Here is a 121,896-nt window from a genome sequence, read left to right on the forward strand (position 1 = left end):
AGCGCCCCACACATTTTCGACGATTATACTATTTACTGTTCCTTAATTGATTCCTAAATATTTACCCAATCTAAAAATATTTACCATTCCTTATAAGTGCCGGGTATTATATAGTAATTAGTTTTTAAAGAACTTCGAATAATGTAGATGTTCTATCAATATTTTTACCATTAATTTATTGTAAGCCGGTAGTAAGAGCCTATGGGTTAGAAACCGAGTATTACTTAACCAACGTCAAATTAACTGGCTTGTTTATTGCCTTCCAGAAACTTCTTGAAAGCAACCTACTTTAAAGATGCTTTGAATATTGCTACAAAATTTGCTTCCTTTATAATTATTTAGTTTACTCATCGAGCTATTATTATTCCACTGGATGATACAATCGCCTGTTAGAATGAAACGGTTTTTTTTTTATAATATAGGACTAGCAGACCATCAGGTGGACTGCATCCACCTGATGGTAAGTGGCTACGGCCGCCCATGGACATCTGTAAGCAACCCCAGATAGGATTAGATTTTTCTACCTGAGGTCGGCCTCAATGCGCCCCTACCCCTGAGGACTAAGTGAGTGAGTAAGTGCCGTCGTTGGCCTATACAAAATAAATATATATTTCATTTCATTTCATTTCACTGCTGTTAGACAGAAATAGGTGTCGAACCAAAGGGTTCTAACTTTCCAAACTTCTCCTATCACAATTTAAATATTAACTCGATCTCAGCTTATGTAAAATATCGTGAAAAGGAATTTATATCGCTCCCTATTCGAGAAAATATGTAAACACATTGCCGCCGTTGTAAACAAAACATGTACATTGTTTTATTACGCCCACGGGTATAAACACGGAAGTAATGAACTTACGTATATTTTCATTTGATTTAGGGATGGTATTACTTTACTCACGTAAATTGAGTAAACGGCGTAGTCAGATTATAATAATATTCGCATTAAACCGTTCATTAATTGGCGAAATATGTTGCCTTCACTAAAATTTGTAATGATATCAAAACTTTCGATAGAACTTAAAACCTAATATTTGAACGATGTGGAACTTTTTTTTATAATATAAGAGTAGCAGACGAACATGCAGTTCACCTGATGGTAAGTGGCTACTGCCCCCATGGACATTTGTGATCAATCCTAGCAGAAATAGGTGTGGCGGTGATGCTGCGGGAGTCGAACCACAAACGGCTCTACCCCATTCGAAAACTCGTAATATTTTAAAAATATTTTATAAAAACGGCAAAACATCGGTTTCTTGTACAATGGGACCCCTTTTTACTGTTTTATTATTATTAGCAATTGTTATAACTACCATAATAATAAACACCATAAGAAATCAAGTTTGTATATATAACAGGTGAAGAAAGCCCTATGACAGTTGAACGGTCGGCAAGGGGCTTAGTAAAAGGGCCCAGTTTTTATCTTTAGGACACGGAACCCTAAAAGCAGCATTGGTATATCTTTGTACACATTATGACCTGCCTCGTACATACAAACATTACTTCTTACTTGATTCAAAACCCACCCTGTGTACGTTTCTAAATGTCTGGCAATAAACGTCTCCTGACAGCGCGGCCCGACGGGAAAATGAAACATTTTCACCCCAGGGATGCCAATGCCCTCAAAAAATCTTATATACAAAATTCTCGTGTCACAATGTTGGTTACCGTACTTCTCCGAAATGGCTTTACCATTTTTCACCAAATTTTATATGCATATTCAGTAGGTCTGAGAATCGGCTACTATCTATTTTTCATATCCTTAAGTGATAAGGGTTGTTCACCCTTAACATTTTTTTATTTATATGGCAACACAACATCTCCCTGATCAGCTAGTATTATATAAACAAACAAAACATTACCTCCACAATCGGGTAAAAATACAAAGTTCATTGACATATTCTATGCGAAACTATTACTGGGCTGCAATTGCACTCAAATTACAAAAATATTAAACGAAGAAGAAACTTTCATCTTATATTATAATTTACTTATTTACAGATGTAATCAACCCGAGATAAGATTAATTTCCCACGCCTAAGATGCACTGCTAACTCTGAAGACAAACTGGAACGCCTCAGAAAAGTATGTCTCCCTTATCACACCCTTGAAACCATAAGACAGCAGCGCTTAACACATGCAAAAACACATAAATGTCATCGTCAAAGTGAAACCTCTTAAATGAGACTATCATAAGCACGAAAGAATAGTACTCGAATCTTCGAACGAAACATAGCAGCGCTTAACACTGCTGTTATTAAGCAGGAGTAGGAGGCCTTAAAACTTTATAGGGTAGACCTTTACGACTTTTATAAAGAATATAAAAGAAAGAAAATTTATGCACAATAACTATTAACTAAAATTAAACCTCAAGTGAGTTAAATCACGGGAATGAGAGCCGTTACCGAAGGAAAAGTTTTTCACAGTTTTCCCCAAGTTTAAATTGAAGCTTTTACGATATTGCTTCTTAAAATTTCCACGCTATCACCAATTAAAGTGAGTTACTGTGTAAAGTGGAAAAATGTATCTTTTACTTTTACTAAATAGTTGGTATTTTTAGGGTTCCGTATCAAAAGGGTAAAAACGGAACACTATTACTAAGCTTCCCCTGTCGGTCCATCTGTCACAGAACTCTATCTCATGAACCGTAATAGATAGACACTTGAAATTTTTACAGAATATGTAATGGTGGGCGCTAACAGCAGATGCTAAAAATTAAAAAAAACGTCTTGAAAATAAAACCGGGTCGCCGTACAAGAAACCGCTATTTTTTGGCACTTTTCGCTTTATCTCTTGAACAGTAATGAGCAGACGGTTCATTTTTTTAAATCCATTTATTTCTGTGGCTGCTATAATAACAGATACTAAGAATAAAAAAAATTGTAGTACGGAACCATCAGTTTGCAAGTTCGACTTGCGCTTGGCCAATTATTTACATATACATTTAGTCCTTTATATGGTAAAGTTTTATTAAGTTCGAGCAAGCATTGCCTCCGGCTTATGTAGATTTGACTGGCCCACAAAGTTATACAACGTTGGGCGGTCCGAGATCAGATGGGTCACCGCTAGTGGCTAATTCGATCTTTAATCGAAAGGATCGAGTTCATGGTTCCTTTTTTCTATAATCGAAGGGCACGTTAAACCGTAACATAATGTTAGAAAGATGATGCGCGCTTTGAAAACATCTAAATAATTTTGAAATGTTCTTTAAAACCGTTTTCAAGTTTGAACCAATCACATTGGAATAAGAATCGCTACTATGAGTTAATAAATAAAAATTTTGATTATATAAAAAAACAACATAAACGTATAATTTTTGTACAATTAAAATTATGAAGTTTGTTGCTTTTATTTACCTTACACAATAATGTCATTAAATATTTTTACAATCCTTACTACTCAATATTATCATTTTTTAATTCACAATTCCTTTGAAAAAATGACTTTTAATTTTTTTTACACAATTTTAAATATTAATATTTAAATGAATGCTATCGTTATGTACAGCCCTAGATTTTAATATCATCTCCTTAGTTGATACGACATTTCACGTCTGCGGATGACTTTGCAAGAAACAGAAGGCTTTGCATTACAGCCTTGTGCCCTTGTGTAAGATTAAGCTACTTTTGCAAAATTAAAGGTAAAGAAATATTGAACAAAAATCTTGCAGATGCTAGAACCCTTTGTGGTTCGACTTCGGCGGCACCACCGCCACACCTATTTCTGCCTCATAACAGCAGTGTTAAGCACTGCTGTGTTCTGGTTTGAAGGCTGTGGTAAAGGAGACATACTTTTCCGAGGCGTTGCAGCTTAGTCCTCAGGGGTAGCGGCGCATCTGCGACTGACCTCTGGTAGGAGTATCTAATCCTATCTGGGCTTGATTACAGATGTCCATGGGCGGTAGTAGCTAATTACCTTCAGATGGACTACATGCTCGACTGCTACTCCTTTATTAAAAAAAAACATTATATTTTAAGTGTTCCATGCCCAAAGGGTAAAAACGGAAACCTATTATTTAGCCTCCACTGCTTGTCCGTCTATCTGTTTGTGCGTCTGACACAAACTCTATCTCGTGAATAATAGACACTTGAAATAATTACTGAGTGTGTTTATGTATGACCGCTATAACAGTAAATACTAAAAATAAAAAAGTCGAAAATAAATGGGGGTCGTCATACAAGAAACCGTTATTTTTTGATGTGAAACATCTATAGCCGCACGTAAAATCGATTTCTGGCGTGGCGACGCATGCCGTGGCCACGCTATACGATGGTATATATATACAGTCTATATGCAGTAGTGTGTACGGTGTGGCGACGCGTCGCCATGCGCAATCGAATTCAATAAATAGTCATCGTTATCTGGAAAAAAATCGTAATATTTTATTTTATCATTATGACATATTTAGTTCCTATCACAACATGTTCTTTTCTGCATATTACTTTTACAAAATAATGTCGATGTTTCACATCTGCCAGGCGTCCCGTGACGGCTCACATTTTTTTGCGCGAGTTTTTCGTTTTGTCTATTAAACCGTAATACGTATACAATTAATATTTTCACAATGCATTTACTTCTATGGCTGCTAAGATATTTTTTTTATAATATGGGAGTAGCAGACGAGCATGCAGTCCACCTGATGGTAAGTGGCTACTGCCGCCCATGGACATCTGTAATCAACCCCAGATAAGATAAGATATTCCTACCTGAGGTCGGCCACAGATGCGCTGCTACCCCTGAGGACTAAGCTGGAACGCCTCGGAAAAGTCTGTCTCCCTTACCACACCCTTCAAACCGGAACACAGCAGCGCCTAACACTGCTGTTATTAGGTATTAATAGGTGTAGCGGTGGTGCCGCCGGAGTCGAACCACAAGGGTTCTACCACCTTCGAAATACTTAAAATACAAAAAAAAATTGGTGGTACAGAACCCTTCGTAGGAAAAGGTGGTAATAGTACCACAACGGTCAAATTATAAAGCATTTTACACTTCTCCACAATTAAACAATTCACTCGCTTAAAATTTACTCGTTGACAGTAAAACAAGTGTTTCAAGAATAAGAATTCGTCGCCTTACTTATTATTAAGTTACCTTGTTGCTCCAAATGACTTGTTTAATTTTTAGGTAAAAAGAGTGACAGCCACGTAATGCAATGATAGAATAGACGCCATTTTGACTTGTCAAAAATATTCAGTAGCACTACCATGAGTTTACAAAAGTATTACTCGCTAGCGACTGCGTAAAATAAATGTATGAAAAATTGTACAGCGCATCTGGTGGTTACTCGTAGAACTAAATTCCGTAGTGTGAGCCACTTGTAACTTAAAAACCTATCGAAATCAAATCGCTAGCGAATGTCATTATGATCTATTGCCATACAAATTCGGTCCCATGAGTCATTAGTTTGACAGACGCTGTCAAGAAATACCGTAACGATAGTAGTTATGTTATTCACTAGCAAAATGACAATAGTTTTCTATTTACAATTTCTATAGTGGCGTTTCTATGCCAACTCATGGTAGTGCTACAGGTTATATTTTAATGTAGTCTGAAGGAATTAGTAATCCAAACGTGAGGTATTATATTTTAGTCTTCATAAGAAGCAAACAAATTGTGAAGGGAAATGATTTATTAATTTAGACAAACCCTCTTTTGAGATTATTTTAAAGCGAGTTTTACAAAAACACCTTTTTAGGGATTTTTAGGAAGAACATTTTAGGGAATAGCATAAAATAGGGAGTAACAGACGAGCATGTAGTCCACCTGATGGTATGTAGCTACTACCGCCCATGGACATCTGTAATCAACCCTAGATAGGATTGTATATTCCTACCTAAAGTCAGCCACAGATGCGCCGCTACCCCTGACGACTAAGCTGGTAACCTCAAAAAGGTATGTCTCCTTTTCCACATCCAGAACATAGCAGCACTTAACACTTGTGTTATTAGGCAAACATAGTTGTAACGGTGGCGCCGGAGTCGAGCAACAAAGGGTCCAACTACCTTTAAAAAACTCCAGAAATTATTAAAGTCCTACCTAAAGTTGGCCCCAGACGTTGACCCTGAGGACTAAGTTGAAACGCCTCGTATTATTACTTATTACAAGAAGATACGAAGTCACGTCCACCTAATTTACCTAACAAAGGTAATGTCGTTTTATCCTCACAAAGTTTTGATACGGCATTAATTTAGCTAGCTCGCTAGTTTTGTACAATGGTTTAGGGGTGGATAAAATAATATTTTTTTTATAATAATCGATTATTTTTGTCTAAATATATCAATTTCTTAAATAATGATTGATTATTAAAAAATCGATTACTTTTTAAATCTAATATTAGATTGTTTTAAATGAGCGGTCGGTAACGTGCAGCTCGATCTATGTTTGAAAGCAAACGTGACTTTTGTTTTTAATCGATTTTTTTCGGAAATTAATCAATTTTTTTTACAATAATCGATTTTTTTAATAATCCATTTATTTTCAAGGAAATAAAATGTGAGATGTGAGAACGAGTTTTCACTCGAGATGTGAGAACGAGTTTTCACTCGTTCTCACATCCATACAACGGCTATCTTGGCTGAAATTGGTGGCTGGTATTACCTGTATTTATCGGATCAAACTAGTTCAAGCCGATTTCGGGCTAACGTTCACCTAGAACAAAGTTTAGGTTTAATGCTCTTGTTGTACCACGTGCTAAGTTCCCTTTATAATTCGCTGCTTTATAACCGCACAACTCAAAATAAATATTTTTGATAATTTTGTTTTTTTTTTTATATATAATATGGGATTAGCAGACGAGCAAGCAGTCCACCTGATGGTAAGTGGCTACTGCCGCCCATGGACATCTTTAATCAACCCCAGATAGAATTGGATATTCCCACCTCAAGTCAGCCAGAGATGCGCTGCTACCCCTGAGGACAAAGGTGATACGCCTCGGAAAAGTATGTCTCCCTTACCACACCCTTTAAATCGGAACACAGCAGAGCTTAACACTCCTGTTATGAGGCAGAAATAGGTGTGGCGGTGGTGCCGCCGGAGTCGAACCACAAAGGGTTTTACCACCTTCAAAGATATAATTTAATCCAAAATATATCCTATTTTAATGTGTCTTATACTGGAATTACATATATAACTACTTATAACTGTATTATTAATTATTTTAACTTATTTTATTAGAAAGATCTCGGAACAAAAAAAAGTATAATTGTAAACTGGCTCTCCTGAATAATTACTTTCTGTGCTATTATTTATGCAAAGCAGCGATATGTACAGCCATTGAAGCGCTGCTATATCCTGCTTAAAAAGGGTGTGGTAAGGGAGATATGTTTATCTGAAGCATTCCAGCTTAGTCCTCAGGGGTAGCATCTATGGCTGACCTCAGGCAGGAATATAATCGTTTCTAGGGTTGATTACAGATGTACGAGTACTTGGACGGCAGCATCCACGTACCATAATTTGGACTGCATATTCTCCTACTCCTATGTTATAAAAGATACTCTCTGGTAAGAGATATATTCGCTAATAGTACAACAAGGGCTTAGAACTTTATCTGTAGGGTAGTTGTTTGGTCAAAGATTAAATAGCTTAGTATAGAGGAAAATTCATCAGTTTTCATTATAACATTATGTTTATTTTGGACCTGATTGGAATAGTCTTTTATTGTTGTTGTTGTTTTATTGTTGTTGTCATGGATGTTAGGCACAAAACTGATCTGGTGTGTGTTTAGTTTTTTTTTAGATCTAACCAGCTAACTAGCATTATTTGGTTCCCCATATCCACAACAACGGAGAAGGAAAACATCGTGAGAAAACATGTATACCTAAGAAATCTTTAAACAAAAATTTGTCAAAGGTATGTGAAGTCTACCCATTCACACTTGGCTAGCGCTTATCCTTCTCATTCTGAGAGAAGACCCGTGTCCAGTGGTGGGACAGCAATGGGTTGATGATGACGAATAAAACATACATAAACGTTAAACTAAATCATACACAACTACATGTGAAATACCAAAACAAATGAGCAACCAAAAATACTCGTACAGAGCAAACCGAACTATTCTCGAAAATAAATTCCGTAACTAACGTAGAGGGAATAACGAGCTAATTCCAGGAATATAAAGGCTTCCAGAAAATGTTTCAGCGAAGCACGCACATAGTTTAGTGAACACGAGGCTTGCCCCGCGACTCTACCTCTTTCGTGCATAGTTTTTATCTTTTACTTAAACTCTACATTTTTTATATAAATGACTACACCTGCTCACGACAACTTCTGAGCGGACTAGCAGTTTGGCGCGGAATATACCTTGTTAAATGTGGAAGTAGCTATGGACCAAGCAGTCCACCTGATGGTAAGTTGACACTGCCGCTCATGGACATCTGTTGTCAACCCTAGATAAGATTGGATTCCTATCTAAGGTTGGTTACAGATGCGACGCTACCTCTGAGGATTAAGTAGGAACGTCTTCGTATAAGTATGTATCTTTGACCACATACTTTAAACCAGAACACAGCAGCGCTTAACACTGTTATTAGGCAGAAAGATTTGTAGCTGTGGTGCCTCCGGAGCTGAACTACAAAAGGATCTTAAAAAAAACAAACGCTTTCTACACTCACAGCCCCACACTAGGATACCCTGTATCGTGGGTGCCATGGACACACAGCGAGACAAATACACAAACACCCAGACCCAGAAACAGAAATCTAAATTCATCATTTTATTTCTATCTGGCCGGGATCGAACCCGGGACCCTTTGCGCGTCAGACCGGTACGGTAACCGCTCCGCCACGCGGGTCGTCAAAAATCTCTCTTCCCAAAATAATTTATAGACAGACAGTTCAATTATATTTAAATGTACTTAGCCCTTGAACCGCCTTGAACTTTGTACTTAGTACTAGAAGACTATCCACTGTATTTCTAGCGTACGTAGCGTAGCGTAGCCTAATCATTCCTTTTATTATTCTAAGGCTTCATACACACGATAAAATATATACATTTAAATTTACAAAAGGCAATGACACAAGATATACTAAAACGTTTATAAGAAAAAATAATATACTAAAAATATATCTTTATATCAAAGAAAAAGCTGGTATTTTTATACGGCTCTGTCAGTCTGTGAGAAGACCTGTGCTTAGGAGATGGACAGTAATTGATTTATCTACACTAATATAATAAAGAGGAAAACTTTGTTTGTTTGTTTGGTTGTAATGAATATGCTCAAAAACTACTGGACCGATTTTAAAAATTCTTACACCATTCGAAATTACATGATCCAACATAGTACAACAACAACAGTACAACAGATACAACAGAGTAACATAGGCTATATTTTATATGAAATATATTTGATAAATAGATTTTGAAGCGGTACAAAGTTTGCCGGGTCAGCTAGTGACAAATAAAATTGCATAAAATGATCCATTGCAATCAAATCTTTTTTGGGAAAGTATTACAAAATCGAAATACCTAACTGCTTAGACAAATCAATGACACCTTATACGTTAAAGTCTGTCAATTCGATTAGGCTATAATACGTGTCAAATAATATATAACTGACCCGGCAAACGTTGTGTTGCCATTTAAATTTAAAAAAAATGTTAAGGGTGAACAATCCTTATCACTTAGGGGTAGGAAAAATAAATAGTAGACGATTCTCAGACCTACTGAACATGCATATAAAATTTGGTGAAAATCGGTAAACCCGTTTCGGAGGAGTACGGTTACTAACATTGTGACGCGAGAATTTTATATATAAGATTATACGTACAATGTACATATATTACCTTCCACAGTCGGTAAAAACCGCATTGGTGCATTTTGAGTAGTACAGATGTTTGTAGCACTCAAAACTACTTACACTGTAGGTACCCGCAGACAAACAGTAAAACTAAGCTGTAACAAACATCCCTCTTCTAGTTTCGAGTTGAAAACTTGGCAGACAAATGCTAGCGATAAACTGTGTTACTAACACCGATTCCATATATAACAGGTGTTCTACTTGAAATCAATCAGTCCATTGCAACTCCTGAGGATTGAAATGCTCGCCTCATATGTAAGTCAGTCGACATACACACTTCCTGGGCCCTGCTACTTACGATCTCTTAAAACAATATTATTTTAATCATACATTGAAATTTCGTGCCACGACCTCGTTAAAGTAAGTTGTTTTTATAATATTACATTAAGCAGTTTTATATGATGTTGAAATCATTCATTCTTTTTTTGCAGAAAATACTGTAGTACGAAAGAGATGACACTAGTTTCTTTGTCCAATTCCTCATGGATAAGAAATAGACAAATTACTCATTATTTTACATCACTTGGCAGGAATGAAACAAAATAATGTTGATGCATAGATTAGTAAAGATACTTCGCCGCCTTGAAATTGAATGAAGCCAGAAAAGGCTTATTATAGTAAGTTCTTTTTTTGAATTCTTAACAAATAAAAACATTTTTAGAGAAAATTTACGAATAAATAACTAATACTGCGTAATTAACATAATAAATAAATAATTTATAATAATAATTTCAAATATTTTAGGGACATTTTAGCACGGAGACGTGGCTAAACTTTTTTACGCAACTATTTCAATTCTCAAAACTAGGTTCATTTTCTTGTTAGGAGTGAATAATCTTTACTAATCTATGTGTTGATGCAATATTAACATAAAACTTTCCTGAATTATGATGGATTTTAAAAGATGGTGGTCGGCCCCCTGACCTGAATAGTCTTTGTCGTTACATTAGTATTGCTGATTTGATTGTGGTAGAACTATTTGTGGTTCAACTCCGAAGGCACCACCATATCTTTTTACCACGCTTTTATTAGTTTGGGTTGTATCTATGTATGTATGTATCTATGTAACAGAATCTTTGAACTTGATTTTTACCCACTTTGAACAGTCCGATTAATTGTAAATTTTGAACAATTATCAAGAACCGATGACAATACACGATTTTAATAATTTTATCCTATTCTCCCCGTCAGGATCGTCAGGAATCAGGATTAACGATTTTCCTTGTGAGATTTTAGCGTTGTTTTTAGTTTTTAAACTATGTATGATTATTCTGTCTGATAACAGTGCTGTTAAGCGGAGCTCTGTTTTGGTTTGAAGGGTGTGATAAAGGAGACATACTTATCCGGGGCGTTCCAATTTAGTTCTCAAGAGTAGCAATGCATCTGCGACCAACCACAGATAAGATTAATCTTATCTGGGGTCGGCAGTAGCCACTTACCATCAGAAGGACTGCATGCTCATTTGCTACTTTTATATTACAAAAAATCTTAGTCGCCCGTCTGTAAACAGCTTAACCAAAGTACAATCACCAGCAAAAGTGTTGCCGCAAAACAATTTTAATTTTAAAACAAGCTTTGCATATTGTACTTAATTCTGTAGTAACTAACTGTACTAGCGCTGTAACATTTCAGTAATTAACTGTAATTCGTACATCACCTATGTACTCCTAGTACTTCTGTTTTAGTCTATTACACTGTAATAATGGAATAAAATGGGTATTACATTGTTGTCAGGTTTTACTTATGCAGCTATAGTCCGCGCCAAACTGCTAGTCCGCTCTGTACTCTTACCAGGAGCTTTTACGTTTCGACAAATATAACTGTTTTGGTTTTTGTTTGTTACGTATTGGCCCATATGATTTCCTAGTTCTGACACAATCCGCTAGGGGCACTGATTGGAATTTATATGGGGAAATACGTAAACAAATACCAAAACAGTCATATTTGTCGAAACGTAAAAATCCTGGTAAGGGTACTGAAGTTGTTGCGGCCAACTACAAACATATATTCCGTACCAACGTAAGGGCAAACTAACGCAGCTATGTAACCGTGGGCAAGAGCGGGCAGTGGAGGGTGCCGGGCGGGGTCCCGCGCTGTCTTCATCCCGCTAATATCTACAATTTGCTATTCGACGCGACTCGTTTCTATATTCAGAGCGGACTAGTTTGGCGTGGACTATACCTAAGTCCTCAGGAGTGGTCACGCTTCTGTGATCGGCTTCAGATAGAACAGCTGTTCCGTATAGAGTTTGTTACAAATGTCCATGGACGGCAGTGATGTTTCACTATCAAGTAGACTCCAAGCTCATTTGGTACTAACACAATTATTCGTCGTCGTGGTAAAATATAATTCAGAATAGTTTTGGTTTACACTTTTTTTACAACTGTGGAAGGTAATGTTTTTGGACCCTATGTATTTGTGTATGTCCTTAACAAGTTTAGCAACCCAAATACTTGACCGATTTTAACATATGAGGTGTCCTTAGATTCGTTTAAATTGTAAGAAGGGACATAGGCTTTATTTTTAAGCAGTTGGGTTTATTTTTAAAATCATTTCTAGTTTACTACTTTAACACGTTCACTGCAGTTCACCCACAATCGGCCCGACGCGGTACCAAACCAATATGCGCACAGGAAAAAAGGTCTTTCTCGCTAGTGCGAAACCTGTTTCTTAACGACACAAAGAAGAATACGGTGGTTCATATTTCGAAATCCCTAAACAAAATAAATACAGAAAAATATTTCAAAAACAAGAAGTTAAGCCATCCACCAGCAAAATTACCCTTATGACATGCTTGTATTGTTTGGAGTAGGATAACAGTTATCACCTAACACTTATCTTGCACATATGCTTTAGAATGGGACACGTATTAAGCACAATCCTACAACACTTTCTATTACAGAAAATGCCGATGAAAAAAAAAGTTCTTGAAAAGGGTCCACAAAGAAGAAACTGTGCACGGTGCTACGAAAGGCTATGACTAACATTGACTTCCTCAGAAGCGAAAAAGAAAGTTAAAAAAATTATAACAGTCTGTATCAAGTGTAAGTCTCTTTGCATAACATGTTACAAAGATAAGCATATCTAAATTATTTAATTTTTATAAAAAAGAAAAATCTTTGTAATTATATAAAATTTTGGTCTACCTTTATAATTACTATTTTTGACTTATGTGTAACACATTAAAAAGGCTCGGCTTGTGTTTATTAAAATTTATTAAAATTAATGCCTCGATATTTTCTTTTCTTTTACACATCACTACAAAAATTACACTCTAGTGCGGTATCGGGCCTTATCGACCAGACATTTTCGATTGCTAATTTCTCATTTTCTATTTGGAGGAGCCAGGGGTGGGACTAATGTATAGACAAGTGATTCATGAGGATTTTAAAAGTATAAAAATTTGTAATGTAAAATGCGCCTTGACTAAGATAATAGGGCTTCAATACCACCCAGAGGTGTCGGGTCGAAAAGGCCTGCCACGCACAATAAGAAAGTGAAGTGGATGCATTTTTGGACTGCCGTCGCACTAGCTGAAAGTTACTGTTTTTTTTACGCAGCCAACGTGTTAAGCACAACACTCTTTCACACTATACTTTTTATAATCCATAATATTTTTGTTCACGTCTGTACGTTACGTCATACTTTAATTAATGCAACATTATACGGGCTATGGAGTATCTTAATATTGACTCTTATTAGCAGAATTTTTGAAAGATATGACTGACCCAATTACTAGAGCAGATAACTATAAAAATAGTAAGTTATTTGCAGAGCTAATTTAGTAATACAATCTAGTATTAAAAAGATCGGATGTCTAAGTAAATACAGTCGGGTACAGTCACCAACATTTTGCTTATATCTGTACATTATTATTTCTTTACAATATATTGTAATAAGTTTTTGTAAGAGCGCTTAACCTGTCACGCGTGTTTATTCAGGCATACGCGTCTAACCGCATGCTTGAAATAACTCGCTGCAGTTTCTTTGCGACCTGTGTGCATATGCATATGAAAAGGTAGGTTTTTTTTTATTTTATTTTATTTTTTTATATAAATAAATAAACGCTTTCTAAACTCACAGCCCCACACTAAGATTGTGTCGTGGGTGCCATACACACACATAGACAAATACACAAACACCCGGACCCAGGAACAGAAATCTAAATTCATCATTTAGATATCTGTCTGGCCGGGGATCGAACCCGGGACCTTTTGCGCGTCAGACCGGTATGGTGACCGCTCCGCAACGCAGGTCGTCAAGATGCAACTAGCACGCGTGTGGATGGGACGCGCGTGCGGGCGTATACACGCGCGACAGGAAAACTTAACTGTAATTTATGCCGTAAGTGTGCACTTAAATAATTCAGTCGCCAAGTAACTTAAGACAAAAATAATTAGATTAGATGAGGTGAGGAGAAAGAGAGAGGTGAGAATAAGATGAGACGAGATGAGATGTCATAAAACGTATCAAAACAAACTGAAACGATTTCTATAGCTTTCAGGAGTATTCAAAAATAAGTGACAGTTACTTTTCTTGAACCTCCTACCGGAATAAAGTCACGGAGGCAACCTCTTAGCTCAAAACTTACTTCCACGTCAATTTAAACTTCAACCAACCACGTGGTAAACTTCATATTATTACTTATATAATATTAATTTAGCTATAAACTTCTTGAAGCAGGCTTCATTAACGAGTACCCGGCAGCCGGTAATAAATTAATCACTATGTCACTGGTACGTCACAGAAAAACTTTTTCCATTTTCCGAGGATTTAAACTCCGAGCTGCCGTTTTCTCGGCGTTAAGACGGTAAGGTGGCTTCAGATTCTGAACGGTTTTGATGCGACCTTTTATTTTACATGGATAACAATTATGGTAGCAATTGGTATAAAAGTAGCAAGTGATGGTACTTGCTATCTTTATCACAGTTTACACTATATTAAGTAGCTACTGTTATCTACAAGTATGAGTATATTAAGCCAGTTCTTATAGAATAGGAGGCATGAACATGAATCAATGATGCGGTTTAACTCTTCAAAACTAAGATAGAATGCTTAGATAAAGTGAATGTGTTGTACCACACCTTTTAACCCCGACCTAAGAAATGTTCCCTTGTTGACATAATCTATATATATAAAACTCAAAGGTGGCTGACTGACATAGTGATCTATCAACGCACAGCCCAAACCACTGGACGGATCGGGCTGAAATTTGGCATGCAGGCAGATGTTATGACGTAGGCATCCGCTATGAAAGGATTTTGATCAATTCTACCCCCAAGGGGATAAAATAGGGGATGAAAATATTACTTCATAACGCAAGCGAAGCCGCGGGCAAAAGCTCGTATGGAATAAAAGTAGTGTTATGCCAGAGTCTTATATTAAATATTTAAATACTAGGATAGACAGGTCTGACGGACATCCCAGGTTCAATCCCCGGCCAGATAAATATCTAAACCATGAATTTCGATTTCTGTTCTGCATCTATGTTTGTGTATTCGCTATGTGTCAGCCCATGAACTTATGATACAAGGAATCCTAGTTTGGGGCTGTGAGTGTAGAAAGTATCTTTGAAAAAACAAAAACGCCAATCATCTGAAGATATCTTTAGCTGTCGAGTGCTTTATTTTTACGGTGCTGGAGACGGAATTAATGTATTTTAAATGTGTTAAACCTGCCATTAAGGATTGTGCCTAACATCATTTTCACCTTATTTTACATTGTATCTCGTTGAGCTTCTTGTTCTGATAATGGAATTGAGTATTCCAGAACCTATTTTAAGAAGTGTTTTTTGGAGAATATAAGTTAGTACTAACGTTACATGTTTTAAATGTAAGCTTTGCGTTGCCTTTTCGATTTATTTGGCGAAATACTCTATTTCGACGATGAACACTGTTATTGATGTACATTATTGTTATACCAGCATAAAAAAGCAGTGATAGCCTAGTGGTTAAGAAACTCGGCCTCTCGCTCGAGGGGTCCGAGGTTCAAATCCCAGGCCTCTGGTTTTTCAAAGTTAGGTGCATATTAGAAATTAATTATCACTTGCTCAACGGTGACGGAAAACAATGTGAGGAAACCTGCATACCTGAGAGATTAATTAAAAAACGAGCTTTTGCCCGCGGCTTCGCTCGCGTTACGAAGTAATATTATTAACTAAAACGATTTATATAAACTTTCATCCCCTATTTTATCCCCTTGGGGGTAGAATTGATCAAAATCCTTTCTTAGCGAATGCCTACGTCATAACATCTACCTGCATGCCAAATTTCAGCCTTATCTCTCCAGTGGTTTAGGCTGTGCGTTGATAGATCACTATGTCAGTCAGTCACCTTTTAAAAAATAATAATAAAAAAATAAAACATCTCAAAGGTATGTGAAGTCTACCAATACGCACTTGGCCAGCGCGGTGGACTATGACTTAATCCTTCTCATTATGAGAGGAGACCCGTGCCCAGCAGTGGGACAGTAATGGGTTGATGATGTGATTGTTATACCATTAACCATATACTCGTGTAGCATGCAGAGTATATTTCTACATATCTACTTATCTAAGGCATCCGAGTCCTCAGTAGAAACCCATCTGTTGCCGACCTCGAGTAAGACTCTAATCGTATCTGGGGTTGATACCGCTACCGAATATTGTCATATTTCATAAAGTGTAAGTAGATACTACGTTACGTTTTCACTGTAGTACCGGGACCAGAATAGGGCTACGGTATCCCCTGCCTCTCGTAAGAGCCGACTAAAAGAGGGCTTCCGGGATTGCGAACGGCAAGATTGGGAGCTCGACCCATGCCAACGACCCTGGGGTGAACGACGGTATGTGTGGTCGCATACCTTTGTGCACACCAAAGGCGATCGGCATGCTCACCTGGGCGGAGCCCGACGGGGCAACGCGCTAAGAGGACTCCGGTTGCGTTCCTCTGGAGATCCCGGAGTTCTCTCAAAAAACCAACTATGTTACGTTCCGGTTAATTTTGAATTCCTGATTTAATTTAGACAACACTTTCATGGAGAGATACAACGGTTTACAAGGAGTAACATAGGCTACTATTTAACCCTCGAAAAATTAGGGTTATATGACAAAATAGTTAAAGCCGCCCAGGGTTGCCTTTTTTATTTCAACTAAAGCTATTTCTACTTTGAGATCTACCCTCAGTTTCCTCAAAGTTTATTTATAAGTGCACTACGGCTTAATTATTTGCTTTGGGGGAAGGAAAAATAAACGTTTTAAGATCCGACCGCTTTTCTCAGAAACTTAATCCTTTTCATGAAAATTTATTTACTAATCTTTTGTTTACAAAGAACTTGTAAAATGTAAGCTCTAAGTCATATTGTATGTCTACGTATCTATTTAATAGTATTTTACAAATCGAGAATCGAAGGAATTTGTAAAATGCTTTAAGAAAAATATTCTAAATAGCCCTTAAGTACAGTTCTTTCCGTGATCAAATTAATTGTATTGGCACTATCACCGTACTGATTTGTATGTAAAAACGCGCCGTGATTTTATATGATTTTATGCGTTTGTCCTATCGCGCGTGATTACGCCCAATCGCGCGTCTCACTCGTATATAGTGTGCGCCACACTGCTAGTCCGCTCTGAAGTTGTTGTGACCAGGTGTAGTCACACAATTTGCTATGGCAACGCGATTCATTTCTATATTCAGAGCGGACTAGCAGTTTTACGCGGACTACACATGAATTAACTCGTTGAAGTCTTTGATTTCGGTATGACACGATAGGATGCAAGACGCGCGTGCGGACGTAGACACGCGTGACAGGAAAACGGTCTCTGGGGCTTAAAGATTTTGATATAAGAAACATATGTTCAACAAAGTTCTACTGTGCCTGTAGAGTAGTTTGTAAGAACAATTAAAGTCTACTTATATTGTATTCCTCCACATTCAATATCATTTTTGTTTTGTTTATTTTTGTAGTAATCTGTCGTTAACGGTGTTGGTTAACGACATAGTACAGTGTTTGTAATTGTTATTCAAATGTAATTTTTGTTGTTTACTGTTTGTTAACCCAAATAAATCTAAAAAAAATATGCAGCGTTTGAATTATGTGTTACAGTTCAAAGCAAATTTCGTGTTGAATGACCTTTAAATAGGAGTTAGGAGTTAGTACGATATATCCAAGGGCGGCAGTGATCTCATAACATCAAACAGACCGCATTTGAGAAACTAAACTAAATAAAAACGTACCCCTAAAAATCAATTAAAAAAAGTAATTGACATTTTAGTTTCCACAAACTCGTATTTTCTAAAAAAGCAAAATTCACTTTTCAATGAAAAGCAAATTCAGATCCAATTAAGATTCTGAAGACGCTAAAACACAAGTTTTACATAAAATTTCACGACAAAACTTTCTTAATAAATAATTAATTTCTCCACTTGCATTCTGATGAGGCTTCCAAAAATTGCGTAAACAAGTTCAAAATCTGCGATATTCATAGTTTGAGCGACATGAACGGGCGACGCTCTTTGGGGTTGTATAGAGGAGCGTTTTTAAGTTTATTTTTCTCAAACTGTAATATTATTTTTATAATATAAGAGTGGATGACGAGTCTGCTGTCCATCTAAGCGAAAGGAAAACATCGTGAGGAAACCTGCACACCTTCAAGATCTTAAAAAAATATCAAAAGTTGTGAAGTCTAGCAATACGCACTTGACCAGCGTGGTGGGCTATGGCCGAATCCTTCTTATTCTGAGAGGAGAACCGTACCTAGATCTTGGACAATAATGGATTGAAGCTGGTAGAATCCTTTGGGGTTCGACTCCGGCGGCACCACCGCCATATCTATTTCTACCTAATAACAAGAGTGTTAATCGCTACTGTGTTCCGGCGCACCTGTTGGCGACCTCAGATAAGAAGATAATCCTATCTGGGGTTGATTACAGTTGTCCATTCGCTGTAGCCACTTACCATCAGGTGGACTTCATTCTCGTCTGATACTCCAATTTTATAAAAAAAAAAACTCCTAGAAAATTATATAGCCCGCTCGTTTGCACAACCCATTACGATGCAAGTCAGCCGTCGACCAGTTGATTTGACTAATTACTATGAATATTCAGAGCTTAGTCAATGTTTATGGCCACCGATATTGTAACATGGACCCTTCTTCATCAAAGACCAAACTTTGATCCTCGAAAATTTTGAAAAAGTTTTGTTTTATTAAATATACAAGTCTTGTCGGAGAAAAAAATCAGTGATTTATAGATACCTTCTGTAACGAAATTTAAAATATGAATAATTTATTTTGTTTAAGATGCTTATACACTATCCGATTCAATATCCAATTAACACTAGTTTAGTTAAATAATTCCATTAAAAGTACTTACCGGGTTACAAAGTAGACATCGTTTTCATGAAAGCCTCATCAAAATCTGTAAAGATGTATTTAAATTAATTGTTTTAAATCTTTGTCTTGAAATGATTACTGTCCCATTTCTGCACTTAAGCTTTTCTAAGAGTGAGAGGGATTAAGGTCATAATCCACTGCGATGTTCAACTGCAAATCGATAGACAGGTAAAGAAGCTGTTGTCCCTGTAGTTTCGGGACTAGAATAGGGCTACGGTATCCCCTGCCTGTCGTAAGAGGCGACTAAAAGGGGGCTTCCGGGGTTGCGAGCGGCAAGAGTGGGAGCTCGAACCGTCCAGCAAGTGACCCCGGGAAGGACGGCTGTATATGTGGTCGCATACCGTCGTAAACACTACATGGTGTGGGAGGAGCGAAAACTGCTCCCCCAGGGTAGAGCCCGTCGGGCATCGCGCTTGGAGGACTCCGGTTGCGTTCCGTCGGAGATCCCGGAGTTCTCCAACAAACGTTGCGGTAGTGCGGTAAAAATACCACATAACCCGGCGTTGCTCAAACGTCGTCGGGTAACTTTTGAAGGTTTCCCCCTCGTTAAAAAAATGTAAAGAAGCTGCGTGAAACACTTTTAAGACTTTTAAAAGCACTCTTAAGCATGTAATTCTTCAAGATGTTTTCCTTCGCCATTGCAGGGAATAATAATTCATTTTAATACGCAGATAATTTTCAATACAACACCATATAAAAATACGATGAATCTTTTCAATCATTCGGATAATGTGGAAGTGCTCTTAACATTAAAAGAAATCAGTACCGTTGTCGTCTTAACGGCAATGATTGAAGACTAAATATTAAAATAGGTAGTTTGATAATAAAATACACTTATATTGCGGGTAGTATGCATCTAAAATCCCTATAAAAGGCTGTGACAACGTTGGCTCGGTTAGTCGGTTTGTAGTCGTATCGCAGACAGCTTGTAAGTAAGAGGAAACTATGTAACATAAGTAATTGATGTGTTAAAGGTAAATATGGTGGTTATTATTTTAAAATACTACTAGTATTGTGTAAAAGTAATCAAGTAGAAATGAGGTAAAATCTGTAAATGTTTATGTATGGTATAACCGATGTTACACTTGTGTGATAAGCTTGGTTAGGTGAATATGTTTCGTATAAATAAACATGCTTTGTATTCATATTTGATTATATTATATTCTAATCTGGAATAGTTAAAATGGTAAAAGGTTATGAAATGAGTATGTACTAACTGTATTTATTTCAGTACGATCTTTGATTTAGAAATCCCTTATTGTTGAAGAAACATGGAAAAATCTAGATTCCTTTTATTAATGAATTCGACACTCAAAATGTAATTTGTTCAAAGATTATCTTAAACGGAAAAAAGTCCTTTGTAGCAAATATACTTTTAGTAATTGAGAACAAAAAGAATTTACGTAAGGAAATAACTTGAGTCCAAGAAATAAAATCTCGCAATAGAATATAGCTACGTACATTTTGTTCTTTATAAAATTTAACTCATACACGAGCATTTCATCTGATGGTAAGTGGACACTGTCGCTCATGGACATCGTTATTCAACCCTAGATAGGATCAGTCCTACCTTTTTATTTTTTTTGTTTACAAGGGGTAAACCTTCAAAAGGTACCCTATGCCGTGGGAGCGGCACGGGGTTATATGGGATTCTTACCGCACTAGAATCCCCCCGGTGGCCGTCCTCGGCGCTGCGTAGAGGACTCCGGGATCTCCAACGGAACGAAACCGGAGTCCACTTGGCGCGTTGCTCCGTCGGGCTCCACCCAGGTGAGCTTGAAACTCACCACACCATCTGGTGTTCACGACGGTATGCGACCACACATACCGCCGTCCATCCCGGGGTTGCTGGCCGGGCGGTTCGAGCTCCCACTCTTGCCGCCCGTAACCCCGGAAGCCCCCTTTTAGTCGCCTCTTACGACAGGCAGGGGATACCGTAGCCCTATTCTGTTCCCGGAACTACAGGGACGATAGTGTTAGCCCTACCTGAGGTTCTGTCACACCTTGACGATTTTTTAAGAGAAGCAGACGAGCATGCGTGCCACCTGATGGTAAGTGGCAACTCCCGAACGTAAACATCTGTAATCAACCCCAGATAGGTTCAGCCCTACCTGAGGTTAGTCAAAGGTGCGCCGCTACCCTTGAGGATTAAGCTGGAATGTTTAGGAAAAGTATGTCTCCCTTACCACACCCCTCAAACCAGAACAGCAGCGGTTAACACTGCTGTTAGGCAGAAATAGGTGTGGCGGTGGTGCCGCCGCCGAACCACAGAGAGCTCTACCATCAATTGTTTTAGTATTCCGTCAAAATCCGTTTACGCGTGTCGTTAAAAACCGCTCTGTGTGTTATTAGCCTTAAAACTTCTAAGCACAGCCCTATTTTCATTTTGATATGCATGACCTCAGATTCATTTGCAAAAGTTTTACGACAAAGCCCTAACATCCTTTGTTAATTTTACAATGTTTCATGCTAAACTATTATGGGTACAAACAATTTGAGTATGCCCCCATATATTCGTGATAAATCGGCTACAGTCGGTTTTAACATACAGGGTGTTTTTATTCTTTCGTCAGTTTCAAATCGGTAGCTCTAAATACTGTTTTAAATATCTAGCTTAATTAGATGGTAAATGTAGTCAATATTTTTTATTATTATTTTATTTGCAAACATACATATTATAAAAACTAAATATACATAATAATTACAGATTTCGTCTATAATAGTGCAATGTCTGAATTATCTGAACTTAAGTGGTTAATAAAAATGTAGAATTAAAAAATACACTTTAATTGCATAATTCATAAAAAATAATTTTATTTCTGTAACCTTTGCCAGTTCTAAAATTATAAAAAAAAATCAAAATAATTTTAAGACTGACAAAGATTACAGGATCTAAACATACACAATATACATACTACTCAATATACACACTATAGAATATTTATACAGGGTGTATGTGAATTGAATAGTTGCTTTTATGTGTAACAAAAAAGCAATCAACACAATAAATTAGAACTCGAACTCTTCCTCGGAGTTAATTACACACGATGAGAATCTTAATTCAATCACCCCTACAGCGTACAGTCGGCTTCAAAAGTAGGTGAACAGATGTCCATCTGCTTTATTAAGGTTCCAAAAATAGCCATACACCCAAGCGTCCATAAGTAGCTGAAAGCAACTAGCACCATAATTAGATGAACGTCGTAAACTTTCAAAAGTAGATGAACACTACAGTGTCAAAAGTAGCTGAACAATGACATATCATATAGTGACGTTAACTATATAGTGTCCAGCTTCTTTTGACGCCTTAGTGTTCATCTATTTATGATGCTAGGGTTGTTGAAATATTAACGCGTAGGTGCAAAGGTATTTTTAAAACCTTAATCTGTTCATCTACTTTTGAAGCCGACTGTACATACATACGTTGAATATATGAATGAGCATTGTGTGAATGAGCGTACCATTACTAAGCACATTGTGATAATTAAAAAAGTTATTTATATCAGTTCGTAGGCATTTGCTGCTACCAAAACAAAAATAGAACTGTTTTTTGATATTTTAGATATGTGTTTATACGAATGGCTTCAAATTTCAAGCCTTAAAGGAGGGACACGAAGCTTTAACCCGTTTGTGAGTAAGAGTCCCATTTGGTTTTATTCATAGCAATTCATGCGTGGCTACTTACCGTCTGTTGGCGATGCAGGCTGCTGGCTGACAATAGGGATAGATTTTATATATTTTTACCTTTTTATACTATTTTTGTTTTTTTTTTTAAGAAATATATTGCATATCCCTTCTGACTACGTAGAATAAAGGAACGCTGGTTTTCTCCAATTTCCCAAATGTAATTAAAAAACCTCGATTATTTCGATAAAGCCTTCACCCTTTAGGACGGAGCCCCCGGACCCCTAAACCGTCATTGGACCGCATGACCCTTTACTACTTCAAGTGTAAAAAAAATCTTACTGCAAAAATATAACTTCAAATCTCTTCAATACTTGTATAATATATAAGTAAGAGTCGAGCATGCAGTCCACCTGATGCTAAGTGGCTTCTGCTGCCTATGGTCATCTGTAATCAACCCCAGATATGATTACATATTCCTACCGGAGGTCGGCCACAGATGCACTGCTAACTCTGAAGACTAAGCTGGGACGTCTCGGAAAATAAGTCTCCCTCACCACACCCTTAACCAGAACACAGCAGCTTACCACAGCTGTTATTTAGTGGATATGGGTGTGATGGGGATGCCGCCAGAGTCGAATCACAAAGGGTTCTACCACCTTCAAAAATCATTTACTTCGTAGTTTTATACCGATTTAAGCCGATCTGCCATTACCAAATAGGGGTCCACTTAAGCAATAACCTTTGTTAACATGACAAGGTCTAGATGCCATTAATCTGTGTCACCAAACACACCCTGTTCGGGGACAACTTGGCTAACTATTGTTTAGACATGTTCCAGCTCATTAATAATTTGCTAATTTTCCTTTTATTCTCGATGACCCTTTTACTAAAACTAAGAAAAAAATATTTATTTATTCTTAAAACACCATATCGAATCTATAAATATTTATCTATATTATATATTATGTATCTATGAAATATTTCCTAAAGAAAGGAAATATAATATATTTTACTGTAGAATACTTTATCACTGTTTCGTAAATTTTAAAATCGATTAAATGTCGCACTAGTTCATTAAAATTCGAATTTACCTGCTCGTCGATAAGCAAAAAATGGTATGAGGGACTTCGCGCTACTCATCAAGAGATGGCGCCAAGAGTATTCTGAATCACGCTATCGAGGTATTCTAAACATCTTACTTATATACAACCTCCGAAATAAGACTGTCGGAGCACGGCCGCTGTCCGGACATGGTCACCTAGCCCGGCAGGAGATCTCGCTTTGGCAAAAGTAAAAGCGACTTTAAAAGCTAAAACTGCATCATTTTTAGGGTTCCGTACCCAAAGAGTAAAAACGGAACCCTATTACTAAGACTTTGCTGTCTGTCCGTCTGTCACATCTCCGGAACCTTAATAGATAGAACTATTCTATATAGATAGAACTATAGGTACATATCTACATGAACAATTGTGCACAATTCTGTCTGTACCGTAATTTAGCAGCGCAAACGGGAAGCGGTGTGGTGAACCGCACTATTAATCGCGCGCCAACACATTCGTGTTCACACACTCTTGTATTTTTGGAAATTTTGTATCTAATATGGGAGTAGGGGGAAATTCTTGTGCTGTGAAAAGGGTTTTTTTTTTTTTAAATGCCCGGGAAGACTTTCTTAGTGTTCTAAAGGAACCTTAATCTACAACATTTTATATATTAAAAAAAATCTGGTAACCGAAATTTTCAATATATATTATCTACCTACCCTAATAAAATAAATTTATAGTCGCTGATATATGTGTTCATGGTACACATGGAATCCTTGTCTGAGATTGAGTGTAGAAAGCGTTTTTAAAAAATGAAGAAATAAAATAAGTAGCTACAGTCTACACTCTCAAATAAAACAAAATATTATAATAAAATGAAAGAATGGAAGTCAAGAATTGAGTTGAAGAAAATACCTATCATGACAAACAAAACTAATAAACATAATTCTGTAGTAGAAACCCCCATTTCATGACCGTAATTCAAACCCTTCTCCTCCAAAAATTTTCGATTCCTATGTTAAACAAAACTTTGTTGGTAATCCAAATTATTACCGACCTAAAAATACTTAACCGACTTACAATCGAACTTCGGAAGTGATCCAAAAAAACAAGCCAATAAAACCAGCCATCGCTCTTCCGCTATTAGTACCCTTTCACGCACACAGACACAAGTTTGAGTGTTCATACACGTCGCCGGAACGTCTGTCACCGACACTTGAAGTGAAAAACAAATAAATTTTCGTGTGCCATTTATTTTGCCACTCGAAAAGTGATGCATAAAATCTTTTTATGGGCTATATAGGTAAAAGATATCCGTAACCTTTTACCATATATTTTTATTTTCACAATATTAATGTAGCAGATGTGCCACTTCAAACCAGAACACAGCCAGTTCCAGCTTAGTCCTCAGGGGCAACGGCGCATCTGTGGCCGAACTCAGGTAGGAATATCTAATCCTATCTGGGATTGATTACAGATGTCCATGGGTGGCAGTAGCCACTTATCATCAGGTGGACTGCATGCTCGTCTGCTACTCCATATTATAAAAAAAAAAAAAAAGGCGGTAGCGGCTTCAACCCACAAAGAGTTCAACCACCACAAAGTACGAAAAACCAATACGAACCGATACGCCGTATCGAAAATTTACTTTTAGTTATTGGTTCTTGACGTTTCGTAATACGAAGGGCCGAAAGCAATCACACGTGTGATTTCTCAGGGACAGTCACGAACGAAGGGACACTCTCACGATTGGGTTGTAATTCAATAAATGATGCCTATTTATTTTACAGAGTTGCGTAGGTTGCTTGATGTTATATGTATGGAGATTTTGTGGAATTGGAGTAGCAAGGGAGCTTTCAACACATTCAGAAAGTTTGATAAAACCATAATCTCATATATACAATTCTCGTGTCACAATGTTAGTTACCGTACTCCTCCGAAACGGCTTTACTGATTTTCACAAAATTTTATATTCATATTCAGTAGGTCTGAGAATCGGCTACTATCTATTTTTATTTATTTTTACCTAAGTAATAAGTAATAAAGGTTGTTCACCGTTTTTTTTATTTACATGGCAACGCAACATTTGCCGGGTCACCTAGTTATCTATATGAAGTGGAAAAACTATTTGTGGTTAGATTCCGGCGGCACTATTACTGCACCGCACCGATTACTGCCTAATAACAGCAGTGTTTATTAAGTTTAAAGTTAACATATTTTTAAGAGGCATTCCAGTTTAATCCTGAGGGGTAGTGGCGCATCTGTTACCAACCTCTTGCAGTATGTAATATAATCTTATTTGGGATTTATTATTGATGCCCATGTGCGCCGGAAGTCACAATCAGATGGATTGCATACTCGTCTGCTACTCCTATATTAAAAAAAATTTTTGAAGGCACGGACCGTGTCTTTGTGACTATGTTAATAGAATCACAAAATCAGTAATTCAAAGTTATGTGCGTATTAGAAATTAATGATTGACTTCGTTGACGGTGACGAAATTTACACGCTTAAGAATTCTTTTCAAATAAATAATAGTTAAAAAAACTAAAAAATACGCTTTTATAAAAAAATCGACCAAAAAATGAAAAATAAATAAAAGTTTAAAAAAACTAGAAAAATACACTTTTTATAGAATATTCAACTAAAAAATAGAAAATAATGTTTTTAAAATTTGAATTAAGAATAGTGTAAATAAGATAAAAATATTTTTTATTGTAAAAAAAAGCGTGGGGTGCATGGTGTCAATAGTTATAAATATTTTATTGATAGATATTAAGTAGAAGGATTATCATTTTGATAATATCTTAAAAAGCACCTTTTTTTATTGGTCTTAACGCAGACCTTCCGGGTCTCAGGAAAACAAAAATCGCTGATCCTGATTATCCTAGTAAGGATAATGGGTCAGAATGTTTAAAATATTGAATTGTCATCGGTCCTTAATAAGTATGCCAAATTTCAAGTTAATCCGACGTTTTGAAGGGGGTTAAAATCATGTTCAAAGATTCCGTTACATACTAACATACTAACATACCAACATACCAACATACCAACATACATACGTCTGAAGCTAATAAAAGCGTATTAAAAAGTTCTGAAAGATAATAAGTGGAGTCACACTTGGCCAGCACGGTAGACCTAAATCCATTTTACTTTGAGAGGAGACCCGTGCCTAGCAGTGGAAGAGTAATGGATTGACGATGGAACCTGTAAATTTTATGTGAAATACAAATGTTAAAAAACAAATGGCAAACATATGAATGTTCCACACAATTTTCTTCAGGCTAATGGAAGGTCAAATAATGTCCAAAACAATGACAACAGTCCTGAACAGGAACTCAAATATCAATTTGTCTCACCGATTATTTGATACTGACATTCAAGTATCAAATTAAATTGTATGGGGCCGTGCGTTAATTACGTGATTTTGACAATTTTTCGACCCCCCTCCCCACCTACTCCCTGTGAGATTCGTGAGATTTCTCGAGCCCCTCCACCCCTAATCTTTACGCTTTCAATATACGTATTTTTTGTTAAGCAAAGCTCTGCTTAATACGTTAGTATAAGAACACAGCAACACGTGATATATGTATTCAAATAGGACATTAGTCGTCTACCTATTACTGTCCCACTGCTGGGCACGGATCTCCTCTCAGGATGAGAAGAATTAGGCCATAGTCCACCGCGCTAGCAAAGTGCGTATTGGTCGACTTCACAGATATATTTTTTTTATAAATCTCTCAAGCATGCAGGGTTCTTCACGATGTTTTTCTTCACCGTTAAAACAATTGGGGATTAATTTCTAATACGTACATAACTTTGAAAAAACAGAGGTTTGTGCCTGGAGCTCGTTCCATCCGTTCGAGAGGCCGAGTTTCAACCATTATCCCATTATCCCTGCTTCTATATAAATATAACATATGATATATGTGAATCACGCACTATGCTTAAAGTGGAAATGGGCAGGACACATAGCCCGCATGACGGAAGATAGATGGACTAAGCGGGTTACAATTTGGAAAGGTCCGGTCAAAAGAAGAGGAAGGGGTCGCCCTGCAGAACGCTGGACAGATGAGATAAGGAAAATAGCGGGCACAGACTGGATAGAGAAAGGGAAAGATAGAGGAAAATGGGGACGTCTGGAGGAGGCCTATACCCGCAAAGGGGCTTTAACTTAATTATTTTATTTCTCGTTTTTATTACTAAACTTTTATTATATGTATCTAGGTTAGGTTAAAGATAAATAAAAGGCTTATTATTATTATATGTGAATCGAAATACGATATTATTGATGTAATATCAAACATTTTATCAGCAAGTGCAACGTGACAACCATCAATTTGTATCACCAACCCAACATTTAGGTCAAATACTTCGCACTTCGTTCCGTCTGCATTGTTTAATTAAGACGACGATGATATCATCCCAAAAACAGCTTCTATGATACGAGTTTTATTATCTTTGTTAAGTAGACTTTATTATAGAAATAAGGAAGTTGAAAATTCTTTTATGTGTATTAGTTATAAATCTTAACCAATTTTTCTTATCGGAATTATATAATTGTTAATTTTTAATAAATTTTTGCTAATTGGCATAAAATATTTAATGTGTAAATGTTTTTTTTATACTAAAATCGTTATTTGTAGCTACACTTATTTTAATTATAGGATTTAGTATTCATGGACTAGATTATTTTAGAAGTGTATGGATTAATAGAAAATCCATGTTAGATGTTTTTAAACCAACTATTAAAAAAATAGCTGCTGTAATATGACCAACTCAACGTAGTTTCCGAAACGTGAAACTCTTTTTAGCCTCTAGCGATCTCCAATCAAACTTCCAACTGCATCAGAACTTGCTTAACTTTGTAGAGATTAGTTACAGTCTAAAGCTACGTCTGTTTTTATTACAACCCAAATCGTTAAGAACCCTCTTATAATCGTTTTAATAATTAATAATGAGGACACGTGGCCTGATCAAAAATTCGTAAGACGGTAAAGCAAACTACTAAACTCAAGATGTCATCCGGTGTCAACATAGAAAAAATATGTCAATGGGTGTCAGTTTCATTTTTTATTTATTATATTCTATTATTCAGATAGTTTTCGAAAGTTATCACTTCTGCCGACACTCCCTGACTGCAACTCGTTGATATTTTATTTCTTTATATGTCTGCTATCTATAAAGACAGGTATTAGATCAATACTAATTGCAACTGCAGAATTCCAGAAACTCGTTACAGGAACATTATCTGATAAGTAATTTACAGGATTGACTATATTGGTTTAATTGAGATGATTATTATCCCGGTACAAAGATCACACGTGTTTCCCTTTACAATTAGCTAGTTCATTAGTACATACAACATAAGTACATATATCTTCTTCTTATATGCAATAATGATTCGATAAATGAATGTTATGTATAAACCTTTAATTTCCAATTTCGTTCTTTATTTTTTTTATATAATATAGGAGTAGCAGACGAGCATACAGTCCACCTGATGGTTAGTGGCAATTGCCGCCCATGGACATCTGTAATCAACCTCACATAGGATTAGATATTTCTACCTGAGGTCGGCCACAGATGCGCCGCTACCCCTGAGGACTAAACTGGAACGCCTCGGAAAAGTCTGTCTCCCTTCAAATCGGTACACAGTAGCGCCTAACACTGCTGTTATTAGGTAGAAATAGGTGTGGCGGTGGTACCGCTGGAGTCGAACCACAAAGGGTTCTACCACCTTCATAAAAGGTTCTACCACCTTCACAAAGGGTTCTACCACCTTCAATTGTATTTTTTATATTCATATTTTTTATATTAATTTTGGGTTTTAATATATTTACTCAATATATTCCTAATTAATTTATGTATAAGTGTTAGTGTATAGTAGCTGATGTCATTTCTCCATGAATAAGTTGAAGTTTATGAATTTCTGTGAGTTTTCCTTCCTCGCATCTGTAATTATATTGGTGCAAATCTGGCATGAAAGAGTTCTTGCGTTTTTATAACAGAATGTGGATACCGACTGACTTATGAGGGGACTATCTTAGTCCTCAAGAGTGCCAACGCTTCTATGATTGGCTTCAGGTAGAACCCCTGTTTTATATGGACTTGGTTACAGATTTCCCTAGACCACTGTGATCATCATCATTACCCATTATTGTCCCACTGCTGTGCATGGGTTTCCTCTCAAAATGAAAAGGATTACGCCGTAGTCCACCGCGCTGGCCAAGTGCGTATTGGTAGACTTCACATACCTTTGGAAACATTTTTTCACTGTGCTCATTTACTATTACCTAAATGAATGTCTTACATTTAAAAGCACATTTAATGTAACACTTAGTGTAAAAAAATAATTTTACCAAACGTCGTATTATCTTCCCCTTAAACAGCTAAATCATTACGAATGGCTATTACGTATATATGATTTCGACATTGAACTAGAAATACTTAACAATTAACTCTTTAAACAACTAGACGCCAGTCGGTTCGGAGCTTTCGTACAAATAACGTCCTTCGGAACTAAACAAAGCTTTTGATAAAAGTTTAAAGTTTTAGCGTGTGTTTTTGATAAAAAATATTTCGAAAAGTAAATTTACATATTTAAATTTCTCATAAACAAAAAATAAATTGGAAGTAAATTTTATATTTTTAATACGGAGTGCGCCAAGGAATAACTTTTGAACCAATCCTTTAATTATCTTTTAAAATGGTGCATAAAATAAGTAATGTTTTAATTTCATGGATACTACTGCAGTTTGTATTAGTGTTGTGTAAAGAAGTGAATGAAAGTGAACGAGCGGTTCGCGCTGCATTCATTCAAAGGTTATTGAATAAACAAAAGTTTATGGAAGGCAAAATTAAATTGGCGGGCGGTGCCACGAAGTTTGAAGGTAAAGTAAAATCAAGTATTAATTAGGTATCACAATTTGATGGCAGTTTCATTCATTTAATTAATTAGTGTATGTTCGTAGTTTTTGAGATCGTTGTGCGTGGTATAAAATATGTCATGTCAATTAGTAAAGTTTTATATTTTAATGACATTGAAATATGAAGTTTGTAACAAGATTTTTTTATGCGATGTATGGAATAATTATCTTATATATAAAATTCTCGTGTCACAATGTTAGTTACCGTACTCCTCCAAAACGGCTTTACCGATTTTCACCAAATTTTAAATGCATATTCAGTAGGTCTGAGAATTGTCTACTATTTTTTATACCCCTAAGTGATAAGGGTTGTTCACCCTTAACATTTTTCTATTTATATGGCAACACAACGTTTGCCGGGTCAGCTAGTGAGGATATAAAAATGAGATGAATACTGACCATGGCCTTAATTTATAGGCCTTAATTTTTAGGTTTTTTTTTCTATAAAATTGAAGTGGCAAAAGAACTTGTAGTCCACCTGATGGTAAATGGTCTAATCCATTGACATTTGTTACCAGTTCCATATAGAACTGAAGTTCTACCAGATCCGTTACCACTCCTGAGGACTAATGGTCGCCTCATATGACAGCCAGTTATAACCCAAGCATATCCAAACTATTAAGCTAATCTCACAAATATCCTGAATCGCATAAAATTCGAACTATTTTATTATTGCTGCCAAATGTTCATGTGAAATCGCCAATGATTATTATCATCGTTATATCGTTGGCTCTTAAAATGACAAAGATACTTAACTAAGAGTTGACATATAATAATATGATAAAATTATATTGAGCCTAACATTTTATGTGCAAAATTAGAAATAACGATCTCATTGAGAAATAATTGGAAAGCACTACACCTTATATTCAAGTACTTGGGTACATTTAGTAAAATATGATGTTTTAAATAAAATAAAAGCAGTAAACGATGTACTTAGCGTGGTGGTAAGTGGCTACTGTCGCCTACGTAGTCAACTCATATATAACTCAAAGGTGACTGACTGACATAGTGATTTATCAAAGCACAGCCCAAACCACTGGACGGATCGGGCTGAAATTTGGCAGGCAGGTAGATGTTATGACGTAGGCATCCGCTAAGAAAGGATTTTAATCAATTCTACCCCCAAGGGGATAAAATAGGGGATGAAAACATTACTTCGTAACGCGAGCGAAGCCGCGGGCAAATGCTCGTACGCATATAACTTTGAAAACACAGAGATGCGTGCCTGGAATTTGAACTTCTTACCCCCCCGATTGAAAAGACGAGTTTCAACCACTAGGCTATAACTATTTTTTGTAATAAAATGTAACACATATTAAATTTTAGGAAACGTGTACATTTACCATGCTGGTCGATGGGGCGCTATATGTGACGACTCCTGGGATACCGCTGCCGCTCAGGTGGTGTGCAGGGTCTTCAATAGAACTGGAATTGCTACTCATGGAGGACAGTTTGGAGAAGCTAATGGTAAGTTTATACTTCACCAGGTATTGGAAGGAGAGTAGGTTAGTATAACTTTTAGTTGAGATGTTACATCTCACCGCTAATCCTATCTATTTCTTATATCATCTATTTCTTAGGACGTAATAAGCTTAGTCAGAAGAAAATGTCTTGTGGAATATTTTTTACTCGTGTACGTGAAATGGGCATCACAATTGATTTTGAATTAAGTTAGAACTCTAAAGTTATTAATAATTTCAAATTATTTATTCTGAACACAATTTTGTTTACTAAGATTGTACTCATGTTTGGATAATTTACGTGGGGAAAAAATTTGATACCTTTTACTAATTCTTTCGTGATTTAGCGGTCACTCAAATTATATTGTGTAGCCAAAAAAAAAATATCATATGTTATAAATTACCTCTGAGTAAATTTAAAAATCGGTCCTAGGATCTTCGAAATTGATAATAGTAACCATATTGTTTCAGCCAAATACTGGATGGATGACGTGGTTTGCGAAGGTGATGAAACCAAGCTCACTGAATGCATCTTCACTGGATGGGGAGCATCTGACTGTGAAGCAAGCGAAGCTGCCGGCGTCAGATGTGTAGAAACGACTGATGAAACGTATCTTGCCGATTCTTCATCCAAACGGAAACCTTTGAAACATTTGCACGAAGTACTGAACCCTAGGACGGCGAGTTTGAGATTGGTTGGAGGGAGAAGTACTAATGAAGGTAGAGTCGAGGTTAGTATTGAATGAAAGCAAAAGTTTCCCGTCCTACCAGAAAGTATTAATGTGAAAAAAATAATAATAGTAATAACAATAAAATAGAAAGTAAAAGATATTTTGTAACTAATAAGCAATAAGTAATTCCTAATTTTACTACCAAAATCACTGTGAAGATTTTTTTTGACCAAAATTTATAAGACAAAATCCATTTATATTTTTATAAGGATCACTTTACCACAAAAGTATTTATTAAGTGAAGTCAAACGGGTATAATTTATTATTGTAAAATAATTAGAGGCACAAAAGGTATTCCTGGGGTATGGTCGATAAAGAAATGAACATAGTATGGTATTTTGTAGATTTATCACAAAGGCATATGGGGCAGCATCTGTCCAGATGGATGGACCCTCTACGAAGCAGCAGCTGTTTGCAAACATCTGGCTTTAGGGTTCGCGGAGCAGGCCATCCAAACTGACTACTTCGGGAGCTCCAAGATCGTGCTGAGCGGAGTACGGTGTGAAGGAAATGAGACCAATCTCTTCATGTGCAAGCATAGGGAGTTTGGGGATGTCGTGTGTCCTGGGGAAGTTGGTAAGAATATAGTTGTTTCTTTTTAAAGACTTTATTTTTCTTATATGTTGGTTTTTCTTTATTAATCATTGAATACTTAAAAAAAATCCCAAGAATACCGTTTTCCTGTATGTTCTTTACCCCCTTTAACCCGCTTTTCTCTATTTTGAATTTTTAGTATTTGTTACTTAATAGTTCATTAAATAATTATAAAAATGCCGAAAAATACCGGTTTCTTGTACAGGGTTCCCTCTTTTCTCTGATTTTTTTTTTACTTTTAGTATTTATTGTTATAGCGCCCTTAGCAATACATACTGAAAATTTTCAAGTATCTATCTATTACGATTCAAGAAATAAAGCCGTGTGATAGACAGATAGACAGACAGAGAGCGGAAGTTTTGCAGCAGGATTCAATTTTTTGCGCTTTGAGTACGGAACTCTCATACGATTTTACAAAAAATATCTCTCATTTACAGGCATCTCGTAGGTATTAAGTGTAAACTTGGATTTGAAATATAAATCCTGAATAAATTTGCACGATACCCTAAGGGACTTTAAATCTAGCTTTGCCTATATGAAATAGGCTAGGCTTAAAAGATTTTAGCGAGAGATATAAAATATTTGCACTGAAATATTTTTTGCTCAAATGAAATATATTTTAATATTACTTACTACTGAAATAATTTAATATTAGACGATTTTTTAAAATATATAGTTGTGTTTTTTTACATTGTTGTAATAGCAAACAAACATGCAGTACACGTGAATTAGTGTTCACTGCCACCCATGGATATATATAATCATACCACACATGACAGAGGTACTACTTGTGGTAGAACCCTTTGTTTTAGACCCCTTTCTACCTAATAACAGCAGTGTTAGGCGCTGCTGTGTTCCGGTTTGAAGGGTGTGGGAGACAGACATGTTTTTTCGAGGCGTTCCAGCTTAGTCCTCAGGGGTAGCGGCGCATGCTGTGGCCAACCTCAGGCAGGAATATCTAATCCTATCTAGGGTTGATTACAAATGTCCATGGGCGACAGTAGTCACTTACGTTCAGGTGGACTGCATGCTCGTCTTCTACTCCTATCGATCACAGATGTATGACCCCTGAGGACTAAGATAGTCACCTCATATGCAAGTCAACTGAAAGCCACTCTTCTTCTTCTTCTTCTTCCACCGAAACGCAGAACTGGTTTACGCTAAATGCGTGTGGCGGTGGTACCTATCGGTCAGAACATACTGACTCCATCACCTTTCAAAATTGTTTCGTGGAGAAACCCTTTATGGGTTCCTCTGCTGCATAGGCAGTGAAGAGGATATGCCGGACTCTTATCGACTAAAACCCCACGGTGTTCCTCTAAACACCCTCAGTCGGGACCACGGGTATGCTAATAGCACTCGTCTGGTCAGGCGATAGTACCCCTAAAGTCAAATTGCAAAGGGTTCCAATGTACAGACAGTAAAAATACTAAGTTAATGTTAAAGATTGTTCAAATACATTCGTATAGAATCCTAATAAATTATACAGATAGAATCTACCACTACAAGTTGGGGTAGTAACTTACCGATTTTATTACCAAGGGCTTCGGAATTATCAAGCCCTTAAAGGCAATGAATCTACGGTTTACTTAAATTTTGTTAGGAGTACCTTAAACCTTTTCAACGTTGATAGATATTTAAGTGCTCCAAACTTTTGTGATTTAATTCTTTTTTGTTGAAATATAATCGTATGTATTATCTAAAGGTCATTCAAATATTACGCAAGGAGAATTTTAGTATTATTTTATAATAGATGTATTGGAAAGCAAATGAGCATACTGTGCATCTGATGGCAAGCTATTGCCGCCCATGGACATCTGTAATCAACACAAGATAGGATTAGATATTCCTTCCTAAGGTCCTCAGAGGTCCTCGGAAAAGTATGTCTCCCTTATTTTGTAACAACCCCGGCAGCCCTCTTTTAGTCGCCTCTTACGACAGGCTAGGGATTCCGTCGCCCTATTCCAGTCCCAGAACTACAGGGACAATGTCTCCCTTATCACACCCTTCCAAACAGAACACAGCAGCGCTTAATACAGCTGTCATGAGGCCGAAGTAGGTGGGGCGGGGGTGCCACCAAAACAAACGGGGTCCAAAGGGTCCTAGCACCTCTAAAAAACACCTGTATTCCAGGTCATGTAGCAGCAGTAGTGTGTACCCAGCAGCTGGCAGATCTCCTCCTGGACACGAATGTAATAGAGCGGACCTCACACCTGCAAGACGTACCCATGTTCCACCTGCAATGTGCTATGGAGGAGAACTGCTTGAGCAAGTCCGCTTATGAAGTAAGTTGCTTCCAGATGCTCAATTGACCACCCGCGTGGGGGAGTGGTGACCAAATCAGGCTGATGCGAGAAGGATTTCCGGGTTCAATCCTCGCCCAGACAAATATCTGAACAATTTAAATATTTGATCTGAACCTGGGTGTTTATGTATCCCTCATTGTGTTCATTACACCCATGACACGGGGAATCCTACTCAAGGGCTATGAGTGCAGAAATCGTTCAATGCTATTATATCAGGTAAGCTGCTGTTCATTTCGATTTGGAAATCAATAAATATATATATGTATATATAACTTACTTCACAAATCAATTATATGAATCCTATGAGGCCCATTATAACAAACAAAACACATTTTAATAATAAAAAGGCATCCTCAGCTTTCAACATTTCCTCACTTATACTACACATAAATAAAGCCCCAATCGGCATTGAACGGTTGAAATCGATTCGTAGAATTTCGACGGATAACCGGCTTACCTACACCTGGATCAGGCGTTTCCGAATGAATAAACGTATAACGCTTAATCGCTTGAAGAGTAATATTTAATCCTACCTTTAGGGTTGCCATGCACATGTTCTAAAATTTAATTGTGATTTATTCAAAAAGAATTCATATAGAACTCTTTGAAAAACAATCTACCACCATTTCAGAATGTGTTTCGTTAGAGAGAAAAAGTGGCGCAAGAAACTAAAAAAAACACTTCTTTGACAAACCAGGAAAGTTGTAATAAGTATCAAGATGTTTATATTTAAAACAGAGATTAATAAAGGGAATTTAAAATAAACAAATTTCGATTTTTGGTAGGCCAAACACTGAAAACATGAAAGCTAACAAAACACAGATTAATAAAAAAAATCGGGACTCAAAAGTAAGTACACCATAAAAAGCTTGACATATCCTGGGAAAACGAAACAGTTGGCAACCCTACCTATATTAATACTGTTTCGAAATTTCACACAATATCTCATACCTTTATTGGAGGTGTCATTGTAAAGTTCTGGATATTTTGATATTTCCGTAGATGTTTTAAACAATATTTTGGATACTTATAGCCTACCATTAATGCCCTAGTGCTGGGAAAATTAAAATAAGTACCATTTATTCAAAATTCCAACCCCGTATCCATTAAACGTAAATTTTGCAAACACATTTGATTTGACAATGCATCATTAGCTTATTAATGTATCCTAAATTCAAAATGGCGGAGAAGGGAACACAAAATGGCGGATCCGATATACGTATAATATGTTATTTTTATGTCATTATACGTGTATTAAATGAAATAGTTGTAGAGAAAATACCAAATAGGTTATTTTTAACTTTTTAAAATATTTATTTCAGATACAGAAAACCAACACGAACTGGCAATTCGAGACCAGGCGCTTGCTGAGATTCACGGCATCCTCTCTGAACATCGGTAATGCTGAGTTCAGACCTTACTTGCCAAAACATCTCTGGCAATGGCACCTTTGTCACATGTAAGTTTATCTTATATATAAAATTCTCATGTCACAGTGTTAGTTACCGTACTCCTCCGAAACGGCTTTACCGATTTTCACCAAATTTTATATGCATATTCGGTAGGTCTGAGAATCGGCTACTAATCTATTTTTCATACCCCTAAGTGATAAGGGTTGTTCCCTAACCCTTGACATTTTTTTTATATGGCAACACGTTTGCCGGGTCAGCTAGTTATTACTTAAAAAATTGAACATGGCTGCAATTGTTTATGTCCCACTGCTGGGCACACTCTACTCACAAGTGGGAACGGGAATACTCCACCACGCAGCCCCAATACAGAATGTTATTTTTTTACCTCACTGTGGAGGGTAATGTTTTTCGAGCGTAGGTATATTGAAATAGCTATTTTATCCCCTTGAGGGTAGAATTGATCAAAATCCTTTCTTAGCGGATGCCTACGTCATAACATCTACCTGCGTGCCAAATTTCAGTCCGATCCGTCCAGTGGTTTGGGCTGTGCCTTGATAGATCACTATGTCAGTCAGTCATCTTTGAGTTATATATATTTAGATGTATGATTCATTGTTTGGCATTCCCACCAGCACAAACAGCTTAACTTATTTGAACATTTGTAACATGTAGTGATATCATTGGGTTCGTCTCAATTGTGGAAGTATGCTCGTTTGATACTTCAGTAAGATAAAATAGGAAATATCCAGATCGACTTGGTACCAATTCGTAATAAGTCCTGAATGATACTTTTCTTCGACATGTCCGATTTATTGTTACTGTAGTTGACCATACGGGCCTATAGCGATTCTGAATTATACCTACCTAGTATTTTTCCGTAGAAGTTAAAGAATTGACAAAAATAACAAAACCAATATTTGACTTTCGACATTTGATAGGCCAAGTGAAACGGAAATACAACACCACGACAAAAGAAGGACGGTTAGATTGGACGCTATAGGTGTTGTACCATTGACAAAGTTACTAAATAGAGTCCAAACAAATAAAAATAATATTTATGAAAGTGTGTGTGTGTGTGTTTTTTTTATATAATATAGGAGTAACAGACCAGCATGCAGTCCACCTGATGGTAAGTGGCTACTGCCGCCCATGGACATCTGTGATCAACCCCAGATAGGGTTACATATTCCTACTTGAGGTCGGCCACAAATGCGCCGCTACCCCTGAGGACTAAGATGGAACGCGTCGGAAAAGTATGTCTCCCTTACCACACCCTTCAAACCAGAACACGGCAGCGCTTAACACTGCTGTTGTTAGGCAGAAATAGGTGTGGCGGTGGTGCCGCCGGAGTCGAACCACAAAGGGTTCTACCACCTTCAAATATGTATAAAGTAATACGATACAATTATTATATTATATTTCATTCCATTCCATAGATGTGATATATATTTAAATAAATTTAAAATAATATTAAATGTAATAATTATAATTCGTTCAGTACGCAATTATAGGTTTTATTGCTTTTTCCGCACAACTTTATTATACAATATAATAATAATTTTATTGAAAACATTTTTTTCTTCTTAATTACAAAATTCACAGTCCAATATTTATTAATCAGACCTCAAATACAAAGCAAACCTTAGCAATGCTTTACATATTACATTTAGCGCATAAATTAGGAATCTATTGTTTTCATTCTTCCATAGAGCCCTATTGGGAAACGATTTTGGAATTTTCGGTCGAAAGCGATCACACAGGTAATTGTGTTAAATCTGTCGATCCCATACATCTCTTGCGCCTTTTATTTACACAAACATACATACATTAAAGGGTGATAGGAGTCTTTGTCCACCACCGCCTAATCTATTTCTGCCTAATAACAGCAGTGTTAAGCGCTGCTGTTTTCTGGTTTGAATGGTGTGGTAAGGAAGCCGTACTTTTCCAAGGCATTCTAACTTAGTCCGTGATGAAGCGGCGCATCAAGCGGACCTTAGGAATGTGGGAAAGATTACAGATGTGGCAGTAGTCACTTACCATCAGGTGGACTGCATGCTCGTCTAGAGGGTTCTACCACATTTAGATTTACTAAGCCTACCCTTAAAACTACACCTTAAACACTGTTTAAACAGATATAGACCTGTTTAGCATAAAACATGAAGGATTCTAGCACCTACAAAGTATTTTAATTAAATAAACAACAAAAGCTTGTAGGAAACATGAAGTTTATGATTAGTTCAGTTTTCTTTACTGGTTTGTTCGAGACAGTTTTAGATTAGATATTTGATAACAAAGGTCACGTAAATGAAGAATAACCTGAAGTGCGTAAGTAATTTTGTGTTAGATACAAAATATTTTTGGCTCAGACCAAAAAATAAAGATAATACCTTGCAGAACATTGCATTGAAGTAAAACTTACACTTCTCAACGACAAAGTAAACTTCAACAATGTATGTTAGAGAAGCAAAATAACTTACTGTTCGTGGTTACTGCAGCTCATGGATATTTGTCCAACTCCACATGGACTGGGCTCTTCCTAAAACGTCACAGATCCACTGCCACTTACACACACTATGAATTTACAATATTTTAACATAAGGAATACATACATACTCGCGAAACACACTCGATTATTTGCCGCCGAACCAGTTTTGTTTTCGCGCGCTCTGTGTACTAGCGCCCGGAGTTGCGTAAGAGCGGGTAAAACTATAGTTACCTCGTTGTACCCACCAAAGAGAATATAACCACTACGTTTTACTACCCACTTTATGATTTATGGAAGTGCCGTCATATTAGAAAAAAACTGATTGACGAGTAAGTAAAATTCACTTTCTGGAAGTGATTCTGAATTCAAATGTTTCTTTTTTATTTTAGGCATTACCATAGTATGGAGGTGTTCGCAACATTTGATGTCCTGGATGCCAGAGGTAACCGAGTGGCCGAGGGTCATAAGGCCTCCTTCTGTTTAGAAGACAATACCTGCCTCCCGGGAATCGAGAGGAAATACTCTTGCAAGAATTACGGGGACCAAGGTAATGAAATAATTATTATAAAAAAGGAAAATTTAATGTTTTTGTAACAGTATTTTAAAAAAACTCTATATTTCATTTAAATTGCACCGTGTTTCGTGTAATCTTTAAAATCGTAGGCAATTTTCAAAGCTGTACAAAATATGTAGACTTAAAAACTGAATATTAGTTCTCTATTCTCAACTCGTTTTTATAATATAGAAGTAAGAAATGAGTATGCAGTTCACATGCATGATAATGCTCATTGCCATCCATGGACCATTGTAATCAACCTCAAATAAAATAACGCCCCCTCCATAATCTCGCGAGAATCTCGCGACAACGCGAGAAAAGCACGAGAGACGAGAATGTGGAGCCTATACGAAACGGTTTTTTCTCGTGTTCTCGCGAGATTCTCGCGAGAATGTGGAGCGGGCTTAAGAGTTCTCCCTTATCTACATGAGATCGGCCACTAAAGCATTCTTAACCTTGTGGACTAAGTGGGAACGCTTCGGTTAAGTATGCCTTACCATAGAAAGGTATCTCTTAAAACACAAGGTTGTTTGAAGGTGGTAGAACTTTTTGTGATTCGACTCCGGCGGCACCACCGCCACACCTATTTCTACCTAATAACAGCAGTGTTAAATGCTGATGTGTTCTAGTTTGAAGGCTGACTAGGAATGTTACTTTTCTGAGGCGTTCCAGCTTAGTCCTCAGGAATAATGGCACATCTGTGACCGACCTCGGGTAGGAATATCTAGCCCTATCTGGGATTGATTACAGATGTCCATTCTCTATGGGTTGCAGTAGCCACTTATCATCAGGTGGACTGCATGCTCGTCTGCTATTCCTATATTATTATAAAAAAACCTTGAAATCTAAACACAAAGGCGCTTAACGCTATTGTCAGGCAAAACAACCAATTTACATTAAACTTAAAATTATTTCCAGGTGTGTCAGTGAACTGCTCAGATATCTACCAGTACAACATAGACTGCCAGTGGGTGGATGTGACGGACGTGGAGCCCGGGGACTACACGTTCAAGGTGATAAATTGACGCCGATCGCTCTTAAGTGATTCTGTGAAAAATGATGAGGACGGCCTTCGTGGCGTTTTGTTTGAGCTTAGACTAAAAAATTAGACTAAACTCAAATTGGAGTGTACTAGTTTGCGTATTTTTTTTACCCGATAACGAAGAGTAATCTTTTTTGATCGTATTTATGTATATATGTCGCAATCTTTGATATACCCTGCAGCCCGGCTTACCGGATTTAATCATATAGTAAAGTATTGTAAAATTCGTCTTCTTTGTGGGAGAGCTAAAAGATTAGGTTGTATTTTTTGAACAGTCGGGTTTTCATTATAAAAGCTATTGCTAGTTCGATGTAAGTACCTAGAAGTAATAATAAGGAGCGTTCCGGACAAATAATCTTGAACATTGTTGTACTATTGTACACTTTACTTGTACACTTAGAAACAAGAAATGACATTATTGTGCCTTCAAGTGAGTAAATGTATTTTCATATAAGAAGTGCAAGTTACAACATTCACGAAATTTATCATGACACTCAAAGAAATTCTAGTGCGCATTGTGCTTCAATGAAATATTCCATATGGCGTTGTATTTTTATTTGGTCTGAGGTTTCAAGACTGGATATTGATTTTTCCGGTGTTACAAGATCGTGTGAAGTATTTGATTAAGAGATAATTTCCCAGTAGAACAGCTTACAGGATTGGCTGTGATCTGGATTGAGATTGTTATTTTGTTCAGGATTGAGTGATTACTTTCAAATAAAAAATTGACGTGGAAAAAAAAAAGGAACCACTCTTACTGCTGCCCTTACAACTTTAATAAAGCCTAATATGAGTGGCCTGTGGGAAGTCAGCTTTAGCAAAGTCAGATTAGTCCATAGTCCACCGCGCTGGTCAAGTGCGAATTGGTAGACTTTTGTGAACCTTTGATTTTTTTTAAAGATCTCTCAGGTATGCAGGTTTCTTCACGACCTTTTCCCTCACCGTTAAAGAAAGTGATACTAAGTTGTAACACGTACATAATTTAAAAATCAGAGGAATTCGAACCTCGGACCCCCCGATCGGGAGGCCGTGTTTCAACTACTAAACTATCACTGCTTTCACCATTTATGACACCATTCAAATCAGACCACAACACTTAAGCTGCTATAAGACAGAAATAGATATGGTGGTGTTACCTCCATAATCAAATGCTTAATACTTTCAGGTGGCAGTGAATCCTCATGCCAGAGTGGCAGAGCAGACCTTTCATAACAACGCAGCCTCCTGTACTCTTCGCTTGACGGATTCCTACGCCGCTGTCTACGGTTGCATGTTAATACGACCATAAGTTATGTAAATTTGATGTTATGTTTGTTTAATCGCTAAAAACCGTGAACTAGACTAGTAAATTTTAAGAAATTGATACTGCCTTATTGATCTAATTAATTTGTAATGTGTTCCTTGTTTTTATTATTATCTTTTTTAAACTGCCATCACCAAATAGTGCAATACAATATTTTGTGCATTCCATTTTAAGTACCTGCATATATGTGTTCCGTTTTTGGGTGTAACATACCCATATTAATAATCGACCTGTCCAAATTTTTGCTAATTAAAGATCGACATTTGTCAATATTTGTCTGCTTTAAATTGAAAATGGTAAAAATAAGATACATTTATCCATATATTGGATCAAGTATATTGAATGATAAATGCTTCGATCCAATATATTTAATCGAAGCATTTTTCATTATTAATGGGCGTTTAAAATTCTAAATATAAAACTTAAAAGCAGATCCAACTTAACCCTGCTCTAAAAACATTTGCGTGTCATAATTTCAATTTTAATCCGCTCATAATTTTTTTCATCGCGTGCCGAAATTTAGGCACATTTTTAAAAGACCGCCATTTTCTGCTAAAAATCTCGTGTTTCGGCCATTTCTGCACGAATGTCACGTCTCTCGAGACATTTTCGGGTTCGTTGAGTCAGCGTCAATTCTTCATGTGTCAAAAAACAAATTAACTTTCGTGTAAAAATATTAACACTTAAATTAAAAGTGAGAAATGTGCAACGTCGTATTAGAAATATTTGAAAAAATCATATTTGCTAATAATAATTGTTCATTCTGTTGTATGGTAAGTAAAATGTTTTTTTTATAATCTTGTTTAATAATAAATTGTTTAAATAGAAGTTTCGTTTTATTTTATTTCTCAGTCATAAACTTAGGTATTTATGTAACCAGACTTTTATGCAGACGGTACTCGATTCGATCCCAACTGCAGACGACTAAATGTTGAATTTATGTGTCCCTTACATGTATATATAACTCGTTTGTCTGTGAATCTTGTCATAAGTGTATCTACTGTCGCACATGGCTGTTTCGGTGAGTATCTGAACAGGATACAGAGGGAAGAGACGGCCCAGTGCCATCATTGCGGGCACCACGAGGATTCCGCACAGCACACGCTGCAGTACTGCCCAGCGTGGGAGTCTCAGCGGCGGATCCTCGTGTCAAAAGTGGGACTGGACCTGTCTCCAGCGGCCATTGTTGGGGCGATGGTTTAGCGCAGCGAAGCCTGGGAAGGCATGATCACCTTCATAGTCATGTCCGCGAAGGAAGACGCCGAGCGAGTTAGGGAGCACGCTAAACACGCTCGGAGGAGGAGTCGCCGCGGGCGTAGAAAACGCCCACCGGCGCGGTGTCCCTGTAGTTCCGGGACCAGAATAACGATATCCCCTGCCTGTCGTAAGAGGCGACTAAAAGGGGCTTCCGGGGTTGCGGGCGGCAAGAGTGAGAGCTCGAACCGCCCGGCCAGCAACCCCGGGAAGGACGGCGGTATGTGTGGTCGCATACCGTCGTGCCCACCAGACGGTGTGGCGAGCGTCAAGCTCACCTGGGCAGAGCCCGATGGGGCAACGCGCTAAGAGCACTCCGGTTGCGTTCCTTTGGAGATCCCGGAGCCCTCTACGCAGCGCCGAGGACGGCCACCGGGGGGGTTTTAGTGCGGTAAGAATCCCACATAACCTCGTGTCGCTCCCACGGCATAGGATACCTTTTGAAGGTTTCCCCCTCGTAACCAAAAAAAAAAAAAGTGTATCTACTGTAGTGTGTATGAACTATCCCACTACTTGTTTACATTACAACATTACTTGTTTACATTACGACATTACAACACCAGAGGAGTCGCCAATGCATCGCCGGCTTTGTATGAGAGCTTTTTTTGCACCTTTTTTGAAGAGCCCCATGTCCCAGCGCTCCGGGAACTCCTCAGGAGGAAAATCATTCCACATCTTACACGTTCTCGACAAGAACGTCCGTGCAAACCGAATCGTGGAGGACCGCCACGGGTCCAGTTGATGTGGATGGAACTTCATCCTTCGGCGACTGGTGCGATGGAGGAATGGTGACGTAGGCACCAGGTCAAATAGTTCCTCGGTTCTTTTAGAATGATAGGCCATTTTTCACCACGCTTGCTGTGTGGAGATTGGTATACTTCAAATATCTTTTAGAATATCCGCAAATACTTTTAGGCCTTTCGATAAGTGTAATTTTAAATTCATAATACCGATTTTGAAATAATTTGCCCGAGTGTCAAACCCAGTAGTATGCGTGGAATGTGGAATATGACACCACGTTACCGCAACTTGCAGTTTTTATCAATTTTAAAAAATATTAGCTATAGAAACACAAAATAAAAAAAAAAACAAATATATGTTATATTTCTTTATTGACATAAAACATAGTCAAATTTTACACACCTAATGAATTTGAGCAACCACAAACTTAAGTCTATTTGTACAAAGTATTACACCAAAGTAGTCCATATTATGAGCTAAAATTGACAAAAATATTTACAGACTTAAAATTTAAATAGATACTTTATAAATAAATATAATAAGTAAAACATAATAAATAAATACCTGCAGTTAAAAAAGTTATTAAGAAATCCAATGAATATTTGATGTCACGTGCGTAATACAATATAATATATTTAACATGTTTCAATAAATATTAATATTTATTTATTATATTGTAATAAGATAAATATTTCGTTACATATTTTATGCAATAAAATACATACAACTTCATTTATTTTTCAAAAATAACAAACGTCCGAAAATTGACTCGAACTTTTATAACAGCTTTTATGATTTAATATGTTTTGCACGTCCATTTTGAAATTGGTTACATTATCAGACTGAGTTTGTAAAAAAAATCTTAGCGGTATTCACCTTAATTAAAAAAAAAACATTAATTTTTTTTCAACTAAATGTTTATTAAAAAATTCGCAGGATTTTTTCACACGAAACCACAGTAAAACCCTAGCGTATAAAAAAGGCTGACCTCGATTTATCCGTGGCCATTTAATCCATCACCCTTTCACCTAACACTCGTTCATCTGAATACGTAATAAGGTCACGCTATCCCTTTCTAACCTGCCCGGATGAGCGAGACAAAACACCACAATCATGCCCACCAAGGAGCAGTCTCTAAAGACGGCTAACAAATGTCTTTACGTGGCAAGAATAAGTAAGGGATTGGACACAAAAAGTTTCGCTGCAATAAACAATATTAGAATAACAATAAACGAAAGAAAAACTGACATCAACGTCCGAATATAATGGAAATTGTCAAAAGAAATCGTTTATTAATTTTTTTTCACAAAACTATAGAATTAAAGGTGAAAATGTCGGCCTATTTTTATACAGACAGACTTTTTTCTGTAAGTATATCAAAAGTACATGTTTTACTATCAAAATAACAGTTTTGAAAATAACAGTTATATTTACGTATCTGCTGTTTTACCAGTTATTTATATACTGCTGTTTTTACATTGATGTTACGTTTTTAATAAGTTTATTTCACAAAAAATAGTATACTTTTTATCGCCGGCTAGTTATTAATAAAATATTTTCGTTATAAAATAGCATATTAATAGATAATTATAATATATCACATTATATCACAAATTTTGAAGATAATGGTAACATGATAATCACAATTACAATAACACTACATAATAACATTAATAATGAAATAATTGCTTAATAAAATGAAAAATAGATACAAAAAAATCAGGTCAAAATAAGTAAGTAAAAATAATTTAAACTAAACAATATCACCACACTATAATTAAAATCGACCATTTAATAATAATCACATAACCCATACATTAGTATTTCTAGACTAAATTAAACTAAAAATGTAACTAAATAACATCACAAAATAGAGGTGACTACATTTCAAATAACTCCCAAACCAACTACCTTAAAAATAACTGCTACATTTAAATTAGTTATAATGGTATCATTCATTGAAAATTTATAATCACAATTTTGTAACGTAAAAAATATGTCAAAAGTTACCAAAAAATTAGCAATAACTAAACCTGACTATACCAAATTACATTTTTTGTTAAAGAACCATAGATAATAAACTAAAGAAGAGCTCAAATTTAATTAAAATGAAAGATATTGTGAACTATTAATTACCTCGAAGTTCAAAAACTTAATTGAATTAGAAAATAAATTAATGTACTTCTTTCTTCAGTTGTATCAAAATGAAAATAAAACTCGTCGGTGAAAGTTATAAAATTTGTACACTGTGATATTAAAAGGACATATGCTATTTAAATGAAATACGAATACAGCCAGTTACAGTAATAGATGAGCATGTATTATTTTATATAACTTTATAATTGTACTTTAAAAAAATATATCAATAATAAAATGTTTTTTATAAAAAAATTTTTTTTTTGTTTGCTTTTTATAAAAAAGAAAATTTTATATATGTAACAATGTGATATACTTGTGTTTCAATAATTCCAACTGTGAAAATTACTAATATTGTAGAAACTGTAGAAAAACTAATTAATTATCATTTATTTAAAACATCCAAAATCACAAAATCTTTACAAACTTGGTAACTAGTAGCAGATTTAAAAACTTGTATAAATTAAAGCTGACATCTCATCCCTTCTTAAACTTAATGAGAAGTATACTAACGGTGAGGTAAATGATGATCCAAAGGCCGGTGGAGACGAAACCGGAGTAGACGGTAGGGCGGGCGATGGTCCAACCCCGCTGTAACATTGATCTAAGGGATTCTGTTGATTTTGTGAGGGGTAGGACGTAGCTGATCCATTGGAGGACTATGTGCATACCTGGAAATAAAACAATACAAGATTTGAAGATGGTAGAACCCTCTATGGTTAGACTCCGGCGGCACAACCGCCACACCTATTCCTCAGACATTGCACATGCAAGTGCACATTCAAATTATTAGTAACTAGCAGACCCGGCAAACTTTGTACCGCCTCAAAATCGATTTACTAAATTTATTTCATATAAAATATAGCCTATGTTACTCGTGGATAATGTAGCTTTCGAATGGTGAAAGAATTTTTCAAATCGGTCATGTAGTTTTTGAGCCTATTCATTACAACCAAACAAACAAAGTTTTCCTCTTTATATTTTTTTTTTATCGTTTAACCTAACGATTAGGCAGACGTGCTACCTGATGGAAAGTAGTCAACGCCGCCTATGGACATTTGCAACACCAGAGGAGTCGCCAATGCATCGCCGGCTTTGTATGAGAGCTCTTTTTGCACCTTTTTTGAAGAGCCCCATGTCATAGCGCTCCGGGAATACCTCAGGAGGAAGTTCAATATATATGAGCGTAGACGATAATATTAGTGTAGACAAATAAAAACAATGGAAATGCAATGCAATGCAAAAAAGTCCCTTTCTACGCTCGTAGCTTTTCGCTAGGATTCCCTGTATCTTATATGTGTGTCATTGACACACACAGCTGAATACACAAACGCCTAAAACTAAAACAGAGATCCAAATTCATCAGACATCTATCTGACCGGGGATAAAACGAGGAACCCTTTGCGCGTCAGACCGGTATGGTTGTTTGTTTCACAGGAGATACATCGAGTAATTTTCCACCTTTTCTTGCTTGACAAATAGGTAAATGTATTAATGAATGAAATAAGTTGTTTAACTTATTCTATTTAAAACTTGGTTAATAAACACATGACATTAAAAGTGAATTACTCATTTATTTAGCTTTAGTAATAAGTTTAATATGAAAAAATATGTATTTTTTTAAATTGAGGCTTTTCCTTTAATTTGTCATTTATCATTACTTCCCAGAATTTGATCCTTATAAGCGACACTATCAGATAGTGGAATATTATAGAGGGTGTATTTTTTTTTTCAAAATGAACCCGTCCGATTCCCGGCTAAGGAAGAAGATATTTTAAAAAACTAATGATGCAGTTTTAGTTTTTATCAAAATCGGCCTCGTAACTCCTTTCAGCATTTTTCGCTAATCCTTATAGTATCGGATTTGGCCCTGAAGGCCTATTTGAAAAATTCACCTGTATATACAAATGTGTTTTTATAATCTCCGTTTAATTTCCTTTCATTTGATATCCTACTCGATAGGTACAGTTAACTTTCTTTAAATGTGTTACTATTTCGCGACAAAAATCGTCATTTTGATTTTTTTAACACCTACCAAAGGACACTCGGGTATTTGAGACGAACATAATGACACCTTAACTGTCCAAATTGATCCATCCGTTTGTTAGATCCGAGGGAATAAAGAAAGACAAATATACAAGATACGCGCGAAAAACATAACCCTTCCTTGGCAGTCGGGGAAAAATAACATTAACTTACCCTCAATAGGCCAGATGATACCGCACAACAGCATCATGGGTAGAAAAGAGCCCAACGCCAGGTACGTGGCAGTTCTCTCCGTATCACAAATGCAAGACACCACAAAACCTGGGGAACAAAATTAAATTAATACCACAAAACCTGGGGAACAAAATTAAATTAATATATAGGTGTATTTAGATTAACTCTTATACAATTAATCATAGCTAAACGAATTTTACGACATACGCATTATGTTACCACGTATTAATAGTATAAGGAAAAAATAAAAATTGTCATGAAAACTTTATGTCAATACGACAGGAGTGGCTGAATGGCTTTTGGCATTTGATTTACTTTTGCTTGAGACATTGCTTAGGACGGTTAGGCGCATCACATATATTCATGAAAAGTGGTATCGTACCTTGTTTTCTCTAGAACCAGAAATTAATAGAAGTTTTATTGTTAAAATCCTAATTTGATTACATTATTTTTAATAAAGTTTGTGTTTTGCTTATATCAGAAGTGGGATCTGCCCTCACTTCGACTTCTGTCAATTTCTGGTTATTTTTCTCCTTTCGTTTGAAATGTAAATTTTGTATTCATTGTAACTTGTAAATTTTGTATTAGTTAAGTAATACGTAATACGTTGTGTGTAATATTGATTATGGGTAAAAAGAAGTGCACACGCAGTCCTTCTAAGGATCGCGATGTTTCGAAGCGTAGTCGCCCCCGACGTTCACGTAGTCGTTCTTCCCACAGTTCGCGGTCTAGAAGTAATTCTCATAACTTTGAATTGCGTGAATCATTACATACAATTATTGCTCGGTTAAATGTCTTAGAAAATAAATCGTCGGTGGTGGCTTCAACTAATTCTAATGTAGAAATAAATCCTACGTCTAATGATTCAACAAAAGAAATTGTCGAAGCTATTCATTCTTTAAAAACTAGTTCTTGTGATTATTATGTGTCTAATTTTGATCCTAATGTCCATAATGTTGATTCCTGGTTTAATGAAGTGGATCGCGCACAAAACGTTAATAGATGGAGTGATGCCGAATGTTTGTCGCGTATAGGTCATTGTCTTAAGGGGGATGCAAAGTCATGGCTAGACGATTAGGTTACCGCTGACCGCTCTTGGAGTAATTTTAAGAAAGATTTTAAATCCTTATGTGTAAATAATATAGATGTGGCTAGTATTTTGTACAATGTTATGAGTACCAACTCTGATTCCTACTCTACATTTGCCGAATATGCTCGTAGATCTTTGCTCCGTTTGCGCATGGTCAAAGGGTTGAGTGAGCAACTTTTAAGCGCAATTGTCATTCGGGGAATTAATGAACCACATGTAAAAGCATCAGCAACTAATGCAAAACTAAAGCCTTGTGAATTAGTTAATTATTTGTCTACTTTCATCAAACCACCTATAGTTAAAAATATTACAAACTTACCACATAGTTCAACAATTAGTAGACAAGTAAATAAACCATATGCCGATAAACGGGTACCTCCCTCAACATTTTGTAAATGCTTTTTATGTGATGAAACGGGACATAAGCAAGTTGATTGTCCTAAAAATCAGAAACCGTCGTCTTGCACTACTACATCTAGTATCGATGTAAAACCTAGTCCTAATATAACATGTGCATATTGTAGGAAAGTAGGTCATCATATAAATGATTGTTTTGCTAAGCAGCGTTCCGATCAGAAGAAAAAGCAATGTTAATTTTTGTTCATTGTTTAAATTAAATAATTGTAGGGATGTAATAGTTAGAGTGGTTCAAGGGATACACATTTACTTACGTTACTCTTTTAATCGAATTTTAAGAAATAAGACTTAAAGGAATTTATTTGTTGTACAAAACGAAAGTATAACCGCACCGATTATAATCGGCACAGACTTACTTAATCTTGAAGATGTGACTTACGTGCGTACAAAATATTGTCAGCGTTTAACTTGCGATAATGTCTCAGCAAAAGTTTCGGCTATAGAAGCGAGTGAGCATCCTATCAGTATGTCAATCACTAATGGCGCGCATTACTAAAGACTGAATGAAAAATTAACAGAATTTTCAAAATTTATAATAAGGGGGATTGTTACTTCGACTGTGACTATGGGTAGCATGCACATTCGCTTGAATTGTGATGCGCCTGTATATTATAGACCGTACAAATTATTCTTTAACGAGAAACAACAAAACATTGTGTAGTTTTATAAAAGACGGTAGAGTCATGGTATATCGATGACGTCTTACTAGTTAGTAACACCATAGAGAATGGGTTGACATTTTTGAAGGTGGTTTTACAAACTTTAATGTGTATAGCTCATAAAAAAGTACCGCGAGCTCCTTTACAGCCGATAACTTCATAGACCAAACCCAATATCGTCTTTCATATGCTTCTTGTGGACGTCCGTCCTTTACCACAGTCAAAGGAATGATGTAAGTAATGATAATTGTGGATGTATCTGCCAGTCCTTGCGGGAAATAACTAGGCAGAGAACGGCAGAGCGACTCAAATGAAGTCCTGAATGGACCCCTGATTAATGTGCTGCTTTCTTTGTTAGTAAGTAAATCATCTTGTATGAATGCTAGATCTTTTTTTACTATATCTGGCCTTATTAATATCTGTTAGACCTTATTGTTTCTGTCTAGTCTTGCTTATTTACTAGACCTTGTTTTTGATTATGTCTAATCTTTGGAATTCCTATTAGACCTTGTTTTATGTCTAGTCTTTTGTATTTCTACTGGACCTTGTTATGTCTAATCTTTGGAATTCCTATTAGACCTTGTTTTATGTCTAGTGTTTTGCATTTCTACTGGACCTTGTTATGTCTAATCTTTTGGAATTCCTATTAGACCTTGTTTTATGTCTAGTGTTTTGCATTTCTACTGGACCTTGTTATGTCTAATCTTTTGGAATTCCTATTAGACCTTGTTTTATGTCTAGTCTTTTGCATTTCTACTGGACCTTGTTATATCTAATATTTGGAATTCCTATTGGACCTTGTTTTATGTCTAGTGTTTTGCATCTCTACTGGACCTTGTTATGTCTAATCTTTGGAATTCCTATTAGACCTTGTTTTATGTCTGGTGTTTTGCATTTCTACTGGACCTTGTTATGTCTAATCTTTGGAATTCCTATTAGACCTTGTTTTATGTCTAGTCTTTTGCATTTCTACTAGAACTTGTTGTCTAATCTTTGTTCTTATTTTACAGCCGCAGACCAACCACATGAGTTGATGCCCCTTACAGGTGCCGATGAACCTATCGAAGTTACCGGCACGAGCAGTTGCGATGCAGGAGCTGGGCCATCACAGCCTGACGAGGACGTCAGGGTGTCAGGAGAGGCCGTATAAGGAAAAAATAAAAATTGTCATGAAAACTTTATGTCAATACGACAGGAGTGGCTGAATGGCTTTTGGCATTTGATTTACTTTTGCTTGAGACATTGCTTAGGACGGTTAGGCGCATCACATATATTCATGAAAAGTGATATCGTACCTTGTTTTCTCTAGAACCAGAAATTAATAGAAGTTTTATTGTTAAAATCCTAATTTGATTACATTATTTTTAATAAAGTTTGTGTTTTGCTTATAATAGTATAATTAGAAAACTTAGTTTCAACTATTTCGGTTTTATTCGTATTCAATTGTTGATAAGTCTTCGGCTCACTCCTTTAAGCATGAAAGAGATATGTAAAAATGCATTATCCTTGCTAAAAAGTACATCCAAAAAACGGCGGAGCCCTTTATTAGGGGACAAAAGACTCCATAAGACTGGCCCGGGAAAATAGATATACCTCCTATGACCCAAAAGGCCAAAGCGTAGAAGCATAGAAGCGTTTACATTTTTATCCCTATCTCTTACCTTTTTTCCTTTCCCAGTCAATTTATGAATAATAATGTCTTATTTCCCTTTTCCCCTTAAGTCCCTTCTCCCGTCTCTACTTGTCCATCTTTCTCCCTCCCTTTCATTCCCCTATCATTTGTTATCATTCATTCTGCCATTTACCTATTTCCTTCTAATAATTTAATTTAAATTTATTTGTCATTTTAAAATTTAAAACCTGCTTCTGCATATACCCAGAGTTGACTAGCAGATAATACAACAAACATAAATAAATAAATCTTAAAATACTTACCAAAGGTCATCCCACACAATCCAGTGATGAGACTCAGTACGATGACCCAGCCAATGGACTAGCGGACAGTCAGGCCAAAGTTGGAACACCCATCACAAACATTTGGACCAACACGTGGGAGAATTTATACAAGTGTTGCGATAAATAAAACACATAAAACTTACCAAAGGTCATCCCACACAAGCCAGTGATGAGAGTCAGCACGATGACCCAGCCGATGGGCCCGCGGACGGTCAGGCCAAACAGCACGAAGCCGATGAGCAGCACGGTCACCGTTTGCACAACCATCACCAACATTTGGACCAACACGTGGGAGAAGAGGATCTCTGTGCCTGTTGAAAAAAAAATGGATTGTATTTTTTTCAACATAGTGTGTTGATCAAATTTAAAAAAAAATCCTTTCTCTAGTTTCTTTTTTTTATTTGTACTATGTTAATTCTTTCAATTATTTTTTTATTTAAAAGTAAGATACCCCAGAGAAGATTGGAGCGCTAGCTAAGACTACAGATGCGTTGCTATCCTTGAAGGCTAAATTAGAATGCCTCATGTTATCCCCCTTACTACACCGTTCAACACAAAAAATAGAAGCGCCTAAAACTATTAGAATAGAAATAGGTGTTCCGGTAGTTCCTCCGGAGTCGAACCACAAAGGCTAAATTTCTACTTCTGCTACCTTCAAAATTTTACATTTTAATTTTATTTTTTTTTCTTGCATTTAACAAGATAAAAAAAAGAATAAAATAACACAGAAAGAAAGAAACATAAAGGTGATGATATTTGTACACTGCCACTAGAACATTTCAATAATTGCAAAAGAAACTTACCTGTAATACCAGATACTAGAGAGCGCTCCAATATACCCTCATTCCTTTCAGCCAACATAGCCCCTGACGTCAACGCCACAGCCAAGAAGAATATGATCCTAAGAAAAATATAAAATTATGTATAGGAACATGTTCTAAGCTCAAGGAACTAAGTTATGTTCCAAAGCTTAGATAAATAAAATAGAAAGATACTTCACCCCTTTTCTGACTTGAATTTGAATGAAGACTCAAAATGATGATTTTATGATTTACTGTTTGAATTCTTGACAAATAAAATACATTTTTAGACAAGATTTAAAATATTTCAAACATTTTAGAAAATTTTTAGAACGGAAACGTGGCAACACTATTTACGCAACAATTACAATTCTCAAAACTGGTTACATTCTTGTTGGGAGTGATCAATCTATGTATTTAACTCATCTAAGGCTCTAAGGATTTACGAAAGGTAAAGAAACATAATAATATATGCAGATAAAGAAGAAACAATAAAACAATATATTTTTATTAAAAAAAGAAAATAGCTGTCCATTTTTAAACAAATATTGGGGTTTGAAATTCGAATACCAAGCAATCTAAGCTTTTTCCACATTTCTTGCCTTACCTTTTATTTCCCTTTTTTGTTTGTTAAAGAATCCCTTGTTAAGGGAATATTGGTCAGAATATCCAATTGTAAAAGCGATATTCTACTTTCCCCGTATTTTTAATATCAGCTTACTTTATATTTCTCTTTTTCGTTTTTTAGAAAATCCTTTTCTAGGGTAATATTAATCAAAAAATAACTTGTCTACTATTTGTCATCAGATACTCTTTTAAGGCAAGACGTTCCTTCATACACTTTTAAACAACCAAAAAAAATTAAATCTTCACTCTAAAAAGCATCCCTAAAAACACCAAAAATTCCCACTTACACGTGCCGGATAAAAACAATTAACCCCGATCCCATTACGACCTTACCGGATCATTGTTGCGAAAAAATAATTGGAAAATATAATGAATGTACTCACGTAAGAATAACGCCTGGGCCCGCGAAATCAGTGAAATTAGGCACCCGCAACCCGTATACTGGATCGTGGAACTGTGAAATTGAAAAAAAAATAAACATACCTATAATATAACGAGCTTTTGCCCGCGGCTTCGCTCGCGTTACGAAGTAATATTTTCATCCCCTATTTTATCCTCTTGGGGGTAGAATTAATCAAAATGCTTTCTTAACGGATGTCTACGTCATAACATCTACCTGCATGCCAAATTTCAGCCAGCCGTCCAGTGGTTTGGGCTGTGCGTTGATAGATCACTATGTCAGTCAGTCACCTTTGAGTTATATATATTTAGATTTTAGACGAATATTTTCACGGAATTGAGACTTTTTAATATGTATCGGGAATTACGATACGCGGTTTTTCAATTCGGCGACGCAGTCTCGCCGTGAGTACGATGCATGGATCGTAGTACTCGGTCGAAATATCGGCAAAGAATACTGCTATGTTATCCAACCATCATCAACAACCCATTACTGTCCCACTGCTGCGCACGGGTCTCGTCTCATAATGAGAAGGATAGGCCATAGTCCACCGCGCTGGCCAAGTGCGTATTGGTAGACTTCACATACCTTTGAGAGTTTTATTTTTTTATAAATCTCTCAGGTTTGCAGGTTTCCTCACGAAGTTTTCGTTCATCGTTTAGCAAGTGATAATTAATTTCAAATACGCACATAACTTTGAAAAATCAGAGGTGCGTTGCCTAGAATTCGAACCTCGGACCTCTCGATCGAGAGGCCGAGTTTCTTAACCACTAGGCTTTCACTGCTTGCTGGAATCCAACCAGAACACAGCAATGTTTGACACTGTTGTTATACGGCAGAAACAGGTATGAATGTTACACAATTATATTCAAACCATTGGGAGTTCAACCGGCAATTATTATTTTATTCTGGACCGAAAATTAGCAAAAACTTACCAGAACAGGTATGGACAGCATCCTATGAGGCAAATTGCAGAGATCACACATATATTCAGTAGCTTCCATGAACGCCAATTGCAAATCTCTTCCCAACATCCATTCCACTTGTTTATCTGTGGACAAAACAAATTATGCTATTATCAATTTACTCCTTAAATTCACTACTTTACTATTATTTAAAACTGGTCTCTTATTTGCACCCTACCTATTTTTACTCATCCTTACTTTTACTCCTCACCTTAAGGTTGCCTGGAAGAGATCGCTGATTAGCGATAAGGCCGCCTATTGTATTGTTTAATGTTTGTATGTTTTCTTTATTTTTTCATATTATGGGTACAATAAAGTATATATTATTATTATTAGTAATCAATTCATCTCGTATGTCTTGTGATTTGACCACAGAGGTTGAAACTCAAAGAAACAATCTATTTGTAAACCATGCGCTTGCGACACGTCCGTCTCTTGCCGCTACCAAAGTAGGACTGACTTGAGTCGACCGGCGAGATGCAATTTGACATACATTTTATTAGTCTAACGGCGGGTAGTACAATAAATCTTATAATACAATGAGATGAAAGAAAGTCGTTATTTTCTAACTGCATTGATTATAATATAATATATACAATATACAGGGTGAACTTTTCAACTACTAATAAAAAACTAATGATGCAGTTTTGCTTTTATCAAAATCGGCCTCATAACTCCTTTCAGCATTTTTCGCTTATAGATCCGGATTTGGCCCTGAAGGCCCATTTGAAAAATTCACCCTGTATATTCTGTCTTATAAGTCTTTGTCTATAAGTCTCGACGAGCACAAACTTCGTTAGAATTTTTGTTGATTTTTGAATAATTTTATTACCATTCCCACATTGAATTTACTGCACTATTTCATAAATTATAACGTCAAAGAAATTCCTTACGTGTCCCATGCCACCACACGTGGTTTTCAAACTAGAAGTACCGTAAACTTAGCTTAGCGAGTTACTAACAATGCATGAAATATTAGAATGAATTTATATTTAAACTAATCTTCTTAAAAGCTGTTTGCTCATAAATAATAATGTGTATAATGTATTGTACGTGCTAAAGGTGGATGCACTGGTAATAAACCGTTGAAAATGTTCTATCCAGGATAGAATTAATCCTTTGTTTGTGCAGGAATATTTGATGTATGAAAGTTAACGTTTTATGTTTGTGATCACTCTTATATATAAAATTCTCGTGTCACAATGTTAGTTACCGTACTCCTCCGAAACGGCTTTACTGATTTTCACCAAATTTTATATGCATATTCAGTAGGTCTGAGAATCGACTATTTATTTTTCATACACCTAAGTGATAAGGGTTGTCCACCCTTAATTTTTTTTTATTTATATGGCAACACAAAGTTTGCCGGGTCAGCTAGTAGAATATAGAAGTAAATGAGCATGCAGTCTACCTGATGACACTTATTTTGTAATATAGACAAGTACCTATAGGACAACGCCGGGTACCTTTTGAAGGTCCCCCTCGTAAACAAAAAAAAGGACATAAGGTCCTAAACAAACTTGTTACTGGAATTTTCCGAAATTTAGTTATAAGCTGAAAAAAGAAGACAACTGAAACGTACGTACGTTGAACTAACTATTGAACTAAAGTAATAAAGATCAAAGATAAACTCACTTTGACCGAACTAACGAAATGACTAAAATAATAAGTAGTTCATGCTGTTTACACTAATAGTATAAGGCTAAAGAGATGATCTGTCTGAACGCCCTAATCTCTGAAAGTCCGAAACGAATTAAAAAATATTAATGAATTCATAGGTTAGGACTTTTTAGGCCATGAAACATCATCCTACGATCCTTATGAAACACTATTACCAAAACAAATGAAACACGAAAACTCCGGAGAAAGAACTCGCATTGAACTTAACGAATGATTAAAGATTAAACTCACTCAGACCGGAACGAAGTTGAAGAATGAAGCAAGCGTTTATAGCCAACCAACCAATAAGGGTCCTACAGGTCGAGGGCTCCAGATTATCCGGGTTACACTACGCTTTGGGATTTGATACGAAAAAACGGAATTCAAGGGATATTTTGTCCTTATGATGGTGATACACTCTCGCTGAAAGCAACTGCCATATTATTTATGGTTTTATATACAGGGTGTCCCATAAATAGTGGTCCATTTTATTGACTCTTGTTGTAGTTATTTATATGGTGGAAAAAAGGTAAATGTGAAACCCTTTGTAATAATTGTAATCGTGACAATCGCGGATTGTTGTTATTCGGATTGCTGTTTAATAAAATTCGTAAATTGATGTTCTATCAGCCACTTATTGAAAATTGTAAACTTTTTCTACACCAATTTGAATCATTAAAGTTTGGACTCGTTTGGTATTAGAATAAATGTTTGGACAAAATTAACACTATGTTAAAATCCTGCCTCTTTTCTAACTATTATTTAATAATTACGATGTATAAAGAATCAGAATTCTCAGCGATAGTGTAGCGTCACCACAAAACAAACTTGACAACCAATAGTATCTGAGATGTAAACTGAATACTCAAAGGATTCGTATATTTAGATAAGAAGATATCCGCATATCACTTACGTTGTAACTATGTTTATTTAATACATAATGGATGGGTTCTCTTCCGTAACTCTCAAAGCAACGCAATTCTGCGTAAAAAAATTACATACTAGAGAAAAAAAAAGATTACAACAAATTACTAAACTTTAGGCTAACTTGAAACTTTAGGCTAGAATAATAAATCTATCTACTTCAGAACATTAAACTGTTTATTTCAAATTCAAATACTGTCCCACTGCTGGGCACGGGTCTCCTCTCAGAATGAAAAGGATTAGGCCATAGTCCACCGCGCTGGACAAGTGCGTATTGGTTAATTTCACATACCTTTAGATTTTTTTTATAAATCTCTCAGGTATGCAGGTTTCCTCACGATGTTTTCCTTCACCGTTTAAGAAAGTGATAATTAATTTCTAATACGCACATAATTTTGAAAAATCAGAGGTGCGTCCCTGGGGTTTGAACCTCGAACCCCTATCCTTCTTAACCTAGTGGTTAAGAAACTCGGCCTCTCGATCGAGGGCTATTACTGCTTTGCATTTAATCATTTAAACACTACACAATCATTATTACTATTATAGATAGGTACTAGGTAAAAAATATTTGCACTAGAATGAAATTGATGCACTATATTTAAAAAACTGTCTTACTAGTAAAACGTTATTTTAGAATAATAAATTTACCTAATTTAGAACAATAAATTGTCTAATTAATTAAGAACATAAATCTGAAACACTATAATTATACTTTTAGGTGGTAAAACTTTTAGGTATGTCTCAGGGAGACATACTTATCCGTATTAGTAAGGGTTACCACACCCTTCATACCAGAACACAGCAGCGCTTAACTGTTATGACGCAGCAATGAGTGTGGCGGTGGTGCCGCCGGAGTCGAACCACAAATCGTTCTACCACCTTCATAGTCTTTTTTTATATAATATAGGAGTAGCAGACGAGCATGCAGTCCACCTGATGGTAAGTGGCTACTGCCGCCCATGGACATCTGTAATCAACCCCAGATAGGATTAGATATTCCTACCTGAGGTCGGCCACAGCGCCGCTACCCCTGAGGACTAAGCTGGAACGCCTCGGAAAAGTCTGTCTCCCTTACCACACCCTTCAAACCGGAACACAGCAGCGCCTAACACTGCTGTTATTAGGTAGAAATAGGTGTGGCGGTGGTGCCGCCGGAGTCGAATCACAAAGGGTTCTATCACTTACATATATGTCAGCCGGTATTTACACTTTTCCACCAAACACAAGAACATAATTCTAGATTAGGATATATACGTTACATCCGTATACCCAAAACACCAACAAAAGGTAACTAATCCTAATGAAGCCATAAGACGTAAATACAACAAACTGAAGACGATATCCTTTGTCCAAATTGTTCTGGTCCCAAGCGAGTGATACCGTGATCTGATCGAATTAACCTGTTTTCGTGGTCAGAAACAAAGCTTAATTGAAACCGACGAGCAATAGAGATTAAGTTAATACTTAGAATGTAGAAACATTAGACACCGCATTAAATAGGTCTCAAATATAGTACGCTATTTTGGAAATAACAGAAACCGCATTAGGTCTTAATATAGCACTCTATTTCGGGGTCTTTATACATTTCTCATAGATGTAGACCAAGCATTAAAATACAGAACGCATTAAAATTGGTTTCAAATATAGCACGCTACATCGGCGTCTGTTTGAATTTCTTTTAGACTATTTTTTATGATCTGTGGTATTTTCTATGGTCCATCCATAGACAATAGAAAAACTAAATTTCTGTTATATATTTGGTAATAATCTAACAGCAATAATTTAATGATGTAAAATTTTAGAAGAATACACAAAATTGACATTTAAAATATAAAGAAAAAAGTCAAATACTGTGTCTATGGTATTAAAACAGAATTCTATTCACTATGCCTACCACAGACTAAACTAATCGAAGACAATAAAGCTAATATTGAAGTCAGGCTTAACGCATAATAAATCTTCAAAAGCGCGGGAAATAAATTAAAACTCCGTTCATTTTAATAATTTCAATTAGTCTTGTGATTTAATGGGGATGGATTAATTTCTGAAATTTAATCATTTGAATCTAACTTCCGTGGCAATGGGGATGAATTGTGGTGCAGATGTTCTTAAAATCCCTTAATTCTCCCTAAACCACCATAAAAATGTATAATATAGATAGATATATAGATATATATATATATAGATAGTATAATATTTATATAGATCCGGCGCGATTTTTTTTTATTATAATATAAGAGTAGCAGACGAGCATGCAGTCCACCTGATGGTAAGTGGCTACTGCCGTCCATGCACGTCTGTAATCAACTCCAGATAAGATAAGATAAGATAGTTTCCTACCTGAGATCGGTCACAGATGCGCCGCTACCCCTGAGGACTAAGCTGGAACGCCTCGGAAAAGTATGTCTCCCTTACCACACCCTTCAAACCGGAACACAGCAGCGCCTAACACTGCTATTAGGCAGAAATAGGTGTGGAGGTGGTGCCGCCGGAGTCGAACCACAAAGGATCTACCAACTTTATGTATATCCTCCGCCTTCTATAACTATATTACTATACTAGCTGACCCGGCAAACTTTGTACCGCCTCAAAATCTATTTATCAAATATATTTCATATGAAATATAGCCTATGTTACCCGTGGATGAAAGCTACATTAGCTTTCGAATGGTGAAAGAATTTTTAAAATCGGTCCAGTAGTTTTTGAGCCTATTCATTACCATCAAACAAACAAACAAAGTTTTCCTCTTTATAATATTAGTATAGATTACTTCTATAACTATAGATTTTAAATTCCCAAATCTTATCTCAACTCATAATTTCAGAAGCGGTTGAAAGATAACGATGAGATTAATGAGATTTTCCAGTGAGTTTCATTCGTGGCGACCTATTTTTATTCTTTGCAAATTAAAGATTTTCAATATCGGAATGAGGGACGCGAAAGATTTTCCGAATTTGCATGCAAATTAAATTTATACATTCAACAATCGGACCGGTTGGCGACTTAAAGATATTTTTTGTGGTTTCACTTGATTGGTTTTATATTAAAGCGATTTTGGTGAACTAATCGAGTTTTGTCAACATCTTATTTTCCTGCAGTGCCCAGTAGGGGGAATGATATCAGAATGGAATTGGAGAGCCATAGTTGGTTAGGTTGGTTAGGTTGGTCAAGTGCCTACAAGTTACATAGTTCAGAAAATTTTATGCTATATTTACGAGAATTTTATAACATGTATTGGGTGCAGATGTCCATACAGTAGCCTTTTACCATCAGGTGGACTGCATGGTCATTTACTTTAGTATTCATTGTCATCATCATCACATCACTGTCCCACAGCTGGGCACGGGTGTCCTCACAGAATGGGAAGTATTCGGCCATAATCTACCGCGCTTGACCAAATTACACCATGACATTCATTAAATGGCTGACACGTTTGTCAGCCGCTTAAGCCATTTGCAAGGCGGTGAGATATCTATACTTATCTATGCTCTTATCGAATAATCCACTCACCAGTATCATCCATATGCACTTCCATCTCAGAGTTGTCGATAGTGAAGTTGTCGGCGTGTCTCGGATCTTTCACTCGCTCCTGCAGATTATGTGAGAAGTTCGCGGGGAAGACAAGGACGACACGAGCTTTGCCGTGTGCTGCTTCGAACATCGCTTGCTCCTTGTCTGGGTAGAGTAACTGGAGATCATATGAATTTTATTTAAAAAAAATATGTTACTGTCGGGCACGGATTTTTCAAAATCTGAGGGATTAACTTATAATAATCTTAGCCCCAGGGTATCTTAGCACCAGTGTTACTCATATACTCCTTTAAAAATATATTTTACTAGTTTTTGCCCGCGGCTTCGCCCGCGTTTAAAAGAAAATAATATGACATACTAATATACATAAAACAGAAAATTCGTACCTTCAATGGAACGATAGTGGCGCCATCTGGCGAAAATTGGTCGTACCAATCCTGGAACCTTCGTGGGCTCATGAAAAACAACTTTGCTAAAGATCATCATTGATCAAATGCATAGTTTGCGATTCAATCCTTAACTACCTTCCTTACTAATATCGATTAAAATAATCGTTTTTTTTTCGTCCAAAAGATCGATTCCCCGATTAATCGATGTTAAATCGTCATCCCTAGTTCCCGTGGGATTTCCGGGATAAAAAATATCCTATGTCCTTTCTCGGGTCTCAGACTATCTTTGTATAAAATTTCATTAAAATCGGTTCAGTGGTTTAGGCGTGAAGAAGAGACAATCAGACAGACAGACAGAGTTACTTTCGGATTTATAATATTAGTAAGGAAGTAAGGATAAGGATGTTTCTATTTAAATAACGTGTATCTACCCTCATATGTGTACGTATCCTCAATTTCTAAAGGTTTTAATCTGATTTTTTTCAGGGCAAATCCAATTTTTTAAGAGTTTTGTCCTATTATGCATTTTTATTGATTGAGATAATACGTTTTGCTAGAAGAAAATACTAAAACTTTTTCAATAAAATTCATTCTATAATTCTTTAGATATTATTTAAAAAAAATGTAATCATGGGCAAACAAATTAAGTTCATCCTCAACAAATCATTAATTTAACTTCTTTTACGCTCCGTAGGTATTAAGCATATTTAAATAGTAAATTATAAAAAGTAAAATAGTAAATTCTTTATTTACTAAATAAAAAAAATCTATTTTTAACTAAGTTCGTAATATTTATCTTTTATATGAAAAGAATCCTTGCTGAATTGTAAAAACGAAATTAGAATTTCACAGTTGCAAAGCCAGCTATAACTACTTGTTTTACTTAAAATATCATGAACTTTTCCAAAATTAGTATTCCCACAAGTTCCTAAGTTTCCAAATAAAATCTTACTAGGCATGGTAATCTGAGATCGATTAATCGAAGAATCGGTCTTTTGGGCCAAAAAATCGATTATTTTAATCGATCTCCAGTAATGGATCGATTCAGTGAATCGATCTCTCATCCTAAAATCGAATGTCGATATTTTCGATATTGGTTGAATGTGTTCAGGACATTTTTTGCTGCCGGATACGTATTTCATTGCTTGTTTGATCCTGATGACTTTTTTTAACTGAAAAGATCGAAGATAGATTTTTGGAGAATCGATTCTTTGGGCCTCGATTTTTATGTGAATCGATTTATAACACTTCGATTTGAATCGATTAAAGAATCGATATTTTTCGGAGAGAATCGCCATCCCTAAATCTTACCAATGTTTTAGGTCGCAAAGAAATTTATGTTAACAATATCGTCTAATGAAAGAAAATTATTCTATGTAAATTATTACACTAACTTTTTGTAATAAATCTTTAAGCTGGAATCTTAAGCACTTGCCTACTTAGATTTTGTTTTGAATAAGTATTAAATGTCTTTTCTAAGCTTAAAATTGTACATTAAAATTCTTGTTTCAAATGAGAAAATATAACTTTTTTATTCCGAGCACAAGGGAACCCAGTTGTAATCTATCGTTCTGTTTCTATTGCATTATGAGATCTTTACAACTGTATTAGTTAACCGTCCGTAATTTTAATTATAATATGTTATTTAGGCGGACAGCCTAACAAATAATTTCTAAAAAAGTAAAGAAACTATGAGATAAACAATATATCTTTCACCTTTTTCTGGTTTATCGTATAAAACACAAAACTTTTTATCGTTTCATTTCTACAATCAAAACATAAAAATCGAGCAGAAGGACCAGAAATACATATTTATTGTTAAAACACACAACACTAAAACCTGTTGTTCGGTACTTTAATTTCACGAGCCCGACTCACACTTGACCAACTTGTCAAAGTCTAAAAAAGTAAAAAAAAATAACTCACCAAATTCCCTTGCCGCTTCGACAGATAATCCAGATACATGCAGCTAAACCTCGTCAGCTTCCAATCATAGGTCTCCGGGTCCTGAGGGCAGCTGTCCTTATCGTAGGAGCAGAGAACCTCAGTGTTGTTAGGCCCTAGTTCGTAGTTGACCACGGCTATTGGGAGTCCTACAGGGTAGTGCCCCACCGCGAGGCAGAAGAAGACCATCTGGGACACGGGGAGCCCGATGATGAATGCTAGGAGGCTGGGAAAGAAGATGAAGATGATGACTTTTGAGGAATTTTGACTTTCTATATAAGGTTTACAATTAGTGTTAAAGGCCCTGGTAGTACAAGAAATCGCAATAGAGATTTTTTATAATATAGGAGTAGCAGACGAGCTCGCAGTCCACCTGATGGTAAGTGGCTACTGCCGTCCACGGGCATTAATCAACTCCAGATAAGCACCAGAGACCCACGTGGTAGTGGCCCACCGCGAGGTGGAACAAATCATCTGGAATACGGGAGCCCAATGATGAATGCTAGAAGGCTGGGAAGATGTTGGTGTGAATTTGAAGAATACTTTATATTAGTGATTTCCAATTATTGCTCAAGGTCCTGGGAGTACGCGAAATTTCAATAGAGTTACATTGACAATGTCTGCCTACTAGAAACGGTAAAATTTCGATCATTAATAGATAAACATTGAAATTATTAAATAAATTGGGCCTAAACGTTTTTTTTTTTTTAATGATTAAAATCTTTAGAATCAAGTTAGTCGAAGTAGGCTTCTTATCAATATTCCACTTAGAAAAATGTTTTTTTTTTTTGGGAATATAGATATCCTAACAAAGTTTCATTAAATCGTTAAACTGATTTGTAATACCAATAGAAAAAATAATACGTAATAAACACGCAAAATCTCAATAAGAATTAAGCCCACTAATCCTGTAAACATCAAAATTAATCGCATCATAATAAAAATACCCGGAAATCTTCACTCAACAAATTATTATGTTTATGGTACAATCCTCTCAATTCGGTACTAAAAATATTATAGCTACTATAAAAGGTGTTCTCAATCAATCAAGTAGCTCGAGTTATCGTAACTCTACAGCTGTATAAAATGATCGTAAATCTTTATTAACACCCTGTATATAGACGTAATCCTTAATTTAATGTTCCTTTGGAAAAGTTGGCTTTGGCTTATTATGATTCGGGGTTTCATATTCATGAAGATTGTGCGCAAAAAAAGGCTTTTTTCAGAATATGAAAAAAGCGCTTTTAAGCGAAAGAATCAAGTCAGATTTAAAACTAAATATGAATGAAGGATTCATTTATTTTAAGACTAAATTTAGATAAAAATGCAGTTTAATTTTTTTTAAGACAAAAGTCCTTAAATTGTTATAACATGAGATAAACTGAACCAAAATGATGGTTACTCTTCCAGTCATCTACTAATTTATTAGCCTCAGACATTACGAATCCTCCCTTGTATAAAGAGGTCCTCCATTTATAAAACAGTACACATATTGTCGATGAATGAATGAATGAATATATGTATGTATGAATTAATATATGAATGTATGAATACATAGATGTATATCTGCATATTAACAGACTAAGAATCCACCGAGCCCAAACTTTTTTCAATCAGGATTGTAATCCAAAAACACAACTTTTAGCCATTCGCTTTTTTCCTAAAACTACAAACAAGAAACGAACAAAAGTCTCATTTTTTGGATTGATGAATCAATTCATACTTCTCTGTAAACAACAAATTCCCACTCACCCAAAGTTCCTGAACAGACTCCAAAAGTTCTTCCAAATCAGGGCTTTCATGTGATGCCATTTCATGGGTTTGATTCTCTCCAAGCAGCCCTCTGGGGGCTCGTCCTCCGGTGGAAGGGCCTCGTGGCTGGTGAGCTCGGTGGCCACTATCCCACGCCCTTTGCTACTCATTGATACATTGTCACCAAATTCACCGGATATTTCGCCTATCTCCGCTTCTTCTATGTCTACTGTTGGGTCCTGGTGAAGATAAAAAGTTTAGTTTAAATATCGAAGCGAGTTGCAGACTTCTTTAGGCGCATTAACTGAATAAAAATCAGCTCGAACGCTTTATGATCAAAAATTAAAGTTTAAATTGGTCATTACCACTTATTTATAAACCAAAAAAAAATTCAAAAATACACAAGTTACTTAATTGTCACTTCTATCAGCAGTCACTAAATACTGTCCCTTTTTTAAAGCAATCCTTAAAAATAGTAATTGTGAACGAATATCCGGCGTTTAAAATAAAATCATATCACGGCTTGTTCCGGAATTAGGTCGGTTAAATAAACGACACCATAGCGTAACATTATAGGGTGCTCCTTTTTAAAGATTTAGAGCTTAATTTTCGATTAAAAAAAATATTATTATAAAATTAATGGCAACTCCTTTGAACTTTTTTTACATTTCCTTATTCTTTAGAACTTGGTTATTCACACCGATGTAAAAATTTCAACACTCCTATGAAACACAATCTTCATTGTTTACAAGTGTAACGAGCAAAAATATCAAAATTTTACTGTTACGCTGTTTGTCGTCGTTGTGTCGATACCGAGAACGAGATTATTTCGGGTCGATTTTAATTATGTCGTGACGGCGATAGTTTGTCCACCGCCACCGATATCGGCGGCTTATTACATACGCTATTATATTATATACACTACTTCGGCGCCGTCATTAATCATCAGTATCAACTCGGTATCGGTGGTCGGTGGGCAAACAGCGTTACTGTATGACTCGTATGTGCAAAGTCACAAGCGAAATTATACCAATTTTTCGGGAAGATTTTTCTCATATTACCTTATCCATTTACAGTACAAATTAATAATCAACCCTTATAAAAAAAACCTGAATACATACTGGTATTGAGGGTAGCTCCACTTTATCCACGACCCCAATGAGGATGCTGGATCGTCGCCGTTTCCCCATGTTCTGTAGCACTGATAGCTTCAAGAACACGTCTTCGAGACTCTCAGCGTTGTAGCGACGGATCAGCTCGCTAGGACCCTCTTCAGCTAGGAACCTACCACCACGCATGAGGCCGATCTGAGGAATAATTTAAAATATATGTTTAGAAAGAGAGCTAGAGATTTTTTATAAAATAAACTTCTTAACAGCAGTCATAGCCACTAGGCTACTCAACCACTAGGTTAAGAAACACGGCTTTGATCGAGGGGTCCGAGGTTTAAATCCTAGACCTCTGATTGAAGTTATGTGCGTATTAGAATTTAATTATCACTTGCTTGAAACGGTGAAGGAAAACGTCGTGAGGAAACCTGCATACCCGAGAATATTTAAAAATCGTTCTAGGAAATGAGATATACAGATGCTCGAAATACATTACCCTCTTCAGATAGATAAAATGTATGATACATACAATCCACCTGATCGTAAGTGGCTACTTGACCATGGCAACTGTAATCAACCCCAGATAAGATTACATTCCTATCTGAGGTTGGCCACAGATGCGGCACTACCCCTGAACACTAAGTTCGAAGGCCACGAATAATAATCTCTCCCTTACCACACCCTTCAAACCAGAACACAGCAGCGCTTAACACTGCTGTTGTAACAGAAATAGATGTGGTAGTGGTGCCGCCGGAGTTGACCCACAAAGGTTTCTACCCTCACATTTTACGTAATTTCAAATTCAAATTCAAATCTCATTTATTCAAAATTGATTCATATAAAATACTTTTTCAAAGTCAACAAACTACCACCGCTTCGGAAGGTATTTCACTATGGAGAAGAAGCGGCGCAAGAAACTCCATATGTGTGCATATTATGTTATGTTATATTATATTTCTTAGAAGGTCCTTCACATTTGACGTAATTACATAATACAGTATGTTCAAATATAATTAGTTATAGCAACATTTTTATAATAAAAATAACGTTAAAGCTACACTGTTCTAAAGAGTGAAGTTTAATAGACATAATTATGGATCCAATTCACTTCACATAAACCAAAAAAGTTATCCAATTTCTAAAACAGTATAAAAAAGTGTTTAAACAACAGAAAACTTCGCCACAAAATTATAACGTTCATAAAAGTCATTATCAGAAACAATTTATAGCGTCTACGAAAAATTACAAAGTTGTAAACATCTTTGTGAAATGTTGTTTTAATATATTTTGTTTATTATTCAAAGATGTTAATTTAGCCGCGATTCTGTTTTTTTAACTTATTAAGATTAGCGATTAACCGTCCGTTCTGGAGCAAAAATATAATAGTGGTGGTTATTTTTTACTATGCTTTTATTAGCTTGATTTGTATGTATAGTCCGCCTAAAACTGCTAGTCTTCTCTGAATATAGAAATGAATCGCGTCGCCACAGCAAATTGTATGACTACACCTGCTCGCAACAACTTCAGAGCGGACTAGCAGTTTGGCGTGAACTATACCTAGGTATCGATGCAAATTAAAAATATTTTAAATAGGTAAATGTTATTATAGTTCTGAAGTCGACATCGCTCATATTGCACACGATGTTTACACCGTGACCAAGCTTAATACATGAAACCAACATTTATTTACATTGTTTTTGTATTTTCGTTTCATCGTGGACGTCAGTTAAAAAGGAATAGTACTCACAATATTCGCCTGTTTGGTCTCATCGATGTAGTGAGTGGTGATGATAACGGTCGTTCTGCCTCCTTTGCATATTTCCACAAGATGGTCCCAAATGCTGAAAGAAAAACATATTAAACCTTAAATAAACTATTTTGGATGACAATATATGGAACAAATATATAGAAGTAGCAATCGAGAATGCAGTCCACCTGATGGTAAGTGACTACTGCCACTCATAGACATCTGTAATCAACTCCAGATGGCATAAGATTACTACCTGCCAGACTACCTCAGGTCAGCCACAGATGCGTTTCTACCTCTGATGATTGAGTTAGAACACCTCGGATTCGTATGTCTCCCTTACCACACCCTTCTAACCTGAACACAGCAGCGCTAAATACTCCTTTTTTTTGACAGAAAAAGGTGTGGCGTGGTGCCTCCAGGGTTAAACCACCAAGGTTTCTACTAATACGTTTAAAATATTAGATATTTATTACTTGATACTTATTGGAATTAAAACATAAGGATAATATTAAACATAGAGATCCTTCTGGGCTTGGAAGCACCGTTGTCAAGATAATTTTATAGCAGGACAACTTTTTACTATAATACCTATCACCTTTTGGCTTTTATGCGATTACAAACTGCCTCACCTTTGTCTCAAAACAGGGTCAACCCCAACAGTGGGCTCGTCAAGAATGAGGAGTTCTGGGTCGTGGAGTAGCGCCGCTGCAAGGGAGACCCTGCGTTGCTGCCCACCTGATAAGTTCTTCACTTGTCTGTAATAAACAACAATAATATTAATTTCACTTGAAGAATAATGACAAGATGGCAGTAATAGCCTAGTGTTTAGAAACTCGGCCTTCTAAACTAGAGTCCAAGTTTCGCATCTTTGGAAAGCACCTTTGATTTTTCAAAGTTATGTGTGCAATAAATAAATCAGCGCTTAACACTGCTGTTATTAGTCAGAAATAGGTGTGGTAGTAGTACCTCCGGAGTCTAAAGTTTCAACCACCTTTAAAACCTTGTCCTCAATTTTACTATTCAACTATTCAATCAATGTATAAAACCTTACAGGTTTATTACTGGACCTACACTTTCAATAATAGCTACAGACATCTCCGAAAGTAGTTAAACAGATCCAGGTATCCTCTACATCTAATATTACATATATGACGACCCTTGTGGTGGAGCGGCCACCATACCGATACGTGTAAACGGTCCCGGGTTCGATCCCCGGCCAGACATCTGAATGATGAATTTAGATATCTGTTTTGGGTCTGGTTGTGTTCGTCTTTGTTTGTGTCCATGGCACCCACGATACAGGGAATCCTAGTGTGCTGTTTGAAAATAACTATGGGCCAGTAACTCAAAACTTCAGTCTTTTTATACATTTCTTTCAATTTAATACAAATTCGAAATTGGACCTTTATGGGTCACGTCTGAAATGCTTTTAAGACCGAATAGCGAATAGGGCCACTTTATACAATATTTTACGTAAGCAAATGTTTTTAGTTTACGAATAAGTTTGAACTAAAAGTACTTAAGCAAGTTAGAAAAAAAAACTTTTGGCATTTTTTATAATATATAGAGAAGTAGCAGACAATCATGCCGTCATCTGATGGTAAGTGGCTACTGCCGCTCATGGACAACTGTAATCAACCCCAGATAGGATTAGATTGCTACCTGAGGTCGGCTACAGATGCGCCGCTACCCCCGAAGACTAAGCTGAAAAGCCTCGGAAAAATATATCTCCCTTACCACACCCTTCAAACCAGAACACAGCAGCGCTTAACATTGCTAATATTAGACAGAAATAGATGTGGCGGTGGTGCTGCCGGAGTCGAACCACAAAGGGTTCTACCACCTTCACCTATTTAGTACCACAATATTACATGAGAATTCTAAACAATATCGAAAAATAAGATCTATAACCTTTAAGACGTAAAATTGTAAATATAGGGATGGAATACCGGTTATATTAACTAATTTATCACATAATAATATAGTTAATTAACTATTATAATTAATAACGCTTATTTACGACACTAATAGCACGTTCACACATTAATTCTAAAGTTATAAAAAATTGTTGTTGATATAAATTTTAATGCATAATTTTGCCATTCAAAATTATTTATTTCCGCTCATTAGTTTGAATCTATTAAATATACATATTTTTATTTATATCTGCTTACCTCGTGTGTATTTTCAAACCACTCATAAAGTCTTCGATAAGATTAACGACTGCTTTCTGATAGAATGCTTAAGGTGCCATGTTAGCCACTAACGGTCACCAATGCCACTCCTGGTCGCATTCGACGTTGCTTAACTTTGTATTTCTTTTATAATATAAGCTTATCAGAGCATGCAGTCACCTGATGGTAAATGGCTACTGCCATCTGGACATCTGTAGTCAAACCCAGATAAGATTAGATACCTACCTGAGTTCGCCCACAGATGCGCCGCTATCCCTGAGGACTAAGCTGGAACGCCTCGGAAAAGTCTGTCTCCCTTACCACACCCTTCAAACCGGAACACAGCAGCGCCTAACACTGCTGTTATTAGGCAGAAATACTTAGTTGTGGCGGTGGTGCCGTCGTAGTCGAACCACACGGTTCTACCATATTTAAGATACCATATAAAAATACTGCTAATATCTACCTGGTAGGATTAGGAAGCTGTAGTAAGGATATCAAGAAGTCGATTCTCTCGTCAACGTCTCTGGTGGTCATGCCGGATATCCATCCGAAGTATATCATAGTCTCTCGTATGGAGAACTCGCCGAACAGTGCTATTTCCTGAAATAAACAAAATACAATTTAGAGATACACTAACAGCGTAAAAGTCACAGATATATTATCCTACTGACGTAAAAGTTTTCTTTCCAGTGGATGTCGCAAGAGGCAACTATGATACTGTGTGTAGGAATTAGGCAATGTTTTCCTCCCGAATTATTTGTCTACTGCCCTCACCAATGCATACCCAAACGATATAACTATCCAAAACTTTCTATCTAATTTATTTAGTACAGTATTGAAACGAAAATCATATGAGGCATCCGGAAGATAACTTATTTATTGTATCTCGTCTAAAAAATATACAGGGTGTCCCGTAAATACCACGACAAACTTGGGGAGAACATAGGTGAGGGTCTGACCTCTCTGAGAAAAAAAAAATACCTTGGTAAAAGTGTCACCGTTTTTGCACTATCAATTGTTTTAGATTTTTTGAGAAATTCAGCCCTCTTCATCTTCTTTCGTTAACTGCGTGTACAAATTTGGTGATGCAGTGTTTATTTTTTCTGTTAAATACTATCAGATAGTTGGTCTATTTTATTGAAATGTAAATTGGTTAAAAGATGTAAAGGAACCCTGATAAAAATAGGGATATTTTTAGAATTTAATTTTTTTACTATTTTACCCTCAACTTTGACTCGTCGCGGTGAAAAAAAAAATGTACTGGACTATAAGTGTACGTTGCACCAAAAAATATGTCCAGTTAATAGAGATTTCAAAAAGGTACCACACTTACTATTTAAAGTTGAAGAAAAAAAGTTGAGGCCATTTTTGCATGAAAGGGACTGAAACCAACTAAAGCGTAATGATAGAGTTTTTATTTAAATTACGGTTTCTACCGACTCACAACGTGTCAGGCAGTACTAAATTACATTATTACCTAGTTACACACTTAAAAATATCATTCTTCATTTGTAAAAAAACAGTTTAGTAACTAACTAACAAACAGAGTATTACAATTTATTAAGTCAATTTTTACCTACTTTGAACTGTCGTTTCGAAGTGAAACTTCGTACATGTATGTAATTTGAATGACAATACCTTAATTTGATATCTTGGAATAGATCTGATGATGGAGCCAGGATATGGATGGTAGATCTCTTACCAATTTAGCCCAAACTCGAGGGATTTACTAAGAAATGAACCATGCACCTGCTGGCTACATCATCAGATCTGTTCCAAGATGTCAAATTATGGTATTGCGATTCAAATTACATACATGTACGAAGTTTCACTTCGAAACGACAGTTCAAAGTAGGTAAAAATTGACTTAATAAATTGTAATACTTTGTTTGCTAGATAGTTACTAAATAGTTTTTTTACAAATGAAGAATGATATTTTTAAGTGTGTAACTAGGTAATAATGTAATTTAGTACTGCCTGACACGTTGTGCGTCGGTAGAAACCGTATTTTAAATAAAAACTCTATCATTACGTTTTAGTTGGTTTCAGTCCCTTTCATGCAAAAACGGTCTTAACTTTTTTTTTTCAACTTTAAATAGAAAGTGTGGTACCTTTTTGAAATCTCTATTAACTGGACATATTTTTTGGTGCAACGTACACTTATAGTCCAGTACATTTTTTTTTCACCGTGACGAGTCAAAGTTGAGGGAAAAATAGTAAAAAAATTAAAATCTAAAAACATTCCTTTTTTTTCATGGTTCCTTTACATCTTTTAACCAATTTACATTTCAATATGATAGACCAACTATCTGATAGTACTTATCAGAAAAAATTAACACTGCAACACCAAATTTGTACACGCAGTTAACGAAAGAAGATGAAGAGGGCTGAATATCTCAAAAAATCTAAAACAATTGATAGTGCAAAAACGGTGACACTTTTACCAAGGTAATTTTTTTTTCCCAGAGAGGTCAGACCCTCACCTATGTTCTCCCCAAGTTTGTCGTGGTACTTACGGGACACCCTGTATAATACTGTAAATGATATGAAGTGATAAGTCGCAGAAGTAATTTTTCTGATATTGTCTACTAATATATAACAATTTTGCATCATATGCGCCCTACGTTTTCGTTTAAATTATTTTCTTCTATAAGTATTGTCATCCGATGATTGTTATACGTTTAATATGTAAAATATCTAAGTAATCGGGAAGGTTACACTAACTAATTTATCACATTTTACCAAAAAAAGTGAATTAATAAAAATGTTATAAAAGACTCATGATTTAGCAAATACATAAACGTATCCTTAATACTAGTGGGAAGAAAATTGCCCAGCATTGGGACATAAAACAGCCAAACAAACTCAAGGCCAGAGCGGTTTTGAAAAACCGCATCAAATGAGAAAAACACAAAGTGCTATTACTTTTTGCTGTAATCTTGCGTCTAATTGCAATAATTAGTTTAATGAGAGCATCATTGTTGTCTGTCGTGATTCTTACGTATTTTTCTAGCTTACGTTTCATCACATGACATGAAATTCTCATAATTAATTTCTGTATATAGAAGGTGGTTCATAGCGGACCAAAGATTATTCTGAACAACTGTATGATTAGTAATAAAAGCTGTGTTTTACAATAAATCGACGGGTCCTACATAAACTGGTGCAAGTGCGTTTTCACAACTTTACAGTAGATCGATTTGAATGTTCCAATGCGTGTAACTTTAACATTACACGTATAATGCAGTTTTTTTTCAAAAGGATTCAATTATACCATTTTAAAATTTTAACTATGTACGTTGAATAATGTTAAAGTTACACGCATTAGAACATTCAAATCGCTCTACTGTAAAGTTGTGGATACGCACTTGCACCAGTTTACGTAGGACCCGTCGAAATTAAGTTTTTATTTGCTTATTTTTAGTATTTGTTGCTATAGCTGCCACCGTTGTACGTAGTATGTGAAACAATTAAGTTTCTATCTATTACGGTTTAAGAGATAGAGCCCCGTGACAGACGGACAGACTGCGGAAGCTTAGTAATATGGTTCCGTTTTTACCGTTAGGGCAGGGAACCCATAAATGTTTGTTTTTAATTTGACTTAATTTATATCTTTTTCGACTTCTTAAACTGATTGGTTTCATGACCTAAGCGCATTTTTGAGGCAGATCTGATTTTCGAAATCGTTTATTATAAGCGAAATGTTACTTGATTCCTCGATAAAGAAGATTGTGGTGTGGAAATTATACATTTTTGTGTACAAATATGTGAACTCTCAAAAATAGGAAAAGGAATTATCCCTTAACATCTTCACAGAGTACTTTTTTCTGGTGACACTTCCGTGCCTGTCTGTTGACTTCCAGAAAACCATCTGGTATCTGCGAACTGTGAATATAGAAAAAGTAGAAGAAAATGACTTCATTGAATTACCTGAGGCATATAACCAATCCGTGGCCCAGGAACACCGCTGCCAGGTCCGCCTGGTCTTCCACCCAGAACCCATATCTCTCCAGAATTGAGCCTACGTCGACCCACTATGCAGGAGAGGAGGGTGGTCTTCCCACACCCAGATGCACCAAGAAGACCGTATCTGAAAAGGAATGGCGAACTCGGTAAGTGGGAATTTCATCATCATCATCAACCCATTACTGTCCCACTGCTGGGCACGGGTCTCCTCGCATAATGAGAAGGATTAGGCCATAGTCCACCGCGCTGGCCAAGTGCGTATTGGTAGACTTCACATACCTTTGAGATTTATTTATAAATCTCACAGGTATGCAGGTTTCCTCACGATGTTTTCCTTCATCGTTTAGCAAGTGATAATTAATTTCTAATACGTACAATAAACTATGAAAAATCAGAGGTGCCTGGGATTTGAACCTCGGACCCCTCGATCGAGATGCCGAGTTTCTTTACCACTAGGCTGTCACAGCTACAAGTGGGAATTCACTAGTCAGAATTCACTCTATGAATTTTTGGAACACTACAGTAAGTATAACAGTAATGGCGTCGTGCTATAAATGACCTATCACTTTGGAGATATTAAGTTCAAATCCTGGCATCTTTGAGCCATTCTAAACTATTCGAAGTTACATGCCTATTGCCCATAGAAAATTAATTACCACCGGATTTATAGCAGAAGAAGAAATTCGAGAAAGTTCTTCGAGAACTTCCCTGAAAGTTCTATAAAAAAAATTCTAAGTGATATCCAGTTCTCATTTGACTACAGTGGTAGATTAAACCCTAAACTCTTCTTAATGTGAGAAGAGACTAGTGCACAGCAGAAATCCATTAAAGACAAAATATTGGATTTACACAACAATATTTCTGCTGTAAGCGAATATTTTTTGTACACTTCAAGTATTCTTTTTATATCATAGTCAAGTTTATACATTACGTCAGTAACTACTTCAGTAGTTTCGACTTAAACTCTAGCTGTTCCTATTTTCATGTTATTTATACACAAACACACTGCATTGTCTTTTTTCTGTAAATTATAAAACTTCAGCTCCAAGGTTGTCTACCAAAAATGTTGTTATTACGATAATATGTACAGTGGTAATGTTAATTTTTACTTTTTGGAAGCGCATTAAAGTGATTGTAATATTATTCGTGTAGTGCCAAAAATATCACGTATGCTGCCATTATATTTCCAGTATTACTACTTGTTGTAATCAACCACATATAAAATAAGAGTCCCGAAGTTTGGCCACGGATTCGTTGCTACCCCCTGAGGAATAAGTTGGAACGCCTCGGATAAGTATATCTCCCTTACCACATGCGTCAAAGCCAACACTGCTGTTATTAAACAAAAAATGTGGGGTACTTCCGGAATCCCACTACAAAGGGTTCTACCACCATCAATAATTAAAACGCTTGTTGTGTATTTTCAAGCGCACCCATCTAAACTATACATTCAAATTTATATTCTAAATCTGACTTTTGCGAATTTATCTTTGTTTGCGTTCATAGCACCTACAACACACGAAACGTTAATTAAATAATTCAAAATTACTTACATAGTACCCTTAGGCACAGTCATGTTCAACCCATCCAGAATAATATTAGGATTATTCGTCGTCCCATACTTCTTGTGCGCTCGTCTCACGCACACTGCCTGTTGCTTCCTAGAAGATACTGTAGACTTCTGTGTCTTCATCTGCTTCAGTCTTCTCGCTGCTAACTCTTCTTCGATGGTGCTGACTCTGACTGGCTCCTCATCTTCCCGAACATCCTCCATCGATATCGTCGCCCCTTCGTTGTCGTAGGCTGGCATTGTCTGAGAAAAGAGAGAATATTTTATATAAGCATTTTTTGTCCCAGAATGTACTTATATTCTTTAGTATTGTAGTATCACAATAGCCAATTCATTCTATTTTTGAAAAGATAAATATATGTATTTGGTTATTATAAAATGTTGTACAAATTTATGACGAAAGTTGGATAGATGCTCCCATAGGTAGGTTCTGAATAAACTAACTTGTACATTAGATCTCACAACTTTTTATGACAGACGAACTGCGTTGGTAGACTTGCATTATTGTACATTTTATGTTTTTATGCCACTTATTTTAAATCTCAGCTGTACTGTGATACTGCAATACTTATTTCTATTTCATAATAGCAGGGTAGCGGCGCTATGTTTTGGATGAGAGGACAAAAAATAACAACTGAGTAGCCATTTTTCAATATCTCAGGATAATTACATTGCTTAATTTATGCTCATTATAAAAAGACGATTAATTCTTTCGTGGTTAAAATCCTGAAGCATCAACGTCGCATCTACTTCTAGCTTACTGTAGTGTAACGTATTGTAACTATGTTCATTTGAAAATTGTAGTAAAATTAAAGAAAAATTTCAACTTAGTCCTCAGGAATAGCTGATTCCAGATAGTATTACTATTCAATTTCCAGTTAATAACTGAATTCCACGGACAGTGTGCACCTACCATCAGGTGAACTGCATGTTCGTTTGGTACTTTCAAGAAGAAAATCTTGGAAAATAAAGACTGTATCCAGTCTCACTGGAAGTTTACCACAAAGTGTACAGATAGGCGGAATTCTCTGAATTTTATGATATTATGATTGTGTTGTGACATTGTCGATGTCAATAATTACCACAGAGTGTATTTTATGTATCAATAATGACGTTAATAATATCGTGTACCGCATTCCACAAATCACGACAACTTAGTCTAAGCGCCAGTTCACATTTAGTCGGTATTATCGGTATTTACTTACTATAGTATAACATATTACTTACTATAATTTTACTGTTTGCCGACTGCCGGGTTTTTTTCTATAAATATATAGTGACATACACATGACCATTAAAATAATTATCGTACTCTCATAGTAAGGGACCATAGTCCACCGCGCTGGCCAACAGCAAATAGGAAGATTACACACACCCTTTAGAACTTTTTTTAACTCAGGCGTGTAGATTTCCTCATGATGTTTTCATTACTTTTTATGGAAAATATTAAATTGTAATAGACACAGAGGTGGGATTCGAATATCGGATACACAGGTTGAAAGGAGTTTTAACAAGGCTATCACTGCCGTTATATATTTTTTTATTCATAAATAAAAATAGATTACGATCAGAATTGTTGATTCGCAACCATAATCGAAACTATCGGATCTCCGAAATAAAAATCTATTTAAACCGTAACCGAATCTGATATAAAAGTTTCGAATAATCTCAGATAAGCCAAAATCTAAATAAAATACAGAGACAGTGGCCGCGAGATACCTTTGTTTAAAAAAACAGGATTTTTTTTCGAAAAATTTCAGACAGGCGAAGTCTAAATGAGAGTGTCTGTAATACAGTAGTCGCGAGATACCTTTGTCAACAAAATCAAATCTTTATTTTTACAATTTAATATCCTAGGTATGACGCGCAGAGAGACCCGGTTTCGATTCCCGGCCAGAAAAATATTTAAATGATGAATTTAGGTTTCTGTTTCTGGGTCTGGGTGTTTGTGTATTTGTTTCTGTGTGTGTCCACGACACAGGGAATCCTAGTGTGGGGTTGTGAGTGTAGAAAGTGTAAAGTGTAATCCGAAATAATATTATATCTATAACCATATCCGAAACCAATATAGTATTTCTCGTATAGGTATCCGTATCCAGATCAATTTCGGATCATTCCGGATTCATCTGTACATCCCTAGTTATGTATATTTTCACACGGTTAATCTTTAAACTAATGGTATGGGTGTTAGTATTTTTCCATTTACAACGGCGTCTGACCGGTTTTGACCTCTGTCGGGATTTTTTCTTGTTACTCGACTGACGTAGGATACTGAGATTGTATTATAAGCTACAAAGAACTTCGTGACATGATTGGTACCAACATTCCACCGTTTAAAGACGGTAAGGCAAAGTAATAAACATAAAAAACACTTTTCTACACTCAAAGCCCCACACTACAATTCCCTGTATAGTGCGTGCTATGGAGTTATGAACACACATAGACAAATACATAAACACCTAGACCCAGAAACAGAAACCTAAATTTTTGATTGATGATGATTGCCGGTGATTGAACCCGGGACCCTCTGCGCGTCTGACCGGTATGGTGACCGCTTCAACACGCGGGTCGTCGAAATCGGGCAATACTTTATGAAATTGAAGTAGCTGACGAGCATGAAGTCTATCTGACGTGTAAGTAAGTAAAGAAGGTAAGTGGTCGCCACTCATATATTATATATAAATGCTCGTGTCACAATCTCCTCCGAAACGGCTTTACCGATTTTCACCAAATTTTATATACATGTACATACAGTAGGTCTGAGAATCGGCTACTATCTATTTTTCATACCCCTAAGTGATAAGTGTTGTTCACCCGTAACATTTTTTTTATTTATATGGCAACACAACGTTTGCCGGGTCAGCTAGTAATAATATAGAATAAGGGTTCTACCTGAAGCGTTACAGGTGTGTTGCCACCCCTGCGGTCAAGACAAGACAAGATTCGTTGTATTGACATTCAAAAAGTGTTCTGTAAAGAACCTATTTTGAATAAAAAAAACGATTTTGATTTGATTTGAACTTGTACAACTTTATATATGTTTTTAATTTCAAATTTGCTATGACAACAATGGAACTATGGAATGGAGTTATGGAAATTCAATTCAACTGGAATTATAAATACAGGATGGAGCATTGGGCGCAGAGTGAGGGGGACCCCAAGTTCCAGCCTAGCGTGAGTTTGCCCTGCCTAACATCGGCGAAAAAAATGTTTTTTTAGCCTAGCGTATCGAAAAAATTATAAGTTTTGTTCTAGTACATATGAATGGTCCCCATATTATAGGTATTAATAGTGTATATTTAAAAACAATTTAGTGACGCAAAAGACTTAATAAAGTATACCCATTGAGTTGTCATGTTATAACTTTACATGTTACAAACAAAAACAGCGGAAAATCTTGTTTGAAAACCTAAATGATTTATGGTATACATGTTTTTATGTCTGTCCGTAATAACTTATAAATAAAACCTTTTGTATTCGTAATATACTTAGTTAAAAACTATTTTTCTACATTGTAGACGTAGATAAGTATCATCATCATCATCATCATCATCATCATCAACATCAACATCAACAACAACAACAACCCATTACTGTCCCACTGCTGGGCACGGGTCTCCTCTCATAATGAGAAGGATTAGGCCATAGTCCACCGCGCTGGCCAAGTGCGTATTGGCAGACTTCACATACCTTTGAGATTATATTTTTTTTTATCAATCTCTCAGGTATGCAATTTTCCTCACGATATTTTTCTTCACCGTTTAGCAAGTGATAATTAATTTCTAATACACACATAACTTTGAAAAATCAGAGATGCGTGCCTGGGATTTGAACCTCGGACCCCTCGATCGAGAGGCCGAGTTTCTTAACCACTAGGCTATCATGGGCGGCAGTAGCCACTTACCATCAGGTGGACTGCATGCTCGTCTGCTACTCCTATATTATAAAAAAAAAAAAAAAGTCAACCCTCCATCCAAGATCGGTCAGAGATGTAATGTCACATTGTTATGATTGTACGTCTGAGGGCTCCTATGCCATTAACCGACGTTTAATCTTCTCGGAGCCCTTGTAGGAGTATTGTTTAATTTTGGTATGATTTTTAACTATCATATATATCGTAGAACTAGAAGACAACAACTGAACAACAGCCACACTTTTTTCTGAGACGCAACAATCGCACAAACACTAGAATACAAACTATAGATATTTGAGCGATGAATATGTAACCACAAAACCCTAAAATGTACCAATGCCAGAAGCATCCATACGGTCATTTATAACCAAATGTCAGGGTTAAAATGGACTTCAAAACCGGTCCAATTCATTTTACTCTATTTTAGTAACTTCGCAACGTTTTGCTCTAGGTACTACTTTGGAATCGATGTAAATAAAACTATATCGGAAAAAAATAAAGGAAGTGTCACAAACAGGACCCGCGTGGCTTAGCGGTCACTACACTAGTCTGACACGCACAGGTTTCGGGTTCGATCCCCGGCCATACAGAAATCTAAATGATGAATTTCGGTTTCTGTTTCTGGGTCTGGGTGTTTGTGTATTTTTCTTTGTGTCCATGGCACCCCAGACACGGAATCCTCGTGTGGTGCTGTGAGTGTAGAAAGCATCTTTATAAACGTTTATATACAAGGTTGTGTGTTTATATACCGAGGATGAATTCCTAAGGAATGCTGCTAAGTGGCGTACGGGAGATAGTCATGATACGGGAATACCTCGGAAGGAAGTTCGTTTTACATCTTACAACTAGAGCATTAAACTCATGAAAAAAACAAACCCGACTGCTTAAAGATATGGCCTATGTCACACTTACAAATTATACGAATCCAACGACACCTCATATATTAAAATTCGTCAAGCCGACTGCAAGTCATACACGAATAATTTTACACTCTAGTAACATTACCCTCCGCAGTAGAGTAAAAATAATATTTTACACGCTATTTCCTGCACATTTCTTTTTTAGTACCAGATTTGCAAAATATATCTCACATTTTCAACCAAAATATTATTTTGTATTTTTATTTATAACTCGAAGTGTCGGCGAATGTGAAAGCATATTATCAGAGGTATGTGATATTTTCTTTTTCTTTTCCTTAAGGAAAACCTTACTGTTTCCATGAGGCAAAGGTTATCAAAACATTCAGGCGTATAATATAATTATTTATGTCATATAAGTATAAGATATGTTGACTTCAAGAATTTTGCGATTTACATACACAAAATTATTTTTTCGCTACTCTATATTTGCAAGTGTACAGTGCATACAAAGATACGTTAATTAAGATTAACTATAATTCAAATAAAAAAAAAACATTTATTGTAAATTACATTTAGTTCTAGAATGAATGTATGCCTAAAATAAGAACATAATATTAGTAGGAATATCATCTGGTTTTCAATTTACATTTATGTTAAAAAATATTATTTCGATATTAAAGTAAGATATTGTCTAAATATATGTATATATCTCAAAGGTGACTGACTGACATAGTGATCTATCAAGGCACAGCCCAAAACACTGAACGGATCGGGCTGAAATTTGGCATGCAGGTAGATGTTATGACGTAGGCATCCGCTAAGGGATCCGCAAGGGGATAAAATAGGGGATCAAAATATTACTTCGTAACGCGGGCGAAGCCGCGGGCAAAAGCTCGTTGTTTTACACTTAGTAAAATGTGTGTATGCAGTATTTTGAAAATAATTAGATATCTGTTCTAACTGATTTCGATTATAGTAATTTCAATAGGACCTGTAAATAAAATTACACGAAAAGAATTAGTTTGTTTTAATTAACACGCTTTTATTAGCTTGGGTTGTATGTACTCGTAAGTATGTATGTAACAATGTAACGAAATCTTTGAACTCGATTTCTATACACTTTGAACGTACAGTTTAATTCAAAATTTTGAAGAATAATAAAAAACGATGACAATACACGATTTTAATAGTTTTGTACCATCCTTATCAACATCCGCAGGATTAACGATTTTCGACGATGTAAACATTTAAAAACTGTTAAACAACAGTTTTCGAAAAGCGCCCCACACTTTTTTCACAATTATACTATGTGTAATGTTGTACAAACCCGTAATTTAAGTGCATATTTTCAAACGTTTTTTTTTCATATTAATATTAGATTAATTTTGTGTACTTATTTGGAATGCCTTCTTAAATAAATAAATAAATAAAAAGTATTTACTGTTCCCTAATTAATTCCTAGATTGAAAATTATACTTTTTAGTTGATTGTATCATAAAGCGTGTTTTTTAGTTTTTTAATTGTAAATATTTTTTGAAAATGGTGAGGAAGGGTACTAACATAATCTTACTCTTATAACTTGTAAATACGGTACTTGTCATAAATTATAATGAAGGAACAGTAATAAAAATGCTGATATAAGAGTTTGTATACTTCCGCTAACCTTTTCGAAAATGCTGAACATAATTGAATGTCAAGAATGCGAGTACAGATAACTACTTATACTTATTAACTTTAATAGCATAGTTTTCAAAAAAAAAAACTTTCCACTATGTAATTTTGAATGTTACGGTTATGTTATCGGATTAAGACGAAACTTAAACATTAATCATAATTTTTCGAGTGATTAGCATTGTAGTTATTGCCTTTTTTTGTTTTATTTGTTGTTGTCGTTGTTGTGTAGTTACCGTTGTGTCCATGGACCTTGTGTTGTGTAAATCAACGACACATTTTTTTTATTATACTAAAGTAGCAAACGATCATGCAGACTACCTGATCTTTTTTTTTATATATAATATAGTCATGCAGTCCACCTGATGGTAAGTGGCTACTGCCGCCCATGGACATCTGTAATCAACCCTAGATAGGATTAGATATTCCTACCTGAGGTCGGCCACAGATGCGCCACTACCCCTGAGGACTAAGTTGGAACGCCTCGGAAAAGTATGTCTCTCTTATCACACCCTTCAAACCGGAACACAGCAGCTCCTAAAACTGCTGTTATTAGGTAGAAATAGGTATGGCGGTGGTGCCGCCGGAGTCGAACCACAAAAGTTTCTACCACCTTCAAAGTAAGTAGCTGTTGCCCCCCATTAGCAAGTTTGCCATGAATGCATTGTCATTCCTGGGGACTAAATTAGAACACCTCGCACAAGCCTTGAAAGCGAAACGCAACAGTGCTTCACGCTGCTGTTATAAGGTTAAATAGGTGGGGCGGTGGAGCCTCCTGAGTCGAACCACGGATCTCTACGCTCTTTTCATATAACAATAATAAATCATCATCAATCATCATCATCGTCATCAACAACCCATTACTGTCCCACTGCTGGGAACGGGTCTCCTCTCATAATGAGAAGGATTAGGCTAGTCCACCGCGCTGGCCAAGTGCGTATTGGTAGACTTCACATACCTTTGAGTTTTTTTTTTATAAATCTCTCAGGTATGCAGGTTTCCTCACGATGTTTTCCTTCACCGTTTAGCAAGTGATAATTAATTTCTAATACGCACATAACTTTAAAAAATCAGAGGTGCGTGCCTGGGATTTGAACCTCGGACCCCTCGATCGAGATGCCGAGTTTCTTAATTACTAGGCTATCACTGCTTACAATAATAAATCCGATAGTCTAAGTCCCAAGCTGTAAACTACAGACTAACGCTGAATCCATGCAAGTTCCGGGTTCAATGTCCGAAACGACTATGAAGATGGCATAACCTGATGCTCTCAGACTTAACTGAATGCTGTTTGAAATTGTAATTAAGATCTTATTATACATCTTAAAACGTTTTTTTCATGTAAAATAACGGGAAAACAGTTCCAACAATGTTTTAAGACGACTGCGGAGGGTAATGTTTTGAGTGTTATTTCCACAAATTAGACGAATCCAACGACACCATATATAAATCGGTGTAGCCATTTTTGTTGGAAAATGTCAAACAAAGAGTGATACATAAATGTGAAAGTGAGTTTGTTTCGTTTTCTACTTCCACACCGTAACTACCAAACCGCTTGTCATGAAAATTTGTACGTACGTTGTTAAGTGTCCAAAAAGAACATACGAGTAGGGTGCCTTTTTCCCCGAAAAAAGTAAGGACTCTGAGGAATAGATAAAAACAACTATATTTTGATCAACAACATCCTAGGTACTTCAACAGAGAAGATGGTTTTAAGTTAGCCCAAACGTGGAATCCAGTGGTTAGTTTATGCAAGTCACAAATAGTGCAAAGTACGGTGCGTAAGGATATTATTAGTGTTGTGTGAATATGAAACCTAGAAAAGAAAAACGAAGTAGACGTAGGGTAGATAGATTAATCTACCACCAGTACTTGTCAACGGTTTCTCCCCTCCACCTCAGTTTCGCCGTGACCACGATCCATGCAACTGGGTCGAAATATCGGCAATAAAAAACGCAAATCGTGAGTTACATAATAAAATGTCAATTCCGCGATAATTTTAGTCTAAAATCATATAAAAACAAGTATAGTCATTGACCTCTCATCGCGTATGATGCCGCGGGTAAAAGCTAGCACCTACATCCTACCTAAGCTCGAAATTCACCCTTCGCGAAAGCTTCGCAGACGGTAAAAACACGTCGACAAACCTCTGCTAGAAGATACTGAGTAATATAAGTTCCAACATATAATTTCCGTTAAACTATAAATAAGAGTCGATAAATGGAAGTGACAATGAATTTTAAGCAGTGGATCACCTTGCCCGCACAATTTGGATACGTGATACATCTGCCGATTTCGGTTGCTAGATATTTTTATACCTATACATAGGTATAGAAGTAGCAGACGAGCATGCTGTCCACCTGATGGTAAGTGGCTACTACCGCCCCTGGACATCATAATCAACCTCAGATAGGATTAGATATTCCTACCTGAGGTCGGCCACAGACACCGCTACTCCTGAAGACCAAACTGGAACGACTTGGAAAACCGACTTTTACCACATCCTTCAAACCAAAACACAAAAGCGTTTAACACTTCTGTTAATAGGCAGAAATAGATAATATCCAATTAAGGTTTTTTGTACCTCATTGATGTAACGAATAAATGTGCAGCTTCTCATTATTCAAGATTTTATCGCACAAACATTTACGATGCCTTCACACGGCTGTCGGAAATTTCAGATTTATATTTTTATTGTTTATATATCATGGTCACTTGTGACCTTTCTCATTATAATATAATTCTTTTTTATTCGATTCGATTTCAATGCTAGTGTACTCGTATGTAATATAAATATCATTGGTGTTACTGATCTTAGTTGTAGATAAGAAAATAAATTAATTAATAGAATGACATGAAATTAATTTTACTGATTTTTTGACATCTGAAGTATATGTGTAAACAGCAGTGACAGCAGATAACCATTAGGGTTAAAATGCGGCCTCTCGATCGTGGGGTCTGAAGTTCATATCCCAAGCACGCATCTCTGATTTTTAAAAGATATGTGCGTACTAGAAATTATTAGCGGCTTTAACAGCGAAAGAAAACATCGTCAGGAAACCTGTATATCGATGAGATCGAGTGGTAAGACAGATATACAGCTTAGCCCTCAGGGGAAACGGCGCATCTATGGCCAACCTCAAGGAAGAAATAATCTTATCTGAGGTAGTAAAAATATCCATGGGCAGCTGTAGTCACTAACCATCAGATGGACTGTTTGCTCGTCTACTAAACCTACATTATAAAAAAATCTACATACATATTTCTATATCCTTCGAAACATTGAAAAATTCCCTCTCCGATGTCACCCGTCATTTGTTGTGATCGGCTGTCCATGATTTATGGAGGGTGTGCAAAAAATTGGAAATTTCACACAGTGGCCTAACATATATTGGAACCCTCTTTCATAGGGATAGAATTCGAAGTTGAATAAATACTTTTACTACGTTATATTTTTTAACATTTGGGTTTCGACGCTTCGTTAGGTATCGTTTTTTGTTACTATGCTAGCTTTTTATAAGGTTGATGGAAACGAGCTTGCAGACGTACTGCTGGTAAGTGATTACCACCAGTCTTGCCGTCCATGGACATCTGAAACTCTTAATCGTCACTGAAAAGGCAAAAAGACTAACGTGCAAAGGAACCGCTTTGCGTGTTAGAATTTTTGCCTTTCCAGTGACGATATAGAATTCACCTGCAGTCGATCATAGATGCGTTACAACCCCTGTGAACTAAGTTGGAAAGCCTTAAGTATGTCTTCCTTACCCTTCAAACCTGTATACAGCAACGCTTAACATTGCTGTTATTAGGCAGACATAGATGTGGCGGTGGTACCACAAGTCGAACCACAAAGTGTTCTAACACGTATAAGATTGAACGCCACAAATAAACATATCAAGTCAAAAGACTTCTTATTAAAGCAAAAAAAAAGATAAAACCTAACAATTACAAAGTAGATTCCACAGCCACAAATAAACATATCAAGTCAAAAGACTTCTTATTAAAGCAAAAAAAAAGATAAAACCTAACAATTACAAAGTAGATTCCACAGCCACAAATAAACATATCAAGTCAAAAGACTTCTTATCGAAGCAAAAAAAAGATAAAACCTAACAATTACAAAGTAGATTCATATCTGACTCTTCATTACTCTAAGGTCATTCGGATGTTTGACCTCCGGGTTTTTAACGTCACGTGTATGTGTGTGTACTGTATACCACCTTGACACACACGCAAATATGGTAAAATAGTTAAGGTCATTTTCAACAGTTTAAACATAAAAGTAGCTTATAACTTTCCGAATAGGCGCTTCATATACTCTTAACTCAACCCACACTAGTTATGGCGTAAACACTGTTAGCCCTTGAAACTCCGCCTCTCAGGAGGTCCAAGGTTCGTATCCTGGACAGCTCATAATTATTAGCGTATTAGAAATAAATTCACATTTATTAAAACGGTAAAAAAATCGTGATTTAACCTGCATTCCCGATTGTTCTTTAAGAAAAAGTTAAATTCAAAGGTATGTGATGTCTGACAATTCGCATTTGGCCAGCGTGTTGAACTATGGCCTAAACCCCTCTCATTTCGAGAGGAGACCCGTGCCCAACAGTGGGACCCTGATGACAATGACCACCACGACACTACTGAACTACTTAAAAAAGAGGATTCTTTTCAATTCGCGAGCCCGACTCACACTTAGCTTAGTTTAAATTGTTTTTATAGTTGTTACTGTAATCACACTTTGGTGCTTTATGTTTTTACGGTAGAGCAAAAAACAACGTTGGAATAAACACGATCCATTAAGGGTATATAGTCGCTTTATTTTTTACTTTTGTTTTTTTACAATATTCGCCATTGAGAAAAATATATTCTGTTCATCTTAACTATTAACCATTTTTATATTATTGGAGTCAAAATATAATCTTTATTACAATAATAACTCAATTTAGACCATAGGTGACGTCACGGAGTAGCTATTAATAAATTTTAATTGACTTTCTCAATCTGAAAATAAAATGAATGTAATTAAGAAATTCGACTTGTCGCGCCATCTGCCGGAATAAATAAAATGTCTTCCAAACCAGCTAATAAAACTAGAGGAACACTAGCTTATACCGCGACTTCGCCTGTCGTCTTCAACAACCCATTGTCTCACCGCTGGGCACGGGTCTCCTCTAAGAATGAGAAGGATTAGGCTATATTCTGCCACGCTAACTTAATACGTATTGATAGACTTTATATACCTTTAAGAGCATCTTTTAAATGTCTCATGTATGCAGATTTCCTTAAGATGTTTTCCGTTACCGTTTAAGCAAGTGTTAATTAATATCTAATACGTAACTTTGAATTTACTTTGATTCTCTTAGACCGCCCCGTTTGAGAGGCTTCGTTTAACTACAGAGTTATCACTACTGCTGGTTACTAGTACTAGTAGAAGTAATAGTAGTAGTAAGTAGTCTACACTTGACTCCTTTATGTATTTGATATAGCATTTTTTTCAAATCAAATCAAATCAAATCAAATTCGTTTATTATGGAATGTAGGTAAGCTAGGTACATGTACAGCCAGAAAATGATATTCCTCTACATTCCCGCCGCAAGCGGGCATATAATAATTATAAGAAATACAAGAAAAAAAATAAAAATATTACAGCGTGAATGATAAAAATTATGTTCATAAATTTAATTTAAATTACAAAAATTTAATTATGATATGATATGATACTAAATTTAATCAATGTCAAAGATAAAAATTACATACATCTAGTAATACAACTCAAAACTGACCTCTCCTTTAACACGAATTTATTAATTCATTCATTAAATGATAGAATTATTTTGTTTTATCCACCTCCAGTCATCTAAGCGCGATAACATATACTCGTAAGTATATATTTTTTGTAACTCTTATTATAACATTTCAACATAAAAACTTTTATCAAAGTCTGTTACGTAGTTTTTGCGTTATTCTCGAAGAACCGACAAACAACAACTTTATTATAGTGTAGCAACAAAACTCTCAATTAGCAATAACATGTTAATTTGTCCCCAAATATCGTAGCAGATTTTATTATTGAGAGAATTGATTTGCTATTTGCGTAGGTCAGAGGGTCTCAAACCTATTTCGATAGCTTCAAGGCCGTTATTAATAATAATCAATCTTAACTCGCGTTAAGTTCGAAATTTGACGATATTTGACAAATTGGATATTTAAAAGACGTTCGAATCTATAATATAGCTCTAGTACCGTCAAGTCGCAATATTTGACAAATTGGATATTTGAGAGTCGTTCGAATCGCATAGCTCTAGTACCTCTTATAGCTCTTATAGTTCGAATCGAATCATTACCAATGTCTGTTCATTAATCTGCACCTAAAAGCTCCTACAGCGAAATAAAATCTGTCCCTAAAATATATTAATGAAAATAAAGGTCCGTCGCAATAACAAATTAGCCATCGTCCCCTTAAACAATTACAACGACCCTTCGCCGAATTAGGCCTCCAACGCCAAATTACGTAACACAAAGTAATATAACACTTAACATAACACAACACTAAACGCCCCCGCCGTTACCGCAAACTTTGAGAAACACTGGTGTAAACTTTGTAATCTAAGTAGTTTCTTGGAAAATACGAATCTATATTACTTTATTTACAATATAGGACAATATTTCTTCCTAATAATAGGAGCGTTAAGCATTGATGTATATCTAATTTGAAAGATGTAGTTAAGTAAGACATATTTTTATAATATAGAAGTAGCAAACGAGCGAGTTAATTCTATTTCATAAAATAATTTATACATCATTATTATGAATGCATCCAAAGACAGCTGTATGAATAATAAATTTTAATAATTAAACTTCACAAAGACGCTACGTCATAGTAATTAGTAACAAAGTAATTAAAATATTATTAATATTATTATGGTTTATTCTAACCTTTAATTTTCAATGCCTTTTCAAGGGTATTTTACGTAATTAGCAAGCAATTGAATGGATTAGCGATGGAACGAAATTATAAATAAAATATTTATCAATATTTAGTTATTATATAAAAATAAAGTTTGATTTTTTGTAATATTAAATAACTATTTTGCAACCGGCTGGCTTACATATGAGGCAACCATCTCAGTCCTTAGGAGTGGCAAGTTTTGAAGGTGGTAGAACCCTTTGTGGTTCGGCTCCGGTGGCACCACCGCCACACCTATTTCTAACTAATAACAGCAGTGTTAGGCGCTGCTGTGTTCCGGTTTGAAGGTTGTGGTAAGGGAGACAGACTTGTTCGAGGCATTCCAGCTTAGTCCTCAGGAGTAGCGGCGCATCTGTGGCCTCAGGTAGGAATATCTAATCGTATCTGGGGTTGATTACAGATACACTTACCGGGTGGACCGGGTGGAACTTATCAGGTGGACTGCATGCTCGTCTGCTACTCCTATATTATAAAAAAAAGTGGCAACGCATTTGTCAGTGGTTTTAGGTAGTACCCCACTTTGTATGGACCATGGAGGCGATTACTGATGTTTATGGGTAACAGTGACTTCCATCAGGTGGTATGTATGCTCATCTACCACCTTTTTTATTGTTTAACCTAATGATTAAGCAGATTACGTGATGGAAAGTAGTCAACGCCGCCTATGGACATTTGCAACACCAAAGGAGTCGCCAATGCATCGCCGGCTTTGAAGGAGAGCTCTTTTTGCACCTTTTTGAAGAGCCCACGTTAAAGCGCTCCGGGAATAGCTCAGGAGGAAACTCGCACCACATCTTAGACGTTCGTGACAAGAACGTCCGTGCAAACCGAACCTTGGAGAATCGCCACGAGTCCAGCTGATGCGGATGGAAGTTCATCCTTCGGCGAGTGGCGCGATGGAGGAATGGATGGCGTAAGCACCAGGTCAAATAGGTACCTACTACAATGTTATAAAACAAAAAAAACGGATATTTTCTTCGGACGATTCTAATAATGGGTACAAATTGATTGCAATAATTGATTTATGTCGATCAAATATCAATTAAAAATCATTTAAACCTATCTTGAGTATGCAACGTGATCTACAAAGTAGCTAAAAATAATGTCATTATGGAAAGATTAACGTTTGTGACCCGGACTGGTAATACTATCTATACTGATATTATAAAGAGGAAAACTTTGTTTGTTTGATTGTAATGAATAGGCTCAAAAACTACTGGACCGATTTTAAAAATTCTTTCACCATTCGAAAGCTACATTATTCACGAGTAACATAGGCTATATTGTATATGAAATATATTTGATAATTAGATTTTGAGGCGGTACAAAGTTTGCCGGGTCAGCTAGTCTGAAATAAACTGCCTTGGTTTTAACAATAAAACCTTAATATTACTATGTGACTAATTTGAAAATCAATTTTCTAGATTAATATGTAAAAATCTTAAGTATTTCATTCAGATTATTTAAAAAAACGGTTAAACATTTAAAAGGGATCACAGTCAATCCCAGAGGACTTGACGTGACTTGAAAGTGACATAGGCCATATTTATATCCCCAAAGGAAAAGATGTTTTTAAATGTAAAACTTGTAACCCATTATATAAACTACGTATAAATGTAGTTTAAACTATATGTATATCAAAATCTATCTACATATCGATACCTTAATTCGAAAATCAGCCAACTCCACTTTTTGTCAATTTTTTTTTATTTATTTTGATATCGTTCAACGCCATTTACTATCAAAATAAAATAAAAAATCATTTTGAAAAAAGTGGAGTTGGCTGATTTGTGAATTAAGGTATCGATATGCAGTATATAGGTATATAAGGTACCTATCCAGATTCCTAAAAATATATATTTATGTTATTCCACAGGTTATTCTGATGCAATAATTAAGATTATTTTGTGGTTAACTATTGAGTAACTTATTAACCTCTAAAAAAACCGGACGATGATTGCATGGTGATAATCCGGACTGTACTTTTTACCGGCGTTTATTTATTTATTGTTATTATGAATCTTATCTTTATATATATATTTCTTATGTGCGTGTGTATGTCACTGAACTTCTCCTAAACGACTGGACTGATTTTGATGAAATTTGTTGTGTGTCTTCAAGGGGACTTGAGAATGGTTTAGATTCACAATTTAGTCCGTGGGAAAAGGTTTTTTTAATTAATTTTTAATTCGTAGTTCTAGAATCGGAAACTATGCATTTGATCAAGTGATGATCTTTAGTAAAGTTGTTGTCCAAGAGCCCACGAGCGTTTGGGAGTTGGTAAGACCAATGTTCGACAGATGGCACCACTGTCATTCCAATGCAGGTACAAATTTTCCGTTTTATGTATGTCACATTATTTCTTTAAAATGCGGGCGAAGCCGCGGGCACCACTAGTAATTTATAAATATAGATTTACTAACTGCCTGTTCATATGATTCTAACTAGACCATGAATAAATACTAGATGCCCTTAACATGAATACTGGGAAATGTACCGGAAATGAGTTTTCCGTCGTACCTTGTACAGCTAGATTATTTTATTTACTTTTAAACTTGTTTTGTACAATAGACTAAGTTTAGTCCTCGAACACGGGATATGAAAAAGTAAGACAGGGAGATATACTTTTCCGAGGCGTTCCAGCTTAGTCCTCAGGGTAAGCGGCGGCTGTGGCCGATCTCCTGTAGAAATCTAATCTTATCTGGGATTGCATGCTCGTTTACTGCCTCAGTTTTCTCGTTTAAGGCACTCAAACAGAATAAGAATCCTACATAAGGTCAGCAATAGCACACTCACTCATATGCAGTTTTGCTTCAAATATTCCTCAAGGCGTTGTCTTCCTTTTTTGATCTGAGGTAATCTCCGTGACTTTGAAAGTGGAGGAAACTAATCTAACTATTGGAAAGGTTGTCACAGTCGGACCGCCCTTGTTTCTAAGGGCTGAGGGTGACTTGCGTAAGTTTCTAAGTATTAGATAGGCATAATCTGACTGAATTTGAAATTTCTTGACCCACGTGATGGAGTCATTATGCTGACTCGGAGGGTCATATATTCTCTGTTAGACATCAAACATACTGTCATGTTTTTCATATTATAAGAGTAGCAGACGAGCATACAGTCCACCGAATGGAAAGTGGTTACTGCCGACCAGAGACATATGTCATCAACCCCAGATAAGATTATGTCCCTACATGTGGTCGGCCACAGATGCGCCGCTATCCCTGAGGACTAAGCTGGAATGCCTCGGAAAAGTATGCTTACCATTCCACAGCTCGAATTACAGCAGTTTGACTTCAGACGCACCAACGCCACACGTATTTCTGCCTGATAAGAGCAGTGTTAAGCGCTATTGAGTGCTTTGAAAGGTGTATTAAACATACTTATACGAGATGTACCAACTTGGTCCTCAAGGGTACTCTCCTGCGACCGACCTCAGGTAGAAAATTTTTACCCCGCGATTAATTACAGATGTCCATGGGCGGCAATAGCCACTTACAATCAGGTAGACTCGTTTACCACTTCTTTCATAAAAAATATCCATAATCATGCAGAATATAAATAATAAGATAATTATTGGGTAGGTACATCGTCATTGAAAATTACAAGCATATTTCATACGTAGTCATATGTCTTTTGCATAACTTTTTATGTAATTCAAGTTGTTAGGGTTGTCACGACCGTTTAAAGCCGCGTTTCCCAACCTGTGGTCCGCGGACCCTTGGGGGTCCGCGAGTATATGTATGGGGGTCCGCGGTGTCATCTCTGGACCATACATAAATCGCTCATTAAATGCAAAAGGGCCGCAAAACGAAAAATCAGCAAACCAGTTTTATTAGAAAAATGTGATCTAAGCACATAGTATTCTAAAAAATTTAAAATGATGCATTCAATGATGTATAACACTATTATTAATGTATAAAAAAAAGAAAAAATACATAAATTGGTTTTTAAAATTGGCTCTCCTGTAAAAACATGATATTTGGGATTGCGTTTTTTTCGCTGTTTATTTTATCAAGGGGGTCCGTGAAAACTGTGCTTGATGTCCTAAGGGTCCGTGCACTGTAAAAAGGCTGAGAAACGCTGGTTTAAAAAGTAAAAATAAACAAATCCATTACTGTACTACTGCTGGGCACGGGTCTCCACTCTGAGTGAAAGGTTTAGGTCATAAGCTGGCCAAGTACGGTTTAGTAGAATTCGCCCACCTTCGAAAACTATTAAATAATAATTAATTTCACATTACTAATTGTACATAAATAGGTAGAAACCAAACCTTTTCTTTTTTCTCTGTTTTTTTTTTGCTTGGTAGTAGTGGTTATTGAGGTTGAGACCCGATATTAGTAATTAATCGATCGAGTACTGGAAATGGTGCAATCTTTAAGGGAATAAATGAATACATTGATTATTAACAGGCGTAAGAGACCCTTTCCAATGAAGTGTGTTTGATTCTTTCAATTATATTTTATTCTATGAAATTCAAGAAATAATAAATAACAAATTCAAGAAATCATATTTATTGTGGATTTGATTGAGTGGTTTCCTTATCCTTTGAAATAGATTCGTTTATTTTTTTCAAAATTTCTAATATGAATGGTAAATGTATACAATTTTATGAGTTTTGACAACCCTGTAGAGCGGTGACCTTGCAATTCGATCCTCCGGTAACGACCTAGATCTACAAAGGCAAGCATTTACATAACCGGCAGAACGCCAAAAACTGACCGACGGAAATATTTTACTATGAGGAAAATCTTTTTTAACTTTCCCCTGTAGACATACTTCTCTGACCAGGGCCGGATTTACGGAGCAAGCGGAGCTACTGCCCCGGGGCCCCCATAAAAGAGAGACCTCCGCAATGGAGAGAAAAAAATCAAATTTCGACGACTTATATGGTACTTAAAAGTTATTTTTTTCAAACTGTATTAAGCATAGATTTTGCGAAACAATGTTACAATCATTTTATTCGACAACAGATTTTTTTGAACACGGTGAATAAATTGTTTCTTTTAATTCACAAAAGGGCGCATTAAGGACCCCCATTCCTCCGTTGCCCCAGGGCCTCCACACCTCTAAATCCAGTCCTCCAACGCACTAGACGTTAACCGCGGGATTAGCTAACCACGATTTTTGACCATTAAGTAACAACTAGTCTTGTAAATAACTGAACCGACACTCTTACACAAAGTTAAAAGGATTTGCAGGGAGTATATACCTAAGTTATCTTGAGTTATAGTATACGATTTTTTTTTAAATAGGAGTAGCAGACGAGCATGCAGTCCAGTCCATCTAATGGTAAGTGGCTACTGCCGCCCATGGACATACGCAATCAACCCCAGATAAGATTAGACATTCCTAGATTAGACTGTGGTCGGCCACAGATGCGCTGCTACCCCTGACGACTAACCTGGAATGCCTCTGAAAACTACGCCTCCCTTACCACAATAAGACTGAAGAATCCGAGCCATAGAACGAGACTTACATACGGTCTAAAACAATTCCTCTTTGCAGTCAGGTAAAAAAATCTACGAAAAAAACCCGTTTTGCAGTCCAATAATAATAGGCAAATAAGTGGAAAATTAATTAAATTAAACACATAAACTTAGATAATATGAATAGGTATAATTAACAAAAACGTAATTTAGATTCATGAATTATTATTTTTAAGGAAAATCTTTTCAAAGTTAGTTGCAAGGTTATGTATTTGCTGGAAAAATCTTTAACACAATAACTGTAATTAGCTAACGACCTGTTTATCAGTTTACCACTCAAAGGAACCCGGATTCAATTCCCGGAGAGGTAAATATCTATTATCTACTTAGTTTACTTAGATACTTCAAAAAATAGAGAAGGTTGACCTCAGATAGAATTTAAACCTTTAGGCACACTTAACCCCTATTCGAGATTATTTCTCTTCTTATGTCCATCGGTGGGAATGGTCACCTACCATCAAGTGGATATATTTGAGACGTGAGTATATTTTGAGACGGTACAAAGTTTGCCGGGTTAGCTAGTTGTAAATAATTTTCAAATCATACTAAACAATGAGACAGACATACATTCGAAAAACATTACCCTCCACACTTGGGGGAAAAAGAAAACAAAAAATTACGTGAGATATTTAAGTTTAACTGTAGTCTTACTTAAAAATTATCTAGTTCTACATTTCTTAAGAAAATTTAGTCAATAAGTTAATAAGCATAATTAAGTTTGTGTTTCCATATGTGTATTTTTGATTTCACTGTTTATTATGTGTTATAATTTGTTGTTGTTGCTTAAGTTCTTGAAATAAATCATCTATCTATCTATCTATCTATCTAGTTAAAAATAAACTAGAGTTAAATTTTAAACTAATCTGGTGGTTAAAATTACATCTACAAGTTACAAGACGGCCCCGCTCTACCGTTCACTATATTTTCATCACTGTTTACGAAATTGGGATTTGCCGACATTATTACCAAACTATGCAGTCATTATGCGGTCAAAGAATAGATGGGAAACAGTACGAATGTCGCTGTAATTATACCTACGACCTTCGCTAGCTTACGAATTGTCTGAATTAAAATATTTCATATTGTTTCGTACTTAGTGTTGCTTGAATATAAAATGAAAGATTTGTTAGAAAGAAAATACATTCAAACATTATTCTAATAATAAAAAATGATTGCATAAAAGCAATTTAAAACAAAATAGAAATAAAATAAACATAAAATTTACGACCAAATTAAAATTAAACCAATTAAAAAATCTGTCAATTTTTTTTAATATTTTAATGTGTTTTCAATTAATATTTATTATGTTACAAGAGGAATATTACGTTATTAATAAATGTCAAGTTTATGTTTTTTAAACTGTTCCTTGTGCCCTTAAAAATTAAAGGCCAGAGTGTGTGCAACCATCAAAACTTTACACGTGGACAAATATTTATTTTTTTCATTTACGTTGTCGACTAACAGTACATTAAGTGTATTAAATGTTGTGATTAAACATAATATAATGATTAGGCTATTATATTATACTATCACTATTATATTATATTATCATATTAATTTAAATTGTGACTTTGTGTATTACGATCAACACTAGTCGTCACGGTTAATAAATATAATATTAAACTAAATAACCAAAAAGTAGTAAAACCAAAACTAAAACTACGATCAATTTACATATTAATATGCGACCTTTACAGTACAGTAAGTACTGTAACACGTTAAGTACGGTAATAACGGCGCTGGAGTAAAACCGTAAGAATGAAATCGTATGTTAATTCGTGATGGTGATTATAATTGGTGGTCTATGAATTTAATAAATTTAATAAACACATTAAAAAAAAAACAAAATGCTTATGAATATATTTTATGTCCCTCACGATTAGACGACTCACGATTTTCAACGACACCTCATGTGTTAAACATTGTCAAGCCGTAGTGCTGTAGGGCATGCCAAAGAATGAGCCATAATATTATATACGTTCGATCGAAGAAATTGCCCTCCGCAATCTAATATAAAAATGGTCAAAAATTAAAGAACAATTTGAATCACGTCTTCACACCGTCAATTTAGCCCTAACATTTCTTAAATTACGATTATTATATTACTAAATTCAAAACAAATTAGAAAAAAGCATTCGCAACTATTGCGAGATTATTTATTATAAAAAATTCTTAATAATGTAATTATTGACTCAATTTGGACCTATACAATAATTGTAAAAATAAAATCATTTTTGTAAGTTATAGGTACTTATCTTAACGCGTTTAAGAAAACAGAACCGAGTGTGTGCAACGAAGTTGCGCGACACGTAACACATAATTTATGTACGCTTACAGGTGTTTTTTGCATACTTTTATCACACGGCGGCATTATTGATATTTAGCAAGCTAGGTCAATGACAGCTAGTTCGGCATTGCGGCACTCTTTCCGTTTCGGAAAACATTAATTTTGGACATGTTGACGGCAAAGCAGAAGATATCTACAAAAACAAAATTTTGCAAACGAGCACATTTACTTACATTGGTTTTATGTCAGCTTATAATTGCAATAATTATAGGTTTTCTAAATTTCATATGACGATGCACGAGATCCGACACAAATATAGCCCGTTTTATGATGTCAAAAACTTTTTAAATCAATTTATTTTTCCTTAATAAATTTATTATTTTTGTGTCCCTAGTCGATAAGATTGGCGATTTGGCACTAAAATCCGGTATTTAAGTACTTTTTATTTCATATACACTAATCTAAGGACACTTGGAATTTTAAGAGGTACATGACGATATCTTAATTGTTGAAATCCGTCCAGCCGTTTGAAGATACTATGTAGTACAAGGTATTTAAGAAGTTAACACACATTCATGGTACGCGCGAAAAATATAACCCTTCCTTGACAGTCGAGTTAAACACATTTTTACCCCACTGTCAAGGACGGGTTAAAATAGAGATTAAAAATTTATTTGAACATCTTAAAATTTTGAAGCCAACACCATTAAATTTAGCTTTCTAGAATTATTACTTTTTTATTTTTTTGCAGTCGGGATTTATAATTTTTAAATAAACTATTTTAAATATGTACTTGTCCGTTATTACGTTACTGCCGATGTTTGACGGCAAAGCCGTAGTCGATTAGTTGGTCAATCGACCTTCTGAAATACCCATTCTTTGACCAATGACTCAGCTGGTAACTATTGCGATCAGTTCGTAGTAATATTTGATGTAACAGTTAACGACTTACATAATTAGCGAGGCCCAATGGTTACATTAACCTTCGTGATATTGGAAATGCAGTGATAGCTTTGTGGTTGTAATTCAGCCTCTCAATTGGAGACCGAGGTTCGAAACCCACGCATGCACCTCTGATTTTCAAATATAGTGTGAATTAGGAAATTAATTATCTCTTGCATTATCAGTGAAGGAAAACATCGTGACGAAACCTTATTTTTAAGATTTGTCAAAGGTGCGTGAAGTCTACTATTTTGTACTATATTGTTTTGCGGTGGACTATGGCCTAATCCTTCTCATTCTGAGAGGAGACGCGTGCCGTGAGGTTGACGATGATTAGAAATATTAAAAAAAACTTTATTAAAAGTGGTAGAACCTTCGCAACTATTTATTTAATGTTAAATGACTATACAAACATATTATAGCGTTCATTTTATAGTGTACTCTTAGGAGTTAAATTTATTTAGTTTACCCATTAGATCGTTCTACACAATTTGTATGAACACATATATACAAAACGTATATGACTTCTTCACGTCGTCACAGACTACGGCGGTGCCTGTCAAAATATTGTATGGTCCGAGGAAGAATATGATTTTCTCCGACACGACACATTGAATGTACCGCCAGTACTTCATTAGTAGATGAGCAGATCAAAATTCCAGAAATTCCTATACAACCAACATTCATAAGTAGATAAACAACCATAGCATCTTAATTAGATGAACACTAAAATATTTACATTTTGTAAAACTATAGATATGTATATAAACAACATTCTAAACTAAACTATATATATTATACACCTAAATAAAAAACTTTATAAAAATACTAACTATAATTAAATATAATAGGCTTCATCCAAATTGTTGTCCTTCGGAAGAGTTCCCAAAACACTGGCGACATTACCCCGCTGAATAGCTAAGCTAATTCTCTGTCCGAGGTAAGCGCCAGCCCTTTGGTCATTGGTGTACTCGATCAAACGCTTGGAAAGATGTTTATAGAAAGATCGAGCGTCAGAACCCCACGGTCCCATTGTCTCCACGCCAAACGGCAAAAATATGTAGTCTCTACTGAGACTTGCATACTTCTGCAGTTTGCGTATCTCAGCGTCGGTAGCCACAACACCAGCTGCCCTTGATGATAACGTAAGATGGGACGGTGCCAGTGTGTCAACGCACGTAGCATCCCACACAAGACACCTCCCATTCTTCCACGGTATCAATGTCAAACCGTCAGGCCTCCTGCCATCGTCACGCACAACACCGTTCGGCTCTAATTGAGCCGGTACGTTGACGGTAGCAAGAGCCCTGCGGATGACATCATTCACGGAAGCGTGGCGCGATTGGCGACCGGCGCTGCGCCGACAAGAGAGACCGTGGTGTCCCAAGTGGTCTACCTGAACTCCACAAGGACAACAATGTGGATGATTTAAAGTTAAACCCAGTCGCAGGCTGACAGCAATGGAAAACGACGTGTTATCCAAAACCGTACCAAGATTACTCGACGGAATTGCATGTAACCAAAACCCCGACTCTTTGACAGAAACAGCCAGCAGACGAGCACGCTCAGCAGAACATGTACTTGAGTCTAATAAACTAGTATGAGTCTTTCTGCAGAGCGGCTCGTCCCAGAGTCTTTGAACTGTCAAGTCTAAAGGGGGGGATATGCCAGGGCAAGCTTGGGACCACGCGTCCCTAGCCTCCGCACAGTACGAGATTTCTGTACGGCCTAAAGATGCATCTGTAATTTTTTGAAAAAGAGAACTCGTACTGTGAACAGAAGACAGGAAAGCAGGTAAAGCAACCGATGAAGCTTTCCTGATCCCGAGACCTCCAAAACGTATGGGTAAGGAGGCCTGGGACCAGGATCGATCATCTAAGTTGCAATTTAAAATATTTGATAAAGTACCCAAAATTTGAGAATCCAAAAATGACAGTAAATTTAAAAATTTCCAAGCCGGACAACATCTTAAAAAATATGTAAATTTCGGAACGAAAATACAGAATCGAATAATTTGATATGCCATGTGTATTTTGATTTTTCCTAAACGTTCAGAAACAATATCAAATTTTGATAATAGTTCATCGAAAAAAGGTGGAATAGAATCTTCTAATACGGGAGAGCCCAGGAGACGAAGCGATTTTTTATCTACAATTTTTAAATCGGGGGACAATGAATAAAATTTGTTTAAAACTATTTCTCTTTCAGTAGCAGGTAACAATTCCGAAATAAAGAGTTCGCATTTTGAAAAATTTAATTCCAATCCAATTGATTTTAAAGCATTTAAAAGGTAATTAAAATCCTCAAAAACGCCAGTAGCATCGCCTCCTAAAGTCCCGTCATCAAGATACCACATGTTTAATTTGGAATTTAGTTTCGAAATGATAGGATGAATGGCTAAACTAAAAATGGCCGGCCCAAGTGGATCCCCCTGTTGACAGCCGACCGCAGACTCAATTAAATTATTTCTGTATAATAGGTGTGATGGAGCACCGTAGCATTGAAATAAATATGGGTAAACTTCCGGAATAACTGTTTTTGTTTCTTCCAACAAAATGCTACGGTCGACAGAGTTGAACGCATTTTTGACATCAACCTTCAGAACAACATCACCACCACCGTTAGTGAATGTTTCTATGAACACTTATGCGTCAAAAGTAGTTGAATACTGTATGTGCAAAATGGGTAACGTCACTAATATGTCACTTTTCAGTGCCACTCCTTTTGATTCTGTAATGTTAATCTACTTTTGAAACTTTACGAAGTTGATCCAATTTCGAGTAGTTGTGTTTAGCTACTTATGAACGCTTGAGTGTATAGGTTATTGAAACCTTAAACTGTTCATCTACTTTTGGAGCTGACTGTACATATAAATATAGTTCAAAAAACTAAAAAACACGCTTTTATTATAAAATCAACTAAAAAGTAGAAAATAATTTTCAATCTAGGAATCAATTAAGGAACAGTAAATTATATAATTGTGAAAAAAAGCGTGGAGTGCTCCACTTATCAATTTTCGAAAAGCACCCACATACATACATACATACAACCCAAGCTAATAAAAGCGTGTTAATAAAAGGATCCATTTATCCAAAAGAGTTAAACATTAACTAAATGACTTAAAACTTCAAAGGTAAACTAAAGTCACGGACAAAACCTTGTAATAATCTTATAGTCACGTCTACTCCGACATTGTTTGTCATCCTCAAGTGACTTCTGTTGAACTAACACCTATGTGATTTACTAATTAGCACTTAGGTACTTAACAGATAATTTATCCGGAGTTAATACCTCTTAGCTTAAGCGTGAATCATAAACCTTGTACTAAATGTTTCTATGAAGCGCACATAATCTATGCCAGATCGTTGATAAAACTAGACACATTTTATAAAAACCAAAAAATCCCATTGCTTAAAAATTTTTTTAACAAAAAATACAACCGACTTCTATGTCACTACAAAGTAAAAAATAATTGAAATAAATGTTGGTTTAGTACATATTTCTGAAGTCGGCGCTCATATTAGACACGCTGTTTACATCGTTATCCAACGAAATATATTGAAAAAAAAAAAAAAAAAAAAAAAAGATACCGGCCGAATTGATAACCACCTCCTTTTTGAAGTCGGTTAAAAATATAGCTTGTTACACCCACAATTTAGAGGAATCTGATAATACCTTATATGGTGAAATTCGTCAAGCCGTTTGGGTTATAGGGCGTGCCAAAGAATGAGACATACATACGAGTACTTACAAAAAAGTTTCGGTTACGATATCGGCTTCTACCGAAATTAGGATGTAAACCGAAGGTTCGTTTTAGATTACATTTTGGCTGAAAATTTAATTCCAGTCGATCACTACTAAAAAGATGTGTGTTGCTTTTATCCGAATTATACCTCTAAAACTCGAATATGAATCACTAAGTCCTTGTACTTGTCCTGCGTACTAATTTTATGTGTCTCTATAAATGCAAATGCATAATAAGTAGATCGTATATAAAAAATATGTGTTATTGAGTTTTTTCATGACCGGAAGTAATTCCGGTTACACTCCATCATTGGGTGCTTCTTCATTGAAACGCAACGGCACGGCACGGCGCGGCACCGAAGTCGTCAGAACTACAAAATTCCTTTTTATTTTGTGTCAGAACTGTCAATTCTATACATACAAATTTACAGTCTACGATACAAATCTGTATGAAACCAAACTGGTCTTGTTTTTACCTACTGCGACCTCACAATGGACATCGATCTCAATTAAATACCGAAAATCGAAAATCGATTTTAGTACCACAAATACAAGATAGATCGAAACTTTTATCGATACTCAGTAATTAATCGATAACGAACGAATTTGTTCAAATTGTCCTATAACTATCCGATTTTTAATATTAAAAAGAACGGAAAACTTACTAAACAAATAATTACCTATATATAAGACCCTTACTATTCTTTTTCATACGCGACATACACTTTACTACGCAGAGCGAATGCACTAATAATCAACGAAAGTGAATACTTTCGTTGATTATTTAGGTGTTATGACTGTCGTGCCGTTGCCGTTCCGTGCCGTTGTCGTCACAATAAAGAAGCACTATGAAGTCATTTTACTAAATGATGTCTTTTTATGCACGACATTATTCATAGCAGATCGTATATGAAAAAATGTGTGTCATGGATTCTCTTCCACTTTCGTTATGGAGAACCACCTCGTGAAGCGATGGTATGTTTATTGTTTACGTTCAAAATGATCCTGTAGAGAAATCACTTTGAATAAAATACTTTAATTTATATTTTTTTACATTACAATGTTTTGAAAAAGTTACTTTGAACCCAGATTATATATAGTTTTTTTATAAATTCATATTAAAGCTAAATTATTAAAAAAAAAAACATAACTCAAGATTGTAAAGTTTTACCGAATTATACTAAGTACCTTATACCGAGGTTTCTCGGCATTGTTGATGTCGTTCGAAACTGTTGAAGTTATTACTTTGCTCTAGTTAGACCCTTATATAAAATTTGTTACCAAAAAAAAAGCGACAACTTGAAAAGCCGAGTAAATTAAAGTAGTACAAAAGCTGAATACCGGTGTATACCTTACTCGGTGTATACCTTACTCGGTACTCGGTAGTACCGAGTAAGAAACGAGTACTCGGTAAATTCTCGACAAAATAACATTAACATAATACAGTGCTATTACAAAAATTACTTATATCAACTAAAAATGTTATTTACTTAAAAACAATCTTAAATTTGAATATACATTTCAATTACAGTAATGTAAAATGTAAAAATAAGTAAATTTAAAATTTAACTACCATGCTAAAATATTATTGTAATGTGTGTGTCACGTTGTTTTTCTTAGCACTTTGTGTAAGGAAGTACATAGCACTTGACATCGTGACCGTGGCTTCGGTAAGGCTTGCTGCACACTTGCGACTTTTTATGTAAATTATCAATGGAGGAGCAAAACAAACTGTTTATTTGTGTACAATTTAAACGTACGCGCAGTCCACCTAATGGTAATTGGTGTAGTTGTTCATAGAAATCTGTTAGTCACAAAATAGCTGTAATTCCATCAAAAGTCAGTTACAAATACCTTGCTACCACTGAGGGCTAAATATAAATTCCCGGTGTCTATGTGTTTCACTTTCCACACCCTTCAACCGAAATACAGCAGTGTGTCAAATTACCGTAAAGGAAAAGAAATATAGATGTTGCAAACCATCTCGAGTAGTCCTCCAATCCTATTTAAGATTTTCCAGATTGTATGGCGGTCTTTTTGCGATTATCTCGTTGCAATGTCGTTGTGTGTAACCGCACTAACATAGGAAGGTCTTAACAAATACGCAATAATAGTAGCGAACTTAGGTTTTCCCTTTGTTCCTCGTTTCTAAGATAATGCTTTTACACAAATGGCATGGTAATTTCAAATGGCATAGTAATTGTACGTTCGCCGTCAGTTTTTTTTATTTAACAAACATACAAGATATGCAAGAAAAACATAACCCTATCAGGGCAGTTGGGTAATATTTTTTTAAATATCATCAATCATCATCATCAACCCTTTACTCTCTTACCCCTAGGCACAGGTCTACCAGAGTGAGAGGATTAATGCCATAGTTCACCACTGGGGGCGATTGGTAAACTTCACACACCGAGAACATTTTAAGATGTCTTAGTGTAGATTTCCTCATGATGTTTATCTTAAACGTTAACACCACAAGTGGTTATTAATATCTTGTACGCACGTATAGTTTGTGCAAAACTGCTAGTCCGCTTAAATATAGAAATGAATCGCGTCGCCATAGCAAATTGTATGACTACACCTGCTCGCAACAACTTCAGAACGGACTAGCAGTTTATCGCGAACTATAATAGTATATGACTTAAAATTTCAATATTTCTCCTTTTATCAATTGTTTACAATCACACCTTTAAACGGTGGAATGTCGAGGTTACATACGATAGGCAAGGACTAAAAAGTCTCCATCCGTTTTCATTTCTTTTTTTTCGTAAACTGTAAAAGGTTACCATAAATTACAAAGAAATCGCCCACGTATAAACTCGAGGTTTGTCCGGTATGGGTACACAAGAGGGCAAGGTCCGGAAAGCATAAGCATACGCGGGAAAAGATTATTTAAACCGGAGGACCGTTTTTGTTTTTCGTCAACTTTAGATACTTATTATGTCGGACATCCTTAGCATACAGTGAGATAAATTTTAGACTACCGCCAAACCTTATAAGGGCTAAGCTTCGTTGTATCTTTTTTGTATAATATAATATAGGATGAGCAGACAAGCATGCAGTCCACCTGATGGTAAGTGGTTACCGCCGCCCGTGGATATCTGTAATCAACCTTAGATATTCCTACCTGAGGTCGGCCACAGAGGCGCCACTAACCCTGAGGACTATGCTGAAAAGCCTCGTACAAGTATGTCTCCCTTACCACACCCTTCAAACCATAACACAGCAGCGCTTAGCACTACTTTCAATAGGCAGAAATAGGTGTGGTGGTGGTGCCGCCGGCGTTGAACCAAGAAGGGTTCTACCATCTTCAAACAATCTACTTTTCTTTGTATCTACATGTATATTGAATAAACTTAGTAACTACTAACTAAACAAAGAATTTCTATGAAAAACTAAACATGAATTTAAACGCTAGTTCATCCATAATAATATGTTATCTGCAACAATGTTACAACGGCTTTACCCAGACCTTGCGTTCTTAGAAAAATCTCAATGACCTTTAAACCTTTGTGACGTAACAGTTTCTGAGTATGATCGGTTAATGAAAAACCGGCTAAGTGCGACTCGCTCACGGAGGGTTCCGTACCACCATAAAATTATTATTTTTTGAAGTGGGTAATCTTTTTGAAGGATATGTATGTATGTACATAGGTACTATGTATGTTTCATTCTTTAGAATTTACTGCAGTCCAAATGGCTTGACAGATTAAAGCATATGTGGTGTCGATGGATTCATCTAATTGTAGGAGGGACGCATTTTTAAGCAATTGAGTTTTTGATTTTATTAGAATTCAAAATGAAAAAACATTTTTAAAATGTTTTGCAGCCCTGATTTAATAATAACCTATGGATAACTAACCATCGAATGATACAGAATATTGTAATATCATATTCCATTCTCCAAAATGGCAAATATTTATTAAAAAGAACATATTTAAACTAAAATGTGAACTATTAAGAGAACAAAAAGTTATCAAGGATTTTTCTTAGTCTTCATATTATTTTATTTAAATACAAAATATTTTTATACGTAAAAGTTGAAATTTATTCCGATCTTAAATTAACTCTAGATCATTAAAACTGAGGTATTCGAATAATATTTTCATTTATACAATGCTAACTTAAAACTTAAAACTAAAATGGGCCCCCGCAAAAGAAACCGGTTTTTTTCGGATTTTGTCGGTTTATCTATTGCATAGGTAGTCACTTTAAGTTTTCACAATATATAAATGTACTTCTCAGCTACTAGCTTTTTCCATAGCTACGGTGGTACCAAACACTAAAAATAATAAAAAATAATTCAAATTTAGTCATACGGAACCCTAATTCTATAGTTGTGGTGACAACGAATACTATAAAGAAAAAATAAAAGAAAATAAGGGATAGGGAACCCTCCGTGTGCGAGTTCGACTCACACTTAGCCGATTATCATGCGGAAGTGATAAGAGGTTCAGAGCTCCTTTCTCTTCTCACAAAGAAGAAAAGACATGGCCACAACATACATTATGATGCTTAATTTAAATTGAATCTCCATTTCGACATAACCATTTTGTAAACTTATATACTCGTTTAACACTTACACCACCAAAACACAACACGTTTTCGAAATTTCTAAGAGATAAATTTCGAAAACGTAGTTAATCTATGAAATAGCGGATTTTATTTCAAAAGAATCAAAATATTTACTACTCTTTCTTTACTCATAGCCTCGTATTGCGAATACGGTGTTAAGCGGTGTATTGGAGGTGTGGTGGACCCTTTGTGGTTCGACTCCAGCGGCTCCACCGGCACACCTATTTCTGCTAATAACAGCAGTGTTAAGTGCTGCTGCTATTAGGCAGAAATATATAAATATGGTTTGAAGGGTGTGGCTTAACACAGAGACATACTTATCCGAGGCGTTCTAACTTAGGCCTCAGGGGTAGTGGCGCATCTGTGGCCGACCATCTTATCCTATCTGGGGTTCATTACAGATGTCCATGGGCGGCAGTAGCCACTTCCCATTAGGTGGACTGCATGCTCATCTGCTACTCCTATATTATATAAAAAATGCACAAGTCCACCATCATCACCGGGTACATTCCTACCACCATCGGGTACATTCCTTGCTATGGAATCTTACAAAAACCAGATTAAACCGATAAACCACTCAGAGCCTTACCTTTCTAGATAACTCCATTCTCGTAACTTGCGTCACAAACGAGAAACACTATACGTCATGTGACGTCACACGACCTTGTTAATCACTGCCGTGTTGCTTCGCTTCTGTTGATCTTAATTCACTGGATATGTGTATCCATATAATCAAATGAAGTAGATATAATTAAAACCCTTAGCAGTTCGACTTTGGAGACACCCATACCTTTTTCTTCTCAATTATATCAGTGTAATAATAAGGTTGTTTTAATGATAAAGAAATAGCAAATAAGCACGCATTCAACCTGATAGTAAGTGAATACTGCTTCCACCTGTAATCAACCCCAGATAGGATTAGATATTCCTACCTGAGGTCGGCTATAGATGCGCCGCTACTCCTGAGGACTATGCTAAAATGCCTTGGAAAAGTATGTCTCCCTAACCTCACCCATCAAACCAGAACACAGCAGTTCTTAAGACTGCTACAATTAGGCAGAAATAGGTTTAAGGGTGGTGCTGCCAGAATCGAATCACAAAGGATACCATTTTCCAAAAACTCTCATTAATGTATTTAACTAAAACGAATGAAATGCCGAATCTACTAACAGGCCTTCATGGCCTAACAGTTTGTTATATTATAGAAATCAACCATTCGTAGTCGTCACTCCATTACTATCCCACTACTGGACACGGTTCTCTTCTCATCGGTTTAGGCCAAAGTCCATCAAGCTAGCCAAATGTGATTTCACAGGCTTTACACGACCTCGCAAAAATTTTTTTGAATTCCCAGGCGTGTAGATTAGCTTACGAGGTTTTTCTCACAATTTAAGCAAATGATAATGTATTTCCAAAAAAAAACTGCACTTTTTTCTGCGTATTTAAATACAGAAAATAAATATTAAAGTGTAACCTTGAGGCACCCATTAGGTGGTCATTTGCATCTCAATATAATGAATAAAACTATTACTTTAATGTGTCTAAATTCTTTATTAATGAATCACTGAGAGATTTCCATACTACGAGCATAAACTTCAAACATATGGTGATTGTTTTAAATAACATAGGCTATGAGTGTTTTTCCATATGCAGATGTCGTCGTTAACCCATTACTGGGAACGGCTCTCCTCTCAGAATGAGAAGGAGGCCATAGTCCACCGCGCTGGCCAAGTGCGTATTGGTAGACTTCACATTCCTTTGATATTTTAGATTTCTCGGGTATGCAGGAGTTTTTCTTCACCGTTTAAGCAAGTAAAATTAATTTCTAATACGCTCATAACTTTGAAAAATCAGAGGTGCGAAAACAGGAATAGATTCCTTTGACAGAAGGATAGGCGGACAGACAGGAGAGGCTTAGTACCTAGTTGTGTTCCCTTTTTACCATTATGGTATGAAACCCTAAAAACGAACATCTTCTTTTGTATCCAACTTATTTCTTAACATGTAAAATAAATGAAATGACAAAACATAGTACCAATAAAATAATAGGTACGTAGAATCCGCCACTCTACTTCATTTCCACTGCAATTATCTTGTAATTAGATATAACTAATAACCCGTAATAACTAATATCTACTGGAAGAACATGATCGATGGGATCAAAGATCTGTCTTGAATCACGTAATTACGTGATGTTCAGAAGAATGGTTTCCGGAAGGCAATATATCCAAAAACATGTTTATGTAAACATCACGTTTTCTTCGAGAATGTTTCTATTTTGTACTGTGAAATAATTTGTGAATAATTTCGTACTTTACGTATATTATTTAATAAATAGCAGCAGTGTTTGGTATTTGTGTTTGAAATCTCAGATACACACTGATTTTTCGAAGTACCATGGGCACTGCTAATTAATTGTATGTTGCTATAACGGCAAATTTCACAAAATTTATACACTTGAGAGTTCTTAAAAAAGTTCTCCAAGGTTTGTGAAGTCATTTTTTTTTGTTCACGAAAATATTATAATATATACCTTCAAAAGGTACCCGGTGCCGTGAGAGCGACACAGGGTTATATTATGAGGGACTCTTACCGCACTAAAACCCCCCCGGTGGCCGTCCTCGGCGCTGCGCAGAGGACTCTACCATGGATGGGTAAAGTCTACCATTCGTACTTGGTCTGCGTGGATTTGGCCCTTCACTCTGAGAGGACTCTGAGACCGACAGCACGAACAGTAATGGGTTGACGGCGACAAAAATAAATAGAATTTAAAAGACCATCAAGGCTTCCGGAGAAGTGTAGTCAAGTTGTAACCAATCTACAGATTTAAGCAACCCCGGACGCGGTCTGCGGTTGGATGGGTGACCGCTGGAGGACTTACGTTTGATCGGAGGACCACAAATTCAAATGGGTTGCTTAAATATGATTCGAGAGACCTAAAGTCAATCATATCTACCTAGCTACCCCTGAGGACTAAATCAGAACGCCTTCAAACCTTTCAAACCCGAACACGGCGCTTAAGACTGTTGTTATAAAGCAGAAATATGTATAGTATAGGCCGGTATCGACCGACAGGTTCCACCTTCAAAACCGGCTATCAATTTTTTCATACAATATTTTTGGTCATCGGAAAAAATATCCAATAACATCAACATCGATCAAGATTACATGAGGTACATGACGTAAATATAGCAAAAAACTGTATGTTAGGTACATACAGTTTTTGCTAAGCTAACTCATATGTACCACTTTGCGTCGAAAGAGTGTTCGCCTAAAAAGAGATTGAAGACCAAAAATATATAGACTAAGCCTCGCAAAGAAAATTATGCATCAAAAAAATCGTAATCGTATTTGCGTGCGCACACGCGAATTGCGCTCACATACAGCACAAATCGTGCCATTTGCATTAAATAGGAAGAAGGAATATGGGTACCTACATTTTCGTGTGATATTTTACACATGTACGCGATATTAATGATCGATCTATCTAATCTTTGGCTACCAATAATCCAAATCTCACAATGTTTAGTATGAAGAAATTGTCACATATTAATCTTAGACAGGCAAAACATTGAACAGATTGGTTATGAATAATAATAATAACGGGCGTTATCATCGTTAAACGCTGAATAACATTAAAATGCCATTATGAGCCAATAGCGTTGAAAATGAAACATTTGAGGACTAAGCTGGAATGACCCGGAAAAGTATATTTCCTCTGGTACACCTTTAAAAACAGGACACGCAGCGCTTAACACTTCCGTTGTTAGGCAAAAAAGGGGCTTCAGTGGTGTTGCCGACATCGAAACAGAAGGTTTTACCACCTATATTTTTTGGTCTGAGGCTGAAGTGAAAAATGAGTATGGAAATGCATCGCATTTCCAGAAAATCTCAGGAAACTTCTTAGTAACACTTTAAAAAAGATATTTCGTTTTAGTAAAAACAAGGCATTGGTGTGTAAATTTCAGTCATCTCATTTTATCATATGGAAGCGTTTTCTTGCATTTTTTTACAGAGAGAAGATAACAAAAGTATCAATGTACAAATAACATTCGAACGAGTAAGTATAAAGACAAAAAACCCGATGTCTTAAAAAATAACTGAAAGGGGAAGATATAACCTATGCTACTACAATTAAGACAAATCCAGCGACATAATTAACGTGCCAAAGAACAAGACATACATATATGCTCGAAAAACATTACCCTCCTCAGTTATGTTAAAAGAAGGGTTAAGAACTAAAATAATCATTAATTTAATGGATTCAAAATCTAACCATTAATTAAATTGTACGTGTGAGTTACGTCCAAAGTTTAATGTTTAGAGGATGTGTTGCTACATATTTTGCTTCTGTTGTAAATGAAAAATCAAAACTTATGTCTTATCACAAACGAACAGCGAACGACTATAGCATGAGGCGATAAAACTAATATATCTGGTTATCGCGAAAGATAGTTGCCTTAACAACAATATTTTCGATCTAATTCCACTGTTTCTTAGATGTAGTGCTATTTCGTAAAATACAAACACGAATTCGAATCTCAACACATATGCATAGTGATAATAAGAGAAGTAAATTTATTTTTTTGAAAACAATGAAATTATGTTCGAAAGGCCGCCTTGATACAGAATATCTTATATATAAAATTCTCGTGGCACAATGTTAGTTACCGTACCCTCCGAAACGGCTTTATCGAATTTTATATGCATATTCAGTAGGTCTGAGAATCGGTTACTATCTATTTTTCATACCCCTAAGTGAAAAAGGTTGTTCACGCTTAACAGTTTTTTATTTATATGGCAACACAACGTTTGCCGGGTCAGCTAGTTTGCATTATAATTACACAAGCTATTTTTTCCTTTACAGTGGTAATAAGCACTACTTGTTCCGATTTAAAGAGTGTGTTAAGAGACGTACTCACACACAAGATGTTCTAGCTTAGCGCTCATAGGCCAAATGCTCAAAGACCATCTATGGCCAACTTTAGCTGTAATGTAATCTGTAATGAACCCTAGATAAGATTGGTTCTACTAATAGACTTCGAACTCAGACCTACTATTGCCTACTATCCTATCTAGGGTTGCTTACAGATTTCCGTGGCCAGCACTGCCTACTAAGCATCAGGTAGCTTGTATGTTTGTGACTTTTGAAAAATCATAGCATACTAGTTTTTGGTGAAACAACTTCAGTCCAAAGTCCGGTAGCAAAATATCACAAAAGTGTAAATTTAACCATATCAAGTTTGCCTTGAAATACGCGAATAGTTTGAACTACTGTGTAAACGTATGCAAGATGCCGGGTATTGAGAAGAATACAATCAATTTCATCAGTAAATTATAGCTTATATATATATATATATATATTTTTAGTATGCCGTATGAAACATACATAAAACGGGAACCCTTGCAGGATCACTTGTGCTTTTTTCAGTCTGCTACTTTGTTATGAAACTACTGGACCAAGTAAGTTATAAAGATAGTAGAATCCGTTGTGGTTCGACTTCGGCAGCACCAATGCCACGCCTAATATCTGTAGTGTTAAGTGTTACTGTGTTTTGGTTTGAAGGGAAACACACTTAAAGATGGCAACGTATCTACCTCAAACCTTATTTTGTCTAGGGTTGACTACAAATGTCAAGGGCCAGCAGTAGGCACTTACGGTCAGATGGACTGCTTGGTCATTTGAAACTTCTTTATTGTGTACAGATTTTTTTATAATATTTTAATTCAAATGACATACAGCAGTCTTCATAGTGGCATCATCATGGACAGTAATTAACCTTAGATAACATAAGTCCTACCTAAAAGGTGTAAAAAGAGTTCTCCTTCAAAGCCGCGATTCATTGGCGACTCCTCTAGTGTTGCAAATGTCCATAGGCGACGTTAACTACTTTCCATCAGGTAGCACGTCTGCTTTATTATTAGGTTCAAATATAAAAAGTCACCTAAATATGTATTATAGTAAATATATAAGTTTGTAACGGGCGTACATAAAATATTTTTATTTCTTTTATCTTTCCTTTGTCTTAAAGCATATCTTAAAAAGTCAATCACCCAAAGTTATCTCCATTTTTATTTTTTTATCAACTCAGTTCCCACCACACAAACAGGCCATACGCAAAATTGAAAAAAACCTAAAACATCGAAATCCGGTTTTGCTTAACGAAGTATGGAGGCCTTTTTCATTTATTTACTTAAAGTTATATTAGACTGGAGTTCACTTGTATTCTAATTACCGATGTACAAAGCGTGCCAACTTAGTCTTTAGTAGAGAAGTGCCGAGTCAGGCCGACTCGAATCAGTACTCGAGTACTTACATAAACTCGCATCCTCGAGTACTATTTACTTAAAGTTTTATGTACTCGTAGACTGGAGTTCACTTGCACTGTAATTACCGATGTACAAAGCGTTCCAACTTAGTCTTTAGTAGAGATATACCGAGTCAGGCGGACTCGAGTCAGTACTCGAGTACTTACATAAACTCGCATCCTCGAGTACTATTTACTTAAAGTTATATGTACTCGTAGACTAGAGTTCACTTGCACTGTAATTACCGATATATAAAGCGTTCCAACTTAGTCTTTAGTAGAGATGTGCCAAGTCTGGCCAATTCGAGTTAGTACTTGAGTACTTACATAAACTCGCATACCCAAGTATTAATAAGTGATACTCGAGTACCAGTGATACCGACAGAATTCGACACTGACTCGTCTTATTTACCTTATATAGGCAAACGAGTGAATACAATACCTATTGTGCAAGTAACAACTTGTTTAATTTTGTTTAGATTGCTATTAGCGTGCTATTAGACTAAGTGTTACAAAGTACTCGAGTACTTCGTAAGTGACTCTAGTACATTGTGAGTACTTTGGACTCGAGTACTGACTCGATTATTTTTTATATGAGTACTAAAGTACTTGAATACCAAAAATGGCCGACTCGGCACATCATTAGTCTTTACTAGCATTAGTTGCTAGTTAATTAGTTGTTTTGTGATGAAGAAAATAAAGCCATCTTGGTATGGGTTTTTACGTTTGCTCGAATTCGCTCATACAGCGCCCTCGTGGACCGTTTTGGAATTAAAATTTCGCATTATGAGTTTGAAACAACTTATAAGATGACATTTAATTTGACAAAATAAAAATAGAATGCATTTAATTTATTTTTTTATTTTAATTTTGATAGCGTTATTCCGTAGTAGTAGTTCCGTATTTGAAACTTATGCTGCGGGATTTAAGTTCCGTTACGGTCCACGGAGGCGCGTGTGTGAATTCGCAAACGTTGAACGTTTTAGAGAAAGCGTTATAACTCATACTAAGGGTCTATTTCATGGCTATAGGTCTACATAGATAAGTATAGATATCTCATCGCCTTGTAATTGAAGGAAGCCATTAAATGACTTAAACGGCTAAAAACTACATTTTTTTTTAATTTTTCAAACACTAAATACATGACAGTGACAATTTCAATTGTCAAAACTGGTTACATTTATTGTTAGGAGTGAGTAATCTTTACTAATCTATGTAGTTGTAGGTCTACGTCAATTATCTCTAGCGTTCATTAAACATCACATAGTAACACCACCTTATTAATTTATTTTTAAAATTGGGCCAAATTATATTGAATTGATTTATCACAATGAAACATAGGACGTATAGGTATCATTTACGTAAACTGCGCCATTCAACAAACGACAGCCTTCGAAGATTGCCTAATGATGCCATTACGGTGACGGAATGTTCGAAGATCATGAACTGGCAGCGTAGGTATTTATTTAAACACAAGTGTTTTTATTGTTCTTTTTCTTCACCATACATACTTGAGATAAAAAATCATATAAAATTGACTTTGAATGCCAATCAGCGCTTTGTACTTTGCTACAAAAACAAACATATACTCTGCAATTATGGTTCTAATGTGGAAGCAGACAGGTTTTACTTTTATTATTTTTTTCCAGTATGCGGAAGGTAATGTATTTCGAGCATATGACGCATATGCATATGAGACATACATGACGTCTTCTTACGAGACAGGATTGAAGTTCGACCTGAGATTGGCAACAGGTGCGTTGCTACCCCAAAGAACTAAGTTGGAACTTTTGTCTGTAGTCTCTGCTATAGCAGACCACTTTAAAATCAGAACGCAGCAGCTCTACCCCGCAGTGACGTCAAAAGGATATAATATAGAAGTAGCAAAAGACCATGTTGTCCACTCGATGTTAAATAGCTTCTGCCGCCCAAAAACATCTGCGATCAACCCATGACCAGACCTGATTATCACCTGAGGTTGAGCACAGATGGGCCGCTACCCCTGAGGACTAAGCTGGAATGCATCGGAAAAACATGTCTCCCTTACCACACCGCTCAAACCAAAACACAGCAGCGCTTAACACTGCTGTTGTTAGGCAGAAATAGGTGTGGCGGTGGTGCCGCTGGAGTCAAACCACAGTGTTCTACCACAGTTAAATGCACGCCAAGGATACGAAATTAGATCCCGACGTGAGAACCCAAAATTAATATCAACGGAAACTGGTAATATATTACATAATAAATTCAAAGGCATAATAACCATACGTTCCGCCTCATAGCGATAAAACCTTAGTTAATTAACCAATTAGTTAATTTTAATTTAATTGTTTAGTATCCATTGTCAATTATCCCGTGAGATCCGTTTGAAGATTTAGTTTTGAGTTTGTTCATCATTCATAGAGATGAATTATATTCTTCAGAAAAGACCCATTGTTTAGTTTTTTCAAAGTTAAAGTCCTGTAATAATAAGTATTTATCTTACCGTTGACATGACAAGGTAAATACTAATTGCGGTACATGATCATATAAATATAAGCGACAATTTTTTGCTTTTGTAATGATAGCAAACGAGCTGGCAGTTCGTCTGATGGTAAATGGTCACGGTCACAGAAGAAATCGAAATTGTGACACCTCTTGTACCATCTAATGTAATATTTCTGTATAATGACTAGAAAAAGTTTTATAAGATTTGTGTTCAAATTTTAATATATTTTCGTTATTATTTTGGTTCTACAAAAAGGTTTTAGAATCTAAGATCTGGATAATTCATGGAACAGAAAAAACAAGGGATAATTCAATTTGAGACACTAATTGATTTTACGTTTTTTTGTAAAATAGTTTGCGGCTAAAGCGTAGAAACCCTTTTTTAAGAGTTGCGACCTCACTAATTAGGATTTAGGTTTGACATTAAATATCCAAAAATAAAATTGCGTCCTATGATTATTGCATCCCAAATGTAATATTTCTAGTACTATCCAAAAGATAGCTTATTGCCGCTGAAAATTAAAATACTGGTGTTGGTTTAATAAGTAATGGATGATACTTTACTCCACATGTCCAGTCTATTTTCCTACTATAGTTGAATGTTTTAAATTATTTCACATCAAAATATTAATAATGCCTTCAAAGGAAAAATACTAATTGTCTAGCAAATTAAGGAATCTTTCAACAGAATTTTAAAGAAACTTCGCTCAAATAAGATTTCTACAATCATAGCCAACATTACCATGAACTACATAGTCAAATACCAATTCACATGTACCATAAAAGTGTGGACTAAACTTTTTACCATAATTACACCACAACAATAACTGATAAATTCAAGATGGTATTACCATTTGTCATTCGACAGTATAAGCATCACCGACGCGCATATGTCTCCTTTTTTTTGTTTTCGAGGGGGAAACCTTCAAAAGGTACCCGACGACGTGGGAGCGACGCCGGGTTATGTGGGATTTTTACCGCACTAAAACCCCCCCGGTGGCCGTACTCGGCGCTTGGTGGAGAACTCCGGGTTCTCCGATGGAACACTACCGGAGTCCTCCGAGCGCGAAGCCCCAAACAGGCTCTTCCCTGGGGGAGCAGTTTACGCTCCTCCCACACACCTAGTGTTTTCAACGGTATGCGGCCACACACACCGTCATCCTTCCCGGGGTTACTTGTTGGACGGTTCGAGCTCCCACTCTTGCAGCCCGCAACCCCAGAAGCCCCCTTTTTGTCGCCTCATACGACAGGCAGGGGATACCGTAGCCCTATTCTAGTCCCGAGACTACAGGGAGGTAAAGGAGTGGTGGTAACGGAGACATTTACCCAAGGCTTTGTGATTTAGTCCTCTTGGGTAGCACAACAAAGCACAAAAAGGTAGGATTTTAACCTCATCTGGGATGGATCGCACATGTTTCTAGCCGACAGTTGCCACTGACCATCAAGAGGACTAAGTTGGAACGCCTCGGATAAGGACGTGTCTTTAGTTAAATGCTGTGACCGTGTGGAGGTATGGGTAGACATTAAGCGTGTCATTCTATCGGAGATGTGTGAGGTAGCCATGCAATTAACGTGTGTCAAATCCACTAATAAAATTGCTTGATTTTCATTGTTGTGCTTAGCTTAGCCAGCCAAATGTTTTTACATGGAGATTGCTATGTTTTACGTGGAGAGATCCGAGGTAATGATTGGAGTTAGGATAAGGATCGCGACCGGTGATAAACCGTAGATGGTAGATACACCATTTTCATAGCTCATCTTACTCGCTTAGCTTAGCTTCGCAGCACATCTCGAGTAGTAAGACACCCTTGGGTTAAACGCACATAAAGACAAACAGATCCAAAACTAAGTTATCTATAAGCACCTGTAATTCCCACTCAATCCAACTAAACTAACTAAGTAATCAAACAAGTTAATTAAGTCATTGTACAATACCCAAGTGTAAAGTTCTACATTATATGTAAATATGACTATGTATATATCTATGTATATTATCGTTAGGTTGGCAAATACCCATCTTGTGTGCAAATAGAGACGGTATGGTATGGAATAGTGATAAAATAAAATAGCTTTGTATTATATTCGTAGTAAGGTTGTGGTAAAATTTAGTCCTCAGAGGTAATAACGCGCCTGTTGCCTACCTCTTGGTAGACCACAGGCCCTACCAAGCCAGACCAGACCTACAGTGTTTTTACTATCGATAACGGGTTAAATTTGGCAGTGGTAGCCTAGTGGTTAAGAAACTCGGCCTCTCGAACGAGGGGTCCGAGGTTCAAATCCCAGGTACCTCTGATTTTTCAAAGTTATGTGCGATTATAAATTAATTATCACTTGCTAAACGGTGAAGGAAAACATCGTGAGAAAACCTGCATACCTGAGAGATTTATAAACATATAATCTCAAAGGTATGTGAAGTCTACCAATACGCACTTGGCCAGCGCGGTGGACTATAAGGCTATAGGAATTCTTCTAATTATGAGAGGAGACCCGTGCGCTGGGCACGTGCGTGGGAAAGTAATGGGTTGATGATGAACGGTTTGAATTGAACTAAGTAGTTGAGCTGTTCGTTTTGGCAAGACGGCCAACTTTTTTTTTACAAAAAATCTCGATAAAGGTAATTTACTGAGTAAATAATGGCTAGACTGAACTGGGAAACGGGCCATATCAGATATAGGACAGTGAGGCTCTTTTTAAATGTACAATTTTAGCGAATTCGTGATGCCAGTAAGTTATAAATAAAATTTAGGTATGCTTGTAATTTGATTAACATCACTTATATCACATTGATTATTTCAACTAAATGTGCAAGTTATAAAGCTTCAAAAATGAGTTATTTTGAAGTTATACGAAGGCATTTTAATTTGTATTTGGATACGTTTGACTTTCTTGCGCGGAACCCTCATTTTTCCTGAAATATCATAAGCCTAAGTTTCTCCTTATAACATCAGCTAACTGCCAGTATCAATTCTGTCAATATCGGTCTAGCCTTTTCGGAGACTTGTCAGAACAAACAGACAGAAAGACAAAAATATATTTTTTTTACGTACAGTGTATGTATACACTGTACGTAAAAAAAAAATATTCAAAAAAAAAATTCCATACGCTTTGAGTAAGCTTTTTCGTAAAAAAAAACTTCCATACGCTTTGAGTAAAAAGCTGTTATTTGACAACACAAACAGACTTCAATTCTATTTATTTGTATAGACTATAGATAGATAGCTTTTAGCGTTAGTCCATTACTGTTGACTGTTGAATTGATGACATTAAACCCAGTGGCATATTTAAATTGTACGCCCGATTAAGAAATTCCATATCGATTACGTAAAATTTATGATTTTAAAATACAAAAATGTATATGGGTAATATTCCTTCGATATTATTTTGATACCTGCGCGATCAGTTTTAATTGAAGTAGTTACTTAAGGCCGTTATTAATAAATCAATCTATCCATATTTTAATTTATCATATATCGAAATTTGAAAATGTTTAGTATGTATGATCTTTGGTAAGCAAAACTTTACATAGATTAATTATTAATAACGGACATTAGGGGCGACTGTCGCCAACTGACTGCATTTTTAATAAGACTGAAGTAGCAAAAGAGCATGCAGTCAACCTGATGGTAAGTGGCCACTGCCGCCCATGAACCACTGTAACAAACTCCATACAAAACAGGGGTTCCACCTAAAGCAATTCACAGATGCGTTGTCCCTCCAAAGAACTAACATAGTCTTCTCATATTTAAATCAACCGGTTTATTACATTTGGATAATTAATGATCTTAAAATGTCTTATTAGGCCTAAGAAAACTTAAAATTCAAAATAAATTCTTTCAAAACTTTTTAGTATGAATACCAACATTATTTTTGTTCAATGCCTCCTACCTCGCTCTCGGCATGTTTTTAATCATTTGTGTGTTTTATAAAAAGGTTGGCGACCTTTCTTTTATTAAGCAGACCTCAGATGTTTGGTCTCCGAATATACGTGTTAATATTCATTACGATAAAATTACGACGCCGATGGCCACCCGAAGGTCCATTCGACCTCCGTCGTTTTGGCATTAATTACAAGATCGCGCCATAATGAGATCGTGAATCACAGTGAATAATTTCCTATAAAAGAATATTCTCAAATTGAATTTTAATTACACCACTAACCAAAAATAATTAATTAAAACCACTCACCGGTTATTCTGTAATCTGATTTACTAAACAAACTTCACAAATAACAAAAACTTCATTGACAAAAACGAAAAAGCCACGAACACAGCACTTTTTGGAGACGCGTAATTTTGAAATTCGAACGTAATGGCCGACCTGCGCTCGCGTCGCAGGCTCGATTAGCACTGAACTTGGTCCGCGCGTGCGCAGTTGCGGCTACAGCCTCGCATTCAAACTTAACAATCGGAATCACACCATAAATCTAAGCATTAAGATTTAATATCTTACGTAATTCTTATGAAGCAACAACAAATAAGTATTTTGATGTAGTAGGTGCTTTTTTGCCGCGTTTAGAAAATCAAATTAGAATATATTTTTCTTATATCTAAGTATCGTAATGGTTACACCAAGATAATAAGTGGAAACTGCCACATAGGTTACTATACTCTTTGACTGCCACCAATGAACATTTATAATCAACCCCAGATAAGATTAGACTATTACCTGGGATCAGCCTCAGTTGCATCACTACTCCTGAGGTTAAGTTGTAATACCTTTTTTTATACTGCATGAGTAGCAGACGAGCATGCAGTTCACCTGATAGTAAGTGGCTGCTCCCGCCCATGGACTTCTGTAATCAACCCCATAGGATTAGATATTCCTACCTGAGGTCGGCCACAGATGCGCCGCTGCTCCTGAGGACTATGCTGGAACACCTTGGAAAAGCATGTCTCCTTTACCACACCCTTCAAACCAGATCACAGCAACTAAACATTGATATTATAAGTCAGAAGTAGGTGTAGCAGTGGTGTTACAGTAAAACCACTTAAAATGATGTTGTTTATTTTGTTGTGGATTTCCCAAGTCTATTTCTAATATCTTGTTTGTACGATTGTTTCAACAAACAGGCATTATGCATCGCTGCAGTGTAGCGTGTAACAAAGTAATAATACAATGAGCAGCCTTAACATACAATGCAAACGATACGTAGTAATTGAGGTTTGAGGTTACAAATGGTTAGGTTCCTACATCGAAAGGCGAATTTTGAAGATGGAGCCGTAAAATCGGAGAATTGCGAGCTCGTACGCAGAGGGTTCCGTATAAAATATTTAACACTATTTTTAAATAGGTACTTAGAAATTTATAATATAGTACTTGGGTAATTGATTGTCATTGTCATAACGTACCAAGCTAGGTGTTTATTGCCTTTGTGTGTTGCGTTAAGTATCCTAACTTCTTGTAAAATAAATAAACAATAAATAAACATTTTCTACACTCATAGCCCCACACTAGGATTCCCTGTGTCATGGGTGCCATGGACACACACATAGACAAATACACAAACACCCAGACCCAGAAATCTAAATTCATCATTTAGATATCTGTCTGGCCGGGGATCGAACCCGGACCCTTTGCGCGTCAGACCGGTATAGTGGCCGCCCCGCCACGCGGGTCGTCAAGTGTAAGTAACGTTCGTGTAAGGGGTCATACACCCAGTGCAGTGTGCATAAACCCTCACACCATAGTAAAATATGCTCACACCTCATTTACCTTTTACATCCATTTGCTGCCTTTTTACCTTATTTCAATGTTTAGAACAAAATAAATTATATTCTAGGCCGACTTCAGACGTGTATCGCATGCAATAAAATACAACAAGCATACGATACGACAATAAAATATGTATTACATAAATAAAACATGTTGTTTAGACGATTGTCCATACAAAGTACCGTTTATGCGATAAAACATCAATTGAGTTAATCTTTACCTATGAATCATGTTTATTCCGCCCGCGGCGCCGC

At 36.1% G+C, this 121,896-nt stretch overlaps 3 protein-coding genes across 3 annotated transcripts; 1 reads left to right on the forward strand and 2 right to left on the reverse strand.

Annotated features, from left to right (window-relative positions):
- Window positions 1-30,383: 30,383 nt before the first annotated feature.
- On the forward strand, window positions 30,384-43,403 carry Loxl2 (Lysyl oxidase-like 2). The gene is made up of 9 exons (XM_073076572.1): window positions 30,384-30,723; window positions 32,089-32,229; window positions 32,694-32,953; window positions 33,298-33,529; window positions 35,681-35,832; window positions 37,176-37,312; window positions 40,140-40,297; window positions 41,225-41,319; window positions 42,514-43,403. Exons 1-9 carry the CDS (start codon window positions 30,540-30,542, stop codon window positions 42,634-42,636), a joined length of 1,482 nt encoding a protein of 493 aa, XP_072932673.1. The 5' UTR covers window positions 30,384-30,539; the 3' UTR covers window positions 42,637-43,403.
- Window positions 43,404-44,998: 1,595 nt separating this feature from the next.
- Window positions 44,999-120,287, reverse strand: osy (ABC transporter oskyddad). The gene is made up of 16 exons (XM_073078048.1): window positions 120,116-120,287; window positions 76,671-76,930; window positions 75,082-75,241; window positions 71,615-71,751; window positions 69,604-69,729; window positions 68,972-69,065; window positions 67,237-67,422; window positions 66,116-66,354; window positions 64,346-64,589; window positions 62,010-62,187; window positions 55,887-56,002; window positions 54,935-55,005; window positions 53,928-54,025; window positions 53,268-53,435; window positions 48,982-49,089; window positions 44,999-47,453 (listed from the first exon to the last, which is right to left on the reverse strand). Exons 2-16 carry the CDS (start codon window positions 76,925-76,927, stop codon window positions 47,260-47,262), a joined length of 2,376 nt encoding a protein of 791 aa, XP_072934149.1. The 5' UTR covers window positions 76,928-76,930; window positions 120,116-120,287; the 3' UTR covers window positions 44,999-47,259.
- LOC140746045 (uncharacterized) lies at window positions 99,583-100,842 on the reverse strand. Its single transcript, XM_073078035.1, has one exon. The coding sequence runs from the start codon at window positions 100,840-100,842 to the stop codon at window positions 99,655-99,657; it is 1,188 nt and encodes a 395-aa protein (XP_072934136.1). The 3' UTR covers window positions 99,583-99,654.
- Window positions 120,288-121,896: the final 1,609 nt, after the last annotated feature.

The sequence above is a fragment of the Epargyreus clarus genome, unplaced genomic scaffold (assembly GCF_041222505.1).
Source record: "Epargyreus clarus isolate Ecla_fem2 unplaced genomic scaffold, WU_Ecla_fem_2.2 ptg000002l, whole genome shotgun sequence".
In the NCBI taxonomy this organism is placed as follows: Eukaryota; Metazoa; Arthropoda; class Insecta; order Lepidoptera; family Hesperiidae; genus Epargyreus; species Epargyreus clarus.

What these genes read in the sequence shown, in the direction of transcription:
- Loxl2 (XM_073076572.1), top strand. Translation starts at nt 30,540, where the DNA reads ATGGTGCATAAAATAAGTAATGTTTTAATTTCATGGATACTACTGCAG. An exon ending in ACAGTTTGGAGAAGCTAATG is followed by an intron (nt 32,230 to 32,693) that starts GTAAGTTTATAC and finishes ATATTGTTTCAG; the next exon opens with CCAAATACTGGATGGATGAC. An exon ending in CAATGGCACCTTTGTCACAT is followed by an intron (nt 37,313 to 40,139) that starts GTAAGTTTATCT and finishes TTTTTATTTTAG; the next exon opens with GCATTACCATAGTATGGAGG.
- osy (XM_073078048.1), bottom strand. Translation starts at nt 76,927, where the DNA reads ATGCCAGCCTACGACAACGAAGGGGCGACGATATCGATGGAGGATGTT. An exon ending in CAGCTTCCTAATCCTACCAG is followed by an intron (nt 69,730 to 71,614) that starts GTAGATATTAGC and finishes TGTTTATTACAG; the next exon opens with ACAAGTGAAGAACTTATCAG. An exon ending in CTTGTGTGGGATGACCTTTG is followed by an intron (nt 49,090 to 53,267) that starts GTAAGTTTTATG and finishes TTTGTTCCCCAG; the next exon opens with GTTTTGTGGTGTCTTGCATT.
- LOC140746045 (XM_073078035.1), bottom strand. Translation starts at nt 100,842, where the DNA reads ATGGCATATCAAATTATTCGATTCTGTATTTTCGTTCCGAAATTTACA.